The 135,553-nt window shown below is 32.1% G+C and overlaps 1 long non-coding RNA gene and 1 pseudogene across 2 annotated transcripts; one reads left to right on the forward strand and one right to left on the reverse strand.

Moving 5' to 3' along the window:
- Window positions 1-33,407: 33,407 nt before the first annotated feature.
- On the reverse strand, window positions 33,408-60,725 carry LOC143258551 (monocarboxylate transporter 10-like; annotated as a pseudogene). The gene is made up of 5 exons (XR_013032351.1): window positions 60,067-60,725; window positions 38,333-38,665; window positions 37,495-37,777; window positions 36,298-36,679; window positions 33,408-34,565 (listed from the first exon to the last, which is right to left on the reverse strand). The product of XR_013032351.1 is annotated as a monocarboxylate transporter 10-like (transcript).
- On the forward strand, window positions 56,088-109,709 carry LOC143258552 (uncharacterized). The gene is made up of 3 exons (XR_013032352.1): window positions 56,088-56,351; window positions 106,021-106,100; window positions 109,623-109,709. It is a non-coding gene; the product is annotated as an uncharacterized LOC143258552 (long non-coding RNA).
- Window positions 109,710-135,553: the final 25,844 nt, after the last annotated feature.

Raw genomic sequence — 135,553 nt, forward strand, 5'->3', positions numbered from 1 at the left:
AATAATAAACAAGTTTGATTAAAAATTATAAATTTATGAATATTACTTTATATAGTTATATCCGGCATAGTCAGGTGATTGGTGAGCATCATTCATAATCTGAGGGTCACATGTTCGAATCGCAGTCACGCCAAACACACTCGAATTTTCAGCGTGGGAACGTCATAATGTGATGGTCAATCCCAATATGCATTGGTAAAAGTTAGCGGTAGGTGATGACGACTGCCTAGCTGAAAAATTACGGACGGCTTGCGCAGACAACCCTCGAGTAGCTTCGCGCGAAATTCAAAAGCAAACAAATTATACAATAATGTGTGTGTGTTTCTTATAGCAAAGCCACATCGGGCTATCTGCTCAGCCCACCGAGGGGAATCGAACCCCTGATTTTAGCGTTGTAAATCCGGAGACATACCGCTGTACTAGCGGGGGGCTACAGTAATAATAATAATAATAATAATAATAATAATAATAATAATAATAATAATAATAATAATAATAATAATAATAATAATAATAATAATAATAATAATAATAATAATAATAATAATAATAATAATAATAATAATAATAATAATAATAATAATAATAATAATAATAATAATAATAATAATAATAATAATAATAATAATAAGTAAAATATTGTGTTTTGTAGCACTGATAGGTACTTAAAATCTTTCATATATATTAGAAATATGTACTCAAAAATGTTTAGTTAGAAATAATTAGGCTGGAGTTTGTTATTTACGTAAAATCCCTGCAAGACATTCATTGCTATTGTTAGATTACTTTTACAGCATTTGTTTCATTACTCTTTCATAAAATTAAGCTTAAGAATGTACTGGAAACAGCATTTCCAGCTTCATTGAACAAGTTCTTAACTTACTCTTCAACGGGTAAAGGATTTATTTCGTTCTTAAAGCTGGAAGCTTAAAATAATATTTATTTAAAACGTAGGACTGAGAAACGTTTAAACTGAGAAGAAAGAATGAATGTAGAGCACGTGTTTGATTTGCCAACCGAAACCTGAAGTCTGTTTATTTCATTTTTTACGGACAGAATTTATCAAGACCTTGTCAGTCTCCATCTGGACCAAGTAAATTTAATAAAACATGTCAAAGATAAGCAAGAGCAGAGCCACCTGCTGAGAAGAAGCGTTAAGAATAACTCAAGAGGAACAAAGTGATGTTTGAAGGATTACAGTGGAAAAAATAGACTGCTTCCATATGGTGGTGATATCCACAATATGTAGAATTTCAAGCACTGTTAAGAAATAAAATAAACATAACTGTGATTCATCTCACGTGTTAAATAAACAACATTAAACCCTTAATAGAAAGTACTTGACATCTTACAGTTCTTCATTATGTTCTACTGAAACTGAAGTAATAGTTTATTTGTATCAAATGTTCAAGAATAGTTTTTAGTACACATTACGTCTCTTTAGAGCATAATGAAAATATAAAATTTAATTCCTACAATTTCATGTTCTACTGTAGATATCTCGCTGTTTAACTATTAAACATAAATATATTGTTTAAACTTATTGACGCAGTTAGAGATATTTCGAATTCGGTTTAATTAGTTTGTACTTTTGAAGCTATTCCCACATTTTTTGATAAAAATAACATGTTTCACACGTTAATTGCATCTTTTGCTCTCGCAGTTTGTAAGAAAAAGGATTGTCATAAAGAACGTAAAAAGAATAAAAAATATAAGCGTTAAAATAATAACTGTATTTGTATGAATGTATCTAGGTTTACTCGTATAAAGAAAATATTAAACGCTCCTGGGATGTTTTAGTAGATTTGTTTTAACACAATACACTGTATTAATGTCGTATAATTTCAGTCTAAAATAACACACTTTACACGAATGAAAAATCGATACTATACATAAATGTCTAGTTTATGATTATTTTAACAACATATCTGTTTAGATCAAATGATGAAATAGTGTGTTATCATGAAATTACGTTCATTCATTTCGCCTAATAGGTTGTCCGGGATTTCACTCGCTTCTTCTTTCACTCGTTATATACATATAAATTCTTTGTGCGCCTTGGGGTGCATTGATATTTCAATATATTTATCTTTACTCTGCTAACTGAGAGGCCAACCAGTCTGACAAAAACAACAAAACAAATAACAACTCGTCCTCTGGAGATTTGCTATTAGGCCCAATCTATTAATTTGACAGCCAAATCATCATTTTATTCACATATTTACAGTTGATGAGAGTGCTGTTCCTCTTTTGTCGCTACAAGACAGATAGATCGAGAGATATCAATTGGTTAGTTCTCTAAGCTGTACCCCGCAGAGCTAGTGAAACTTTTTTTTTTAGATTTGAACCATTCGTTAGGGCCTCGTGCATGCATGGAAAAGCTCGCGTTTCTCCATGCATGCTGTCAGAAAAATGTTCCTATTTGACCCTTTACAAGTTTATTCATGTAACTATTTTAAACGGAGTTCTACTCTATCCCTCATTCTTATCCTAGACAGTTTGATACTAAGAAGAAAGTACTTACATTTTGTCGAGAATGAAATATGAAGGAATAATACCATTAGAAAGAAACATAGACTAGTTGCAGTAATAAATTTTCGCTTCTTTTCTGCCATATTCAGTAATGCAGCATCTTCACACTGAGTAGATGACGCCAGGAATAAGTTGTGGTTGTTTATAAGACGGATTAACGTAATGAATAATTCCTAAGACAATCATAAGTATTACGTTTCCTTAGAAACTTAGATTTACACGATGATGCTGGTCACTTCTAATATTATGTTATTAATTTTTGTCACTCCTACAACTTATATCGAATTACAGTTAATTTGAATAGTACTAAGTTAGAGGACTTTCTTTCTCTTCACTGTATGAGTTATGTTATGCGCATTTGTAATATTTTAATGCTTAAGAAAAACAATAACATAGTACATTCATTGTTCTGATGTGTAAAATTGAACAAGAAGTGAGTGATTTTCCACAACTATTCTTAATAAATAATAAAACTTAAGATTTAGTTGACATTAACTTTATTGGATTTCAGAAGCAAATTGCCAGTTTGAAGTTTAGAAACTTGAATTATCTTTCTTCTGCTATATGACTGTAAATGTATATGAATCTTACAGAACTCTATAATATAGCTTGAACTATATATAAAGACATATTACTCTCTTAGACGCTTTTTGTCATTTTAAGAATGTGACATCAAGAGAAAAGTATTGGCTTGATTTAAAATGGCGGTTTCATTTGGTGACCGTAGAAAGGACTTTTTAGAGCCGATTAGTCTTATAATGGTTTATTTAATACTAATTGAAACATCTTAGTTGCTTGAAAGGCTGACAGGGCGTGCATTTGTTTGTTTGTTTGTTTTTGAATTTCGCACAAAGCTACTCGAGGGCTATCTGTGCTAGCCGTCCCTAATTTAGCAGTGTAAGACTAGAGGGAAGGCAGCTAGTCATCACCACCCACCGCCAACTCTTGGGCTACTCTTTTATCAACGAATAGTGGAATTGACCGAACATTATAACGCCCTCACGGCTGAAAGGGCGAGTATGTTTGGCGCGACCGGGATGCGAACCCGCGACTCTCAGATTACGAGTCGCACGCCTAAACACGCTTGGCCATGCCGAGCCTCAGGGCGTGCAAACCATTCTTTCTATACTTTTGCTTCAAATATTAGAAGTATTTTTTTTCCAAAAACCTTCGTACTTAAAGATGTTACAAAGATCAATCTATCAAGAGATCACCTGAGAATAAACTTATGAGCTTGACTGCCATGTTTTCTCTTTCATTGAGTTATTCTCCCTTCAACTTTAACCTTCTAAGTCCAAGATACTAGACCTGTCAAACATAAAAACATTTATCATCACGAGAAACGTATCGGTTTGAATTTAATGCGGAAAAATGTTATTCCTGTGAGACCAAAGAAATAAATACCACAGTTTGTGTTTGTAACTGTAAATTTATATAATGTGTGTTATATGTTTTATTACAGTTAATTCTTATACAGCTTATATTTAAAGGTAATTAACTAAAGTCTCCGTATTATACAACTTTGCGTGAAATAACGTTAATTAGATTGTTGAATATTAAAATACATTGATAAGTATTTGACCTAACATATTCAGTTTTCTTTTATGTTACTTTTCATGAAACTACAAGAACTACACGATTTTCTATTTTTTTTAACCGAAACCAACTATTTCATTGAACATGGTTAATAAAAACGTTTCTTGTATCAAATGCCTCTTTGTCGAAGCCAAAATATATAGTGAAAAGACTGAAATATTTTTAATTAGAAATTTTACAGGTAGCATCCGTATCTAAGGCTGTATATCTATAGTTTAAAACAGTTAGGCTTATACATCTGTTCATGACGAAAATGTTCCAACTTTCAAACGTATGATTGCCGTGAAACATTTAGGGGTTATTGATTATTTTCCAACAGTCATTTAAGTTTTTCCCCTTTTGTCTGCCTAGGTGTCTACCTCTCGAACTCTGATCGCTATGAAACTTTCAAGTGTTTTTGAGCTTGTCACAGAAAGTTTCTAAAACCCATATACAACCGTTACAATTTCCATCCTTAGTACATATATTTCACGATCCCTAATTTCTGTGGAAATTTTACGAATTCTTGAAAAAACTAATTTTTTTCAGGAAATCTAGGAATACAAATTACTATATTGTAATATTACATTAATATGATGAATCTGACTAGAATTAGTAAATTTACATTCCTTGAGTTTCAAGGTTAGCAGCGAAGATAAAGACGGTCCACCAGTCATTTAAGTTGGGATTTGGATGCTAACCAATGACGAATAATTCTGATAAACTACGTTAGGTGTAGAAGAACATCAAGGTATCTATTAACTGTGTTAGAGTCTTAGTAACAGAACATGTTTGTTTTTCAGACACTATTGAAAGCTGTTAGAGTAAAAAAAACAAGATTTGCGTAAGTCCAACGCTAGAGGATAGAAAACAACTTAAATTTGGATACTATGAAACACATTCATGGCAGCAACAACGAAAGCAAATTAGTAGTAAATGATTACACATAGACAGGATCGGATAGTTAAGCCTTCTCTAATGATAAGAAAAATCATAATATAATCCGAAATAACATAAACCAATCACTCAGAAAATGGTCACCATGTAATCGTACACACAAACCAACTAATAACATGACGAAAATAAAAACGATTTCCATGAAAATTTAAAACTGCTATATACAAGGCTCCTAAATATAAATATTACTTGTAATTTGGGGTCTTCAGTGTTAAAATAGACTCTAACAACACTGGTATAGAAAAGTGGTTTAAAAACATGTAACTGAAATAATGAAACTAAAGATGCTTACTGGGCTATGCTTCATTTACAACTTTGACAGTTGTAAATATTCTGTTGTTCACAGAGAAGTTCTCAAGCAGTATTGGATTTTCCAGACAGTAAAACAAAAAATCAATTTGATGGCGTGTCCAAGGCACAAAATAATTTAAATGATGGACCACAATCTCTTTGTGGCAGCACTGATGATAAAGCTGAAGAACTAACAGCAACAAACTAATTCTTAGTAACGTTCAAAACAGAGGTCACCAACAGATTCAACAAATAAAAGTTTTGTATGGGAGACAAGAACATAACATTTACTTTGTTATCCGCATGACATCAATGGAAAACTGATTTTGAATTCAATAAAGTGCATGTTTAATGGCATATCATTTTGCAATCCCTGTTAGGCCAATGAAATAAATATTAGATTTGGTGTGGGGACTTTTACTAATGTATTACAAAACCGTTCAATAAAATAGTTTATACTTTATTTCTGTATTATGAATAAAACATGAACATTCAACTCGAAGAATAGCAAACATTGTTCCACACGACTTTAGAATAAAATAATATGTACCTAGAACAAAATACTGTTGATTCTAAAACTGTCAGCGCTATGTGCCTTTAAATATTTCTAATGTTGAAGATATCGTTTTGTGTGTATAACTCCATATATAATTTATATTTTATACATTAATATATATGTTATCACTGAAAAGAGCTTTAGAGTGAAAGTATTGTATAATTATATGTCAACCACACTATATTCGTCGTGCCTTTTACCGATTAGGTAGTTCGTTTATGCCAAGACAGTTAAGCTATCTTTATTCAATTTAAATGCTGACTTGTACTCTATGTTGAAAAGGTAACCGCTCAAACTAACTGTAGTACGTTTTTAATCATAATTTTGAATTTCGAAAAACATATTATTTTTAAAAGTTTTTTTGATGACTTATGGAATATTAATAGCTATGAGCTAATTCTACTTTCTGATCCAAAAACTAAATTTTTTTCAAAAACAGTTATTTTTTTTAGATAGCAACTGTGATATGGACTTCTGACTTTTGACCATAAAGCATCTGCGTATTCTATTCTTGTTTAGTTTACAGTTTCAATAACCATAGCTCTCTGATCACTGACCTTTTAACTCTAAACGTCACAGAATTCCTTGAGGCATGGCTTAGTACGTATAGCTAACAAATAGAGATACCACAAACATAACATTGTCATTGTAATAGAAGTAAAATAAAGCATTGGTAACTATAATGTTAATTTGAAACCCCAATAAAATTAGTTTTCTCTTTGGAAATATGTTAACAGAAACGCTCAAGCCTTAGGATTTTCGTTTCTTATGAAAATTTATAAATTTAAGAAATGTTTTCTGGTCTATCTAGTTATTATCAGTATCAGACAAAAGTTTAATATTTGGTGTTTTTTTTTCCCACTATAAATGTTATACAAATACAAGTAATGTGAAATAATGTGAATTATGTGGCTTCGTAGTGACTATGCTCAAGTTACCTTAGAAACTCAGTATTAACTCCGAACGATTTTAAGCTGCTAACATGCACTTATTTGATTCGGGTATCTGCGCTAACCGTCCTGATAATGAATTTGTATTCAACAACACCCAACAATAACATTTTCGATATTACAATGGAAAGCTTAAAGTTGACTGTGACTCACTCTTATAGCTCACCATCGCCCCAAAGTGCGGAATCCCAGTTTGTGGCAGTGAGACGCAAACCATGAACCGTTGGACTTGCATTTATTCCTCAACGTTAGACCCACTCTTTTAGGTGAGAAGCAAAGTACACCGTAAAATGTCCACGAAACTACGAGTTGACCAAAGTTATTAACTTCATGAGATTATGTTCTTACCTTTGATAACTTATTGCTTTAACGTTCAAACTAGGAACTAAACAAATTGGTTTTAGTTTAAATAACCAAACAGTTTATGAGATAGAGAACTGAAGCACCATCATTCTTCCAGCAATTATAATATTTGGTTTTCCAAAGATGAAAACAATTCCTTATAAATCCTTGAAAAAGGAATTATCGTCTACCTGTTAATAAAACTAAACTACAACTACTATAACAATAGCAAACATTCTGAAGTTGAGGTGTAGTGAGGAATCACCTTCTAATTGTATTGGTAGACTCTGATTTAATCCTTAAGGTGCAACTTGGATCAACAACCTCCACGTACTCTGACATGGAGCTATGTGTGTGTGCTCTTAAATTGTTTCATTTCAGACTCGTACTTCTTCAATCAGTTTTATATGTAATGTAATCATTTTTATGGTTAAAAGGAAGCAGCCAGAGAACTGCAAACAAATTACTATTAGTAGCCTAATTAACAGTTGGATTATTTTCTTTCAACTAATTATTCTAAGATTTTAAGAAGAATCTGGCCACACAATTACGTTTGAATGAATGACTTAATATTTTGTTGTTGTTGACAAACTAATAATGTTTGCCAGGTCTCAAAACGATTCGAGATGTTTATGTAATAAGGGTTAAATCGATTTTCTTTATAAATGTTATTTAAATTACAATTTTTTACTACATACATTTGCATATAAAGTCACGATTGGAAAGATATGTGTGACGATACCAAAAACCGAAACACAGAAGAAATTTTTAAGCTATTTAGGAGTATTCTTTTGAAAATGTGAAGTAACATCATGTACCTTCGAAGGTTAAAAAATACGCTATAATTGTTTGTTTGTTTTAAGCATAAAGCTACAGAATGAGTTACACAACGGGTATCTAAGCGCGGTTTCTAATGTATGTCCACTGACAACTGTGCAACTGTGGGGGGGGGGCATTTTTTTTAGAAGCAATATCAAACGCTACGCCACTTGGGGGGCAGTACTTTGGAAGCAATATCAAATTTCGTATAAAACTTTCTGCATAAGTAACTAGGCCAGTAATATGAAGTTAATAAAAATTCATTGCAGACTCATAATAGTTTCTGTTGCATCAGACGTCGAATGGAGAATGATGTTGCAACGTTTTCGTCATCAATCTAACTCTCTTTAGAGCCTCTACTTAAACTCTACTTAAACTTACTCTCCAGACGATCACCGTCCTCTGTTACAAATGCTTAAGCCGAATATATAAAAACAATGGAAAAAATGTAACTTAGGTGATTCTCATAAAAACTTTCGATTATTTTTTATCTAAACTTGGCAACAATTGCATATGTTTCTTGGTTTTTTGCGCATCATCCAAAACTTAATTTCGAGACTTACTGGTTCGGTTTGTTTGGAATTTCGCATAAAGCTAGACGAGAGCTATCTGCGCTAACCGTGAAAGACTAGAGAAAAAGCAGCAAGTCATCATCACTCACCGCCAGCTATTCAGCTACTCTTTTACCAACGAACAGTGGATTGACTGTAACATAAAAACATCTCCAAGGCTGAAAGAGCGAATATTTTTGGTGGGACGAAAATTCGAACTCGCGACCCTCAGATTGCCAGTTGAATGCCCTAACTACCTGGCCTTGCTTGGCTTTCGAGCTTTATTTTAGTACACAGTAATTTTTATTTGACTTTTAAGATTTTGTATTTCAGTAGTGATCGTGAGAAACAGTGATTCACATAATATACAAAGAAAATTTTCTCTAAACAAATATGTGTTGTTATTCACTTATAATGCTAACCAAAATTAAGCAGTTTGGAACATCGAAGTTTCACACTTTTATTTTTGATACATGAAGAAAAATATTTTTTCTAAATGAACTGTGTATTATACTATCATTTTCTGAATTAATATTTATATAACTGCAATGTCGATATAATTTTTAGATGAGATTAGTCACAATATTTACTTGTGAATCATAATAGATAAAGGTAAGTATGCTTTACGACTCTTTTAGTTTGTTTAGCAACTTGTAAAAATAAAACTACGGCTAATCTATCTGAACTTATAAGGAGAATGTTGAAGCATTTTGAAAGTAATTTAGTTTGTAAAACATGACATAATTTGCAAAAAATAAAAAATACAAATTATCTTCTACAGTGTTGGTATTTCATAAACTAATCATTGCTTCTGAAAAGGGAGTTTTGCAACATGCAGTTGTGATGACATTCATTTATCTGTATTTGTGTCTAATTCTAGAAATAAACAAATATAAAGATACAAAAACTTACGAAAACAAGAGTATTCAACCCAAACTCACAGGAAGCAGGAACTACTGGCCAGCAAGCACGAGAAAAGGTTAGTTAGTATCGGAGGGCTAGAGGAGATATGTTATTTGCTGGCAAATAGAGTTGTAATAATAGATGTCCACCCTTGAAGATGGATCGCTGGTCTGTCGTTCTGAATTTGATGATAGTTATCCTCAAATATGAATGTAAGTAGAAAATACACGTTCAAGTTATAGAACTACGTGAGATGTATCGTAGCTTCCTGTTTTGTTTTTATTTCCTGAAATACCTCCATAACATTATTTTGCAAGCCTAGGAAGTCTGCAGAAAGTTATAAAAGAAAATACGAACCAAACAAAACAGAAAAGAGATAAGGAACCAGAATAAACCTCGATAATAAATTGTTTCAAAGCTCGAAATGATAAAACCATAGAAAGGAGAAAAGTTATCTTTATTCATTGATGCAGGCCAGAATTAAGACCTTTTCTACGTTTCATAGTGTCAAACCGATAGCTTACTCTACAACGCTCTAACCTCCAGATAAGCCATTCTGAAGAGACCGGAAGTTCTCTTCACAAAAGTTCCAGCTTTTGAATATGTATCGCTTTCATTGTTGTTGAAAAATCTTCTCCTCTGGACAGATTGCGGAGCTTGGTCATTCCATCACAGAGTTTCGTATAAAATAAATTTTATCAGCGAACTGAATATAAAAAAGAATATAGAATGACGCCAACATTAATACTCTTTGTGACACATAAATAGTGACTACTGATGAGAATATTTGATAAATTGATTCGTTTTAATGACATTTTGAAGCTACAGAGATTTTTAGGTTTTACGTACCGCTTTATGTAATTATGGTTATACAATAAAGAATGCCTTCTGTTTTCAGTTTCGGATAATTCTTCGTATCTTATTTTGAGGTTGAAAATCTAAGATTCTGAACTAGTAATATATTTTACTCATGGACGCTAAGCGTGAGAAATATTAATTAACTTGTACTTTTTTCTTCAAGCGCGTTATTTAAAAAATATTATTGATAATTTTTTCTACGTGTCTATTTCAGCAATAGATGCTGTTGTTAGGCTCTCTGAGAACAGGTTTCGGTTTCTAAGAGGGCCAGGTTTATGTAGCATGTGTATATCCGGAGATCACAAATATAGCTTTGATTATTATTACTTGTGTCTACAATAATTTCTGCAAGTCACAACTAACAAGCGTTAATTAAAGCCAGCTCTCCAGCTATTAAATGTATGCAAATTATAACATTTATGGTTAGGAATTTACACTTTGTGAGCTGCCTCTGTATTAACGGAAGGATTTGATTAAGGCAGTATACCATGATAGCTAAAGCTGTAACGTGCAAATGATGGATAATTCATTTGTTTATTTCTTTTCTTGAATTATGTGCAAAACTACTCAAGAGCTATCTGCATTAGTCTTATCTAGTTTTGGAGTAGAGGGAAAGCAGCTAGTGAAAACTACAAACCGCCAACCCAGGAGCTATTATGGTGAAACTAGTAGTGAAGATTAATTGTCGGTAACGAGACATGAATCACAGATTCTTAGCTCCAAAGTCCGCACGCTAACCGCAGGGACTCACTAATCCTGAATAAGATAAGTGGTAAAAACTAATATAATCGTTAAACCATAAAAAAGGGTACAGTCACAAAACGTTGGCATCAAGTTATACTTTGTATAATTAGAATCACAATTTTTTACTCTTTTTAAAATTTGAAAAAAAACACCAATGATAAATTTTGTAAAATGTATTTTACGTGCAAATTAGTTATAGTAACTTTGTTTTTATTTTTTCGCATTCACTAAAATATAAAACTAATTTCCTATTTGTTTTTTAATTTCGCACAAAGCTCCTCGAGGGCTATCTGCGCTAGCCGTCCCTAATTTAGCAGTGTAAGGCAGCCAGTCATCACCACCAACTCTTGGGCTACTATTTTACCAACGAATAGTGGGATTGACCGTCACTTTATAACGCCCCCTTCGGCTGAAAAGGCAAGCATGTTTGGCGCGATGGGGATGCGAAACCGCGACCGTCAGATTAGGAGTCGCACGCCTTAACACGCTTGGCCATGCCGGTTTGATATTGTCTTAAACCGTAACTCATCTTGGAATTTTAAAATTTATTAAATTTAGTTCGAAAAAACACAAACTTCCTTTAGAAAGTTTTAAGAAAAAGTAATGTTAGAAGAACTGAAAAAATGAATAGAAAAATAAACTGCTGAAGAAGAAAGCTTCAAAGAGCAGTGAAATATTTTTCATGTTCGTTTTTCTGTACACAATTTGAAGGATATTTTAACAACTGAAAATGGTAAGAGTAATGGTACAGGCTTTCCAAAGTTTTTTTGTTGTTATTGTTAAAATAACTCAAACAAAAGCTTGTCCTGTAGGAGGTCAGATAATTCTTGTATCCTTGTTGGGTCACATGATTAGATTCATTTTAAATAACACACTTACCTTTCCAGATTCTAGCGGATTTTGGAGGTGTTTCGAGTCCAATGATATTAAAATCAGTTTGGTACCAATTCTCTCTCCAGTTCTAACCTGTCAATCATATTAAATACGGAATCCTTTTTCAATTTTAATTAAATTATGTTATTACAGTGCTTCCCATTTACCATAATAATGAATACACAAAATAATTAAATAGAATATGTTGGAAATGAAAGTCAAACTTGAAGTTAAATTAATTTTATTGTGTACCATTATGTATTTTACTTTTTCTCAAAGTCTATTCTACTACAAATTAACTTATAAATAATGCTGCAAAATCATCATTTCTAGCTGATGCAATACTGAAATGCTAATTAAAGGCTAATGATGGCTCAACACTTTAATATAAGAGTCCTATCCTTGATCCTTTTGAGGTCATCCATCTCATAATTAAGGCTCAAGAGACCAGTAATAGCATATTTTACTATCACATCTCATTAACTGAAGAAATCTGACTTCATAGGAAGCTGGTTTGAAGTAGAAGTTCTTTAAGTTCCAAAGTTTGCAAAGTGGAGCTTGTTATCAAAGTTATGGTATATGAAGTTCGTGTTATTATCTTAGCCGTATTAGTTACAGCTTAATGTGAATTGAGGTAAAATACAAGGGAGATTTCACTTATTACCTTCACTGAACACTACTTGTATCCAGTTGCAGATAACATCACAATGTTGTCATTGCTCATACTTTTTGTCCACCCTTGTGATTTTATGACTGATTGAAAGTAACTATTATCTGTGAACTCGACTAACCTGTCAGCTATTAATAATATTTCTGAGAGAAAGTAAAGATTATTTAACAATATGTCATTCACACTATACCTTATTCAATATTAAGGCTCTACAAGTCGGCTCAAGCAAAGCAGACACAGTAGTGGTTGAGACGTAAATTGTATTAAAAACTGCTTTACAAAAAATGTTAAGGCAGCGAAGTGACTTTTTCATCAATTTAATTTATGTGATGGAATATAAAAGTAAGTGTTAACTGGGCCATTAAACCGGGTCATTCACTCTGGCTTGTGAATATTTTAAGTTATCCGCATGTATTATCTATATTTGGAAGCCTAAGAAGCCTATATCAATTCAATTTCTGGACTAAATCACAATATAGACTATTTCAGTCTTGTGTAATAGGTTTCACACAGTACTTTTAATTCCATTCTGACTCAGAGTGCAACAGTCCAACCAGGTTGCTTTCCAATTATACCTCTTAGAATGGATGTAAATGTTTCAACTGCTCAATAAGCAATACGATTAAAGATGTAATATTTCTACATACTCCAGATAACTAGCTGGTGTACAGATCTTTTTCCCTGCTAGCGGTTTATCGACAATGATAGCACACGACAAAGTTTAATTTGGCAGGACAGAAGCAGGCGGTGAGGACACTTTAACACTGTAGCTACAACTTTAGTTAATACAGTGGTAAAGTAAAATAAAAGTATAAAATGCATTTAGCGTCTGAGCAAAGTTTTCCACCAAAGTACAGACATATGCTATAAAATTAATTATGTTATTAATTAGACTAACATGTTAGATTGAAAAAAAGAGTGACAAATATTTCATAGTTTAAAATTTTAAAATTTAAGCAAGGCTGACAACAGAGCTTTGTTCATCTGTAACGGAAACTTCCTTATCAAAATTTTCCAACTTATTGAGCTATACGAATTATATGATAACAAAAATACATCTGTAGTGGCTCTCATTTTGCCAATGAACATAAATTAAACTACTGTTCCAACTTGTCAATCCCAGTGGCACAGCGATGTGTTTGCGGACCTACAATGCTAGAAACTGAGTTTCGATACCCCTTATGGGCAGAGTACAGATAGCCCTTTATGTAGCTTCGTGCTTAATAATAAACAACAAACAACGAGAAAACTAAGTGACTAATTAAGATTAGAGCTGTCTGACGGATAAGATAAGTGAGAATTTAAGACAAAAAAGTCATGAATTCCAGGTATAAAACAAAATTAATTTTATTTTGATGAAAAATGTTGTCAGCTTTCGTGATACTGACTACACAAAATAATTAAGTGTAATGCACCTGAAAAGTTTTCTTTGTTTGCTTGCTTGTAATTAAAAGTAAAGCTACAAAATGGGTTATCTGTGTTGTGCTCACTACGGGTACAAAAACTAGATGTTTAGCTTTATAAGCCTCCACACTTACTGTGTGCCACAATGGAACACACCTGAAGGGCATCTCAAGCTTAACGGTAAGTGTAGTCTATTGTGAGTCATTCTGCTGTGCGACTCAAACGAATAGAAATATTACTTACCTTACTTCCAACTGAGCTCTGCTATACTATTGCATGGGAAAGATGTTAAGAAATCATAGTTTATAGATGCATGAATCAAACCTGAGTTAAAAATCCATGATTTGGTTTGATTTATTTTGAATTTCACGCAAAGCTATACTAGGACTATCGACGCTACCCGTCCCTAATTTAGAAGCATAAGGCTAGAATGAAGGCAGCTAGTCATCACTGCCCACCTCTAACTCTTGGGGTACTCTTTTACCAACGAATAGTGGATTGCCTATAACATTATAACGCTCCCACGGCTAAAAGAGCGAGCATGTTTGGTATGACGGGGATTTGGAACCGCAACCCTGAGATTACGAGCCAAGTGCCTTAACCACCTGACCATGCCAGACCAGCTCCATGAAAGTTGTGTTCCTATATGAGAATTGGACCAGCAACCTTAAAAGCAAGTCATCTATCGTCTCATAAATCTGAACTGACAGGAGAGGATACAATAACAACGCAAATTAAACAGAGTAAGAAAATGTAGAATTCCTAAACTACAGGTATGAAATAGTTAGTAGTACTTTTCTAAAGAGAATCAATTAATTTGGAAAATATATATATATATATATATTTTTTTGTATAAGCTAAAAGGTTCGTTTCTTAAATTAAAAAGAGCGTCCTTTTTATTAAGACTGACATTTACCACAATACATAACACTTAATTGCGTTACTAATAACTACTTGCAGTACCTAAACAATAAAGAAAACAACACGAAATGAGGAATGGAATTTAAACATCACGATTATTTGACAGTTTTCTTAAACATTCCTGAAATGTCACTACTCTCAGTTAATACTCTCAAAATGTTTTTAATTCCTTGGCGAGAACGTTGAATATTTTTGTTTATATGGTCGTAAAATTTTAAACTAGTAATTATACAATAATGATAACAGTAGAATATTCAAGGATACTATATTTTATGAAAGATATTTTCTTCTGCAGCAACTTAGAAATATTTTTCAACCTTAGAACATCCATAATATATTATTTCTTAAATTTCTACAAGATTTACTTATGAACCAAATTTTTCTTTGTAAAAAACTAAATTTTCGTATTAACAAAACGAATTGAAAAACACTAAGCTTTAAGATGAACCGACTTCAATGGAGAATTTTGGAATAATTAGTAGTTTGTTACAGTACACTAATGTACCTTTTAGATAAGAAACATGTTTTTGTTTTTATATTTCTTTGTATCTGCTCTAGCTATTCGTTACGTCAAAATGATATAAAATTCTCTTGTTATCCTGCAATCTATAGAAATATTAGAATGGTATAAATTTCAGAATTTTTTATGTAATTTCATTTATATGTAACGAAATGCAAATAAGCTGTGGATTTTTAAGTTCCGAAAGATAAATCATATATGATAACTAGTTGTATGTTGTTCTTAAGAGCCTTGAGTTAATTAACACATCAAATATCTTAGTTTAATACAGCTGATCTTTCAAAACGTGTTCTTTACAAGTGATACCAGAGCTAAAAAAGTTGCTAAAAGTGATATGCGATATAATAACAGCATTTGAAATACGTCAGAATGAGTTCTTAAATATTATAAAAAAAGCATTTCAAGTCATATCGTATCTTAAGCATCTTTTATTTTTGCTATAGAATATTCTGTGTTACAAGAAACGCAAATGATTTTTTGTGGCCAGAATTAAAATAGTTGAATGCTAATTAAAAAATAAAAAAATGTTTCAATACAAAACATCGTGTGTGCTAACGAGACTATATTTTATCACTGATACATTAGTCATGTTAATTACTCACATGTGTTAGTACAGACACAGTCCTGCGTCTCACAGACATTCGCAGGGGATTAATCATGCTATTCTAGTGTGTGAATGATAAAGGATAGGCGACCTCCGTATCTTATCTATTAATAACTGACACGGAACACGTTAGAAGAGTGGTAAACATGCCATAAACAATTACACATCCTTGATCAAAATATAAGTTATACCACCGACTTATCATGCTAAGCAAGTTAGAAATCTAACAACACTTAATAAGAATCAGATCTGATTTTAAAATTATATCATGATTTAAAATGCACGAATTCTTTCCCACAAGCCTTACTTTATCTTCCATGTAAACATTAAAACTCTCTTCTAATATTCATGCTAATACAGAGCCCACTACCTTCTCATTCTAACTTAACACTGAGTTCATTAACTTTAATAAACAACTATCTCTTTCACTCGCATTATAACTTGAAAATCCTTTCTTTCTAGTCATAACTTCTAATTCCTTTCGCTCTGGGCTGAACGCGGCCTAGCAGTTAGCGTACCTGGCTTTCGATCGTAGTTCCCTTTTCCTTAAATAACAACAATAACAATTGTTTGTTTGTTTTTGAATTTCGAGGGCTATCTGTGCTAGCCGTCCCTAATTTAGCAGTGTAAGGCTAGAGGGAAGGCAGCTAGTCATCACCACCCACCGCCAACTCTTGGGCTACTCTTTTACCAACGAATAGTGGGATTGACCGTAACATTATAACGCCCCCACGGCTGAAATGGCGAGCATGTTTGGCGCTACCGGGATGCGAACTCGCGACCCTCAGATTGCGAGTCGCTCGCCTTAACACGCTTGGCCATGCCGGACCTAACAACAATAACAAAAAAAAATCACTTTACATTTTAGGAAAGTGGGTGCATTATAAGAGTGACGATCAAATCCTATTATTCGATTATAGTAGCTCAGAAGTTGGTGGTGTGTGGTGTTGGTTATTTTCTTTCCCCTAATATACCACTTGAAGATTAGAGATGTCTAACATACTTAATTCATACAAAATTCTACAAATAAACTTTAGGAAGTATTACACACAATCTGGTGGTTAGTTTTGTTTGTATTTGTTTTTCAATTTCGCCCAATGCTACACGAGGTCTATCTGCGCTAGCCGTCCCTAATTTAGCAGAGTAAGTGTAGACGGAAAGCAGATAGTCATCACCACCCACCGCCAACTCGTGGGCTACTCTCTTAACAACGAATAGTGGGATTGACCGTCACATTATAACGCCCCCACAACTGAATGGGTGAGCATGTTTGACGGGGATTCAAATCCGCCTGGTGGTTAAAGCAATATACTTAGAATTGAAGCCCCTCGACAAACTTGCTCACTCTGTCAGCAGTGGAACGCTATTATTTGTTGATAAAAAAGAACTCAAGAGTTAACATAACAGTAAATGGAACTGACTAGCTGCCTTCTTTCTAGTCTATCGTTTTAAAATTAACAACCGCTAGTGCAGATAGCTTTCGAATAGCTTTGCACGAAAATTCAACAAACGTATATTTTAAACACAATCTATCCATGTTAATTACATGTTAATTAATTTACACACAATCTATCCTTTATCTCAACTGTTTCTTCTTATCGAACACACAATCTAATCTTTTAGTGTCCGTGGACGTATTGCAAGCTCATTGCACTCCTAGCCATTTGCTTTTCTACAGATATATACAAGGAAGCAAATACATGGTAAACTCAATCAAACAACAAACTGGCTCGAACATGTTTCGAACCCGTAAACTTTCAATTGCTAATAATAAGCACTGGTTACGTTGTTCCCTTTTGATCATATTAACTGACAATTATTTATTTCAATTTTGATAAATACCTCCTCGTTTATTTTACGTTATAACTCCATGCATTTTAATCCATCTATCCAATTCTTAACAGGTATTTACTTTAATTTTAACATACAGACTTTTCTTTTTTTATAAACGTTTCACTATTCCTCCATATAACTTCTCTTCTCTATCCTTCTTTGGAACATATACAGCTGATGAGCATAAATAACACATTTAATGTTTTGTTTCTTCACCTTTATTACAGTCAATGAACGATTTTACTTTCTTTAGTGAATAACACATTGTGTATTGAAATTCATGGACCAATAGCAACAAAAACTCGGAGTTAGAAACACAGTAGTAACTACGACCAAGTTAGAAAGATGGACAACACTACTGTAACTATATATATATATATACATATGTAGGACTGAACCTTTAGTGACGTATATGGTATTGCCACAGCTATTCCAAAAATACTGGAACGCCATTAGTATTTATTTCGCAAAATGTCTACTCTTATATTATGGAAAAGAACAGCTTCATGCCAGCTTTAAATTAGAGAAAGAATATGTCAAAAAGTGATGAAACTATTATTGTTGTGCTCCTTATCGAAGAGACAAAATATGCAGTTAACAAAGAAAAACATACGAGATGGATTTCCACAAATACCTACTAATGGGAACTAGAATCAGGTATAAATCTGAAATGGAAGAATGGCATAGCGATCTAACACACAGTGTATGTATTATTACTTACTAGCGTTCTAATTCTCATTGATCTGGAATGCTGTTTTTAATTTATTTTAAAATAATAATTAAGACAAAATTTAGCCGTTTTTGACTAAGACATTTTAGATGTACAAAATCAACAGCAAACCATATGGGCAACTTGGTCCCCTTTTTATTGGAACTGGAACAAACAGTAACAAATATAGAAATGGCCCAACCTACCCCAGTTTCTCTTCTTATTTAACATACTGACTTTCACATTACTTCTTTGCAGTATTTGTTTGTTTAAATAAATTAGCTCTATTTTAAATTCATATCTTTGTATTCCTGATCCCTTTATTCTTATTCTCCCTTTTTTTTGTACATGTAAGATGTTTTGATCAAATTTTACCACGAGAACTTTACATGTGACAGACGATCTATGAAATAATATTTTATTTGTGTACACTTTCCTTGGTTACCACAGATTAAAAAGAAACTCATTATATTCTAGATTTTAGCGTTTGAGTGTTATTAATGTTTTTTTGTTATTGATTTGCTTAATTGCTAATATTTCCTTATCGCTGATATTTTTATTTAGTTGCCAGTGGATTCTGTAGTTATCTGTTCAGATTAATTTTTGAAGTTTGGATAGTTTCTGGTTGCGGATGTTTATTTATTCTAGTATTTCTTACTTAATGATTTTTTCTAGTTATGTCTCCATAGAGACACACTGTTTTTATATTGTTTCTTTTTAATATTTCCTTCTTCTTCCAAACACTTTTCAACAACAACTATTCCTTTATTTTTGATGGATTAAGCTAAATCGTGGTATGTGTGTGATTTATATATATATACAAACACACACATATATATATAACAAAGCGTATTAGACTAATTAATGTGTCCACTGACGGGAATCGAAATCCTTATTTTCGGATTGTAAACCTTAGCCTTATCGATATCCTACTGGGGGACGTGAAACGTGATAGAATTATACCTTGGACTAATATGTCCAAACACATTTTCTTCATTTTTTGTTATTTGCTGATTTATTTCTAAACATTTTATGTGATTAAAAGTCGAATACCCAAAAAATGTATATTTTGGGCTCCTGTGCGGTCACATTTACAACAACAAAAATGAAAATTGGCATAAATATAAATCTTTATAAATCCAACACATTGACATAAAAAAATGGACTTACCTATTTTGACTTTTTAAAAGGGTCAGAAGTCACAAAACAAACAATTTTGAGTTTTTGTAAATTATTCGTTCATATTTCGACCAATTTAAATTGGATTTAGTACAAAGATACTTTTCTACAGTTGCAACACATTGGCAAACAAAAATAGTGATCTTGCCCATTTTTAGAAGTTATAGAAGATGCAACAAAAAGCATAGTTTTAAGGTTTTTGACAATTACTCTATCGTATTTCGTTTAATTTACATAAGATTTTGTTCAAAGATACTTTTTTATAAGTTCCATCCATATATATCTACAAAAATGCAGGGTATAGCCATTCCTGTTATTTTAGGAGAGTCAAATTTTAAAGAAAATAACAATTTTAGGGGTTTCGGTCAATTACTTAATCTTGTTTCGAACAATTTATATGGAATTTGGTACATAAATACTCTTTACGGGTCACAAACAGAGATATAAACAATTTTGTAATTTTTGTCTTTTGCTCAGTTTTTCAGCGAAGAAAATACACGATCACGTTTTTGTGAACTATTCATGTGTATACCAACCAACTTACATGGAATTTGGTACAAAAAATACTTTCTAGCAATTTCCAAACAGTGACATAGACAGTTTCAATTGTTCTGGTGTTAAAATTGGCCATAGTTGGATTGCATGGCAAAAATTTGGAATAAAATTATAGTATTGTATTTATGAACGCAAGTTTAACACGTTTGTTAAACACATTACTTATTGTATTAGTAAGATACCTGGCTGAACCTTATAGATTAAAACTATAACGTTTATTTTACAAAAGAAGGTATAAGGTATATATTAACATATTACTAACCAAGATAAATGTTATATGTCAACTTAGAATAAAATACTCAGAACTCTTGACTACAAACAACTTAATTCAAAAGAATAGAATAATCAACTGGTAAACTTGTATTACACTGAGAATATTTCTAAACAACATTTCCTATAAGAAATACTTCATTTAAAATATTAGACACATCTCATTAATTAACACAGGAATTTTATCGTAAAATCATTAACCAAACTAGTTTTCGTTCAGTGGTTACGTGCTTGCTTGTATATTACGAAATACAGATCGGAAAATACAATCAGATAAAACTAGCCTTATTTACATACTTTTTGGTTGCTTCCAAAAACTAGTTATAAAATACTTAAGAATATGTCCATCAAGATATGACTGGGATACCAGTGTGTAACTTAACCTTTTTACTTCTACAAAAAAGTGACAGCTTTATGGGCTGGGTAACAGTCAAGGCGGTACACAGATACCATCTTGTAATTAAAGGTCATAAAGGGGGAAGAAAAGACCATTCGTGGAGAGTTAGCAAGCAGCCTCAGGTTGGTGTAAACAGTACATGAGTGGGCGTGCTTTTCATTTTGACGTGTTTTGGGGATTCTTTCTCAACAGTATAAATTACATCGTGTGTAACTAACTCCCTTCCTAAAGTTTCCTTTTAAACGAAAAAGAAACAAAAATTAGGAAAGAATTCAACCATTGTTTTATTAACGCTGATTTATCAGATACATGGTCTAACAGTTGTGTGTGTTTTATACATTTAAAGAGTTAATCATAAGTAGTTCCTACGTTAGACCCGACTTTATAACAAAAACTCAAAATTCAAATGTCTCCAAATCCTTCAGATTCGCATATATTATTAGTATTTATGGATATGATAGATTAAATCATTAGAAAATGTACGACATGATTTTTATCGTTTGTTTTATTCATGTTTTTGTGAAAAAATAATTTTCGTAGTTGTTTTTTTATTTCAGTAATTTATCAAAATAATAGATCAGTGGAATTAAAATAATCAAAAATATTGGAGAAATCATATCACAGTTTTACCAACATTAGAATTTATCATGTAAATATGCAATATTTTCAGTGAGAAAAATGTTAGCCTCTCTTTCTAAACCTGTTAAAGTTCTTACTTTCAAAAGTATGATAAAAAAATAAAACACGTAAATTTGGTGGAATGATTTTAGAGAGCTATGATTAATTTTCAAGTATAAAATTATCAGGATTCTTACATTTAATACATTAAAGGAAGAACGTATTATTGAACATAATAACAAATAAGATATCCAATCCTTAAAGATGCTGCTTCTTAAATAACCGTTTTAACTTTTAAGCACTGTTTTTTAAAAAAAATAAAGGCACTAAACCTTCAATTCTCGAAATATGTTCAACCTTATTCAGCTCTTTTTGGGATGCAGCTCAAATACTAATAAGAAATTTGAAAGATATTGTTAAATGGATGGTGAGTACATAAAAAAATTATCAGATAGATAACTGGAGCCCAAAAACAAAAGTAAATATGAAATTCTTTGACCGTTATATTAAATTTACAAACTGTAAAGTATGGATGATAAAAGATATTGGATCGGAAATGGTGTCAAAAATATTTATTCCTTGACGCGTAGGATTGGTATCGCTATAGAGTTATATTATATTCTGTTCTGTTTCTCATGACAAACGATGACCATACTAAGTATTGTATATGTTAATCTATACTAAGTATTATATATGTTAATGTATTTGGAACATTTAATTTACCTTCTTCTTATTAGGTTACAGCAGTTTTCTATTCGTCAAAATTGTGAAGCTCGGATAGATAACTTTTTATTTTATTTTCCTTACCCCAGTTTATAAGAATTAACTAAAGTCCATACATTAAATATGAAAAAGAATATTGAATAAAAGAATGAGATGATGTTCCTTTCTGGTGCAAGAGCTCTTTCGAGCTTTGTGATTTGTATATCTTGAAAGAAAACACACTTCTCTTTATAAGAAACATTGGAAATCATAGTTTAAACACATAAATGTAAAGGAATTGATACACAAGTACAAGTGATATCTATTTTAAACCAACTGAACATTAATATTTTCGAAGTTAATCATAAATTTAATAAATTCCAGAAATCATACCATGTAGCTTATAAATTATAAAATTTATGTGTTATATCACAGGGTTATAGCACTTTTATTACTTTGGTGAAATATTTCCTAAAAGTCTATAATCTCTTGAAACGTTTTAATTTCACAAAGAAGTTGGTTTTATTTTTAATACTCAAGTTGTTTTTTCCTATTGTCAGAAAGTACATATGTTTTGTGTTTTACTCCTTCAGCATTTGAAGTATGAAACTTTATTGGTTAATACATCAGATATGTTTACATTTTGTAAGTGTCATCTATCTGTTAATACACAATCTTCTTCCCAAGTCATTTTCAAAAACGACAAATACGCATAACCTTTTAAAGAAATTCCTTTTATTTTTATTAATTTATTGCTCCATCACCGTTTTAAGCACTTTGGGCTTAATAACATCTATCTCAAGCAACGAGAGATACGAACAGTGAGAGGATGCATTATCTATTAGGCTTAGCAGCACTGGCGTAGCTTGTATGACACCTAGTTCTGCGAGTTGAAAAAGAATACAAGTGAAAGTTAGGCCATAAAAACACAAAATTGCCTCTTCTTCGAAAACGTTAGCAATTAAAGTAAGAAAATATGTTATTTATGAAGCTGTTTCTCTTTTCCTAAACCATACCAGTAAATCACCCCACCCGACAGGCAATGTCGTGACAAAAACTCGTGATCACGAGTACATTCTAGTCAACATTTTGTAATCACTTTCCTCTTGTAGACTCCACTGTCGGATGATTAGGGGTTATCAACCCACTGCCTGTCCCACCATACGGCGCCAAATCCGCGACGATCCGTCAGCTCGGTGAATAGACATATGATACTAAACGAAATCTTCTATAAAACATTGAATCTTCATAAATTTGAAGTTCTTCGCTCACTTGTGTTGTTTTAAACAAAAAATAAACTGGTTTCAGTGAAAAGTTGGTTGAGAGTGATTTAAAATGTATGAAAAGTTTCAAACAAACCTAAGTGTACAAACACTACAGTTCGGAAAAAAGAATTTAGAAATTGTATATAATCTTCTTAGTACAAATATCTTATTTAGAAATAAGCCTTGATAAGAAGAGTACATCGCGTTTTAACGATAGATTTATTTTGTTTCGTGAAATCATATTTAAAGTTCTGGTCACGAAACAGTTGAATAATGTCATGTACTTTGTTTGAGTGGGGAAGGAATTTTGCGAACAATTTGGGGTACGGGTAGATAAAAGAAACAACTATAACAGAAAAAAGTTATATACAATATAAAACTACGGAAAGAACATAAATATTTAATTCAAAGTGATGTCCAAACACGCAGCATAAAAGTTATAGCCTTGAGGCGCCAAATCATGCTCGGCTGCACGTGTTTCATTTCTCATTCTTTTTAATATAAAAAAAAAAATCTTTCTTTTATTTCCGACCATGTGACTTCTCGCAAGATTCTGGTAAGTAAATAGATATAAAACTTAGATATTTACATTTTAATATCGGTATATAAATTGAAATATTGTACACACTGTGTATTTATTTAGATATCAATAAAGCTATTCAAGAATATGTTCATATCATTGGGAAACTAGGTTTTACTAGATTTTGAAAAATGTTTGGCTTCTGTTTATGGACTTAAATAATTTGTGTATTTAAAACACTTTCTAGTTCGTAGTTGCTGCTTAGATACATGAATTTACGAATACCGACAAGTGTTATGTTGTTCATGAACTCTTTAACAATAATGGTTCTTGATTATAAATCACAGATGATAATAAAGAATAAATAATTTATTTCACTATTGAGAATATGTTCTGTTCTAATATTTCACAAAAAAATATTAATTTAGAATAAACTTTTGCATTCGTATGGTAGTATAAACTAACTGCCTTCCCTCTAGACTTACACTGCTGAATTAGGGACGGCTAACACAGAAAAAGCCTTCGTGCAGCTCTGCGCGAAATTCAAGAAAAGAAAAAAAAAACAATTACTTTACAAGTGAAGTTGTATCGTAAAAAATTAAATTCCTCATAATTAGATCAGAACCAAACAATTCCGAAATATGTTCGTAATTAACAGATTTCTGTGTCTGATTGTGATTTAATTACCAGAGTTTTGAACTATCAGTAATTAATGTTGGTAATTCTGTTAACAACTTTTGCAATTTTCGTGTGGCCTGGCATGGCCACGCGCGTAAGGCGTGCGACTCGTAATCCGAGGGTCGCGGGTTCGCGCCCGCGTCGCGCTAAACATGCTCGCCCTCTCAGCCGTGGGGGCGTTTTTATGTGACGGTCAATCCCACTATTCGTTGGTAAAAGAGTAGCCCGAGAGTTGGCGGTGGGTGATGATGATTAGTTGCATTCCCTCTAGTCTTACACTGCCAAATTAGGGACGGCTAGCACAGATAGCCCTCGAGTAGCTTTGTGCGAAATTCAAAAACAAACCAAACAAATTTTCGTGAGTTTAATAAGGCTTAGAAACGTCGTAAAATCGCTTGATAATATTGTGTCACTTTTTCTCGATTATTGTGCATATAAAATATTACATAAAAAGCCATATATGTTAATAAATATACCAGAGATATAACAATAATTAATATTTTATATATTAATATTAATACTTTCCAGGTAGTTGTAATGTGTTACATAAATAAAAGTTGAAGAAACGAATACCTTCATGCGTGAAAATTAAAACCTTTTTTTTTCTTCTTCTTTTTGCCATTTCTACCGCACGTATCAATGATATTACTTACTCCGTTATATAAGTTGCAATTACAGTTCGGTTACTTAAATGTAACAATATTTTCTTTACGCAACTTAAAATGCGTAGAAAAATATGCGTATGCAACAAACATGTAAATATATAATTCCGCAAATAATTATTAGGTTCTCTAGTGATAGCTTTATTTACAATTTATTTAGAATTGGAGTAGGTCTGGAATTAATAACATTAATTCTGATGTCATGAGTCCTGTACAGCTGTGGGATACTAAATCCTTTTTTCTAGGCCAGGCATGGTCAAGCGTGTTAAGGCGTGCGACTCGTAATCTGAGGGTCGCGGATTCGCATCCCCGTCGCGCCAAACATGCTCGCTCTTTCAGCCGTGGGGCGTTGTAATGTGACGGTCAATCCCACTATTCGTAGGTAAAAGAGTAGCCTAAGAGTTGGCGGTGGGTGGTGATGACTAGTTGCCTTCTCTCTAGCCTTACGCTGCAAAATTAGGGATGTCTAGCACAGATAGCCCTCGAGTAGCTTTGTGCGAAATTCAAAAACAAACCAAACCAATTTTCGTGAGTTTAATAAGGCTTAGAAACGTCGTAAAATCGCTTGATAATATTGTGTCACTTTTTCTCGATTATTGTGCATATAAAATATTACATAAAAAGCCATATATGTTAATAAAAATACCAGAGATATAACAATAATTAATATTTCATATATTAATATGAATACTTTCCAGGTAGTTGTAATGTGTTACATAAATAAAAGTTGAAGAAACGAATACCTTCATGCGTGAAAATTAAAACCTTTTTTTTTTTCTTCTTTTTGCCATTTCTACCGCACGTATCAATGATATTACTTACTCCGTTATATAAGTTGCAATTACAGTTCGGTGACTTAAATGTAACAATATTTTCTTTACGCAACTTAAAATGCGTAGAAAAATATGCGTATGCAACAAACATGTAAATATATAATTCCGCAACTAATTATTAGGTTCTCTAGTGATAGCTTTATTTACAATTTATTTAGAATTGGAGTAGGTCTGGAATTAATAACATTAATTCTGATGTCATGAGTCCTGTACAGCTGTGGGATACTAAATCCTTTTTTCTAGGCCAGGCATGGTCAAGCGTGTTAAGGCGTGCGACTCGTAATCTGAGGGTCGCGGATTCGCATCCCCGTCGCGCCAAACATGCTCGCTCTTTCAGCCGTGGGGCGTTATAATGTTACGATCAATCCCATTATTCGTTGGTAAAAGAGTAGCCCAAAAGTTGGCGGTGGGTGGTGATGACTAGTTGCCTTCTCTCTAGCCTTACGCTGCAAAATTAGGGATGGCTAGCACAGATAGCCCTCGAGTAGCTTTGTGCGAAATTCAAAAAGAAACAAAACAAACAAACCTTTTTTCTACCCGCTCTGTTTGTCTCATTTATCATCCAGAAGCTCATTTAAGTATTAAGTATTCCAAGCTTCGATTAGGATAACAGCGGTAATATGACATTTGTGTTTCATACCTCAAAATATCGTGTCTTTGTATATATAGGAAGACAGCATAGGCATAAACTTTTACTTTTCGTTCTTCTGAAACCAGTGAAACAAGGTATTCCAGAAAATGTATCTCAGAACGGCTGGTATGGGTATTAACACTTTTATTGATAAAGGATGAACAACATGACTGTTGACAGACACATGTCTTAAGGACAAGAGTATAAACGGGTACCGGATTGTAGGGGGCGTTGCAGATGGACGTTAGGTTATTAATTTTTATAAGTATAAATGTGTTCCTTTATATTGGTTTAATTTTGGTTTTAGTTGCTGTATAAGTAGGGCTTCTTTGATTTTGCATTTGTTTATATTTGTTTCCCTACTGAATATCTAGGTGTTTTCTATGGTTATGTTGTGTTTATTTGATTAGGAACTTAAATAACTTTTTCATAGAATTTTCACATAAAACTATCAACATAATTTCACAAGAAAGAAATCTAAATAAAACAACCTCACACAAAAAGATATTAATTTTATAAACAACTTGAAACAAGACAAGAACATCAAAATTCTAAAAGCGGATAAAGGCAATGCTATAGTTATAATGAACACAAATGAATACGTTCAAAAAATGAACAACATCTTGACAGATACAAACAGATTTAAACTACTAAATACAAATTCAACAATTCAACAAAAACATATGAAAACCAGTTAAACAAAATACTGCTACAAATGAAAAACCCAACACAATCTCAGAAAACACTTATTCTTACCTACGAAAGACTGACCCATACACCACAACTATACGGCACCCCCAAATCTCACAAACCTGATTGTCTACCATGATCCATAATGTCGACTTACGAATCATTTAACTACAACCACGGTGAACATTTTCTAAATATCTAACATCATCCGGATCCTTTTTCAAATACTATTTCAACTTAAAATATATTCTTAGTCAACTAAATCATAAAGCCTTAATGGCCAGTTTTGATGTAATCTCTCTCTTTACAGAAGTTCCAACAACTGAAGCTTTTAAATTGCTTTTAAATTGCCTTTATATCCAAGGCCCCAACTCATTGATACATATCCCCAGCAACTAATTAGCAACCCTTATAGAATTCACTATCACCAAAATTATCTTTATGTTCAATAACCAAAACTACCTACAAATAAATGTCCTAAGTAAGGAGAATTCTGTGTCACCAGTTCCAGCCAACATTTTTATGACACAGATTGAACATCAAGCGGTCATTTCAGCCTTACACCCACTGGTACAGGTATGTTGGTGATACAATTGCTGGATTCACATCTACAGAACACACACTTAGTTTTTCAACCACGTTAACTCAATACACCCCCAACATTAAGTTCACCTGTGAACAGGACAAAACTAACCAAATAACGTTTCTTAATCTCAAAATCACTATTAACTAAATCACTAAACTGACTAACAATTCAAAAACAGAAATCCACAGAAAAATCACCCATACTGGGTTATACACTCCCTAGAGCTCAGCACAGGAAACAAAACAAAAACTCTATATATTTAACACAAAAATTCAACATATTAAGAAACTTAATAAACACAACCACAAAACTATGGTCATCTAATAAAATTAACGATGAAATTAACAAAATTAAACAACACTTCATCAACATCAACAAATTTCCTCATAAACCCGTGGAAAAAATTATACGCATACACCAAGACCAACAACAAACAAACAACAATAAATCCCAAGATACAACAAACTACAAAACCTTATACTGCTGCAAATTACATGTTTCCGAAATCAGCGAAAAAAATAGCCAACATTTGGAAAAACGTATAACAAAACACAACATTCCAGTAAATGCCAAATTTATTCAAAAAACAGGTACAAAACTGAAGTCCATACTATAAAAACTATACTGACAAACACATCACCAACATAATTTATAAAATACAATGCAACAACTGCCCCGACTTCTATATTGGAGAAACAAGCAGAAAAATTGAAACTAGATTCAAAGAATACAAAAAAAACATTCATATCTTTTTAACATTGTATATCAAATAAACACAACGTAACCATAGAAAACACCCACAGCAACTAAAACCAAAATTAAATCAATACAAAGAAACATCTTTATACCTATACTAATTGCCCCCCGCTAGTACAGCGGTATGTCTCCGGATTTACAACGCTAAAATCAGGGGGTTCGATTCCCCTCAGTGGGCTGAGCAGATAACCCTATGTGGCTTTGTTATAAGAAAAACACACAAAACACCCTATACTAATTAATAACCTAACATCCATCTGCAGCGCCCCCTACAATCCGGTACCCGTTTATACTCTCGTCCCTAAGACATGTGTTCGTCAACCGTCACATTCAAACTATGGTGGTACCTCGGTTCTCGAACTTAATCCGTTCCAGAAGGCTGTTCGAAAAACGAATCAATTTTTCTCATAAGAAATACTGTAAATTAAATTAATCCGTTACAGACCTCCGAAAATTACGCATTATGAAGCATTTTAAGTAAAAATATTGCTTATTTATACCTGTATAATACTACTTACATGGATAAAGTCAACCATAAAAACTATAAACACAATAAAAAAACAATAAATGAAAATTTAACTGCACTTTACCTGTGCTGAGGAGAGCTGATGGTGTAAGTGAAAGGTGGTGAGAAACGTAGAGAGTAGGAGGGTTATAATTGTTTGAAAGAGGAGTCACATTCCATAAAAAACGTCAGGTAACTTTCTTTTTGGGGTTCTTTCTCTTTTCTGTCTCTTTGCACCGCCTTAACCTACTTGACACTCACTGGACCTATTTCTCATTAAAATCTTGTCCAATGAGGTTTGTTTCTGCCTGCATTTTAAAATGTTTCTGAAGTAAGACATGGCATTGTCATTGAAAAGGTTTATGCTGCGGTTTGCTTCAGCTTAGTCAGGGTGAACTTTTCCCACAAAACTTTGTAACTTTCCCCATTTTCCACACATTTCCTTGATTAGTGAACTAGGAACATCCCCCCTTTCCTCCTCCTCATCTGATTACACTTCCTCAATTGCCTTCTATTACTGCTCCTTCTGAAGGTCTTGGAGTTCTTCCGTGGTGAGCTCAGTGTTGTGGTCTTCCACCAACTCCCCCACATCATCGCCACTCACATTCAAGCCCATACACTTGCCTAGTGAGACAATATCCTCGACAACAGGCTTAGCCTCAAAGCCTTTAAAGTCTCTCTCTGCTACTGAGTCTGGGCACAGTTTCTTTCAAGTCGGGTTCATAGTCCTCAAAGACACTTCCCTCCAGGCTTTGTCTATGATCCTCAAGCAATGGAGGATATGAAAGTGATTTTTTTCAGAACTCTCTGAGGGTTAACTCTGTATCAGAGGTCACTTCAAAGCACCTTGGAAACAGTGCTTTGGTGTAGAGTTTCTTAAAGTTCGATATGACCTGCTGGCCCATGGGCTGAATGAGAGGAGTCGTGTTAGGGGGCAAGAGCTTCACCGTAATGAAACTGTACTCCTCCACCAACCCGTCCTCCAAGCCTGGTGGGTGAGCAGATGCATTGTCCATCACAAGAAGAGCCTTGAGTAGCAACTGTTTTTGTGAGGTAATTCTTTACACTTGGAGCAAACACTTCATGGACCCACTCCATAAAAAACTGCCTGGTTACCGATGTTTTACTATTAGCCCTCCACATGACATTCAGTTTACTTTTCAGGACATTATTTTTCTTAAAAACCCTCAGATTCTCAGAATGGTACACAAGCAAAGGCTTAAGTTTTAAGTCTCCACTTGCATTACTACATAACAATAACAATACTACATAACAATAGAGTTAGCCTGTCCTTCATTGGCTTGTGTCCTCGCAGTGACTTTTCCTCCTTGGTGATGTAGGTTCTCTTTGGCATTTTCTTCCAAAAGAGGCCTGTCTCATCACAGTTAAACACTTGTTGGGGAATAAAACCCTCAGCTTCTACATAATCCTTAAATTCCCTAACAAATTTATCAGCAGCGTCTTTGTGAGAACTTGCACCCTCCCTATGTCTCACCACACTATGTATGCCACTTCAATTCCTAAATTTTTCAAACCACCCCCTACTAGCTTTAAAGGCAACATTTGTATCAGCATTCGTTCCAGGGGTGTTTTTAAGGAGGTCAGCATGTAAATGCTTTGCTTTCTCACAAATGATGGTCTCAGAAATGCTATCACCAGCTAACTGTTTTTCGTTTACCCAAATCAACAACAGTTTTTCTAGCTCTTCCATTGTTTGTGATCTTTGTTTCGTAAGCACTGTCACTCCTTTTGCAACATCAGCTCCTTTGATGACCTCTTTATTTTTTAGTATAGCGCAGACTGTAGACTTCGCCATACCAAACTATGTAGCAAGGTCAGACACGCGAACACCACTCTCATACTTTGCTATGAAATCTTTTTTCACCTCTATTGTGGCTCTAACAACTTTTAATTATGGTTTGTTGCTTTCATTATTTTTCTTTGACCCCATGGTGACTTATTTAATCAGAATATTTAAAAAAATACAAAAAAACAAAAAGAAAAACGAGAACGTTCACAGCAGATTTTAGTGGAGGTGTGAACTGAGCGACAGGTGCGGGTAAAACGTTTTGGGCAAACTTGGCGTGGGCCGAAAATGGTCGAAGTGTCGTTTGGGTCATCATTCCGGTTATTTTGGGGATTCGGGCCACGACAGCTTGGTTCGGGAACCGAGTATATGTTCGACAACCAAGACATTTTTTTCTCAAACAATATGTTAGAAAACCAAATTGTTCGAGAAGGGAGTCGTTCGAGAACCGAGGTACCACTGTATCTCTTTCTTTACCTAAAGCTGACCTAGGAAGATAGAAACATTGTTCTTCCCTTATCAATAAAAGTGTTAATATCCATACCAGCCGTTCTGAGATATATTTTTATTTCAAGTGAGTTTCTATTCATCAAGAGTTATTCCATTGAATATGTGTTTCTAAATAAATATTTCAGTAAAATCATTTTTGTTACTGTGCAAGCTATTTGAATGATTACGTAGAATGCTATAAACTGATTTAAATCTGAACAACAATTCTAAAGAAAGCTTTTTAAATCTTTTTCGCAGAGACATTCAAATTGAAGGTGCTGGAATTTCCCACACTTTTACAAATCTGACTTATATAGAAACTGTAAATTATATTATTACATTAATTTTGAAACTCTTTCCTGCACCACTGTTTCGTTACTTTAATTTCTATTTGTTTCATTTGTTATCTCTTATTATGTAATAAATATATAATTGTATGTAGAATTCAACTATAGTTAATGACCAGTACTTCTAATAAGAATGATGATTTATTTTTGTTTTAACTTTTATTAATGTTAACTTTTAACAATATATTATCACAAAAGCATATGATAAAAAAACGAACCAACCAAAAACACTTATAAGTTCGTAACTCAATTGCTGTGCTCTAGTAAAATATTATAAAATGTCAAGTATATTTAGTTATGCATTAACGTGATTAAGAAAAAATTATATGATAAAGGGAACCATAAGGATATGACAATAATGACTGAAGTGTGCATTGTCACAGTAACCCTAGTTTTATAATCAAGCATAGAAAGTTGTACACGTCACCAGTAGGACAAGTTCATAGTAAACTAAAAACATTGAACGTTTTATGGCTCAAAAACTTAAATATTTTAAATATAATTATAGAAAACAGTAAATGAAACTAATCTCATGGCGATACTTTTATTATTATTAGATAGTCGGTCTTTTTAAAACGTTAAACCTTGTAGAGAGATTTAAATGTCACTCTTAGTAACGTATCCACGGCCATTTTTTTATATACGCTGACAACTTGCCTTTATGAGTAAATAAACTTGGACAGTGTCTTTTGGGTAATAGCTGAAGTCGAAATATCATACACTCCGTTACAGTTAGACGTTTTATTCACCACCATCTTTACTCATGAGAATTATATGTCATACGGTCAATCTACTAGAGACAATGAATTTGCATACTTCACAGTCAATTAGCTAATGTTATTAGAATGAACCATAGTATAATCAAGGCTTTTAATTTGTTTGTTGTATTTCGCGCAATGCTACTCGAGGGCTATCTGCATTACCTGTCACTAATTTTCATCTAATAAGACAAGAGGGATTGCAGTGAATCAACACCACCCACCGCTAACTATTGAACCACTCTTGTGAGACCTTATAAAGGGAGTTAACCCTCAATCTTATAACACAGCCATAAAGTGCAGGATAACATTTTGTTATGCTAATTGCTTAGTTTTTCAAAAATTACATTTAAGACGCTGAATTTAAATATCACAAAATCATTCCTCTTCAAATTTTCAGGATAAATCCTATTTACTGACTTCTCTGAAAGTGTGTATTGAAAGTTGCAAAAAAAATAAAGATACTGTTTATATATTTTACTATATAATGTTGCATTAGGTATTACTATTAAAGAGAAAACCTGATTTGAACAGTCGCAAATAATTCTTTTTTGTCAGGAAGTCCAGTTCAAATGTTTATTTCAGATCAGAGAAATCTGTACAATGTCTTAAAGCACATAATAATTTCTAGTGAACATCACATTTAGAATAAAATTCTGAAACATATTAGTACACAAGTCATTAAAGCATGCTCACCGACATTATTTTAAAAAAAAATATTACCGTGTAAATATTTATTCTAATGCTATTCAAAACCATTTAGGGCAAATTCTAAAGACTACTCATTTCATCATATTCAATCCTTTCAAATTTTTTTTAAAGTTTCATCGAAATCACGAATGAAAGATAGTAACTAGTGTTCTAAAAAGTGATTCTTGCTTGTTTAATGAATAAATTTATATTGTACATAAAAAATGAGTTACATAATATGAAACAGACAAGGCTCTCTTCAGAGTTGGTAAATAGAATCATTTAAAATAAAGTTTGAAGTTGTCTATTAAATAGAAGGATGTTGTATCAGTTTCTGCAAAGCAGATAGAAATTTTAAAAACACGTCATAACGATGACGTAACTTCATGGATAACGTCTACACTACCTACACGTATAGGTAGTTGACGTAACTCCGATGATCCACTTTGGTGAGATTGGTCTTGGTTTTGGGCGCCATCTATTGATTCTGAAACAAATCTTCTGCATTTCGGACATCTGTCCAGTGTCGGAGACGACACCGAAGAAGACTTACGACGTGTTCTTCTATTTTTGTCAAAATCTGTATTCTCCCGTGTTTTATTCAGGTTTTGTTCATATTCACTCAGGACAAGGTATTTTTCTTCTTTGTTACATGATGTAATAGATTCGTCAGCAAAATCTTCCCAGATGTTGTCTAGCATTGCCTCTTCAGAAATACAGCTGAGCTCTTGCCTACGAAGATCCGTATAGTTACCAACTGTCATGCTTCTCTGTTGAAGACGAGATAGAGGTGGATTTCTACCGTAAACAAAGTCTTGTGACAGCGACCTTCGAATGAATGTTCGACTCATACAAGCATCAGAACGCCGCCTAACGTGACTCAAAACACTAGTTTTCCCTTTCTTTGTCCGACGTTTATGAAGATCAATAAGAAATAATGACATACTACCAACAAACGTAAAAGCTGCTGAGAAATAAAAACCTGTTTTCCCGTCATACAGGTCATTTAGGTAACCTAGATAGAAAATAAGGGAGATATTTTAATAAATCCTAACTTCAAGATCAACATTACAAAACTAGTAATTAATATTAGTTTCATTATGTCTATATATACGTAGTTTATCGTTTAAAAATGTGGTTATATGTAGCTATAATGATATTTCAAATCAAACAGGATACATGTAATATAAATCGCACAGGATAAATGTAACAGACTGACTCGATGAGTTGTCGTGCTTTATAGCGAAATAGTTAAATCTATTTTTACTAAATTTAATATGAATGTGTACAGAACATTAATCAATTACGAGTAACATTATTAAATAATTGAACTACCAACTACGCAATAGTGTTAGTAAAATTACAATTAAGGGTAACAGACGTTTTGATAATAAACTGACGCCAAACATCTCGAATGTGAATTTTTTTTTTTTTTCTGTAAAATGAAGAAGATCAGTTTGAGCATTTACGTAACATACACAAAGAACTCTAGTTTGTCTCCATGTGATTTTAATGTAAATCTGATCTGGCTTCTACTTATTAGACTTAAAAGATAATTTATTTTCATTAAATATAGGAAACGTTTAAAATACTGATTAAAACAGTTTGTTTCTGAATTTCGCGCAAAGCTACACGAAGTCTATCTGCGACAGCCATCCCTAATTTAGCAGTGTAAGACTAGAAGGAGAGCAGCTAGTCATCATCATCCACCGCCAACTCTTGGGTTACTCTTTTACCAACGTATTCGTGGGATTGACCGTGAATTTATAACGCCTCCACGGCTGAAAGGGTGAGCATGTTTGGTATAACGGGAATTCGAACCCATGACCCTTGGATTACGAGTCGAGCGCCTTAACTACCTGGCCATTCCAGGCTACTCACATTGAAAGAATCGCATTAGATCTCTAACTGCCTTTATTCAAACTTTGTGACTGATAATCACTCTGTTTATAAAGTTTGTTTTATTTGGAGTCGAATATTTGATGGCAAAGTACTTCCTTGGTGACTTTTATAGAGTTTAAATTATTCCATCATCTGTTAAAGCTAGTGCAATATTAACATGCAAATAGAAAAAAGAATCTTAGTGTATAATTATCAAAAAGACAGAAATGGTAACGTGCATTTGAAACAAATGAAAACATTAGATTATGGGTATCTGGTAGTAATATAGTTTAAAGGTTATATAATCCACTTAACGACTTTAACAATTCTTCTTAGATAATAACGCTGGGGCAGAATTTGGCTTAAAATAAAATATTATTCTTAAAAATAACAGCGTTTTAAGTAACAATACCATGTGTAAATGGGGAAAGAGTATATTTGTTATTGAAGTTATGACTTTTACGCCATATTCTTTATATATGATTGTTTCTGTAGTTCAAAGGGTTATACTGTTTAACTTTGATGAACTGTTGATGAGAGTAAAGCGAACTGAGTTCTTTTGATCTTTTATTTATATATTAATATAGATTCAAGACATCATAAGTTTAAGAATAATATTTTTTTATTTTAATTATTTTTCTTGTTTTGTGTTAAGCTTGTGTAGTAATTGTGTGATTTAAGACTTACGTAAATTTGGTTATTGTATTATAAAAAAGAATCGATGTTCATGTTAGTACGCACTGCTGAGATCATATAAAGTGACAGTATTAAAACAAAAACAAGCAGATGCATGCATCAGTATATATATATATATGAATGGAAAATATATTGGCAATATAAACATATATCAAAATAATAACAACAACCTGTTAAAGGAATTCCAACAAAATGGGGAATAGCTTGACAGCACTGTAGAAAACTCCAGGCTTTAGCAAAGTTCCTGGCTCGTACCTTGTCAAATATGTACATCTTGAGGGAATAACAGTAGCCTCCGTAGAAGATTCCATACACCCACACAGAAAGAACGTAGCCGTAGTAATTTTGGAGAGCAGTAAAGGCGACTAGAGATGCGCTGATTATGAATGATGAGGCTTGACACAAATACTGTGGTGCTATCATACACTGCATGCTTTTCTTTACAACAATAAGGCCAAATGCCCCACTGCCTAAAATAAAAGCTAAGCCTAAATATACTTGTAGCAGAAGAAGTAACTTGTAGTCCAAACCTCCTGTCTTTCCATGATACGTCTGTATGGATATAAGAATACGATAAAACTAATTTATGTAAAATGTTATAAGCACTATGCCGCACGGTCAAGAGAAATGTATTTTATTGTTATTTTTCAATTTACGTATTCGATATTGTATAACAAGAAATAACAGTGATATTCGATTTCTCAACAGTCATAAAATGTTTTCAAGGTTTAGAAGTTCGCAATAGATGGCAGCACATATCAAAAGGGATGAATAGAAATATATATTTTAGAAACAAAAGGTTTGTAAAATACGTGATTAACTGGATGCAACATATAGAAACATTTTACACAAGCATCCATCCAGTAAGTATAGATCAGTAAATAGTTATAGAAAAGATATATATATATATATATATATAATTGATTTATTTTATTTTTCTAAAAGAACTACAAATACTTTTTATACAACATTCTCTGTCATATGATTTGGGTTTGCTGGTTCTAAGTTCATCTATAAACAGAATTATATTTATGACGTTTTTAATGAAAGAAATGTCTGTAGGATGTTGAACTTGTAATTGGAAATGCTTTTGAGTACCACTTCTATCATGATAAACAAAATATACTGCTAAAATAGTGGGATGATGAAATGTGTGTTTTCTTATAGCAAAGCCACATCGGGCTATCTGCTGTGTTCACCAAGGGGAATCGAGCCCCTGATTTTAGCGTTTTAAATCCGAAGACTTACCGCTGTTCCATGCAGGGAAGAGAGATGATGGATTACAAATACTTCTAAACATAAATATTGACTTTATAGGATCTTTGGGTTTATCTACTAGAAAACATTGCTAATCATAGTTTACTCACTAGTAAAATAATGGGTGTATGGACTCCAAATGCAGTTAAACTGGTACCAAAGATTAAGATCTGAACTGTTCTCGATTTTAAAATTCCAAAATCAAAGAAATGTGGTTTTTCTATAGACGTTTTTTTATCTTTAACCCGTGATCGTTTCTGCAGACTCTTCAGATGTAGAATGGCTCTTCTCTGAGGATGGTATAAAGATGCAGGGCGGTAGAAAATGCCCAACAAAAAACACGTAAAGACGATTCCCGTAATGGTCTGAAGCCCAAGCCTCCAGCCGATAGTTCTATAAGGAAAACAAATTTAATAACTAACAAAATGGTATCAGTAGGTAACAAGATGTTGTGTGACAGTAGTAACAAAACCAAGCATGAAATTAGCACAGAAAGTTCTCTATATATGAAGATCTGCTTTTCTAGTAACAGAATCGTATACATATATATCAGAGTAATTTCCATGAAAAACAAGAAAACATTTGAAAATACAACATGGATTTTTTAAAAATAAACTAATAGCGTCTGTAAATAGTATAACCGTTTAGAAAGGGAAGAGTATGTGTAAAATTAATTTTGGTAAATAATAGAATCCTTTCATATGTAAACATTATTTATATAGCTATTTCGTTTATTTAGGTGTTTAGTACTATAAACATTTAGCACAGGTTTATATTGGGTATCTGTGAATAGCTTCACGGTGAATATTTTAGATTAATGCTTTCATAAAGACAAGATTTGATAAATTATATTAAACTGTAACCTAAACATCATTTCCTTGTTTAATGTTAGTGATGAATTATGTGAACATTACGTAGGCTATAAAGTAAACTTCTGCTTCTCCTTACCTTATACTCTCACTAAGTACAATGGGCATTACTATGATTCCGAAGCCTGTACCACAGGAAATCAAGATCTCCACTAACGGTCGCCTTCTTTTGAAGTACTGTCCAACCATTAGTGTAGTCGCATCCCTAGTCAAACTAATACCGCAGCTTATTATTATCCCGTAACTAAGGAACAGCTGATGGAACTGGGTAGTAAATGATGTAAACAGGTAGCCGAGGGCTGTAACAAGACCCCAATAATTGTTGTAAGTCGGGTACTCGTTTTCCGACAGATCGCCACAACAACAGGTGAAAGAAGAAGGGCTACACCAGTAGAAAGCGCTCCGAGACATACTGAAGAAAACGAAAACAAATTTAAGATGAATAATGTTTTTGTACTTTTTAGGAACAATATAGATGTATAATTAGATAACTGTACAAACAAATATATATATATATGTATATTTAACTATAACTTTTTATGGTATAGACATATTTAACACGTCTTTAAGATGATAATGAGTGTTTGTTTATTTTAATACAAATCTGCAGCGTTATGTCCGCTGAGGGGAATCAGACCCCAGAGTTTAACGTCGTAAGTACGTAAACTTATGGAATCGATAGTAACTGAGTTATTCTCTAACTTGTTTATACAGCTGGTAACTAACAAACGAGGTTCTTAAATTTCTGAAGCTAAACGTTTATCTGACATATTTAACGTGTTGTTGTTTGATACACTAATCTCAAAACTGACTTTAATCCTGAACACGCGTCGAAAAGGAGAAGAAAACGCTGTACTCTCTATGGAACCACGTGTTACCACGGAGTATCTTTTTTCTTAAGCTTTAATTTTTCCTGTATGTAATTTGGTTGAATGGGAAACAAAAATGGGCATTAGGAGGTTGGATAGAAATTCAAAGAGCAAACAAGTCTGTGTACTGATTTTATAAACACAAACGTAAGATAGTTTTTGTTATTCAAAATCCGATATCTATACTTTTTGCTAGTTAGTCACCTAAAATTAAATCTGTCCGTAATAAATAATTGATATTTCATTGAAATGCCATTCTGAAAATTTCTATTAATGTTTCAGATATTCTCTAAGTTGTATTACAGAGTTTAGAGCATATTTGTCGTTACAGTGAAAATATGTAATAACTTTGATTAACTGAATTTCGATCACTCAACATTATACATATTTATTATGTAATTTTGTTACAGAATTTCGTATTTTCACTAGTTTTTGATATACAATTATTGCTTGATGGCGTTAGGATTCAAACTTAAAATAAACAACAACAACAAAAACTATTAATCTGTGATGAAGAGAAATCCCACTTGTAGAGAAAAATATATATGTAAAAATTTTCTCAATCCAAACCAGCCGTTTTTACATATATATTTTAACAAAAACTATTAAAATAGTTTGTGTATATAGTTTGTTAGCAATGTTTTTCTTTATATTTCCTTTTCAGTGAAGTTTTCACTCGAAGTTAATCTAAGCATTCATTGATCAAAGAAAACGTTTGGTCTTATAAACTAATATTATTCCATGGGTTTATTGTCCTTTGGAATTTCAAAATATTAAAGTTATTGAAGTTTAAAATATTTTTACATCATCTTACGTTAAAAGAAATTATTACTAATTTTCGTGTCTTTAGCTAACTAGTTTGGTTTGAATTTTGCGTAAAGACAGACGAGGGCTTTCCGCGCTAGCCTTCCCTATTTTTAATAGTGTCAAACTAAAGGGAAGGTAGTTAGTTATCGGTACTCACTACCAACTCTTTAGCTACTCTTTTACAAACAAATAGTGGGATTGTAATGTCTACACAACTGAAAGAGCGAGCACATTTTGTAGGTCGAGAACTGATTCGAACCCACGACTCTCAGCTAAAACCATTAATGAGTATTGTTGAGGGAAAATTTTTGTTGTTGTTGTAAGCAAAACAACAACAACACAGTTAGCCATGTGCCTAACACACGGATCGAAATAAAATTTTAGCTTTATAAACCCTCAAACGTAACACTGAACCACCTAGTCTAATAGTAAAATATTTATTTTTGTCGATTTTAGTCGTATTTCTATTTAACATAACAACTCGATGTAAATAAGCAGGTATTTAAGAACTGGGAAATCAATATTATAACAAGATAATTATTACCACGTCCATAGTTTTAAATAACTTTATAAGCATGACTGAAATCAAACAAATTAAGACATATTTCACTGAAGATAATTAAGTATTAATGGTTAACATCACACATAAAGTTACTAAATTACAACGAGATAGAATCATTATTAAAGTTAAAAAGAATTACGACTACAGTATCAGTTAAACTATAAATGGAATGGAACATTGTAAACTCGTCTTGATTTCAATAACTAGTCAGTTCTCTCACTGCAGAGATAGAGCTTGATTTGTTTCATATGAATAAGTAAAGTAAAGATGAAATATTAACATCTCCTGACAATAATACTAGTATATACTTGTGCGTGTGTGCACATGAGTTAATCTATATATTAAAGGCTTAGCACAATACGTTTGTTTTTCTTTTGTCCCATAAAAAATAACATTAAAAGTATGAATCTCTCCTGTATACCAAACATCGTATTTAAACTACTAAGAAAGGGTCGTATACATTCATTTAAATAATGGCTGTTTTTCATTGTCGTTGCCACTTAATTCTATTGTTGAATCTTGAATTGATAGATATTTCTAATTTCCGTTTCCGTACAAATTAATCATTCTAATGAGCGTCAGTGACATCACTACAACAGCTAATGCAACATGCATGAAATGGACCCACCGTTCAACAAACGCGAGTGTTCACATGAAGATCGAAACGGTTAAATAAACCTACATTTCTATATTGTAGCAAAACGTATATCTATAGAGTGCAACCAGGTTACATTTAACAGACTTCGTAGTCATTATTTTCTCAACTGACCAATGTTTGAGCTACTCTTATTAATTCTATCTATTTGTCTGTCTATCACTCTATATAAAATTAATCGATTGTTTTACAATCTTATCCAGAATAAAGGAGATCATCCTTCAAAAGCAATGCAAACAAAGTTGTTTCGTACACAATATGAATTTCTTCACTGTCATATACAGAGCAGTTCAACACTTATGAAAACATTCAAAGTATATTCGAAAGCAAACATGAAGTTTTTTGTTCAATAAAAAAAGAATATGGAGAAAAATTTAAATCAAGATGAAGTATAAAATATAGCTGTTAAGATTTTTTTCTGAAATACGAACTAACGCACGAGTATATTACAGAGCTGTTCTTAAACCTTGCACCTTATAAACAGCGTCATGAAATACAATTTCGTCTTATCCTATCGCTTATCATAGATATTTAATTTCATAGTAGAAAGAGATAATGTACTGATGAAAACTATCTTTTTAATAGTAAGTTACATATCCAAATTTACTTTCTTACTAGTAACTAAAGTATCCAAAGTCGTTTTCTTACTATTAACTAATGTAATTTAAGTCGTCGTCTTACTAGTAACGACTGTAATTAAAACCGTCTTCTTATTAGTATCTTACTGGTTTCGAAGACGTCCTCTTACTTGTAACTTTTTTACCTAAGACTGCCTTCTCATTAATAAATAATGTACCTGAAGCAAACTTCTTATTAGTTAGTAATGTATCTAATGCTGCATTTTTATTAATAAGTACCTAAAACCGCCTTCTCACTAGTAAGTAATGTTTTTAAAGCTGCTTTCTTGGTAGTTAGTAATGTACCTAAAACAGGCTTCTTGAATCCACTTTCTTACCAGTAAATAATGTAACTAAACCCGCTTTCTTATTAATAAATAATATTCCTCATACCATGTTATTTATAATAGAAAGTTTTTATATACGATGAGTACTCTAAAAAGTAATCGTAATAATGAAAACAACAATAACTATGTTACAAAAAAAAATTGAAAACGTAACCTCACAAACTAATATGATTTATTTTCCTTCAATAACAGACGAAGACGATATTAATATGATAAATTCAATAAATATTAATAAAGGACCAGGAATTGATGGTATGTAATTAAGGTATATAAAATCACGTATTAATGTATTAGCAAATATTATAACATGCCTATCAAATTCAATCTAAGAAAAACAAAAAAAACTATCTTATAGACATAAAATATCAATTATAAAGCATATTTGCAAACAATAAAAACGTTTTCGATACTTTATATATCAATTTTTATTTTACTTGTAATTAGAAAATAATGGAAAGGTGTGTATACAATAAAATGTTGAATTTTGTTGAAAAACAACACATTATAATAAAATGCCAATGTGGATTTATTGAAAGTAAAAGTATCACACTACTATTAGAATTTTTTTGAAACAATATAATGTACAGTAGATCAAAATAAAAAGTACTCGTTTTATTTCTTGATTTAAGTAAAGCTTTTGATACATTAAACCATAAAGTCTGCTGGATAAACTACACATGATTGGTATAAGGGGAAGTTACATCACTGTTTTATGAATTACTTGAATTATAAAGTTGCAATAACAAAAACTGGAGAAATAATAAGTGATCTAATGACTATAATATATAACAAGGTTATATTTTGAGTCCACTATTATTTAATTTGTATGTTAATGATATTTTAAATTTAGGTTTAAATAGTATAATATCAGTATGGAGATGATACAGCTTTATCTGTAATTCACATTGACGTGGAAGATGATAAAGAAATGTTATTGGTTGTTTTCTATAAATCAAAGTATTGTCTTAATATATATGAAATCTATGTGAATACTGATAAAACAAAAACTATGATAGATGACTCTCAATATATAAATATTATTAACAAACTTGTTTGTGATGAAGGTGTTATAGTATTAGAGGATATTATGTTTTTGTGTTATATTCAGTAAGTTGCTAATTCCAAGTATATATTATATAAAATGATGATTAATATAGACTTGGGTTTTGTTTATTTATATTTACTAATAAATGTTGAAGATTATGGTCATAGTGACGAACGAGAATTCCACAAATACACTAACTATGTCTTGTGGAAACCCCTTTATTTGGTATGTTTAATATTTCATTGATATTTACATACTGTATGTGACAAAAATAAGTCTAAAATAATAATGAAAAAAAAACCCACCGAAGTCGTTTCCTTATTACTGAGTAATGTACCTAATGAAGCCTTTTCACTCGTAAGTATATCTAAAGCCGCTTACTTATTAATATCCTTAAACTTCTACTTCTTACTAGTAAGTAATATACCTAAAACCACCTTGTTATTAATAAGTTATATCCCTAAGACCGACTTCTTACTAGGAAGTAAGGTACCTAAAGCCGCATTTGTAATTGTAAGTAATATACACAAAAACCATCTTTTAACTAGTACTTAACATACCTAAAACCTACTTATTACTATTAAGTAATGCATCTAAATCCCTTTTATTGCTAATCACTAATGTACCTAAAATCGTTTTCCTATTAATATACTAGTATCTAATTAACCCCAAAGTTGTCTACTTACTCCTAACTAATGCACCTAAAGCAATCTTATCTCTAGTAAGTAATGTACTTAAAGTCGCCTTCTTTCTAGTAACTAATATATCTAAAACTGCTTCTCTTACTATAAAGTTATATAAACCTGTCTTTTTACTAGTAGGTAATGTAGCTAGAGCTGTCTTCTTAGTAGTAACTAATATACCTAAAACCGCCTTTTTACAAATATACTACTGATCTACTTAAAGCCGCCTTTTTACTAGTAGGTAAAGCACGTAAAATCGCCCTCTTGCTGGTAATTAATATACTTAAAGTCAGCTTCTTACTAGCAATAAAAAATAATATAAAACTTTAAATAGGTTTTTATGACAACTAATTCATCACCAAAAATTGCATAAAGAACTGTATAAACATATTGTTATTTGATCAAGCTTTGGTCAAAACTAAGAAATAGGAGCAAAACAAACAAAACGTTTTTAAATATAAAAACGTACCAATGAATAACTACTATAAAATTCTGAAAGGTTTAAATATGCCTCAAAAGTCACTCACACATGACCGTTGTTTTATCTTTAAATGTAAAAATAAAAAAATTGAAAATTTACTGCTAATTTGATGTTAAGTGGAGAGAAAAACATATTAATAAATAGATAATAATACAATCATGATGCATATACACAATCACGAGTATGAGATCAAGTCAACAACAACAAAAAATAATTGAGCTATGAGCTAATGTAATGTTATTTTATTTTAACTTCTTGTCCAAAAGTGTGTTGAACTAAGTCTACATAAAACCTTCAAGTGTTTTCTTAATCAGGAGAATATGTTTATAACTGAGTTTGAGAATTAGCTTAGAAAGAACTTTTAACCACATTTAGAGTTATTTATGCTTTCTGAACCTTATATAATCAAAGAAATGATGGATTGATAGTTCTAACCTCTCGAGTATTTTGATGAACCCGTCATGAAAGTTCATAAAGCCAATGCGTGGCTGAAATAGTGACAGAACAGGGTGTTAGCGTGCCTGTTTGTTTTCCTCGAACTTAGTTTGTGGCGCCACGGGTGGCTAATGCTTGTGCATGATGGCTCGATCTCCTTCTGCCTCGTTCTGAATACAAAAAAAAAGAAGAGAGAAAAAAGAAAGAAAAACGAAATAATAAGACTCGAATACAGCTAGTATCAGTTTCAAAGTTAAAACATGCTATCTTTCTTGTTTCTTCACTCTTTATTGATGACGTATCTCTTGATGGTAATGATTAAGTTATTTTCACTATATGCATTCCTGTATGGTAAAAAAGACTCATCCCTATTCAGTGGCTTCAAGATAGGTTTCTGTAGGGCAATGTGTTTTGTGTTATAGATCTATATAATTGCACGCAAGTGACTTCACATCATAATGCGAAACGAGATGCTAAAGATCAAATTACGTTTTCCAAAGTTAGCAGTAAAGACTTTCTACGTCATAAATTCATAGATGAAAAATGAAGATTAAAAATTTAAAGATATTTAATCCGTTGCTTCCTCAATTTTATAAATTATTAGCTCACACAATAATAACTTATCTATCAATATAGAGGCTCCAGAGGTCTGCTTAAATAATTTCTGATCAAAATAACAAGTATTTACAATATACATCATAAATAACATCCGTTCAAACTCGCTACAACAATAAAACTTTCTAAATATTCTTTATTATGTGGTTTGAAATTTCGTCTTATTACTTAACATGCTGAAGCACGCGTGCTTTGTCAGGATTTTGAAATTAAGAAAGAATGCGAAGGTGAATGTTATGATAAATAATATAAGAATCCTACCTTTCATACAGTTTGTTTATAACATAAAATATTATTACACTATTCATCATTACCTCACTAAAATGTTTATAGAAGCTTTAATAACTCAATATGCATACACTATCCGATAATGAGGGTGACTTTGCAGTAAGAGGTAGCGACCGAAGGCAAGGATGCTTTTCTTACCCGCTTTCAACGCCCAGTTCTTAATGTTCTTCCACAGTGTCAAACGTGATTAATTTATTGACAGTCATTGGCCGCAGTAGTGTGTTACGGGCTGAAAGTGAAATGTCATAAATCAAAGTAGGAAGTGTATATAACTCAGGAAACGGCCCTTCGTAACAACCTTATGGTGCTCTTGGAGTAGCAATTTCAGCTGAGTTCATGTAATATTGCAATAGTAGAGGCAATTTTTCGTTGCATTCCTCCATATTGCATTTTTCTGATATTTATGAAACGTTTAGGCTCCCCTCTCTCTACTGTATGCATGTTGTTCTATAGAAAATATGCTGAAGTACTTATTATTTATCCGAGTTATGAACTTAAAAAGATGTGTGGATAGATGTTATGATAAATAATATAAGAATCCTAACTTTCTCACGATTTAGTTATAACACATTATTACAGTATTCATTATTACCTCACCAAAGGTTTTGTACAGGCTTCAAGAACTCGTTACCGTTTCAAGTGATTAATTAATTGAAAGTAATTTGCTTCATAAGTGTGTGCTTGTGTATGCCCTCTTTCCATACTGTGTGTATGTTTTTTAAAGAAAATTTAATGAAGTTTTTTTATTTTTGAGTAATTTTTGATGGCGACAAGGCGACATCTATCAATGCAGTTAATGTTAACTAATATAATACATAGTCAGTAACAACAATACTGAAGACGGAGGGATTATAAACCTCTAATAAGATGCCCCTCATTCCAAGCTATCATCTCACAAAGTCTGGTCGAGATTGGCTCAGCGACCTAGCAGACGTTATGAAACGGACAAACAGACAGACACACAGATAAAAAACAACTTTATATATATATATACAAGATTAACTAGAAATACTGACAAGATATAAATATTACGTTTTTCAGGTTATTGTTTGTTTGTTTTTGAATTTCGCACAAAGCTACTCGAGGATTATCTGCGCTAGCCGTCCCTAATTTAGCAATGTAAGACTAGAGGGAAGGCAGCTAGTCATCACCACCCAACGCCAACTTTTGGGCTACTCTTTTACTAACGAATAGTGGGATTGGTCGTAACATTATAACGCCCCCCACGGCTGAAAGGGCGAGCATGTTTGGCGCAATGGGGATGCGAACCCACGACCCTCAGATTACGAGTCGCACGCCTTAACACGCTTGGCCATGCCGGTCCTTTTGAGGTTATTCTAACGTGTTATAAATTACATAATTTTTTAAAAATCTATGCATTCTTCGTAAAAAAAAATGGCAAAGTCTGTTAGAAAGTTTGTCGTCCTATAAAACTGCTAATATGGATCAATTTAATGTTTCAAAGATAAAAAAACCAAAACGTAACTCATCATGTTTCAGCAGTAACTAAAAGCGTGCTTCCGTTCCTATTTGTTTGAGGTTAACATAAATGTTCCCTAACCTATGACCTCAGTTTTCAATTTTTTGCTCTAAAATACTATAAACAACTAATGTGCAAAAGAGTTAATTACTAGTTTTAAGTTTAATTTCTTTTTTCTAACCTTTGTATCTATGCTCTATAAAATTAGTAATAATTTATTTGAAAAATATAATTGGGCTTACTTCGGCATAAACTTGAAAATAAAATAACGATTTTGTTCTTTTTTTGTTAGACGAATTATTATCAAAGTAAAGACTATTTATTAACTGTTGTTGTTTACCAAAAACACAATCAAGTGAAACATCTAACCTAAGAAATTCAGTCCTGCTGGCTCGGCATGGACAGGTGGTTACAACCTTCGCTTTTCAATATGTAGTAAAGTGAAACTGACAGTAAAACTCGACTTTGTTTCAGATATTTTCAATAAAAAAGGCCCGGCATGGCCAGGTGGGTTAAGGCATTCGACTCGTAATCCAAGGATCGCGGGTTCGAATTCCCTTCACAACAAACATGCTCGCCATTACGGCCTTGGGGGCGTTAAATTGATAGAGTCAATTCTACTATTCTTTGGTAAATGGGGTAGCCCAAGAATTGGCGGTGGGTGGTGATGACTGGCTGCCTTCCCTCTAGTCTTACACTGCTAAATTATGGACGGCTAGCGCAGATAGTCCTTGAGTAGTTTTGCGCGAAATTCAAAACAAACCAAACAAATTTGCTTGGAAATCTGAATCTCCTTCGAGTGCAAATAAAACTATAGTTGTTTCTTAAACCACTTCTGATTTTATTCATATATCATGTCTTACTGTTTTAGACAAAACGAGCAAAAACTATAATTTAAAATACACAACATAACTTAAAATAACGCCACTGTAAATTATGACAAAATAAAAAACATTTTTGACTTGAACATTGAGGAGAGAGAATTGCATAATTTCGATTAGAAATTAATATGATTAATAATTACAATACTCACTAGGGAGTGGTTGAAATGAAAGAGGAATTTTGTACAAGTAAGTTAACAGTTTAAAACTGTTATTGAAATACACAAAAAGAGGTACAGTACACTCAATGGCTGAAACGATTTATTGAAAAACTTTTGTAAATAAGATGTTATAGTGTATTTTATTTGTTTTCGTGGATGTGACTGAAGCACCCTAGATTTTTAAAATTAATTTTTCACCAGAAGATTGCACTCACTTTTTTAGAGTGGCAGTTTTGTATGAAGTAATTAGTGTTTATGTTATTACTTTAGCCTAGTTTTCTCAAACCTCAGACAACTCCTCCTCAGATCGTATACTTTGTTTATCGTTCAGGTCTCCATCACTAACTTTTGTTCATCTATTTCAAATCCCAAGGAAGAAAGTTTTATCATCTCTCGACATCGTTTGACGATTGTGGGGCAAAATATAATATATTCTTGCAATTAAGACGTTGTAAGGAAAAGGAAACTTGTAATTTAATGGACATACGATAGCAAATCTTCATGCTAGATAACGCTATGCATACTTCCACTTAAGTCGGTGTCTGGTGCTTAGAAAAAGACTTTCTATTAACCAATCTCACACTTTACTACTAATATTAAAATCTAGGTTTATAAATCAGCGACACCTAGTGACTTGTGGACGTCGGATGCCTGTGTTTCAATTGATTAAATATGTTGATGAACAGTATGTTTTTGTTGTTTTCATTTAGTGCTGTAATGAATTTTGTATTTGTCCAAACTAACTTACAAATAATATATAATTAAATTATAATTTCTATGAAGAATTGTGTTCCTAAATCTGACATTTTGAACAAAAGGGCGCAAAAAATATTATTTCAATGTTTCTCTACTTCGACAAAAACATAATCAAACTACTGATGGGCTACAATAGTATGATAATTAATTTTTATCTCACCGCAGTACAGAGAGTTTAGTATCCTATACTGAATTGATCTTGAATAAGTCAATGAAGAAGTCACGTTACAGTCATAGCTAATATAAAGTTACGCTGGAACAGATTATATTAGAAATACGTTTCGACATTGTTTAGCGCTGCATACGTAGTGTGAAGCCACCAAATGTCCACATTTGAGAAGGGTATTGTAAGAGCCCTTTACGTTCAAATAATAAAAATATGTCCAGATGTTATGCAACATGTGAGAGTCAACTAACACAAAAGCTAATAGCAAATTATGACAACAATGTGCTACATTGTTATAAGGATCTCTATCCAGAAAAGCCACACAAGGTCCGTGTACATAAGCTTTCACGACATATTCATCAACTGCCGGATAGCTTGATCAACCGAGAATGAAAGGGGTGTATTGATAATCCATATGAAGACATATCTGTGTGATTGGAATGTTATAATAGGCACTGGGAATTAATATTCTTGTACAATAAAAATATAAAAAAAACTGCAGAGAAAAGCGGCGAATGTTTGACATGACAGCCTTACGACGGAGATATTTATAGCAGAAACTGTGGTACATGGCCATTGTAACGATTGTGTATTACCGAAGTTTGTTAGGCTCCAAAATCGTTTCAATATAATGTTCACAACTGTTTTATGAGAACAGGAGCTTTATGAATTTTTATTTTAACAAGAGCTTTAAAAGATCGCTTACAGAACTGTGCTTTTATAGACATGTTTTTATGAACGTAAGTCTCATAAGCTCACAGTTCAAAGTCAACATTGTGACTATACATATTTTGCATATAACTTTGTTGTTCACCTAGTAGGGGTATACTTAGTAACATACTAAAATGCAAGGGATCATATAGAATATCCACATACGAGGTTCCCAATTAAAGGTTATTTTCGATACGAGGCGAATGTTAAACTATAGAGTTCCAGATTTATCTTTAAAGTCACATTAAAGAAGGAGAGAAGCAAAAACTTTCAAATAATTCAAATAAGAAATTATACTCCACAACAATATCCACTGTAACCATAGATCACGTTAGAGGGTGATAATTCTCGAAGTCTATCAAATATTGCCACTTATACTGTGTACATTTTATCCGTACCGCCTGTTATTTGCCATTTACATAAAAAATAAAGAAATAACAGTATACTTGGTTAACAATAATAAAATAGATTAAATAACTGTAAATATGCTACTATCTGGTGTTTAAATGACAACTATAATATAAGAGTTACTTTACTACCAGTCTAGATGTTTACTTCCTAGGATAAACAACTTTTGTAAACCTGAAGATGACCTAACAAGGTCGAAACGTTCTTCTATACTTTACTTTAATTAGTTTTAATACCCATACCAACCGTCTTGAGAATACATTCTTACTTCAAGTACGGTTCTCGTCATCATGAATTATTTCACGCTCGTTATCCTCAGAAACGTTTAAACTTTTTATAGATTATCCATAAGGAGCGGGCAAAGAAACATGATTGATTATGATCACTTATTATTATTAATCTTCTTTGGCCTCTACATTTATTTATTGTACAAGTCTTGTCATATCTCCTGCTGACTACACCTGCATGAACGTTCTTGGAAGAATCTAACATTGAGATACGTTATCCAAAGTGGTAGTGGTATGGTGTTAAGTATACAGAAGTTTAACAATGTTGACAAACTCAGCTCATTGCGATAAATTGTTAGGTCTCTATTGTCAACATTAATATCCAAAATAAACAGACTCTGTACGGCTAAGTGAGGTCATGTTGCAGTTTCTTTAATAACTGATATGTTTACAAACTGTTCATTATCGATGGTATCTACACGTTATATTTATCTTTTATCAGTTCTTAGAGTGAGAAAATCATGAAATGAAATTGAATAAAACCGTTAATTGTTTGTGTAAAATACAAGAAGTACTCCATTGTAGTAACTGGTTGAATTAACAGCATTGTTGACGACATTTTTGTTGAATATTTTTGCACAACTCATGGGTTACAAGAGACTATGTAACTAACAGAAACATGGATTCACGAACAACTTGGTGCTTAAATAGTTAAGAAAAAAATGTGTTTAAAAAGTTAATGGATCCAAGTATTCTATTAGTAATTCTAGAGTATAAGTTATGTTAAAACGTTATTTTAGATTTCATGTAACTATTTTTCATTTACAAATGGCAAGGACTTTGTAACAACTTGTGAAAAAAAAACCCCGAAAATTTCGTGGCAGGTATTTAGTTTTTAAAGGAAGATGAACTTCCCGACTGGGGTGTTCAGGGATATTTGTATTCCCCTTCGCCCATCAACTTGTGGCACACAATAGAAGAATATAGTTGTGAATTCCAGTTTGGAATGTTAAACGAAAATGTGAGAATATATGAGTTTACATGTCATGTTGATTGGTTTTATTGCTCGATCGTCCTTTCGAGAAAGCACTCTTCATATGGTGTTTATACCTAACTGCCTCTCCTTGTTCCCTGTACAAAATACAAAGACAAGATCCAGTTTGTTTGTTTTCTATTTAAATAGTAGTACATGTAAAGATGTTTTGGCTTTTTAAGCTTATTGATACAAATAAGTGTGAACGTTTAAGGAGTATAAAAGCTAACCATCACAAGACGTCGAGAGACAATAACAGAATATTGTTGTTCTGCTACAATCAGTATAAACTTCGGAAACTATAACCGTGATTAACGCTTATTAATCGGGAAACTACAGATTTTTGACCATGGATGTTTATAGATTTCGAATATTATGAACCATTGAACTTTAGAAAATTAACTTTGAACTTAAGTATTTCTACGAGCCACATTAGATATCCATCTTCCTCTGTGAAAAGTAAACTTGCAAACCGCGTCAAACCAAACGAGAATAAGCTAGCTAGCATTCTTCTCAAGTGAAGTGTAGCTATATATCAACATAAAATTAATTCACTCGTCGTGGACCTGGATCGCCGATAAATTATTCAGTTTTAGAATAGATAGAAGACTGGATATTGTTTGTGAGTTTGTAAAATTTCTGTATATAAATAGTTATTTGTAATAACCGTTATTGTAAATTGTATTGTTGTTTATATATTAAAATATATTTCTGTTAAGAAAGAAAATTGTGTATATCAATCTTGTTGACAAATAACATAAATTTAATACATATCGACATTTAATTAACTTCTAAATTAAAATTAAAATTTCTGGATATTTGAAATCTTAGTACATAGTGTATGTAACATAATAAGTCGGAGACTTGTCCGAGATATATTATAATACGTAACAGTGGTGTCTTTACTTTATCAACAAACACATAGTACTGCCACTTTGCATATATATTCATGTAATTATGCCACTAATCAACATATACACATACAAGTAAATATGTTACGAAAAAACATACAATGGTATCACCAGTTTACCAACATACAAAGAGTAGTATTACTACTTTGCAAAGATACACATAATGGTTTCAATAATTTACCAATAGACACATTGTAACATCATTACTTTAACAATAGACACATTGTAACGTCATTACTTTGTCAATGATAGACACATAGTGTGGTGTTACTACTTTACTAATAGACAAATAGTTATATTTCTACTTTACATATAGGCAAGTAGTTGTGTTACTAAGCAATTGGAAGAAAGAGTGTTACTATTTTCAGAGTATCCCATAGCCGTGACTATGACAACTTGCAAAAATGAAAACAATCTAAAAATATATATCATTACTCAGAATTATGACACACACACATATATCCTACGCTCACAATAGAAATATTTAAAAATAATATAAACGTTACGACGACTATTTTCAAAGATAGACATACAATGGTGTTATAAGTATATTCAATGAGTAGTAAACACCAGTGTATTTCTAGACATAGGCTACAACACTACTACCATTATTTCCAAAGATATACAGAAATATACTATTATTTTCAAAGAATGACGTTCAACAGTATACCATTAGAAATAAATAAAGTATGATTTCACTACAAAATAAAATTGCAGATCGAGATAACAAAAACTATAATGAATATATATGAAATCAGCTATCTGATGTTGCTGACACTTTAAACATACATGATAATTATAATCCTAACCCAAAGTATTAAAAAAATCATACTCATAATACAAGACGACCTTTACTGTGAAATTGTATGGTATGATAATAAATATCGAACAAAAGTAACAAAATTGTATAAAGTATCTTACATAATGAAGGACTTACTCAGAAATATATGGAATATACATAAAATTGGAAATTTGAAAACGTACATAAAATAATGGTTGTTAATTGTTGCTTTGAGATATAATAAAAATATTATTTTTAAGTAAAAATCAGATCTTTACAAGAGCAATATATTACAAAATATATTTAGAAAAATCAGTTATTTAATGTTTATACACTACTTCGTTACATGATAGAATTACACACAAGTTTAAATATGCTGTTATTTCAACGTTATTGAAATTTAATAAAAATTTAAGAGGTAAATTATAAAATATTGCTTATTGATCTATATTTTATTATTTCACATCTTTAGACTAAATCTTTAGTAGATATTTAAAATAACTGTAATACTAATTGATTTATTAACTAATGATGTTAATATAGTAAGTTATTCTACTGATAACGGTTAGGAAATATGTTTTATTATGTATTGTGGTTAATTAGTCAGTTAGCGTTTATGATAAATTAGGGTTAAACACAGATTACATAAATAGTTGATTTATAAAAGGATTATAATCTATATCGATTTAATAATTAATTGAATATGTGATACCTTATACAATACTAATAATGATTAGGGATCTCATTTGGTACGAAACTTTGCATTATGGTTAACTGACAATTTAATGCTTATGATCAACTGGGAGCTCTAAGTCCTAAATTGTGTGATTATGTGATTGCCAATAATGTATTTTCAACTCTTGACTGAGAATGCCGCAAATATAAATTTTGTGGAAATTCGTTTTTTTTTTGTTATTTTCGAATTTATGTATAATATACTTAAAATAACTTCAAAGAACATAAATAATAAAACTGAACACACACATGAATACAATAATGATTTTATTAACTCGCAGCAGTATGTTTCTAGAGAGATAAACATGTAAAGATGATATTATTGTTAGAAAACGATTATCAGCAGTATACTTCTAGAGAGATAAACATGTAAAGATGATATTTTATTAGAGAACGACTACCAGCAGTATATTTTTAGAGAGATAAACATGTAACGATGATATTATTGTTAGAGAATGACTATCAGTCTTATACTTTTAGAGAGATAAACATGTAATGATGATATTATTGTTAGAAAACGACTATTAGCAGTGAAGAAGGTATAATTAAAAACAAGAGCATAACGGTAATAGCAGAAAACATGTTTAACATTCAGGAGTTTCCAAATTTACACATTTAGGTCTATAATGACAGAGCGTGTAAATTATGAAACGTCCAAAGGTTTAACATGTTGTTATGTTTTAGCGTGGTGATTTTATTATTATTATTATGGAATTCTATCTAAAAGCAGTTAACCCAAGAATGTTAAATTTATTGTTTTGGAATTTGCTTTCAAAAGTAACTGTTTCAGCTCCTTATTTTCACAAAAGAAATTTGAACAAATACCACAATTTACATATTTATGTTTAAGGTTACTACTTTAAATAGATATTACGATTTACATATTACGTTTAAGGTTATTAATTTTAGAAATACGAAGTATAAACGGAAATAGAAACTTTTATCATGTTGTGTTCGAGAAAGTTTATCGAAGATTTAATCTTTATAATTGTATAGACCATCCATTCCCTTATAGAGGACTACGTAGTCATTTTCATTTTGATTTCGATTATTGTCGATTTTGCTTTATTATTTATCATATTTTCTAAATATTCAGATATTATTTATATATAATAACAAATTCTCATAACTAAATTAAGTAACAGAATGAAGTTTACTTGGCTTAATTTTTCAGTAAGTAACATGAAAAACTAGCTTAACCTTTAAGATCTAATAGTGCAATAGACATTTTTCTTAGAAACTATATATTAAAAAATAAATTACACTGATGCTGTGATTACAAATGTAAAAATAAATCTATGGCCTTCGTGTGTAATTACAACAAAAGTGATAACATTAACATGTATTTCCATATAATGTTGTATACATTTTTTTTTGTAGCTTGACTAACTAAATACCTAAGACAAACTTTATGCTCCCTATAACTAACACATTTTTAGGAACATATTTTATCAAGTAGGAACTAAAATGAGATACATGGTCTGTGTATGCACGCACGAGCGTTGGTTCTTATGTGATTGTGAAACAGAAACAATTAAGTCATATTTATATAACTTGAAAGCTGAATTATAGCTTTAAATCTTTCACTATTCTTGTTTTTCCTTAAGGTTACAATTTTACTATTGTATTTAATCCTCAGTGTTTTCATGTTCAGTCTTATGTATTGTGATAATCAGCATTCAGCCTGATTCTTCTAATGTTGTTAAAACATCTCTCAAAAATTAGTGTTAATAGCAAATGGTTAAAACATAAAAATAAAAAGATTAATGCTTTTTAATCTATAAATATGCCTTTTAGCTTAGTAACTATGTGTTACAAGCTGTGAATATACCTTTGTAGTTTGTTAAATATGTGTTATAAGCTGTGAATATACCTTTGCAGCTTGGTTAATATTTGGTTTATAGAAAGTTTCAATACTGAATCAGAATAGTTTGGTATTTTGAGGCGAAAGATGCTCACGTGAACCAAGATGATATTTAGTATAAACCAATGTCTAGAACTTGGTAAAGCATGACGTAATTCTAGACGTAAAAACTGATTTTAACATAAGATATGAGCTAACGATACTTTGACTATATTTCCGACAAATGTTTACATTTAGAAAAAAAAAAAAAAAGACATGTGGTGGCCCAGCTAGTTCGTCAACCATGTAAGTATATACGACAAACGTACAGGAAACAGACATTTGTTCTGCTCTTAGCCGGGTTCGCTTATTTCACATTGAGACATCGTAGAAATGTGAACGGATCCTGATATTTTAGGATAAATTTAGTTTAAAGTTACAAAATCTGTAGTTAGACTCGATGTAAAATGTCGGCAAAGAACGTTCTATTTGTAGACTGGTTAGATGAGAGTCAAATTGGAACATACTGCCCCCTGTAATAAGGCCAAATGATAGCTAAAGTTGACAAAGTTAAGCGACATTAAAAACAACTTCAATTAAGGTAGGTGCTCTAGCTGAAAGCTTACATAAATGTCTTCATGTTACAAGTATGTCGAAATACGTAGTCGGATTGTGAAATTTTTTGAGTCTGTACGCGTACGACCTTCCTCAGTAAGTTTTAAATTACCTTTCTAGCGTTCAAATTTAGAAAAGTATATTGATTTTAAATTTATTATCAGTTATTTGTGTCTTGAATTTAACTACAAATTAGTAGTAAAATATAAAAGCCATATCAAAAAGTATTTTTCTGAGAAATCGATCTGGTCACTATACGTGAAAAAGCAGCGTATTTAATATACATATCAAAAAAGTGATTTTCACTCAAAAATAGTATTTTTTCTTACTGCAAAGCCACATGGGGCTATTTGCTGTTTCTAGCGAGGGGAATCGAACCCCTAATCTTAGCGTTGTAAATCCAAAGACTTACCACTGTCCCAGTGGGAGACTTGAAAAGGGACTATTCTTGACGAATAACAACATGATAGTTTGATGTCCCTACAACGTAAATTATGCCATTGAATTTGGATGTTACAAATACAAGCCGAGGGTCGCGGGTTCGGGTCACCGTCGCACCAAACATGCTCGCCCTTTCAGCCGTGGAGACATTATAATGTGACGGTCAATCCCACTCTTCGCTGGTAAAAAAGTAGCTCAAAACTTTGCGGTGGGTGGTGATGACTAGCTGCCTTCGCTCTAGTCTTACACTGCTTAATTAGAGATGGCTAGCGCAGATAACCCTCGTGTAGCTCTGCGCGAAATTCAAAACAAAACAAATGCAGGCGTTTAATATACCAAAACAATAAAGCCTTTTCATTTATTCAATTCATATTTAATGGACCCATATCTGTATTATAGACTGAAAGAGTTCAAAATAACCCTACTAAATTATACTCGATTTCTGTGCGGTAATATTATATTAGACATGTAAGGTCTATTTATCTGGCTACCTATATTTAACTGTTGTATATTCGAGGGATAATTAACTTTTCTACAATGTGTGAAAAATATGCCTAATCGCTAATATATATAGGCCCTGGACAAAACAAAATATCATATGCATTGGGTTACCGTGTGAATAGTCCAACTTCGGTTTGTCAATAGTGTAACATCATTCATAGATAAAGTTCGAGTTATTTAAGGAATGTTAAAGCAAGGAAGTGATAACACATTATTTTTAAAAGCATTTGATAATGAATCGTTAGTACCCAGATCTGATACTTCAGACAAGGAAGATGTCCGAGACTTTCACTTGGGAAACTAGTAAACATTTCTTGCAATGCAGTGCGTTGACGTATCGAAATACATTATTGCCGGCATTAAAAAATTGCTGCTTTAAAGGCAGATCCCGATATTTTAGAGTGTTCTTGAAGTGATAGTTGGTTTCTCTATATAAACCGAAAATGGAAAGTCTTTTTTTACCAACTGAAGAAGTTTCTCTGAAGAACTGAAAATTAAGATAGTAGAATGTCTTTCTAACTATTAGTTGTATTGTTACCACTACTGGTTTTGATCTTCTCATTATTTTAGTAACTGATAGAATTAACACTTTTCCCGTCAGCTAAATGTGAAGTTTAGTAACATGCTAGAACCTTCCTTTAAGTCTGAAACTGAAGTAATTTTTAGATAAGCTTACTTTTAGACACCACTTAATGATGTTCACTATGTATGCACATATACTCACTGGAGTGGGGTTTAACGCCTATTAAAATCTACACCTATTTCATTTTCTTTGTCCAACAGTTGTAAGTGTATTTGTTAATCAGTAAGAGTTTTCTCTTTTATCCTCCTGCTATTATAGTTATTCGGAAGAGAAAGCAAACATTTCCAATGACTATGTTCGAAACAAAACATAACATTGAGATAAAAAACAAAAGACTAAGACATTAATATTCTGTTTTTTCTTAGCCTGAAGATGACCTAAAAAGGTCGAAACGTTGTCCTCTCCTTATCAACAAAAGTGTTAATGCCCATATCAACTGTTCTGAGATACATTTTTATTTCAAGTGGGTTTCTCGTCATAAAGAAATCGATAATTTTTGTATCTTACAGCCATTCAGGAAATAATTTACTTGTAGTGGATTTAAATAATGTATAAAATCCACACATGCTGCAGCATGAGTAAGAAAATTAAAGTCATGATAAAAATACGTTTTATTGGCTCTAAAATACAGCGGTATGTCTCCGGATTACAACGCTAAAATCAGGGGTTTGATTCCCCTCGGTGGGCCGAGCAGATAGCTCGATGTGGCTTAGCTATAAGAAAAACACAAACACACACAGTATTTATTCGAATAATAAAAATTTCTACAAACCTGATATATATAAAGAAAGTTTAAAATATTAATTTTAATTAATTATTTTCAAATGTGTAAGCACCTTTGGAATGCTACTAATGTAAGCTACTTTCCTCAACCAATTTTCGAATCTATGATTTCCTACACTGGTAGAAAAATTATCTTAGTTTTAAATGCTTTTATGAATTATCATTATGGTATTCTAGTTGTATGCGAAGTTTTCTTGTTAAATGTTTATTGTTATATGAGCAGTGTTACGGTTTAGTTCCGTTTATAATCACAGTTTGTGCAAGAAAAATTCTTAAAGCAAATGGAAATAGAATGCGCTGAAATACTCTCAGTACAAGAGCGTTTCGGTTACAATTTGAAAATTCTACACTTAACGATCAATTCTAACAAGGGAGAACGAAAAAATTGTCAAATTAGTAAACGATGGATGGTAGTTCTTAAGATAGATCTGTTTCCTTATTTCTTTGTGTTCAAGTATACCACAAATATTATTATGGTACTGCTAAGGTAACAAAAATAATAGAAAACGTGTGCTACGATATCAGCGATGCAACATGCTGATGTGTTAGTGATACACCATAGGTGTTAAGATATTAGTGATGTAGCATACGTGTTACTGGTACACCACACACGATAAAATATTAAGAATAATATACCTACTAACACTGATATGACATACGTATTAAGATATTAAAGATGCAAGTTACGTGTTAACATTCGTTAGTGATAAATTAGAAAGTACGATATTAGCGATGCAAGATAAAGGCGCTAAGATATAAATAACGCAATAAACACCTTCATGTATTGTAGATGAAACGTTTTACTGGGATGTTAGCAATACACCACGAACAATAATATATTAGTAAACTACCATATATTGTACGAAGTTAAAAAGAACACTATGGCAGTATTACATTAGTAACACAGTGAATGTAGATATTCGAAGCAAATTTTATTAAATTAAGAAATCTGTTATTAAAACTCCTGTAGATGAATCTTTTAGTAAAATACACAGTAATAATGTATCAAATTGGTTAAATACAAAAAGCCAATATTAATTTCATTATATTATATTGCTAAGTTATTAGGAAGAATAAAATTATTTTAAAACTTAGTTCTAAAATTCATTTTAAATCGAGTTACATTATTTCTTTTCCAACTGTTTTAGTAAAGTATTTTAGAGATTAGTACGTGAAAACCCTTAGATGTTTTTTTAATATTTTTCAATATTAAATGTATATGTCTTTGTTTGCCCGGTTAATGAAGAGATGAATGTTTTTGTTTCGTAAAAATAAAATCTTCATTAAAGGCTTGTTGAAAGCTAAAAGTTAATCTTTTGGTAGCAACATAACTATTTACTAATTAATTGTAACATTCTAAAGACGCTACGATCAGTTTATTTTATTTTCTTACCTGCTGCTAAAGTACTGACGTCAGAATCAAACTGCTTTCTAATCTGGTATAGAAATATGCCATATGAAAAAAGTAATCCAATACTAAGTGCTTGAAGTACTATGGCGCACCCGCATATAACCCAGCCCCACCCGCCTTCCGGATAGTAGTGTTGGCGAATCGTAACCGCTTTGGGATCATTAGGAGACAGGTAAAGGTTAAGCCCAGGGATTTGACCATTGCCTTCAGGGACGTCTTCTTGTTCCCATGGGTCTGCAGCATGGGTTGCAAGCCCGAGATAGTTAACGGACTGGCGGCTGCTCTCCTTGTTTCGGAGACGTCCGGAACACCCCATTACACAGGCAACACTAGATGCTTGGTTGAGGCCGCTACTTGTAAAGTAGGGAGTTCTATGATCCACAGAAACAACAGATTTTGAACGAAATTTCCGTTTTTCCACTCGAGCTTGCATGTTGCCTTATTTCTGTTCTTTATCCATATATATAACTATAAAATCCTGTTAGAGAATACTTCTTTCTGGGTATCTGTCCTAGGTATGACTAAGTCTGATTATTTAAGTCAGCCGTCTTCATCATTCACATTGAAAGTAACTCTAGGCTCTGGCGCATCCTTCGCTGCGTGTCCCGACAGTAATCAAGTTTTACTACTCAACACTCTTTGCAACTGCTTTTAAACGGCTAAACGGAACGCAAAATCCCTGAGGGCGCTACGACGCCCTACTCCCTATTTTTTGAAAATAGCAGAACTTAGGTAAAAACAGCTCACTTATCAACTACCGTTTGAATATTTCGTCTAAATAAAACTTAAAAACATACATTTGTTTTTAATCACATTAAAATGCAAAATAATTTATTGAACATTTAACAATAAAATTTGCATAAAAATGTAATAAAGTTTACATTTAAACAGGATATCAGAGACACAGATACGTTATAATAAATATGTCTATGTAGTATTATGATGTATATGACTCAATAAAATACCTCATAGTGTATACTGGCTCATGCAGATTTATAACTGTATCACTTAATTGGAACAAACATATGTGTTATATCATATATAATACATATATACATTTAAAGCATGGTTCATGAGTTAGGGCTACACTTTTTGCTCCTCATCGCTCACAGAATTTTCTCTTTACGTTGAACGAACCTAACATGAACAAACGACGTAATAACAAACATTTCCAACATGTTGTTTGTTACTGAATGTTTTCACAGATGTATCATTTAGTCCCAAATACGCTACAGTTAACTAAGTAATACATTCGTGACATGCAAGGATTCTATTTCTAATGCTTCATTGTGAGGGTTTCCCCTGCTTTTTGGTGAAATTCTAACTCAGTTGTTGCATAGTGACTTATGCAACAATCTTACGCTGAGTGTGTTTCATTTTGATTATCAGGATCAACACGCCTGATTATTTCAACCTTTGCTTTGCTTTCAGCTTTAACTCTTTCTTTATGAGAGTTTTTACGGCTTTCTCTTGATTAGAGTTGCGATGCAACTTAACCATTTTTTTAAATAATATAGTTTTTGTTGAGATTAGTTTTAATGAAGATTTTGATAAAATGTTTCATGACAAAGTTTGTGGTATAAATTATAATATCGTACTGCAAAGTAAATTGAAAATGTCCATTCAAGCAATACGTCCAACAAGTTCATAGTTCAGATTGTGGTATAGTGTAAGGTTTAAAATCCAGAATGATTTTGCCGTAGACTACGACAAGGTTTTTTGATATTTTAAAATATCGTATACCAAATAAAACAGAGGGTGTTGATTCCATTATTTCATGAAGAAACTATTAGGTGCAGTTCATAATAAGACGTTCCATGTTAATGACATAAGTAGAATGTTTAAGATAAAGATATGTTTTTTTGCTTGGATTTTCAACACAAATTTTTATTGTGACAATTTTGGTACAATTATTTCGTTGTTTAATATAATTTCGTTGTCTAATATAAGTGTTTTATTCTTAGGATACCAGTGGAAGTGTTTAATTTTCTATGATTAACTAGAATAATATTTTTCAGTGTGACAGTTGTGATCCAAATATTTCATTGTAAATATTTTAACTTATGTAGTTCATTATGAGGATTTTGCTCTAAATGTTTCACTGTGACGATTTCGATAAAATCTGTTAAAATGCTGCATTGTGGAATTTTGGTATCACTGGCTCTTGATGAAGGATCCTGTCCAAATATTGTGAGGATTTTGATTGAACTATTTCAAAAGGCAATGTTGTAGACAATGGCTAATTAAGTTTGTGTTCATTATTCTTGCTTAAGTATTTTATAGTTAGAAATTTGAATCAAAGTTTCATAATGAAGTTTTTAGTTTGATATTCAAGTTTTTGTGAGTATATTTACAGCTTTCATGAGTAATTCTTTCATTTAAATCTAAAGTGCATGAACAACTCAATACGTTATATAGAAAAACCAATATTAAATGATAGTTAAATATTAGTGTTACACTGTTCCTGGAAGTAGCCATTTAAGCAAGCTATAGAAAGAGAGCTTCTCAGAAATCTACTAAATAAACAGAATGGTCAATAAAATAATTTGATGTCAACTAACTACTTTGATACTAAAGCATCAATTTCTTCTTTATTGTAATAAAACTAATATTTACTATGAACGCAGTAGTCTAGATTTGATTTCAAAAAATCGATAGAAACAGAGAAAAACCACAAAGAAATAATCAAAGACGTCTTTCCTCTAAGAATATAATAGAAATTGTAATTAATTCTTGTAATCGACCAAAAATATCGCTGATAGATTTTATATTAAGATTCTAAAACATAAGTGTTATCTTAATTCACTTTTAATTAGCGGGAAAGAGCAACGTGTAGTTTACACCTGGCACTAACTCTGTCAAATACGTTACACATACAATGCCCAATACGCGACACATCTAGCATTAATCTGCCCAGTACATTTCTCTCACTAATAAATCAAATATACGAAATTTCATGCAGACGTTATTGTTTCCATAATCAAGAGTTAGCAACAAAGAACTCAAAACAAAAGCTAACGTTTGCACAGTTTCACTGTTCGGTTGGTTTGCTTTAACGCAAAGTAACATGAGAGAGAAGAAACTCGTAATTAAATTAAGTATAGTATCGTAAATACAGATTTAGAATAGTGTTTGTTATATGCAATTTTTATCTCACAAATTATAGCTTACTTGTAATTAATTCTTCATATTCATAATTACGTTCAGTTAATCTACTGTTTCACTTTCCAACAGACTGTTTACTCTCAGTAAGTTTTTTTGTTCTGTTTTTTCCACCTAAAGTGTGTGGTAATTTTATTTTCCAAAAAAATTCGGTCCTATTGGAATATAATTTTAATATTAACAATATTTATTCGTTGATTCATCTCCATTTACTAAACAAGAAACTCAATGATAATGGGAATGAAAAATATACATACAGGTTAACTCTAATTTCATCTAACATTACATATTAATAAAAAGTTGTGTTCTTGAAAAATTTATTATCAATAGTTAAACAACTTTCATTTTCAACACCATAATCAATTTAAGAATTTTAAGCTGAATATAAATTTAAATATATAAAAATAAGCATTTAAAAAACATTTTAGCGTTAAGGCGTGCACTTCGTAATCTGAGGGTCGCGGGTTCGCGCCCGAGTCGCGCCAAAACATGCTCGCTCTCCCAGCCGTGGGGGCGTTATAATGTCAATCCCACTTTTCGTTGGTAAAAGAGTAGCTCAAGAATTGGCGGTGGGTGGTGATGACTAACTGCCTTCTCTCTAGTCTTACACTGCTAAATTAGGGACGGCTAGCACAGATAGCCCTCGAGTAGCTTTGCGCGAAATTCCAAAACAAACAAACAAACAAAAACATTTTATCTGTATTTAAAGTATATTCTCTAATACTATGAAAACACGGATTTTTTCAACGAAATCGCTTAACTGAAAACATATTCGTCTGTTTCTGTGTATGTGTACACGGCTCGGCATGGCCAAGTGTGTTGAGGCGTGCGACTCCTCATCTGAGGGTCGCGGGTTCGCATCCCCGTCGCGCCAAACATGCTCGCCCTCCCAGCCGTGGGGGCGTTATAATGTGACGGTCAATCCCACTTTTCGTTGGTAAAAGAGTAGCCCAAGAATTGGCGGTGGGTGGTGATGACTAGCTGCCTTCCTCTAGTCTTACACTGCTAAATTAGGGACGACTAGCACAGATAGACCTCAAGTAGCTTTGTGCGAATTTCAAAAACAAACATATGTATATATTTTTGATTTTTTTTTTAATTACCCGAAATCAAATAATGTGACTTTCATACACATGAGTTTGAACGTTCTAGCAAATACCGTAGTGTAGAATGATTGATTAATTTAACTGAATAACTTCGTGTATATATTATAAAAGTGTTTTTTTTTCAAAGATCATCACCGATATTTGTGATTATTTCCTAAGGTTTGGTGAGCCCCAAGTTGCACATAAAGAGTTTTGTCTAGAGTTAAATAGAATGAAAAAGGATTATCTCTCTTTCTTCTATAATTATATAAAAGGTCTGACAATCTCATTTATCAAGAGTTGGAACTTTTTCTGGTCCTTTTGTAAATGGAGAAGTACTTCCTTCCTTTGAAAGACGAAGTCTTTCCGAGGTCGATTGAGTGGAAATGTTTAAGTTGAAGTGTGCTAGCTCTCCATTTTCTTCATCAAGCTAAGAAAGTCGTTAATTACTAACCAAATTATGTTTATCAAAAATGCATGTAATTACATTTTATATAAATTTACTAAAGTGAAATAAATAATAAATTTTCTAAAGTACTTAATCGATTTATTATCAAATGGATAGAGAAATGTCTAAAACAGCAAGAAATTTACAGTATTTACTAAAGTCAAAAAATAATAACATTCCACTAAATAAACATATTAAGGATACTGACCGGAAGTTTACGATATTAGTACCAACTAAATAGTGAACTAGAACACGTGTTTTCAACCACAAGCTACATCCTCTGTTGCTGGCAGACGAAGAAAATCAATCTCGCAGAATTTTCAGGTTTATAGGTTAGGAACATAAAATAATTAAGGATCTGTTTGATATTTTTACAAACTATTCGAAACAGTTTTAATCATGATTATTCTATCTTGACATGTAGGAGAACAAGTAAAACCCTAAGACGTAAAATCCCGGTTCTATAAAACAGCTTAAATGAACTGATTTGTGTAGCTAATTAACAGTTGGAAAATAACTAATGATGATGGTATAAGACACAATTATCTCTTGTTTATTTTATTATTACAGCGTTTATACAAACTGTCAGCTTTTGTGTGTACTTTAGAGGTAAATCTAACGCTTGCCTTAAATAAGAATTTATTTATTTTGGCTCTTTTCCACTTCACGTTTATATTTTTGTAACAAGTAAATGTTATCCAAAAAACCACTGCAACATCATGAGTGTGCATTTGAAGAGGTTTTGACATTTATTTCGTTTCTAAACAAAATATTATTAGTAATATTACTTTCACTTTCCAGACTTGAAACATTTTTAGTGCCATTCACAGAGGTTTCTGCACCTGAAGGCAAAAGTTTTAAAACTGTTTGTTGGATGCTGATTTGTGGTAGTATGTGTTATAGTACACGAACGAAAATAGTAAGTTCTAAAAAGTTGCTCTTTCAAGCCTATAGTGTTTTTAATCACAAGTGGAAATGACTCCAATTACAAGTGCCATCATACTTACCTGTAAATAGCTACAAAAGTGATGTTACTTTTGTCATAGTTTTTTTTTAGATTCGTAACTGTGTTGTCAATGTTATGATTAACAGGTACCAAAGAGAGATCTGATTTTTTTAAAATGATTCTAGGATCTAGATGGCTTTTACGACAAAAACAAATTTGTCATCATTCTCTATGGAAGTTACATTTTGAAATATTAATAGCATTTTTGTAATTATGTAAATTTATTTTACTGATAACAATTATGGTAGTTAATATATTGCAACTTAAAAAAATGGATTTAGTGTAATAATGAAGGGGATCAGATTGGTGAGAATAATACAAGCAAATCATTTGTGTAGCGTTGAGCTTAGCAACAACAATATAATAAGCAAGCAAAAGTGTGATATTAATTGTCATATATAATATTTAAAGAAAAATTTTCTTCTAAAATAGAGAACTATTTGTCTGCTAAGAAATAGAAAGACAAAACTAAACATAATCTTTTACCACTGGCTGAGTAATGAAAGTTTTAATTGAAAAGTAGAAATAGTAAACAATTAAGAAACACATACTGTAGCTTACGCATATTGATATTTTAACAGTTTAAAATGAAAAATATGGAATAAAAATTAGACGACAGATCTGTTTATTTCCTTTTGTTTTCCAGTGTTTCCGTTCCAAATCTTCATTTTGGGAAGGATGTCACAGTAACTTTTCCTTATGATTTTGCTGGCACTCTTTTCTAGACCGGAAAATTTAACATTCACATCATACCATCTCCCACTTTTAGTCCTGATTTGATTGCAAAATTAATGAGAGGAACTTTTACATATATATATATATAGCTTTTAAAAAAGGAGGTACTCGTTTGCTCACTTTCCCTCCATAAAGTAATTTGTCAACTAGCTCATTCATGTGATTCATGAAAAGAAATACCTGTAACTCAGTTCACTTACAATGGTTTAGATAGAAAGGCCGTGGTTATCTGTCTTTGTGTAATGCATCTGAGGCTAGTATCGTTTAAATGTATTCTACATTTTTCACATTTCAACTTATAATCAAAATAATTTACACGCTGGTATTATATATCTTATAAATGAAAATAAGTAATTAGACATACGTTTTGTATAGCATATATTTGAGTTGAAATAATGTTCTACAAGTCTTGATGAAGAGTAAAACACTTAGACTCTTGAAACAAAATATCTAACAATAACAAATACGTTTACAACATTCGTACTAATATTTATGTACTAACAAATATGTTTATATATTTATATTTTAAATTTTAAGCCAAAATATCAGTAATCCTCGATTTCTATAGGATACATTCAAATATATTTGATATATCTGAGTGAAATCGTAATACCTCTGACCAACGTTCTCTTATTCTCTACATATACCACAGAAACCGAATCGCTGTCTAACTCTACACAGAGGCAGTTAATGGAAAAATTCAACCTCAATTAGTTACATTCATTAACAAAGAAATGCTACTAATTTTATACAGATATTATCAAACACAGCAATATTTATCTTGTGATAGTTACTCCCACTTTGTTTTTTTTTTTAGTTTTATTATAATTCAGTTAATTTCTATCATCTAATGCAATAACTTGAGGTACATTTGACACCTCTTTTCTTTCCCCCTAACGGAGAAAAAGGTTTTGATAACACTTAAGATTTCTCTTCACTATGCTCAAGTATAAAGATATATGAATCGCATACATTAATACAACTTACTACATAGTTGTAATTAATCTATGTCAGATGTTTGTCTAGACACCTGAAAGAGGGGCCCTGTAATCAGAAGACACATTTCGGGGTTGCATATGGTATCAAATGACCAGAAGTCTTGATGTCTCACGATTGATTGATTATGCAGGGTAGCAAATATAATTAATGAGCTGTTTCACGATTGATTTTAGCTGTCAAAACAGATAGAGATAAAAAATACAAGTTTAGACAAGGTCTCACTTTAATACCTTTTTTATAGTTTTCTAGTTTATTTTAAGGATCATGTTTTTCTGCTTGCGTGTAATTCGCAGGAAGTTATTTGTAATTAAACATAATTGTAGTCCTTTTTTTACAAGAATGATTTATTTTTTAAAGTATATAAAGGCAGTGTTTCAAAAAATATGCGATATATTTATGATAGATAACGGATGTCCGCTGGATGTATTAGAAAGTTTCGCTTTTAAATAACAAATAAGTGTACTCAAAAAGGCTTAAAAAAGAGGAAGATCAAGTTATATGAAAATTTTAATTTTTATGTTAATTCTATAAACAAAAAAGATTCTAAAAAATAAAATTAAAATTCAATTGAGTGTTTGGAGTTAGCGTCATTTTTTTGATGGAAACAGAAACATTTCATATATTCAGGACTGGTACAAAATAAATGGAGAAAAGGTGAAAATATAATATAAACTACATTTTTAACAGTTAGCAAATATGCATACTTTGTTTATTTGTTTCTAAGTTTCGCAAGAAGCTGGACCCGCTGATTTCCTTTAATAGTCATTTTTTTCACACAGACGGCGTCATTAGCTATGTTTTGCAGTACGGTCGATCTATTCTTGGTATATATGACGAAATATTGAGGAATTATACGTCATTCGAAATTGCGTTAGAAGGGCAAGGAGACCAGTCAAAATACAACTTCTTACCAACTCAATGAAGAAAAAACGGTATCAATCGGGTCTGAAATACAAGAACTGGACGCTATAACAATGGAGGAAGGTGTTATTCAGTAACGAGACTTATTTCATCGTACAGGGTCAAAGAAGTCTGCATATTCGCAGATCTCCAGGTGAGAAACTTCGAGAATCTCACATCAATCAGTTCGTAAAACATCCCTTGAAGAAGATGTTTTGGGGCTTTTTCAGCTACTATGGCATCAGAGGCTTACATATCGTAGAAGGTATGATGCGAGGACCACAGTACATCGAAGTTTTGCAGAGTAGAGTCGTTCCAGAATTGAAAAAGAGATTTCCAGATGGATCTGGCATTTTTCAGCAAGATCTGACTCCGTGCCACACATCGAAACTTGTGAAGAATTTTATGACTACAACGCGAATAAAGGTGCTGGACTGGCTTGGAAACTCTCCGGACTTAAATCCTATTGAAAATCTCTGGGCGATTTGTAAAGAAAGACTTCGGGAAAAGACTGTACTACGAAAGATAAGCTAATTGAGATCATAATTCAGGTGTGGTACCGCGATTCAAAAATTAGTAAAGATTGCAGGTAACTCGTGGACTCGATGCCATAGCAGATTAATGATCTTCTGAAAAATAAAGGCGGTCATATCATGTATTAATTTGTGAGTAATTTTTGGATTCTCAGAAATGAAACGCAAAAAATGTGAAAAAAATTGTAATTTGCCGTCTTGTTTCAATTAATTTGCACAAGGGTGTATAATAATAAAAGGGTGGGTCTGTGTCTGTGTTGGACCGCCATAACTCCAAGAGGAAAGGACTTAGAAACTTAAAATTCTGCAGAAATACTAAATGGTCTTGATGGTATGAACCTTTTTATTCATAATTATCCATGAACGTATGCGTGTAACCATCTTTTTGTGAGGTAAGGAAGCAAATAAACACATACAAAAGAATATGTGACTGCTCTATCTCAAAGAAAAAAAACCTAGAAACCTGAAATTTTGCAATTGTACTAAGTTGACCCTGAAGGTGTGCACCAGGTTTGATTACTTATCTTATCCGATCCACGTGCGTGAGCATTTTTTCAATGAGGAAAACTAGCAAGAAACGATATAGAACAGAAGTGGTTCCTTATTCTAAAAATATAAATTGCAAACAGACACGTACGTGCTTATCTCTGTGTGCGTGTGACTGCTATAGCTTAAGAAAGGACCTAGAAACCTTACATTTTTCGCCCACACTAAGTGGACCATGAGGGTGTGCAGCTGGATATTTTATTATTTGTCCATGTGCTTGTGCACATGCGCGTCTTTTTTATTAGGCAAGCTAGCGGAAATTCACATAGAAAAGAAATGTAACTACCATATCTTGAAGAGGAAAGAAGCACGTTTTGTTAACAATGCGTCCAACAATGGCTTTTATATCATGTTGCTTAGCAAGAATTTGTTTGTTTGTTTTGGAATTTTGCACAAAGCTACTCGAGGGCTATCTGTGCTAGTCGTCCCTAATTTAGCAGTGTAAGACTAGAGGGAAGGCAGCTAGTCATCACCACCAACCGCCAACTCTTGGGCTATTCTTTTACCAACGAATAGTGGGATTTACCGTAACATTATGATGCCCCCACGGCTGAAAAGGCGAGCATGTTTGGCGCGACGGGGATGCGAACCCGCGACCCTCGGATTACGAGTCGCACGCCTTACGCGCTTGGCCATGCCAGGCCTGCACATATAGGACATATAGTTACAATCTGCTACAGACTCGAAATAGTAGAAAGCATTATAGCAGGGAAGATATCTGCAGTTATGAGGGTATGTAATATATAAAACTTATCCTTAATTCAAAAACATTACATGAGAAACAAAATCAGAACTTACTCCAAAACTTAGAAGCAGGTATTTTACTCAAATTTTGCTCAATTTTACGATCCCTGAGATGTAAACTAAAATTAACGGTTAAATTTAAGACTTAAAATCAGAAAGATTATTTAAATTCATTATTTTATCAATACATTTATATGTTACAAATAAACTATCATAAACATAATCACATACAATAGTAAATTTTGAGAACAGGTAACAGTCGTGAAGATATCGATATCTTTCTTGCTTGTAATCTCTGTTTGAATGGAATCACGAATTCGTTAGTTAATAAATCCTGTCCACAGTGTTATTAAGAGTTTTCTATTTAAAAATTCAGTCGATATATTGAAAAAGAATATTCATATACTTCACTTATTTCTAGATACCGCAGTAGAAAGCTTGATGGAATATATATTATTAAACATCACAACAACAAAAAACTAAACTTATACAGTGAAAACCAGTTTCTTTGAGTTAATGAAAGTCTTCGCAACTTTCCTCATTATTTACACAAAGCGTCATTATCTCTTTGCTCTCTTGTTCTTAACTAACATAATGCAGCGGAATTTTAAGGAACTTAAAGCAATAAATTATTGGGTTCAATTCTCCACAGTGGCCATAGCAGATACCTAATGTGGCTTTGCTCTAAAACAAACAAATCTAACTAACATACGTTTCTTGGCTCATGCACACAATCTTATTTTCTTGTTTGTTATGAGTCAGCTTTATTTTCTCACATAACTTTCCACTACTCATATTCAGTAAAAAAGTTTCACTTCATTGGATCACCCAATTTTACCTATTTCGCCTTTCCTTGAATCTTTTCGCTGCTCACGTCATTTGCAGATCAAGTTCATAAAATCCTTTATTGGTTTCCATAACTTATATTCAATGATACTCACTTCAAGGTCTTGTTCAAAACCAAGGATCTTCTATGCGTAAGGTGTAAAACGTCTTAATATGTTTGACGCTACTTTAATGCTGAAATAAGTTTACGTATTTTATCATCACTTCCAGTAAGAAGAGCATAAAATATTTTCCGTAGTACTTGCTTTTGGGTGGGCAACAGCGGTGAATTGTTTCACTCAACAATAGAACTAATCAGGCTAAAAGAGTTACACCATTCGAAAACTTAAATGAAACTCTGAATTATAGCAATCCTTTAAGAAACATAAAATCTAACGGTGTAAAATATAAACTGGCAAAGCACGATCCATTGGTTAGTAATATAGATAAGATAGATTATAAAAGTGACACCTCAAATCGAGTGTGGAAGTACTATCTTTTAGTCTATTTTTTAATTGAAAATTCATATTTGGCCAGTTAAACGTAAGTGACGAAAAATATAATACGCCTCACAGTAATATCTTATCACAGCTTTTAACTTTGTAAAACAATCATGGGTAAAACAATCAATGTTGAAGTTATACCCACAACACATACGATCAGTTACTGGATAACAAAAATTATTTGATATAAATTCTTTATATTGTTCAGGTTTCATTTTATCGATGAGTGCAACAAGGGCAAAACATTTTATAAAAAGTCTAAACAAAATATAATTTACAATGCAATGTAACTGCTATAGCTTATAAAATATGGAATCATTTCAAACAGTCACAACGTACAAAAAATATAAGGTAACCATGGTAAGCCAACTTTACAAGGTGAGGGTGTATGTCAGATGCTCATGTTATACATTGCATCTGGTGCCTAGGGTGATATAGGTTCGCAATATGACGAAAAAGTGGTTAGTCCACTAGTGGTGCATACTCACTTGTTCATAAATGTACCTTTTCATTTTTTACAAACTTTTTTTTAATAAATAAATGAAGAAATGTAATTTATTGGTTGTTTGTAATCAAAGATCACACTATATCTGGTAAACTATTTTCCTAAGTTTGTAATTGTTACTGCAGGATATGTAAAGGAACCTTAAAATTCACGATAGATTTAGCAGTTACTGACTTGTAATCACTCTTCAATGCTAAATAACGACGTATAACTAAAAAGTGATGGGCAACTTCGTAACTTTATCAAATATTTGACTTTACGTTTATACTTTATACAAATAATTAATGAGTACTGAACTTCCAATATTATAGCTTCAGCAAGTCAAAACCACTATTATAAAATATTTTATTCCCTACGCTCATCTTCGTTGTTATACTGAATATTTTAATTCCACATAAAATTTGAAATAAACAAAATAGTTGACACTTAATAGTGTTAGAGTTGTAAAAAAAAAAAAAATTATCAGGCAAGATAAGCTAGTTGTAACACTTTTCAATAATAGTGAACATTAACCAAGATATAGTTCATGTAACGATTATCAAGAACATGAAACATGAGGAAATATATGCTTAGAAAAACATTAGAAATAGACGACTAACATTGGAAATATGAAAATTCGAAACATTATCTACAGAATATCCTATATCAATCTTCAGTTTCCAATGATTTTTCTCAGGGCTATCTAATTTTCTGTGACAACCACATTAGAATACATTTCAGTCAGTTACTTTCTTCTTAAAAACATGCTAACTCAGGTGAAACAGTCTTTGAAATTCTATAATTATTCTGAAACGACAGTACATTTTTCAGCTTCATAAGCAAGATTTACACATGTAAAGAAACTGAAATATGTACGATAGGAAGGCACTAATGAGCCTTTTTTCTCTCTTGTGTTTCTGGGTGTATAAATAGCGCTTACGTTCATCCACGAAATTGTTTCCCCCAACTTAGATGTAAATTAACGAAGGCTAGAAGGGTCATAGATTGTATACAGCTGCTGTCAAAAGTCTAAATATTCAACCCAAGTTATTCATGCCCATGTTACTTCATCTTACTTCTCTAATTTTAGTTTTGCCATTATTGGAGTAAAATTACTAATTGAGTTTCATTGTTAAGTTTATTATTGTTCACGAGCAGAAACTAAAACATAATTGACATTACAAATCACATTTAGCAATATTTATTATAAACATGATGCAGTATGATAAAGAAAATAATTAACAGTACATAAACTAATAAGAAAGAATGAAACATTTATATAGTATTCTGTGCTATTTTCCTATAGATATATGCTCATGATATGCCTCCATTAGCTCAGCGTACGTTTATTGGCTTATGATGCTAAAATATTGGTTTTGATACCTGTGGTTGGTACAGCACAAATAGCTCATTGTGTAGCTTTGTCTTTAAAATTAAACAAACAAGAGTTTTTAATACACGTGCGCAATTTACGCTTATATCATAGCCATACTTCTATGCTAAGACAAAAGCAATTTCATTTTCCTTTAAACCTTTTTCTCAGAAGATAAATGATAGGAGTTAGTAAAGGCTTTATAACAATCAAACAAATTTTACTTTAAACATTTAATAGCATATTGCACAAAAAAGAACACTATTTTTCTAAGTTTGCTTCAGTATCCCTAAAATGTAGATTGAATTTAAATATTTGTTTTTATTTGAGTATTTCAACTACAAGAATGCTTTTTCAGTTTGAAAACTGAACTTTCTGTAACTCAAGTCACTATAGTTTGCTATTCAGTGTAGTTTCTAATTTAAGCGCAGATAGTCTAGTCGCTTTGCGCCGTAAAACACCAAACCAAACTAACTGGTCGTACAAGATATTTCAATAGTGTTAAGCCCGGCATGACCAGGTGGTTTGGGTGCTTGACTCATAATCTAAATATCACAGGTTCGAATCCCTATCAACACCAAACATGCTCGTCCTTTCAACATTGGGGGTGTTATTAAATGTGACGGTCAATCCCACTAAGAGTTGGCTGTGGATGATGATGACTAGCTGCTTTCCCTCTAGTCTTACACTACTAAATCAGAAAAGGATATCTGCGATAACCCTGGTGTAGCTTTGCGAGAAATTAAAAACAAATGAACAAACAATCAAAAAGTGTTAAATCTGTAGAGCCAGTCCATTGAGCTTAACCAAAATAGCAAGAGTTTAAAGTTATTAATGTTTAGTTAAATTTATTTTTTGATTATTAAGTATTTGAGAATTTTATATTTACGTCTTTTCATATAGAAATTGTTATGAATTGTAAAAAAAATTACTGTGTGGAACATGAAACAGTAATTCGTAATAACAATTATTCCACTTTTATACTGTGAATAGTTGTATTAACAATAAGCGTCATCTGTTAGGTAATAATAATATTATTTTAACTGTTTAAAATTGTGAAGAAAATTAAGTAAATTGTTATTTTTGCTCATATTAACTTTCCTGTAAAAATAAACATTTAAATTGCAGTCGGTTTCCTATCTCATTACGTCTATTTTAGAATGCTAACAAAAGACAAAACAAAAAAAGAACGTACAAACATATTATCTCAGCAGTATCGAAAATCCAGCAACAGATAAACAGACGAGTACACACACGTCTACAGATATAATCTAAATCGGATAAAGTAAAAGTTCGTCGTTCAGTAATTCACGAACATCCACTACCGGAACCTTTTAGTAGGCTATAGTGACTGGCAAACAGTTACCAAGATCTCTTAGTCCGTTAGAGAAATCAAATTGAATGTTTTAAATTAACGAGCAAGCTTCGGGAAGCGGATCTATCGACTAGCGTAAATCACCTCTAGTTTGAAGCGGAAATAATGTAGATGAGATAAATTTGTATGCGGATGGTTTTGTCTCTTTAAGACCCCATTATCTAGCATATGATGCTGATACATCAGTATAGACTAGATCTTAGGAATTGGTTCAAAATCTTTAAGAAGTTAAAGCATCATAAATTCTCTTCAGTAGTTCTAATACCTTGTAAAATGAGCTTTGAGTTTTAATGGAAAGAAAACAGGAAGAATCTCTCTCTCCTTTTGTCTATCTATTGGCTTGTCAAGAAGAACAGCAGGAAAAACAAAACACTGTCTGTTAAGATGTTCTTTTGTTAAGCACATTGATTAACGAGCTGCAGCTACCAGTGAGGGCCGAAGCTAAATGTAACCGGTTTTTGATTAGGATACATCAAAAAGAAAAGGATACAACCCTTCGTTCTCCCTCTTATCATTTTCATTTACCTTCTAAATTATACTTTCCTCTAAATATATATCGATATTTTTTTGAGTTTTAGAATTTGATTAATTAATATTTCCTAATTCTCCTTCATAAATAACCGCTGAAAAGAAATGAGAAATTAATACCTTACTTAACTACTAGAATTAATCATTATTTTAAAACGTTTTAGAAAGACACGTTTGCTAGGAAGTATGTGCTATCACGAAACAAGTTTCTTTTATGTTTTAACGTTTCTAAACTCACATTTTTAACTTAAAGGAAAGATAAGTATAGCAGTTAGTGTTAGGTAATTCAAAATATATGGTTAATTACAATTAAAATATTATTATCCTTTTTTAAATTTCTATTTACTTCAAATTATTCAAAGAGAAGAAAAGAGTTGTTATAAAACTTAAAACAGAACCTAACTAATTAAATATTTATTTGAAACAATAATCAGTGATGACGAGAAACCCACTTGTTGAGAAATTTATATGCAAAACGGCTCGTTTGGGCTGAGAAAACACTTTACATAATCTATGTAAAGTGTTTTCTCAGCCCAAACAACCGTTTTTCATATAAATATTATTTGATTAAAATATTTATCTAACTTGTATTTCTACTTATTTGTAAGCTGTACCACGAATTAGATACTTATTTAAATCTTTGAACAAAGTTACACACTGGACTATCTGTGTCTGTCCCCAACGGATAGTGAAACAGTTTCTATGGCTGTAAGTTCGCAGACAAATCGCTGTGTTACTAAAGGGGGGATTAGATACAGAGAAGATATTCAGTGAAAGTATGAATTACTTTGTCCATTTTTAGAATATGAATCACCAAAAGTTTCTTATTTTACTGTAATAACTAAAAAACTTTGATAAGATTTCATCTGAAAACACTTTAATCAACAATTGATGAAAAATTCAATCAAGTTCAACAAGAAAAACAGTGCTGGCAACAACAAACATGATAATAACCAACCCGAAACAAATATATTCACAGAAGTCGTTAAAAAGCCGTTTTTCATGTTTGAAATAAAAATATAATTATTGCATCGATTACTTTTAAAAAAGTTGCATAAACAGACACATAGCACGAAAACATAAATCCTGAAAACAGGCTGGTCCTTAACTAGTTGATCAAAAATAAAAAGCTCTATCGAACGTTAGACATCTTTTCATCATTTGTTAAAGCTATTGTATATTTTGTATATTGTATGTTTATTTGAAAAAAACAAAAGATGAAACGAATACTGAAGTTAAACAAGTATTGTATCTCTTCCCAATACATTCTCAGAGTCACATTAACAGAAACTTCTTTTCAAGCAGTTATGAGAAGTAACAATTTATTCAACGTATGTGAAATTTTAAACACATTAAAAACTAACGTACCAATCGCAGCCCAGCGGTTAGTGACTGGGCTGTAAAACTGTTTTGTGGTTTATGGGTGTCGTTACCACTCCCCTAATCTCTCCGAAATAGGAACATGGGATAGTGGTTGTATTATCATTATTTGGTCTGACAAAAGTAGCCCAAGTGATAGACATTAGGCTCTATTTTTTCTCATGCCTAAAATATATATATAGCTTTATAAATATACTACCACTACGGAATATGAAATCATCAATACTAGATATAAGTGCGCTTATTACCCTCAACCCCTCATTGGTTAGGCTATAAGTCTGAAGGTTTATACCCTTTGTATGCACAACATAGATTGTCCACTGTATAACTTTGAGATCAACAAGAAATAAAAAAAACAAGACATAGTTACCCCCAGTAGTCCGGCTCCACTAAGCTGTTTCAGTTTTATAATTGTTTTATCGTTATTATTAACAACTATCTACTCACAACTGGCCACAGACGGTAAATGGTATCTTAGGTACTACATATTGAGGACTCTAATGTCTATATCTGCACCTTAATATTCCTTTTCATCTATAAAACTTCCACAAAGTTAAATGTGATATGTGGCATATTTCTATCAATACGTAGGTCGTACTCTTGGGAGAGCTTTCGTATTAAGGTACATTTTCTCTTCCCACATTGAAGTTTGTACCCTAGTTTCATTACGTTTGTAGCTTTTTTTTTTATTTTGGTTTGAAAGTTGTTTCGCAAGATCAATAAAGTAAGGTGACTCTCTTCTTATACTTTTTTTCCATCATGATCTTAACCCTTCTTCTACACCACACTTTCTTAACCCAAACCTCCAACAACGTAAACCTTGAAGAGTTCCAAGTAGTTACAGTGAAATTCCACTTATGTACTGAATACCAACAGCTATTCTGTCGGTTTTTTTGTTGTTGTTTTATGAATTAAGCACAAAGCTACTCAGTGAGCTATCTGTGCTCTGCCCACCACAGGTATCGAAACCCGGTTTCTAGCGTTGTAAGTTCGAAGACATATCCTGAGCCATTGGGGGGCACTATTCTGTCATGCAAACTTTTAACTATAAAACGCAAAGTGTCGCAATTTATTTGAAAGATTGATTCAAAGGTTTGACAACTTTATGAGGGCTCAGAGGTTGCAGTTTAACCTTTGAAATCAAGTTTTATACTTATCCCAAAAATATTCTTTAGATCCAAGGCTGGTTTATTCCAAGTTATTGTTACCTTGAACTCAAGCATGATGGTTCGTTGCAGGGTATACTGAATAAACCACATCACCCTGGTGACAAAACGTTTTGTCACGACACCTAAGATGTGTTATTTCACGATTTATTCACGTCTATGTGTGTACAGACATGAATACTACACGAATAGGTCTCTGGCAAGCTACACAAAATAAAACTATATACCATACCATATCCAATCCATTACAATTGTTCACAGCGGACATAATACAACCACAGCCTGTTTGTTCACTTTCCTCCCTCCAGATCCACTTTAAGTCATTACTATATGACAAAGTTAAGTAATTCCCATCACTGCTTAGATTTGTAATGAATCATCGTAAGTCGTGCACGAAATAAAGCTATATATTTTCCTGGGGATCTGATGTACAACTTCTGTATTCCAGCATCAAAGTACACACAATCGTGGAAAGGAATCTGTACAGTAATCAGATGTTGGTCTCGTTTGTTGTTGGGTTTTTCTTCTGGGGGCACAAAATATGAAATAAAATCATGGTAAGTTCGTTTCAAACATCATTTGAACTGTTTGTCGCAATCTGATGAAAAAAAAAAACTGATCTTTTGTTACACTATGATAATAACTACCATTCCATAAACCCTCTCTTATTCAAGTTTTACACGATTAAGTATCTCACGACCTCACGACTGAAAGGACGAGCATGTTTGGTGTGACGGGGTTTCGAACTCACGACCCTCAGATTACGAGTCCAGTGCCTTAATTACCCGGCCATGCCGGGCCTGCATCAAACTGAAACAAACTCAGATATTAAAATAAATGTATAACAGCAAATCCGTTACACTACTAAGACGATGATACAGGATTTCTCTTTCGCTAGCTCCATCTTATCTGACTTTTTAAACCATTATTTCTCTTGTTATTCTATTCTATAGTGCTCTTTTTCTTTTCTTTTTTTAAGCTTAGTTTCAGTCGCCACAATTTGCAACGAAACTGTAAATGTGGCAGGATTATTACTGTATGTACATAAAGATGGTTGTTATGCAAAACCTATATCAAAGACTAAAGAAGACAGCTTGTCAACAGCGCTCTCATCAACTATTTAACTACTTACTATAATCGAAAGACTGAGGTTGATAATTATTTTTATAACGCCTCCATAGTACTAAAGTGTTGAGTGTGATTTTGAAGAAATAGACTCTCGGATTCACTAGACTACGCCGTTACGAATAGGAAACACATACAACGTTTTAAGAAAAACACAATATAATAAGAACAGCAGATATAAATATCGACTTTCTCCAATACGTATATATAATATACCAGGCCGAAAGCACTCAGAACGGATAAATGACAGTCTTAGTAGCAGTTTAATGGATGATCGAACTTCATTAATCTGTGTTAGCTTTAGCTGCTTAATGACCAAAGTTTATTTAAACGAGGAATGTTTTCGTTGTTACTTTTGGACGTATACTTAAAATAACAAATCTTTACTTCCACGTCATAACCACTCAGAACATGGTCCTCTACACTCTACCGATGAGAAGAATTGTATGTTCTCACATTCTAGTTTCTAGCCACCAAGTGGTAGAGCATATATATTTACTAACCCAATAGCACAACAAAATTAATAAACAAGGTTAAAAGTCTTATCAGAAACGTTATAGTTAAATAAAAAATAATAAATCAGATCTGAAAATAATTAAAGTCTATTTGTCGGTATATTATAAAAAAAATTGATTTTTTAAGTGAAAGACAGCACCCATGATACTGATAATATTGGAAAATTTATGATCTCTTGATTTGAAATATGATCCCCTTCAGAATATATTTTTATCGTCCTTTATATGCTATAAATAGCATTATTCTTAGTCAATTCTTTATGAAAAGCCCTCCGCTAGTACAGTGGTAAGTCTACGGATTTCCAACGCTAAAATTAGGGGTTTGATTCCCCTCGGTGGGCTCAGCAGATAGCTCGATGTGGCTTTGCTATAAGAAAACACACCAACACACACTCTTTATAAAATATTTACAAGTACTTGTGATTTTATAAGCTTGATGGATTAATATTTTTACCAGATTATTTTGTACTTACTTGCAATAAAACTATCAAATTGAAAATATATTACTGTGCAGATGTTCTCCAAAGAAAAGCATCAGAATCCAATATTCATTTTTTGTTATTGACTAAAACATCCAAGAAAGTTAAATGTTAAGTTTTTGACGTTCTACTTCAAAGTCATATTATTATATCTACTATTCAGATAGTCATTTTCCACTCTTTCAGTTATTGTTTTCGAGATAGCATAAAGGCACATTATTTAACGATGAAAGTAATCTGAACCCACGATAACTCTATAGTTTTGGTCAAAATGTTAATATCATAAAGAAAACATGAATACTTGGTTACAACTTTGACTAGTTGTTGAAAAACTGGTTTGAGAAATCTTTATCATTTTCGTAATAGAATATATAGGAATGTTGGTACATAAGTTTCTAACGCCCAAACCAGCATATACGCTTCTTTCAGTCGTGTAGGCTTTTTAGGTTTAAGTTCAATCTCACTTTTCGTTGATAAAGTATAGCCCAAGAGCTATCGGTGGGTGGTACTGACTAGCAACCTTATCTCTAGCCTCACACGGCATGGTCAGCTGGTTAGGGAGCATGACTTGTAATCTGAGAGTCTTGGGTTCGAATCCCCATCACACGAGAAATGTTTGCCCCTTTAGCTGTGGGTATGTTATAATGTAATGATCAATTCCATTATTCATTGTCAAAACGTAGCCCCAGATTTGACGATGGGTGGTAATGACTAGGTGCCTTCCCTTTACTCTTACACTGCTAAATTAGGGTCGGCTAGTGTAGATAGCCTTTGAGTAGCTTTGCGGGAGTTTCAAAAACAAAAACAAGTTTCTGACAAAGAACATAGCGCTGCCATCTTAAATAAATCTGATTATTTTATAGAAAAAAAGATGAAACAATATTTCTAATAACTATTAGTAATAACCGTTACTATAAATTATGTATGTAAAAACGGCTCTCATGGATAGAGAAAGCACTATGCAGAGGCGCGAACAACATTTCGACCTTCTTCGGCCATCGTCAGGTTCACAAAGAAAAAAAGAGGTAAGTAACCGGTAGCTGACCACATATTTGAAGGCGGTTATGTAATTGAGTTTAGGAATATAAAGGGCGTGCTTAGATGTTTGATTATATTTATTAATGTAGACATAATGGTGTTCCTTTGTGTTGGTTTATTTTGAGCTTGAGATGTTGTATAAGTAAGGCTTCTTTAATTTTGCATTTGTTTCTGTTTGTTTCTTTATCTAGTATTTTGGGTATTTTCTATTGTTATGTTGTGTTTATTTGATTTGCAGTGTTTGAAAACGTGTGAAGGTAACTTTTTGTGTTTCTTTAGTTTGGTTTCCATTTTTCTACTTGTTTCTCCAATATAAAAGTCGTGGCAGTTATCACATTGTATTTTATAAATAATTCTGGTGTGGTATTTGTCAGTGTAGTTTTTACATAGTATAGACCTGAGTTTTGTGCCTGGTTCTTGAATAAATTTGGTATAACTGGAATGTTATATTTTGTTACTAGTTTTTGCCAAATGTTGGTTATGTTTCTGCTGATGTCGCGAATATATGATATACAGCAGTATATGATTTCATGATTTTTTAATTCGTGGAATATACTTACTTTTGTTAGTTGATTTTGTTTTTTGTCTAGATGTGTGCGCATAATGTTTTCTACGGTTTGTGGAGGATACTTATTGATGTTGATGAAGTATTGTTTTCTTCTGTCTAATTCATCGTTAATTTTATCTGGAAAGTATAGTTTTATGGCTGTGTTTATTTGGTTTCTTAGTATGTTGAGTTTTTGTTTTGTTTCATGTGTTGAGACCCAAGGAATGTGATTTTTCGGTGGATTTTTGTTTTAAATTGTGTATCGGTTGTTGTAATTTTGAGGTTAAGAAATGATGTTTGATTGCTTTCTTCCTGTTCACGTGTAAAGTTAATGTTGGGATTTATAGAGTTAATTTGATTGAATAAAACTAAGTGTGTGTTTTGAAGATATAAATCCCGTAATCGTGTCGTCTACATATCTGTACCAGTATAGTGGTGGATGTAATGCTGTGCTAATTGCTTGTGTTTCAACTTGTATCATAAAAATATTGGCTATAACTGGTGATAATGGGTTGCCCATGCTTAGGCTATTTGTTTGTATATAGTTGTGGTTGTTGAACATGAAGTTTGTTTTCATCGTGGTGAATTATATGAGAAGGGTTGCTGGTAATGTCTGTTGATGGGTTAGGTTATACAACAACTCAAGCCCAAAATAAACTAATACAATAATAAGTATATCCAACATCTAAGCACGCCCTCTACCTTCCTACACTCAATTACACAACCGCCTTCAAACATATTGTACAGCTATCAGTCAGTTGCCTCTTTCTTTCTTTGTGAACCCGACGAAGACCGAAGAAGGTCGAAATGTTGTTCGCTCCTCTACATAGTACATTCTCTATTCATAGCAGCCGTTTTTACATATATGATTTTTTCTACAAGTGGGTTTTCTCGTCAACACGGCGATTGTAGGAAAGAAATAATTCTTTGTGTTTTTCTTTATGTATTTGTGCTTATCCAGGAAACCATTATGTCTGAACAGTACACCACTATTAACAGTACACGATCGTAAAGAAACTAAGAAACTTAAACCAAATATTATCAACAGAAGAAATGACATCTATTTCATACAATAATGTAGAAAGATACAACTAACCCCTAACTTTGTAAAGGTAAAACTATCAAAAAATTTTAATCAATGCACAAACATTATCCAAAATTTACAGCAAAAACTACTTAAAGCCATCATAAACACGAAATACAAAGAACTACATGACTTACAAAAACAAAAAATGAACCTAGACTATCATCTGGCATGCTGCATTAAACCAGAGATTTACGGACTTATGCAACGAAACATAAATCAAATCAACACTAGGAACGACAGGGTCAAAAAAATTGATACATTAAAAAACAAGAGAAACTAAGATGGAAACAACAGAAAATACAACACGACAAACCATTGACTAACCTCATAATTAACAGATCCGACCGACAATTAAATACAGACGAGATACATCTACTTAACAAAGGACTCAACTTCAAAATATCACCTAGGCACACCCCGATCTTAGAAATTAAAACATGTTTAGAAGACCTAGCCAGGAGACTTTTGATACTTTCCACAGAAAACAAAAACAACCGAAAACAACCAACAAAAAGAAGACAACTTCGACAATTTTATTGATATCCAACAGCCAAACTTCTCAGAAAAAATTAAAAATGTATATTTTCCAGAAACACCTAAAAACACATCTTAAACGACTTTATTGAAAGAAGTTTATCATAAAACCATCAACATAATTTCACGAAACAGAAAACTAAAAAAACAGCCTTACAAAAAGAGACATTAATTCCATTAAAAACCTAAAATAAGACAAAAACATAAAAATTCTAAAAGCAGATCAAGGTAACGCTATAGTCATAATGAACATGAATGAATACATCCAAAAAATGAAGAACATCCTATCAGATACTAACAAATTTAAACCAATACACACAAATCCAACAAAGACACATGAGACACAACTGAATAAATTACTACTACAAATGAAAAAAGCCAACACACTTTCAAAAACACTTTATTCCTACCTACGTAAAACCGACTCACGCACACCGCAAATATACGGCATCCCCAAACCTCATAAACTAGATTGTCCATTACGACCAATAATGTCCACATATGAATCGTTTAATTACAATCTTGGTAAATACATGACATGAGCATTCTCCAAATATGTAACATCAGCCAGCTCATTCATCAAAGACTCTTTTAATTTCAAGTCTAATCTTAATCAACTTAATCATAAAGCTTTAATGGCCAGTTTCGATGTTATATCCCTCTTTACAGAAGCCCCAACCGCTGAAGCCTGCAAGATAGCCTTAGAAATCTACTTCCGAGATCTAACAAATCAATAGACATTCCCAGCAACCAATTAGCAACCCTCATAGAATTCACCACGATAAAGACAAACTTCATGTTCAACAACCACAACTATATACAAACAAATGGCCTAAGCATGGGCAACCCAGTATCACCAGTTCTAGCCAATATTTTTATGACACAAGTTGAAACACAAGCAATTAGCACAGCATTACACCCACCACTAGACTGGTACAGATATGTAGACGACACGATTACGGGATTCATATCTTCAGAACACACACTTAGTTTTATTCAATCACATTAACTCTATACATTCCAACATTAACTTCACACGTGAACAGGAAGAAAGCAATCAAACATCATTTCTTATCCTCAAAATTACAACAACCGATACACAATTTAAAATAGAAATCCACCGAAAAATCACCCATACTGGACTATACATTCCTTGGGTCTCAACACATGAAACAAAACAAAAACTCAACATACAAGAAACCAAATAAACACAGCCATAAAAGTATGCTCACCAGATAAAATTAATGACGAATTAGGCAAAATAAAACAATACTTCATCAGCATCAATAAGTATCCTCCACAAACCGTAGAAAACATTATACGTACACACCTAGACAAAAAGCAAAATCAACCAACAAAAGTATATATATATATCACGATATCATATACTGCTGCATACCATATATTCCCGACATCAACAGAAAAATAACCAACATTTGGCAAAAACTAGTAACAAAATATGACATTCTAGTTAATACCAAATTTATTCAAGAACCAGGCACAAAACTAAAGTCTATACTATGTAAAAACTACACTGCCAAACACCACACCAACATTATTTATAAAATACAATGTGACAACTGCCACTTCTATATTGGAGAAACAAGTAGAAAAATGGAAACCAGATTCAAAGGACACAAAAAGTCGCCTTCACACGTTTTCGAACACTGCAAATTAAATAAACACAACATAGCAATGAAAAATACCTAAGTACTAAATAAAGAAACAAACAGAAACAAACGCAAAATTAAAGAAGCCTTACTTATACAACAACTCAAGCTCAAAATAAACCAATACAAAGGAACACCTTTATATCTACATTAATAAATATAATCAAACATCTAAGCACGCCCTCTATATTCCTATACTCAATTACATAACCGCCTTCAAATATGTGGTCAGCTACCGGTCACTTACCTCTTTCTTTCTTTGTGAACCTGACGATGGTCGAAGAAGGTCGAAATATCGTTCGCGCCTCTACATAGTGCTTTCTCTATCCATAAAAGCCGTTTTTACATACATAATTTATAGTAACGGTTATTACTAATAGTTATTAGAAATATTGTTTCAGGGATGGTTATTATAAATTGTACTGTTTCTTTATTTGTATATTAAAATACATTTGTGTTAGAAAAGAAAAATTATGTATTAATCTTGTTAGCATGTATCAAAAGAATGATACATATCGAAATTGAAATAATCGCTTAATTAAAATTAAATCTTTAGGCTATTTGTATCAGTAATACATAATGTGCGTAAGATAATAAATCGGAATCTCGTCCGAAAAGTGATTATCTATTGAAGAAAATTAATGCTTCAAGATAAGACCTCCTAGATGCCATCTTGATATATTATAATGTAGACGAAAGACTTATGAAGGAAATTAGCCAGATATACGTATTGTGTTAAACATAAGTACTTATAATCACGAATTAGTAGACATTTTAGATCACTTTATTTGTAATCAATATACCATAAAAGTTAATTTAATGTTTTGTAGTAAAGTGCAGCATCTAAATTTGGATAGAACTGTATAATGTACTAGTTTGGGCATTGAAACGTTACATACAAATATTCCTTTGAAGGATACATTTCAGCTAAAGAGAAGCTAATTTTATGAAAACGATATCATGAGATCCCCAAGCTAGTTTTCAACAGATATTTTAATCTGCAACCATGAGTTCAGCCTTTTCTTTCTTGGTTGAAGCATCTATTGGTGAACTGATGGTGTTGGATTGGAAATTAGCTTTATCATTAATTAATCTATTTTTTGCGACCATGGAAAACAATGGTTGAGAGAATGTCTGAAGGGTATGAAGCATATATACTACGCCTATATGTGTAAACGTCTATATCAACACTACCTGAATAATACTTCTGTCATTTTTAACGAAGTAGAACTTGTGGATATCTGTTAATAACACAACGTTTACGATAGAACATTAAGAACCTTAACAGTTTGCTTTTCTGGATGTTTGAGCATAAAACAGTAATATCAAACCATTGAATTTTTCATAAAAACAACAACGGAAAAATAACAGCATTTTATACAAAAATATCTACTGTTGTTTTTATATTTACTTGTCGTAGTTGTGATGCTGGATTAAAGGAGCTATCTCACTATACGACTGAATGTTTGAGTAAAGAAATCTACTTGTGGTAACAAATCAAGTGTAAAGAACATGTTATGGAGAGTTGGAGGGGCCTGGCATGGCCTAGCGCGTTAAGGAGTGCGCTTCGTAATCTGAGGGTCGCGAGTTCGCGCCCGATTCGCGCCAAACATTCTCGCCCTCCCAGCCGTGGGGACGTTATAATGTGACGGTCAATCCCACTATTCGTTGGTAAAAGAGTAGCCCAAGAGTTGGCGGTGGGTGATGATGACTAGCTGCCTTCCCTCTAGTCTTACACTGCTAAATTAGGGACGGCTAGCACAGATAGCCCTCGAGTAGCTTTGTGCGAAATTCCAAAACAAACAAACAAACAAACAAAGCATAGTTGGAACGTATGAGTAAAGAATGCATATGTGAAGATTTTGACCAAACGTTGCAAAAAACAATAGCTGTCTTTATGTTAATAAGTATCTTTTTTTTCATTAAGCGGCTAAAAGTCATTCAAATTAATAAAGTTAAATGATCTATGAAACTGTCATTAATACATGCATTGTTATAAATATATTAATATTCATAAGTATGTAAATAATAGAATAACGCAAAGGCAATGAATTTATAAATGGAGAATTATTTAATGAAAGCTAAATTATTTTCCACTACTAGATATGTTATCCTTATATAACTTTAATACGTAGGCGTAAACATTAATCAATGAAATATAATCACTTTTACGCCTATCTATAACAGCTAATATCTAAAAATATTATATTATTCTAAAAAGAGCACGAGATTTTTAACTATTATTGGCGTTGACATTATTGAATACTAGCATTAAACGAAGAGTTAATATCTCTCACGTATACAAAGTTGAGAAAAAAGGAAATGAAATAGACGTCATAGACTATGCATTATCTTCCTTCTTTGCAGTTCAATTACTACGTAATTCACCCGTAATAGATAAATATTATATAATATTCTACAGTTCAATGAAACTGGCGTATTTCTCTATACATACTCTAAGAAGCTATTATGAGATTCTTTTTCATAAAATGGTTACCTTAGTGATTAGAAAACAATTTAAATTTAACGTATTGTTAAATATATCAAAAATAAAAATACGATTAACAGGATATGCGTGGTTAGTCTTCTTTTGTATTTCTTAACAGATAAGAAAGGGAAAAATTCCGCCAAAAATGAAATCACCATGACATGTCACATCTTTCAAATTTCACTTGTTGACGCTGTCTGAAAATGAATTTCTAAAGTAGTTTAGTAACTGGTGTCATGAGTTTAATTAAAACTGAAGAAAAGTTAATGTTGTATATTTTCTCTCATGAGGTATAATAAAAAAAAGTATTCGAAAGCACACTAATTAATCATTTGTCTTTAACATTAAATTATATACGTGCATACATATACATATATATATATGCATACGCAATGTACTTGATCCAAAATTATAAACGTTCTTAATAGTTACGTTGTGAATACACTAATAATGATTTATCAGATTCTATTTAAAATTGTAGTATTACTGGCAATTTATAAATTGCACAAAATTATAATTTACAAAGCGTTATTAATAATCGATTTACATAACATCGCCTAAGTGTTGTAAATATGTGATCTGACAGAGTTAATGGGAATGTTAGATGAACATATATAATTAAACTAAAAGTTGTAAAGCAGGTTATCTCATAGATTAAAGCGCAAAGATTAGCTTAAAGAATTATACAGTAATTGTTTTTATCAACTTAAAGTAATTAACTTCAAGCCCTCCAATGATACAATGGTACGCTTGAGAATTCAAACCACTAAAAACCGGGTTTTGATACCCATGGTGGGGCAAAGCACAGATGGTCCCTTGTGTATCTTTGCGCTTAATTCCAAACAGATAAATACGTAACTTCAAAACAAATTTGTTAGAATACCAATAAATGAATTTAGACTTAATTTATGTTTTATTTATAAAGAAATATATGCTCATATTTTAATCAATGAGCTGATTTTTATTAATATGTTTTTTAGCGTAAATAAATTAGATGAACAAATTGTAACTAGTACAGCTAATGTTCTTTTTCGTTGTTTTTTATATACTTCTAAACCTGTTTTCAAAACCGCCGTGTTTATACAGAATTATAAAACTTATAAACATGTAATTAAATTCAGCTTGTATCAGTAGTTTAGAGAAACATTGAAGTGAACTACATAACTATAAAACTACTGGTATGAAAGCACATCAAAATAATGGGAAACCACTGTTGAATGATTAACGAAAATTCAGTCCAGAAATAATTTGTAAATCACCGTATTTTTCGTAAAAACTATGCAGAAAAATTTAATATTATTGAAAAAAAATGTAAGTGTGCACTGTGAAAGAGACTTAAATAGCATTATTGAGCTTTTTTCATTGTAACTCAGGTCAGGAAGTGGAAAACAGTGCAGAAATTCAGACACAAATTTTCAACTGTTTTGACTGTATAAAAAATAAAATATAATTGGTAGTAATTAAAGTTTATTTTTCTTCATAGTTTAAGATAATAAGTATATAATATATGGTTAAAATACTCAAAAATACATTTATTCATCACATAAAACTTTTTAACGCCAACTCTATAACGTTAGTAATAGTAGGCCTATTTGTAATCTGATTTAGGCATTAGGCCTAATGTATAAACGTAACTTTAAGGCTTAGCCGAAATATTATTATATAAATTGTATTTTTCTTTTGGCTGCAACTCAGTGTCATAAAATTATTTCTCTGTTATATCATACGAAGATATAAAAATAAAGAAACAAAATTTCTAACAAATTAACATGAATATTGAGCATTCAACATAAACATCATTGTTGGCCTAAGAACAATCAGGTAATAGTTTTGTTGCTAGGCGACGACGTATATTGTTGAGCATTACCAAACAAGGAACGTAAAAGCTTTTTCGACGGATTGACAAAAGGATTAACTTTTTATAGTTTATAATTCATAATAGAAAAATATAATATATTATATTACATTTTGTATTTATAATAACTATATTGATTTAAAACATAAAGTTTGTGAATATGTCGTTGGTATCCCTTTGTGATAACTGTTCTCATAACGTTCTTAAACTTATATGTCGCTATACGAATATGGATTTACGAAAACAACTTAAGTTCAGACTTATTTGCTTTACCTTATAAATGCATTGATGATTTATTACTTATAATTAGTATCAATATTTATACAGCTACCACATACCCTATAGAATTTATAATACTGCTATGTCTAAGATACAAAACTATTAGATAAATTTAGACATAAACATAAAAAAGGTTATATACACACAAATACATTTTGATAAACTTAGGTTTTTTCTCATAACTTACAGACTTCCTTCATCCAATACCAATATTATTTCATCCTTATATTGGTATTTAGATTCTGAACAATTTGAATGAACTGGATTAATTTCTTCCTTATGTAGACCTCTTATAAGATTTCAGCATAACGATTCTCAACAGTATGGTTCAGCTATTTCTTTTAATGTGTAATGATAAATATTATAAGTGTTTACTCAAATTGAATAATATTATGACTAGAGAAACTTTTAATAAAACTATTAAATTCTTTTGCTAATAGAATATATATGTCAAAGCCTAATTTGTTTTCTTTTCCTCGTCATGGTAGTCTGGTATGTCCTTGAGGTTAGACCAATGGATCGTAATCTTCTGGGGGATTTATAGTATGACTATTAATTTTACTGTTCATTGATGAAGAGCAGTCCAGAGCTGGCGGTGGGCAGTGTTGACTAGCTTGCCTTCCATTAGTCTATCGCTTCAAAATTAGGAACGACTAATGCAAATAGCTCTCGAGCCCCTTTTCACGAAATTCGATACACGAACAAACAAACAATTTGTCCTGGCTAATAAGCTATATTGTCACATAAATTTGTTTAGTCCTTATACTTAGGTATTTCTATAGTAGGCTAGCAACAATGACAATTACTAGTATCCCACACCACCTAGTTCTCTGTGTGAAGTTTTCTGTTTTTTTATTTTAGGCTACTTCAACTGCGCTACGTTTCAACCGTACTGAGTTGTATGGACGACGTTTCTTTGCTGCTATTAGAAATTTGAGGGTAAATTTATTTATGTTTTATAATACTAATAATCTTTGTTTCAAACATGTTAGCATTTATTATACTGTTCATCTTGGTAATAAACTATGGATAGAATATAAATCGCAGAAGGTAAGTCTGATTGTATTAATGTGTTCTATCTCTTGTTAGGTTTCATTAAAAGACAACTATTTTCCTAAAACTGGCTTGAATACGAGTTTCAGAAGGTAGGTTTTACGTAGTTGTAGTAAACGTGTACTAGATGTTTATAGTCTTGTGTTTCATAAAGAGTACTATCTCCCCGTAAACGGCTGGACTTAGTAAATTAATATTAACTTCCCATTAGTTTGTTTGTTTGTTTTTGAATTTCGCACAAAGCTACTCGAGGGATATCTGTGCTAGCCGTCCCTAATTTAGCAGTGTAAGACTAGAGGGAAGGCAGCTAGTCATCACCACCCACCGCCAACTCTTGGGCTACTCTTTTACCAACGAATAGTGGGATTGACCGTCACATTATACACCCCCACGGCTGGGAGGTCGAGCATGTTTAGCGCGACGCGGGCGCGAACTCACGACCCTCGGATTACGAGTCGCACGCCTTACGCGCTAGGCCATGCCGGGCCAACTTCCCATTAGAACAAACTGCCTTATTAAATTGGATAATCGTTTTTAACGATATTTTCAGTCATTACAGTGGTTTTAAATGTTCAGCACTGTGGATGTCTGTGTGTCCTACTTAGGTCTTGTTGTCTAAATAGTTGCCTTACATCGTCATCCAAGTTAAAGGAATGCCGTTGCTTCTCTCTCTTTCTATATATTTTAAAAGTAATATAATGTTTTAGTAATCTTTGTAAATACACGCATACAAACACATGTATATACATGCCAGCATTATTTTATTCATTTAGCACTTTTACTTTTAGGTAGAACACGAAATAAATGTCAATAAATGCAGAGTGTCGACAATTTTTGCCTTAATTTGGCAAAAATGTGTATGGCAAATATTAATTAAAATTATATCAAATATTAGTTAAAAATGCCCTCATGGGACATAGTGGTATATTTGCGGACTTACAACCGTGGAAACCGGGATTCGATACTTGTTGAGGGCAGAGCACAGAGAGCCAATTGTGTAGCTTTGGACTTAATGCAAACAAACACCCTGTAAAAATGGAAATCTCTATACACTAAAGAGTTGAAGATAACAAGTTCCGAAATTATAAACTTTTCTACACTTTTTTAAAATTCTCGAAGAGACTAAAATGTTATAATACAACGCCATCTCAACGTAAAAGAAACAACTAATCTTTTGTAAACAAGTGTTTGTTTTTTTCCTATGCTATCAAGGATCAATCAGTTATGTGATATATATATATATACTTGCAATGTTTAACATGAATAACATTTCATTTTTATCAGTATAAAAATTGATGCATGTTGTTGTTTTTAAACATTTAAAGGAAACGTAGAAGTTGTAAGTAACAATAATAATAACAATTCATAGTGCTGATATTATACGTTTGCATATATATTTAATTAAATTTGTAGCTCGCATGTAAAAAAGCGGTAGGTTTAAGGGCTTAAAACGCTTATCGGGTTTTGGTAATTGCGTTATTTGCGCTTACCAACAAACAGACAAATAAAATCTGTAATTACTTTTGTTGCTACACTCATAAAAAACTTAAAAATTCCACAAAAATAAAAACAAAATCTTTATAAATAAATCGTTTTTTTAAAAATTCACGATATATACAAATTTTCAGAAACGTTACTTTTCAATAATTGAAGATTCTAAAAAATGTTATATTTGTTCATGTAATTTATAAACAGGAATTTTATTGATTGCCCGAAGAATAACCATGAGACTCATTCTGTGAAGACGAAATACCAGATCAGAAAGGCCTGTAAATCTGTACCAAAGCACAAGTCGGTGTGTGTGGGTTGTATATTAAGTCAAAGCTAGTAATCACTTAGGCACTTTACATGCAACAAGATATCGTAATGAGTCCATATTACTCATTAACATGCTCTTTGCGTATGTAGTTGATTTGTTAGCATCATTAAGTTTTCATAAGGTATTTTCACTAGCTGTGGAAGTCAAATCTATACATACTAATGACTTGTGTTAGCTCTTGAGACCATTAATACTTGATTTATCTACAGCAATTACAATAATATTTACATGTATTTTGAATTTCGCGCAAAACCACACGAAAGCTATCTGCACCAGTCGTCCCTACTTTAGTACTGTAAGACTAGAGGGAAGAGAGTAATCACCACTCACCGCTAACTCTTGGACTATTCTTAAACGAAAGAATAGTGGAATTGACTGTCACTTATAACACCCCTACGACTGAAACGGCGAGAATGTTCGGTGCGATGGGTGTTTGAATCCGCGACTCTCAGATTACAAGTCGAGTGCCTTAACCACTTAGCCATACCAAGCCGCGTAAAATGATAAGCAATATGTAATTTTCAGAGAAAAGCATCACATATGAGTCGGTAGATTCATACAATATCAATATATTGAAACTCGATTTCAAAGAAACAAAGTTTTATCCAAAACACACAGTAATTGTTCTCATCTGTCACAAATGAGTTTATTTAAATTTATCACTTATACTTTGAAAATTATATCTGTTTACAGTTTTACTATTGACATATAGTTAGTTCAAATATTTTATCTAAAGTAAGAAAAACAATAAAATCATGTATAATTAATATTTATAAAGACTTAAATTTCTGATTATGCGACTGTAACAATGAAATACTTATTATGTCTTTTGTAGCGCCATCTAGTGTTGAACATATATATTGAGTTTTTAAAAAGTAAAGGTTGAAAACCCTACATTAAAATCAAAGATTTATTAACAACACCATAAACCTTACATACAGAGAGTCCTAGTATAAACTAATGAATATGTAGGATTACATACAATTCACAAAACATTATTGCTTCAAAAGAATGAAAAAGAAAGAAACAGATTAATAGATGACGTGACACGTAAATTATTTATAATTTTATTAGTTTCCAGAATGCCATTACTCAAATTACTATAATTGCTCAGCAATACGTATACAGGTTTACAACGATGTAAATCAGCGTTTGATACCTGTGGTGGATAAATAGCCCATTTTTAGATCTGAGCTTAACAACTATCAAGACAAATTATCGAAATATCAAGGTTTCTTATCAAACTTACTGTCGGGATCAATGGCGCTTTTCAGGATTTTGGTTTAAAATATAAGTTCTGACAAACTTCTGACACATCCATAAGAGGAAACATTTTATGAACTTGTTTAATAATGATAAAACTGTCTTATTAATTAAATAAATGTATTTTTTCATACATGTAATATTAAATACAAATTTCCATATTTAACTCTGGTAAATCTTGTTGCTATATTTTTAGGGCTATCAAAACTAAACTAGGCAAGCGATTCTGGATGAATATACAAATATATGTGGCGCAGCTCTAGCTTCTAAATTTATATGTGATTACAATGTGTTCGGAAGATCAAATAGGCATGATAATAATCTAGGAGTTGGTGTGCAGGGTCGCTGAACTCGGTTTTGACATAAGGTTTTGTATTTCTGGCCATCTTCAATTTCCGAGGGGTTAATCTTAAATTTGTGTTTATACTCTCATTCAAAAGATAAAGAGACAAAATTTGACACACGAACTCTGATACCACTGGAGCTTTGTTTTAATTCTTCTTCTGATAGCTTAGGATAGCTGTATTAAGAATTAGATAATGATTCAGTCAACCGTAAATTTAATAATAAGTATAGCATAAAGTCTCGGGTTCGAATCCCATCCCACCAAACATGCTCGCTGTTTCAGCCGTGATGGTTTTATAAAGTGACGATCAATCCATCTATTTTTTGGTAAAAGAGTAGCTTGTAGCTCACGAGTTAGCGGAGGGTGGTGATGACAATCGGCCTTCCCACTAAGTTGGGGACACCAAGCGCAGATAGTTCTCGTGTAGTTTCATTTAAAAATTCAAAGCAAACACCTATTTTCGTAGACGTTTTAGGTGGATATCGCGGAATAACTAAATGTTCGTTGTAACGGATTTACTATTATGTATTTATTTTAATGTTTGTTTCAGTTAAATATATGTTTAGAAATGCATGTAACTTACATTCTTATATTATTAAATGTGTATTGCTCAAGTCCCGCCTGTTTTTTAAATTTATTGAGTATTGTCGAGTGTTAGAATCAGCAATGTACTATGTGTGTATGTAATACTAGTTATTGACAGTATTATTGCCAAGTGAACTTCCAATAACGTCTCCTAAACAGGTTTATAAGTCGATGCACCAAGAGACAGTGAAAAATATATAGTTGTTTCTGCTACAGACAGTCTATTATAAGACTTAGAAGCTATAATTGTGATAGACATCAAAACCGTTCAACTTCAGAGAATTAACATCGGACATTAGTAATTCTACTGGGGCATTGGATATCTATCTTCTTTTGTGAAAAGTAAGCTTGTAAACAGCGTTGGGCCAAAAAGAATAGATATATCTAACATTCACCTCAAGCATTTTATTTATCAATATAAAATTAATTCGCTCGTCATGGACCTGGACCGTCGATAAATTATTCAGTTTTAGAACAGATAGAAGACTCAATATAGTTTATAAATTTGTAAAATTCTTGTATATAAGTTATTATTTGTAATAACTTTTATTACACATTTTATTGACGTTTGTATGTTATTATTAAAACATGTATGTTAAGATTTTGTATCAATCTTGTTGGTAAACATCATAAATTTAATACATATACACACTTAATTAACTTCTAAATTAAACTTAAAATATTTCTCTATTTGAAGTTGTAAAACGTAACATGATATATCGGAGACCCGATCAAGATAAACTACGATGCGCAACATCACCAGACAGTGTTTTTGTCGGAACAAACTCTCGATTCTTTTAACTTCGACTGAATTTAAAGCAAACAAAAGCATTGGATATAATATATCACACCACGAACACAATCAAACTTTCAAAGAGAAGTTTATTTTGACACCTTTACTGGAATGTATTTTTATATGAAATTAGTGTGTTTAGTAATCAGAGAAATGTTTCTTCTAATCAACTTGATTTGAACTGAGAAAATATTCCATTGTTCAAGAAAAATAACAACCCATACTTCTTAGAGTGTAGGCACTACCCACATGACTGATGGCTACTCTCACAACAAAACAAAAAGAGGTTGTATCACTTGACCATCACCTGACTAGAAGTAGAAAAGATTATTAACATCTTCTATACAGTATAGCCTACGTTACAACAAACTTTCCCGGGAGAACGTCTATGTAATTACTTAACTGGATGACCTAGTTTATTGAGTAACTATGGCGAGAGAAACCAAGTAGCTCTCTGAACCGAGTTTCTTTATTAACTCTAACATATCCTGGGTGCATTGATTCTAAAAACCTCTTGTACTGTTTCCTTTATTGCATAAAAAAACAAAACTACTGAAGGGAATAGGTTAAAACTTTAGGAGATGTTTTTCACAAAATGCAAAGTAAAAAATAATAAGAAAAAAAGAACACCTTAATGAAACTAAAATACACACGTATGCAAGTGGACCTGTGATATAATTTTTGCACTAAAAATGAAATAAGAATCAACCATGACAATTACAACATATTGATAAACAAAAACAATCTCTATATACATTTATAACAAAATGAGAAAATCCTGTAACATGAACACTTAGAAAAAGTAGACTTTTCTTTTTCAGTGCTCGATTAAAATTGTTTTTTACCATTTTATTTCTTGAACTCACATTTGTAAAGTATATAAACAATAATGGTTATACGTGTTCTATTAAATAGTATTAATTGTAAAAAAGATTAAATAATAAATATAAATTAAATAAAACTATAAATAAGTTACAATAAACAAAATTACTTAGACACATGCTATCAAAGCAAATCGAAACTTTCAACCATTACTGGAACCCTGGCTGCAAATTATCCAGTACAGTAGTAATTTCATAGTAGTCTGGAGTAGGATATCTTGATCCCTCAGAACAATCGTTCAAGTCTGCACTAGATCAATTTAGAGACGATGTAACTCTTATCCAGCTATAAATAGGATCCTTATGATTCACGGATGGCCTTTCTTCCATTTATAAAGTGTCCAGGCTTCTGTTTGCTTGTTTTGAGAGGATCATTGGTAACATATATTGTTAGCTTGTCAATGTGTTCCAAGCAAGTAAGTGTGCCACACAATCACTGTACCTCATACCTAAAAGGACAGATTAATCTCAGTACGAGGCACAAAACATGTCTAGGCTGGACTGAGCTATTGGTATGTATCAAAGTCTTAATCGGTCATCCTATTGGAACTTACTTTTCTTGACTGATTTACCATAAAATATATTTCGTCATAAAATTGTTTTCTCTCGCTGTTGATATTCTTAATCTGAGTGACAGAGTTCGTTACGGAAATGTTTGCACCTGACGAAAGCATAAAGCCAAAACATTGATCAAATAAAACATCTTGAAATATTCTCTAGAATTCACGAGCGTTTCGTTGTGTAGAAGGAGGCGTGGTCTTTAAAAACGTTTTTAACATAGATGCCGTCTTGTTGTTCTTGAGCTGCATCTTGCGTCCGTAAGGGCCTTACTCTATTTCGACGATCGGCTGGTGTCTTGCCGGACAACCCATCGAATCCTCCTGCTCAACGCCGGGGAAATTTTCTTGGGGCGAACACTTGAAATTCTCGTTCCGTGTCCCTCAGGGTTTTTAAAGAAATTTGCAACAGCAGTTTTACTACGCCTAATCTCACCAGCGATGGCACGTTGAGAGAGACCTTGCTTTTGCAGTTCGACAATTCTGCCACGTTCAAACTCTGTCAACTCTTTTGCCTTTGCCATGTTTTTACCCAATGTAACACAAGAGATGTCAGTGGTAGATGTTGACAACGCTAATGTTTGAACACAAATGACTAAATTTCGTTACGTGTTTACCGATTAACGCTTCGTTTCAGTATGGTCTTAAACTTTTGATTAGCTAGTATTTAGGTTAATTTCATATCTTCACATTTTCCCTGTTAAATGCTAAAACGTTTTTTATTTTATTTTCCCTTTTATTATTTCCATTTTTCAAAGCTCTACTCAAATAAGTGGTTGAGTTTAACAACGCAAAATGCATATTTTTTTCTTTACGTTTTTGGCCTTAAGATTTTGGCCAGCAGTGTATTCATGTTAGCGAAATAATAAAAATCGTGTAGTGCCATCTGTTGAATAGCATAACAAACGAAACTCCATAAATATTTAACACAATGCAAAAATCATTTCTTTATAATAGGATACAATTTGAAATAATAGATTTCTCCTCAGAACAAGAACACAATTTCCCCTAAAACTGTACGTGAGGGTTTGATTATATCTTTACACACATAATTTTTAAGTATAATACTGAGAAACTGGAGTTCTTAAGAATATTATGTTTTCAAAAAGAGTTCCACTTTTAACATATGTAGTAGTGGTAGTGGTACTTCTCAGAAAATCTATTTTGAAAAAGTTCACTTTTGTACATTTTATTCAGAGAGGTATGAAAACTACGCCCTTATGGCGGTGTTTCTATTACTAGAATATAATTACGATCTAGCAATAACTTCGAAACAAAAGCCAGTTATTGTCTTAGTGAAATGTTTACTCACTGTCCTTCCTATCTCTTCGTTATTCCTTGTGGCACAGCATTAAATCTTCAGTTTTATAACACTAAAAACCAGTTTGTCATACTTCACTTCGACTGCTACAGTAAATCCTACAATACATAATATTTTATGAAATCAGATATAAATTTAGTTTTATGTTTCTTTATTAGGCCCTCTCAGACTCGCGTATTTCTAAAAACAAACTGTTATTTACTTTTTGTTGGTTTATATAAGAGAAAAATATATTGAAGGAAGCGTTTACACATGTGATTGGATATATTCTACAGTAAGTCATGCATTTAGAATGCAGTTTGACGAAGCATAATATTAATGTTACATATTTTAGCGTACTTAGAGCAAAATGATCATATAGATTTCAGTAATTTATTGATATAATTGGACGTAATAAGATTTTGAATGAAAACAGATCTTTTGAGAGCTATATAAGTCATTATAGATTGAATACATATAAGAGTCACAATGCCTATGTTATATTAAGCCTATTTTGTCACGTTTAACTAATGTGATTTATAAGTAAATTTCAAGAGTTTGAATGTAAATGAGTCAAAACAGTTCTTTTGAGAACTAGCAGATCGTAAATTAAATCTGCGTATGCATAATTACAGGAAGCAGGTTAAACCAAAGCTCAATAAATTATTGTTATTTTTTAAAATTTCGCATAAAGCTACACGAGAAGTATCTGCGGTAGCCGTCCCTAAGTTAGCAGTGTAAGACTAGAGGGAAGGCAGTTAGTCATCACTGCTCACTGTCAACTCTTGGGCTACTCTTTTACCAACAAATAGTGGGATTGACCGTTACTTTATAACGCTCCTACGGCTGAAAGGGCGAGCATGTTTGGTGCGACGGGGATTCTTGTTCTTGAGCTGCATTTTGCGTCCATAAGGGCCTTATTCTATTTCGACGATTGGCTAGTGTCCTGCCGGACAACCTTTCTAATCCTCCTGCTCAACGCCGGGGAAATTTTCTTGGGGCGACCACTTGAAATTCTTGAAAAGGGTCTTTTAAGAAATATGCAACAGCAGTTTTACTACGCCCAATCTCACCAGCGATGGCACGTTGAGAGAGACCTTGCTTTTGCAGTTCGACAATTTTGCCACGCTTACACTCTGTCAACTTTTAGCCTTTGTCATGTTTTTATCCAATGTAACAAGAGATGTCAGTGGTAGATGTTGACAACGCTAATGTTTGAACAAAAATGACTAAATTTCGTTACGTGTTTACCGATTAACGCTTCATTTCAGTATGGTCTTCAACTTTTGACCAGCTAGTATTTAGGCTAAATTCATAGTGTTCACATTTTCCCTATTAAATGCTAAACAAGTTTTTTACTTCTATTTTCCCTTTTCTTATTTTCAATTTTTGAAGCTCTATTCCAATAAGTGGTTTAGTCTAACAACGCAAAATGCATATTTTTTCTTTATGTTCATTGGCCTTAAGATTTTGGCCAGCAGTGTATATATTCTATTCTTAATAGATTGGTTCTATCATATTTGTCCTGATATTGTAGTATTTTATAATGCATGAGCTGTCTGTGCTCTGCCCACCACGGGTATCGAAACCGGTTTTTAGCGGTGAGTCCATAGCCGTATACTTGTGTTCCCTAACCTTTCTCTTTTGTATGTTTATTTATCTATAGTACTCCTATTAGCTTAGCAGTAAATCAGTGACTTATAATGTTAAATATTGAGTTTCAATATCCGCAATGGGTAGCTCACAGACAGCTTGTTGTTTTTATAACAAACGGACAAACCCCTTTATAATAAAAATGAATTTGTAATTGATATAAAAAGTTAATAAATAAACCCAAAGTTTGAAGTTGCACTAAAACTGGTCAAAGAAGAAAAAATTTAGTTTAATAAAAATTCCAACTCGTATAATGTGACCATTCTTCTAAATAGTGATCAGAAAGATTCCGTGTGTGTGAAGCAGAAACATTTATAACAATTTATGTTAACGGCCTTTATTACAGGCTGTGAACGAAAATGCATGTTTACTATGTACTGAGTGGGAAAAAAAAAGAACATTTAATCTTGAAATATGTTCTTCCTTAATTAGCAGCAGTTACTAATTAACAACTGAAAATATTAATAGCTTTTTTTTTGGAAATATTTAAGTTATATTTAATTTTGTGAAGTATACTTTTGATATTACTTAATACATTGTTTGTAAGTCATTACTTCTTTATTATAATATAAACAATCAATAGTCATTTACAATAGTGGGTGTCTGGTTGTGGTATTTTATTGGACAAACTCAAAAAATAACTTATATTTTGAGAAAAATAATTATTTTTCTGTTTTGGATATTCCAGCTCAATATACAGGATCTATCAGTTTTAACCTATCTAATTTTGAATTGACAAATAGTTGGTCAACACCAACCCACAACCAACTCTTATGCTACTTTTTCTGACCGAATAATGCGATTTTGCAGCAAACGGACATGAACCATCACCTATCTTGAACTTACATTCGATACACTAACCATTAGACTAAAACAAATAATGATGGAATTAAATGAAAAATATTGGAAATAAAAAAGTATGAACTTTTCACTTAATTATTCAACTTAAAATTATCAGTCGAAAAAAGAATCATTGCCTTGATTTATTTTTATTTTAATTAATTTAAACAAAAAGTATAATAATTTTCTCTACTTTCACTGTGTCTACATTTTTTTTCACGTATGATAATTCTAGTTGGCCTTCTGATGCACCTCTGTATTTCGAAACTGACTAGCCGAGTTCAAATCTGTGCGACATTACAAAATATACCTTCGCACTTTAAGTTGATATGTTACAATCTTAATAGCCAATCCCTTAGTTAGGTGATCAGTGGTATGGCGCTACTGATTGGTTTCTTTCTCTCTGGTCAATAATTAAAAACTAAGGACGGTGACACATAGCCCTAGAGGCTTGACTATAAGTAAATATACAACAAAGATAACGGCTCCGCCGTTCCTTTTTCGAGATCGTATGCGTTTATATTAATTAACGTCAAACTTCAAATCAACGATCCCAATCATTTTCTGTAGTGTGATGAGAGTTCTCAAACATAATGTGCTCATGACGTTTGGTACAAATTCGATTACATTTTAGAGAGTTATTAATTTAAAATCGCGAAAATGCTCTATATCCCATTACAAAAAGTAATTCAAAGTGATCAAGAATCTAGAACTGGCATTAGATCCGGACCAAATTTGTGAAGGGCTCTTCCACGTTGACTTCCAATCTTGTGAAATATTTCCGTATACATCAATTTATTAGTTTTAGAGTCATGCGCGCAGAAACGCAGACAGACAGATCTACATGGACCCTATTGCAGTATTCTTTCCACCTTTTAACCTTTATTATATGTTATGAAACAATTCATATTTTTATTACTGACAATGTTGGAGTTTCAAGTGTTAAACATTTCTCTAACATTTCTGGAATAAACCAAACAATAATTAGTAAGAAATCATGACGGACTCTATATCAACGGGAGTATCTGGTAATTCATAAAACGTAATGTAAAAGATGGACCTGAATAAAGCATAACACTTAATTTCAGTCAAAGAAAGCACCAACTTATTTTCGTTCATCATATAACATATCCAAAATCTTCTTAATATACATTATCTTCAAAAGGGATAAAAGTAAAGAAAAGCTAACATCATGTACTTGGAATTTATCTTTCTAATTTTAATCAACGGACATTGTTTATTGGTTTGTGTATCTGGATTGTAGTCTGAGGATCTGTAACTCGCGTCTCGTTACTGCAATATTATGTTTTATACTTTGAGACAGTGGATGAATTATGTTTTACAGTAAGTGGCAGCTTATGTAACTGAGTATGCTAAAATTATGGATGGTTACCATGGGTGTAACTTTGTTTGAATATTTGAAAAAAACAAATTTTCCATTTTAAATATAAAATCAAAAATGGAATCAGAAAATAAACCCTAATTAAATAAAGTCATTTCTACTCATATTAATTGTATTATTTCTGATTTACATACATTTTATTCGCAAATACTTAATAAAACTAAAATTTTAGGCCTAAGCGTTATGGCAATAGAATACAATTATAAGTTCTCAGAAACAGTTTTGAAGTGTAATAATGCATTAACTAAATGTTATTGTTTATCTTTACTATTTTGAAGTTGGTTTGTTAATAAGAAAGAGCGTTAGTGCTATCGGAATTTCGCTATTGATTATTATACGATAAAACTGGCGTGTATTGTAGAATTTTTTATTCGGCAATATATTTATTTACCAGAATGTATGCATGTTGACGCCCTTCTCAGTACAAAACAAGCTTTTACTTGTTTTTAAAATTTGTTTGGCTTAGTATTTTGTGGTTTATCACTGAACAGAGAACACCCGCAACCATTCGCTACCTGGTGGTGATATTTTTCATTACATTCCTTAAAACATAGCAGTATAGAACTATAGCGATGCTGTATAAAATTACATAGAGACGCCAGGAAGTTAAATGACATCCGTTAAGCAGACAGAAAACTTTTTTTTTCTGTTGCTAAAATTCAGACAAGCTTGCATCCGTGTCTATGAATCCCTGAATATTTTTTTGTCTTTTGACAAAGAAGGCTTTTCCAATAGATGGCGCATTTGACACTCCCACAAAAGATTTGGTGGTAATGTTCGCTTTTCGATCAATAAGACCGGCATCAAACTATTTAAAAACAACAAGGTTTCGTAACTTTACTTTTTGTGCCTCAAAGATTGTAAAACTACAGTATTGTGATAGAGTTTAATTATTCTTCATCGCAAATGAAAAACAAACACAACATTTAATCTTCACGAAATGAGAATGTCAAATAAATTTACTTAAAATTCCTTCTAATTGCATTTAAGGATTTCCGTGACTCAGCACAAAGATCAAATGTTAAAATTTAATATTTGTTCTAAAGGAAATTCTGGCTCATATGGTTTTTAAACGGGAACTATGAGATTTTCTTTGTACTTGAACAAGTGATTGTTCTAAGTGGTTCATTTACCTACCATTAAATAAGCAGTGTGTTTTCTTATAGCAAAACCACATTGGGCTATCTTCCGAGCTAACCGAAGGGAATCGAACCCCTGATTATAGCTATGTAAATCCGTAGACTTACCACTGTACTAGCGGGTGGCATTAAATAAGGAAAACATTGATACAGAGAAAATACAGTAGAAAAAGGTGTCACCTAAAAAGAAATGGTGATCTGAGTTCCATTTGAAGATTTTAATCTCAAGATCACTAATTTCACACACATACAGAGCGAGATTAACTTTCAAAGGCCCGGCATAACCAGGTGGTTAGAGCTCTCGACCTGTAATCTGAGAGTCGTGGGTTAGAATCTCCATCGCACTAAAAATGTTCGCTCTTTCAGCTGTGGGAACTTATAAAGTGACGATCAATCCTTCTATTTGTTGGTAAAAGAGTAGACAAGAGTTGACAGCGGGTGTTGTTGTCTAGTTGCCTTTCCTCTAGACTCTCACTACTAAATCAGGAACGGCTAGCACAGGTATCCATCGTGTAGCTTTGAGCAAAATTTAAAAAAATAACAAAAACTTTTAAATGTGAATTTTAAAATAATCATCGAGCATGCGTACTTGAACAACTACGAACACATGGAATACTTTTGAAACTCACTGCAAGTGAAAAAAAAAATCCGAAATTTACCAATAATTCAGAATAACTTTGACCTATATATCTTTTTCTTTTTTATGTCTGAATTGGAAACTAAATGAACAGTGACGCTAATAAAATATTATTTCCCAAAATATCAGTTATATTTAGTTTGGTTACGGTCTTTAACTACAGTGAATTCTATACAATCCTCTCGATACTGCTAAAATTTTATCTTAGCTTGTTTTAACACCAAGTGAAATCCTGTGACTTAAGTAAACCACGTTTTACAATAGATTTTAATGAGCTTGACTGCTACTCTTTGTAATCAATAACTTACTATGTAGCCTCACAATTTACCTCTGTAAATCATCTACTTTAATTTAAGGTATTATATTTTAATCATCATCTGTGTACCTTCTAACTGCTTTCATTAACTGTTCACTCTGAACTTTGTAACTGAATGTTCACTACATATATTCTTTTGAAACAATCTTTGTGTACTTTAAAGACTTTTTGGAACGTTAAAAATATTTCTTCAAAACGTTTAAAAATCTTTGTATATTTTAATTATAATTTATGTATTTTTATACACTCTATGTGTACCTTAACTGTCACTGCGTATCTTTATTACCAAGTTTCCATGTACTCTTTAGGTTTAAGTAGTTTTTATGTATATTTGTACATATGTGATGCATTTAATTATCTGTGCATTTTCTAACTTTTTTATTTTCTCTTGGCATTTTTTTTTCTAAAACAATCCTTTTGGTATATTTTGAACTGTGTTTGAATACCCTTTAACTTCTATAGTTTATGGGATCCTTTATTAATGCTTTATTAAGACTGGCAATAAGTTAAGTTTCTTTTCAGTTTTAGCTAAATAAATTATTATTTTTATCTCTATCTATGAAGCTAACGATCGTTTATTTAAAAATAAAATGCCATTCGAATTTTTCAAGAATTATTTGTTATATTTTTACGAGTTCCTTTTTCTTTTATATTTCTTTCCGCTCTCTTTGCCCCTCCCCTCTTCCTGTACTGTTCTTTCCTGATCATAATTTTCCCTTCTTTTTTGCATCAGTGATGAAGAAACTAACTTGAAGAATAAAGAAAGCTGAGATCAATAAACCAAAGAAAGTTTACTCTTTATGGGAAAAATCACATTCGATCCAGCATTAAGTTTTATGCCCTTTCGATTGAAACGTTTCCTTGCCATCCCCTTATGTTGTTACCATTGATGCAGATGAGCTTGTGAGCACTATTGTAATGTGAAACTTGCTTCTAACCCTTTAACATTCATATCTTTTTGTACAATTTCAGCCTTCATGGAAAACGCTTCTGTTTTGAATATTACTACTTAACAATTAATGATTCCTATGTTTAGACAACTGTTTAGAATAAATGAGACGCTGACTTAATTCCGTACCAAAATATCGATTTAAAATTATATTATAAAAATATACATGCTTTACACGAAGTGTGTTTTGAGACGTAAAATGTTTCGCTTTACTAATATTTGCTAAATCAGGAAAAGAGTAAACATAAAAAAATTCAGGAGTAACATATTTCCTTGTGATGAAGTCATTAAGCAAGGAATGACACAAGCTGTTTTATCGAACATCCTCTTTTTCTCCTCGAGAAGACAAATGTGATCGTATAACCACTGCACATCATACAAATATGATTAAATACTTCTTCATATTAACAAAGTTATGAGTTAATTTTTTGCATGTGGAATTATAACATTTTTAGAGAAAATCAGCTTTTTAAAGATATCTGATATAAGTAATATTTTTAACCAAACATTTAACCGAAAATATATTAGCTAGCTTTTTCACATAAACATTTTCTAAGACGTATGCAAATTAATTTTAACACAATAAACTGTTGATATATTTTAGCCTGACAATATAAATAAGCATTTTCTTAACGTTTTTTTCACTTATTTTTATTTAAGTATCTTTGTCAGATCTCTCTGATCTTACCAATCCGTAACTATACCTATAAACTAACTTTCTCAAAGACAAATAACTGTAATCATAAACTATTCTTTGCTGAAAGAGTAGCCCAAGAGTTGGCGAAGAGTGGTTATGACTAGCTGTCTTCCCTTTAGTCTTAAACTGCTAAATTAGGGAGGGCTAGCGTAGATAGCCCTTGTGTAGCTTTGCACGAAATTGAAAACAAACAATATAGCATTATTAAATAAAATACTGTACTTGTTTATGGTTACAGAAAAGTAATTAAGTTATTCTGTATTTAATATTACATCAATGGTATTAATCTTTCTTTCAGATTTGCAAGAAGAGCTGTACAGGAGCTATCTGTGCTATCGTCCCTAACTTTGAATTAATGGAATAAAGGGAACGCAGCTGGTAAGTAACACTCACTGTTGCTCTTGTTTGGCCGTATAGTGGATTTGAGTGCTGCTCTGATAGCGTAGAATGCGCTTATGTAGCAGCAAGGAGCGAACTATGAATTCACAGTTCGATCATGCTAACCAGGTGGCCACAACTAGCCGGACGGAGTGGAAACACTCGCTTGATTGTTCTCACTCAGCTCGCTAATTCTGATATTCTAACTACAAGCTAAGGAAAATCATTAAAGAAGTTTTATTAAACATTTATTACATGAATTAAATACAAACATTATGATTATTAGAGACTCACGTGACTCTTTTATCGTAATATGAATAATATGTGTTAAGTATTCAATTGAATAGTGCCATACGTTCATCCCGCCATAAGTTTTAAGCATTACCATTATTTTTGAAATCGTTGTCTATTAGAAACCATTTAAGAATATTTTCTTGGAAAATGTATATGTAAAAAAGGCTGGTTTGGGTTGAGAAAATTGTTTATGTAGAGGAGCAAACAACGTTTCGACCTTTTTCCGTCATTTTCTCAACCCAAACCAGCCGTTTTTACATATACATTTTTCTCTACAAGTGAGTTTTCTCGTCATCACTGATTAATATTTTCTGGGTTGTTGCATACCAGCTCTGTCCATTAAAGTAGTTTGTGTTATTTTCATTAAATTGATAGTGCATAATCATATACATATTTGTATTGAATATGCAGAAACTTAAAAATAATGTTATCATAATTGTCTAGGGATTTCTGTTCCTAGCATCCTATTCTGTCAGACAATACTCATGTATGAAAAATCATGAAAAATTTTTGCTTGGCTTTACGACAAAATAATAAAAACTGCGCTAGTCTAAAGTGTAGTTTAGCCAACACAGAACGACGAGCGTTACAAAATTAGTTACTAACTGTGTTCTCGTGTTTCTGTGTTGGCTAAACTACATAACGATAACTTTTACACTCTTGTAATTTGTTGGCTTACGTTTAAATAAGATATAATAAATAAGAAACACGATGCTAACTGTAGTACAGCTAACTTATAAATAAACTTGTTTAATATCACTGCTGATTCATTCAGTAAATGAATTTATGCTATAGCTAACACTGATTCAATTACTTGTTTGAAACTGGCACCCTAGCAAAAGAAAAAAAAGGCTGATCCACTGATAGTTGATTTTCGTATTTATAATGTAGCATTATTTCTAGATACTTCGCAAAATCTCTCGATCACTATATTCCCAAAAGTTCTAGGTATTCTAATATTAATACAGGACAAGAAAAAAAATGCAACTGTAGCTAAGAAACTTAACGATGCCAATTCTAAAAATAATGTTGAAAATTACTGATCACCTCTAGCTTTCGAGTTATAATAAATATATTCAAAATATTCTGATATATCATGAAAATAATAGGTTTTTCTTTAATAACTTTATTTATTCATTAGAAATTGCACTTAAGAATGTATATTTTGCATTCTTTGATAAGTTCCTTTCATGTTTACAATATGAACAACAGAAATTGACGGCCTCGTGTTTCTTTTATGCAGAAGTACAGTTTTCAGACTAACTAGAGTTCTCGATAAAAAGGCTTCATTCTTGAGGATGACTTTCAGTACCTAATTATTCCATTAGTGCATCAAGATTTGTATAAAAACACACAGTATCTTGCATATTGTAGTGAGAAGCAAAACTATGATGGCGGCTTCAGTAAATTGAAGCTTTGTTCTTAGAGGAAGAAGACTGGATTTTGTTTTGACTGTGCGTGAAGAGAGGCGAGGTTACCAACTGAGTGAATGAAAGGCAACTGAGAGAGGCGTCTCACTCCGCCCCTATTACGCCTAATTGAGTAATTTCTCGAATGTTCTAACAAACTGAGAACGTGAGAATTTCGAGATTCTCAGGCTGAGCAAATGAGCGTGGAAATGAAGTAAAAGTGGTACAATTCCCTACAATTATATCGCGAACAAGTAGTATATATGTACAATATATTTGGAATTTTACATCAATATAATATAATTAATGTTTGATTTTATCGCAAATGTATGCATTTTACCGATTAAACAGTTAAAATAAACTTAATTTTACAGCATAAATCTATTGTGCTGAGTTGATTCCGTTGCATTTCACATAGTGTTTATAAATATTGAGGTATTAGAATAACTCAAAATCTAGAGGAATGGACAAATTCAGACAACATCAGCACCACCAAATTATTCAAAATCATTTGAGTTTTCTCTAGTAACAATTTTTTGTTATCCAGTGTAATTAAATGTCGTGCGCTTTCTATCTGATTTTAGATTAAAACATTGAAAATAAAGCTTATAACAGTGTATATGTGTTCATGCTTAGTAAACATTTTCAAAGAACGAGCTTTTATTACTTTTAACGTTTATAATTTATTTAAAGCAAAAAGTTTATGACATTTATACAGTTTTGCCTTCACAGAACATATATTTAATCACGAATTTGTTAGATTCTTTCTACTCGGAAAATGACTCAAGAAAAAACACACTGTTTAAACAAGTTTATACGTACGTAAGGACTAAGGCAAATTTTATTATTATCACACATTATGATAGTTTGTATGATACATATTTATCTCTCTTTTATAAATTTCCGATAAACATGGTGAGAAGGAACAAAGTTAAGCTATATAACAGTAAAGCAATTCCTTTCTCATCACTCTTTCATTAGAAATCTACGAAAAATCTAAAAAACAACTGAATTAGCAACTGTTTTCTTGCAAGTTACATAAAACCTCGTTCTGTGTAGTTTTAAACAAAGTTTATCAGCAGTCATAAATTTTTAACTCTTCTTTATTATATCTGTTTCGAATTATATGAACCGATAAAGTATTTTTACGAAAACGAAGTCTTAAGATAATAACATAAATTTACCTGTCCAAGATGTGCAACTTTGGCTATGTGAAACCTACGATACGTTGACTGAACTCAAGTAGAGCATGCGCAGAACACAGCACACACTCTGTCGTCCATCCTTCACCACTGTTTACAGAACTGTAACACAAATGTTATTTCAAAACACTTTTAACATCTTGGGAAGTGCGGGTAGTAAAGGTATACCACGCGCTAAAGAAAACTTGCGGTTACTGTTAGAAAAGAACAACAACATAGTTTTATGGATAATAATTTGATTTGTTAAATCTTAGTGAGGTTTTGTTATGTTTATATATTCATCAACCGTCCCCTTGTGTAGGCAACAAGAACAAAGTATACGAAAACGAATTTCTAAAGAGCAATTTAACATTTCAATGTAGTCGCTGGTCTGCAAATTTTTAGCTACCGAATGAAAAACAAAAACCAAGAATATATTAATTTTGTAAAATCAAACAAAAAGCACGGATAAAGTCGCATCTTATCATTAAAAGTGATTAGATAAAATTGTGATTAAACCATAATTTAACATTTTAGCCAATTATACATATCACATATGTTCGTGTTACTTGATGTGAAAAAATGTAATACACTTCAACAACGTGCAGTTTAATGCAACTAGAAATGTCATTGTCCAGGTACAGTAACAAGACGTAGCAGTGATGGAAAAAGAAGTCCCTATTCTTGGTAAAACGTCAGACAAATTTTATAACTTCTCTTGGGAACAGGGTGAGTAGAGCATTTATAATCTTAACCCCTCAGGAATTGGGTGAAGATCATTAGTCATTCGTTTGCTTAAAGTTGAGCACAAAGCTATACAATGGCTACCAAAACCTAGTTTCTAGCGTCGTAAGTCCGAAGATACCCGCTGTGCTACCGGGAGTGTCTATTATGCCATTGTTTTCAAGGTTGAATAATTGTTAGGCTTATATTCATATAAAGTAATTTTAAAAGGTCTTAATCACTTTTATATAAAATTATTTTTCCATTCAGGTATACTTTGCGTCATTCGAAACTTGATAAGTGCTATTATTATATAACTAATTAGATTTATGTGTTAAGATTTTCAAACAAGTATGTTTATGTAGTAAATATGAAGAAGTGTTTTTAATGCATGCGTGTATAAAACGTTATAGGGCTTTCTAAGAGAACTGGGTGGTTTCACTTTCTTTTTGTGATTGTTAACGTCATTGTTTTATAATGTTATAAGAATCCCCACCAATGCAGTACTTATTCTTTTGTGTCCGCTTTCTTATCGTTTCTTATTACTCCATCTATTTCTTTCACTTGGAAACAGCCTTTTGTTACTAAGAGTCAGATGCCAATCAAACCATTTTACTTCCTCAGGCTAAAGTGCTCGGCGATATCAGGAACAATAACGATGATCATCAAATAAACCAAACGCTTTGTTTAGAGAGTTGCTTTTGTTGGAGAGATCTCCACTTTAAAGAGAAGATTTCGGACCAAACATTCACTGGGAAAGAGATTATATTTTTTTCTTTGTCCGTACATGTTTATTTTAGTCATTATGAATATGAATCAGTATTTTGTAAGATAAATCATCCCCTCGTATTAAAACTTTTAATTTTGGTGGTAACTGATAATCAAGTATATGTAAATTTTAAATAACTTTTTCTTCTTTTAATTATGTTATGAGTGGTGTGTTTTATATGTTTTCTTATAACAAAGCCACATCGGGCTATCTGCTGAGCCCACCAAGGAAAATCGAACCTCTGATTTTTATCGTTGTAAATCCGTAGACTTACCGCTTTACTAGCGGGGGTCTTTCATTAGCGGATAAATTCATGCTTTGTATATGAAGTATATACATAAAGTATATAATTAACGTAATATCGTTTAGGAAAATAATTTTTAAAAAAATAGATACAGAAGGAATTGTATCTTAAATATCCAACACACAACACTCAAAGCTAATTTTTCATGTACGAAGCATCATTAATATTAAATATATATGCGAGAAAAGTGTATATTTTAAATAGTTAAATACTTTAAATAATGCTTTTGTTGTATTATGTAGTTGGACATGAGTGAAATAAAACCTACTACGCACAATGTGAAGTTACCATTATTATTTATATTTAAAGTAAAATGATGTAATAATACGTAATAACAATAAACGGAATATATCTTTTTTACACAATTGTTTTTATGTACACCTCTTCATCTTTGACGAAGCTCTTGTGATGATTTCATTTCTTCTTCTCTTTTTCTCCCCTAAAGTATTAACAAAGTGGAGAGTCCACTACGACCAATAACTTCAGGTCTAATTGTCAATTGTTAGGTGTCCGTATTGAGATGGTAAAAACGTATGATAATTAGAAAATAGTAATTTTTTTACAATTATGGTACCAAAAAATGTCACTATTTCACTTATTTTTATTTTCTACAATGTTATCAACTCTTTATTTACTTTCCCAAAAGTAATAACAAAGCGTCTGGTCCTTACCATCATTTCCCCAACTGACCAGAGATATGTCTGCGGACTTACACCGCTAGAAACCGGGTTTTGACTGATGTTGTGAGCAGAGCACATATAGCCTCTGTCGCAGCTCTGTGCCTAGTTCCAAAAACAAATAAGATCTTTACCACTAATAACAGAAATGATGTACTATTTTATTCCTCTAACAGGTAGACTAGTTCTTTGGCCTAACTGTCAATTTTTTAGCGCCTATATTAAGATAGTTGGAAACATATAATAGTTATAAAATAGCTTTTTTTCTGCAAATTATTGTATCAAGATGAGAAAAAATAGCTTTCATCATCTGTCTTTTTTAGTAACTTTCCAGGATATATACGTTTCTAAATCTTATTTGTATGTCATCTCAAACCTGTAAGCATTTTCTTTTGCACAATGTGTTAGCTGTATATCATTAAAAATGAATTAAGTTGTTGCAGTGACCTAAAGGCTAATAACTGTAGACTGTACAGCAGGTGATCTCGCGCTTTGCGTACGAAGCATCTTTAAACTTTAGATGTAATTGTCGATTTTTGATAAATATTAGAATTTGTCCTAAGATGTAATGGAAATGCACTATGGAAAGGAAAAGGATTAACTTATTGTATATCTTCGCATGCTTGTTTTTGTTACTGAAATAATTGTCTTTAAAGTTAATATTATAAACGTCGTAGTTTTGCACTCGTATAAACATAAAAGTGCCACTGTACGTTTAGCTCATAGGAATATTTAGTTTTTACGTGAGCTAGCACGCATACACAAACGAACGTACAAACACGCATTGTTATTTTAATTACAGAGATATGCACAAATATGTCGACAGAACAAGCTCCTGTTGGACGTTTAAGAAAACAGCCTAAAAAAAGCAGCAGATGCGTAGTTATTCACATAATTACTTGATTAGCATATATTTTGCTTTTATCCATATTTGCTCTGACAATTCCATTTTAATGAGTTTCTGAGTGAAGAAGTTTTAGATAATTTTGAAATTCATATTATATGCTTATCATGTAAATAGATATACAAGCCATATTTTATTAATTATTTTATGTTGGAATTTAGTGAAAAGTGATTACATTTAAGATATTTTTGTACTTGCTATACAAACTACTTAATTGCAATTATTATCGAGTTTATTTTTATTTTCATTGTCTCTACTTCAAGTCCAAATATATTTATGAAAGTCAACAAAGAAAGAGTTACATTTTGAATTTCTAAGTTTTTTTTCTGTAATTTAGCTGTCACGTTTTCGTAACTTAGCTGCTTGGTTAGTTAAGAACATGGATATTTTGATTTTAAATAAAAGGAATGAAAATAAAGCTTTTTATGAAACAATACAATAAGGTGCTGCAGTAAAGTGATATCAGTGTAATAATCGTGTAAAATATAACTCCTCATTTTGATATGTTAATTTAGAGAATAAGGTGCTGCAGTAAAGTGATACCAGTGTAATAATCGTGTAAAAATAGCTCCTCAGCGTCAACCCTACTAAACCTCTGTTCATAGTTTATATGTGAGAAACTAAATAAAAGAAAGAGATATATAATCAAGAACCAAACGCTTAAAAGGTTATGTTCTCAGTTTGTTTATTAACTAGTAAAGCCTATCTAGTTACTGCGGTAACTACAATATCTAACAACCTAGCCAGTTGTGAGATGATTAAGTTAGTAATGCTTTGTCCCTGAGAACTGTTATTCTGCAATATCTCAGATACAGCCTGTTGTTAAAGAATTAACGTTATTTCAATATTGTATAAACTAGTTGTAAGAAACTCAATGTTGTATTTGTTATATTTTAGTTCTATTAGATAAAGAATGGATTTTTTCTTCTGCAATTTACCTATTCAACTCAGTGAAACTTAAGTGCAGAACAAAATACATAAAAAAATAGAACTTCTCAAAACATTAATTCTCATTTTCATGGTTATTTCTTGACATTCCATTTTAGTTAGTTTGATTGAAGTGTTCTGGGTAGATCTTTCTAACTGAGACATATTCTAAAAATGGTTAAATATAAACAATAAATTACGATGACCAAAACAAAGCCTTTTTATTGTTATTAGGAAATTATTATTTTAAATCTTAAACAATTTTCATAAAAGATCAATTTAGCCAAATATTTTTGTTTATCGGATAGAAAGTGACTAAAATGATTAATTCTATATAGTTTTTTGCAGTCTGCAGTGCATCAAACATGAAAGTACAGTAACAGCACAATTATTATCTACGCCCGATTCGCGAAAACGATTTGTTCCTAAGGATATTGTTAGCAAATGGTTACTCAATATAATTTATTTGAAAAGTAGAATCGCGTATATTATCGTAGAAATTTTGTCTAAGCTATTAACAAATCAAATAACTAAAGACATTGTTCTATAAAATGGATAATTAGACTATATAGCTGAATTACTATAACAACAACCGCAAAGGAGAAAATGAAGCAATATACTTACATCAGATTTATAGATGAAAGGGTTAGGAGTCATTCAACTATAGATTTTTTCATCTCGATATTCCTAAATACGAATGTTCATAGGTGATCTTACCTATTGGCCAAACTAAGCAATTGCTCGGGGTCTCACACATGGGAGGGTTCCCCTGATGTTATGCATTCTAATCTACTTTTGAGTTGTTTTATCATTATGGGGCCCGTTTACTGAATTCTACCCGGACTTCAGAAAGACTAAGACCTCTCCTGCAAATGTTAAGACTGGGTATATTGAATCACGACTTTAGTATTAAATACACAACTTAGTTTAAACGTCGAATTTTCCTACTAAAAGGGAATTTAAAAAAAAAATACAGTTTTCTATTTCTATATACATTTTACTTCATTACATAGCATGAATTGTGAAGTTATACTGTAAACTATTTATTCCATTAATTACCATCTTTTTAGGGCTCAGCTCAGTTTAGTGTTTAAAGTGTTGGACTGTGGAAACAAGGTTCCGATGTTCTCTTCCGTCATCACTAAAATATAGAAATAGAATAAAAACCGAGCTCCTAACTTTTATCCAAAAGGTGTTTTATAAGATTGGCGGTCAAATCCTACTATTCGGTCTGACAGCAATAGCCAAAGATTTGAACGTGGGTAATGTTAACTAGCTGCATACCCTCAAAATTATATCCGGTTAGCGTAAATAATCCTTTCCTATCTTTGCGTAAAACTCAACAAACAAGCAAATAAAACCAGTTTCCCCTGAATTCTTTATCCAGCTCTTTACTAGTGATCATATACTAAGAAACCGATTTGTAACGTTAATCCATTGATATATATAGTAATTGGCAAGCTGGTTAGAAAATAGAAAGAAAAAAGATAATTGATAAAAAATATTTGGGGAAAATGTGACGATTTAATACTGATTAAACGACGGAAAAACATAACAGTTTCCACTCTTGCTTGATAAGTGAAGTTTGCATTTTAAGTTCACAGAGTGAACACTGTCGCTAAAGAAATTATTATTGTCCTGAACAAATAGGTCACTTTAAATATTACAAGTTTAAGAAAGAGAGATGTGTAAAGTCAAAGAAATTACTTATTAGCGCAGTTTAAAGAAAGGAGAATGAAATAAGCTACAGTTCACTGGTAGCAACAACTTAATCTGGAATATCAAAGTGTTAGTGCATATTATAATAGAAGAGACTTATAATGTATTAATTTTTTTTTTAGCTGACAAAGACAACTACAGACGTACATCAATTAACTTAATGTAATATTAAAAAATAAACAAAACTTTAGTAAGATATACTTTATTGAAAACAAATCAAAACACAACATTACTTACAAATTTAATGTATAGCTTTGCATTTCGTGTGTGTGTATTTTCTTATAGCAAAGTCACATCGAGCTATCTGTTAGGTACACCGAGGGGAATCGAACATCTGATTTTAGCGTTGTAAATCCGTAGACTTACTGCTGTACTAGCGTGCGACTTGCATTTCATAATTCACAATATACGATTATTTTTTAAAATTAAGTTATATAACATTACCCGAAATAAGCATATACAGTCTGGAAAAACAATATATGTAACAACTAAAATACCCCCCTAGTGGCACAGCGGCATGTCTTCAATTCCGTTGTGGACAGAGCAGAAATATCACATTGTGTAGATCTGTGTTTAATTCAAAACTAATAATTGTTTAATTACAACAGAATACTTAATGGTTTGTTAACTGTTTTAGAAGAAATGTTTAAAGGGATTAAAACTATTTATCAACAGTAAACTATTTTCAGTGTTCATATGTTTACATAAATAAAGACAGAAGAAATATGAGCGAAATTTTTACCATGAAAATTAAAAGGTTAGCATATTACCATAACACAAAAAACTTTAACGGTGGATTATTGTTTTACAGAAGCATATTGCATAAGCATGTCTGAGGGTCGCGGTTTTGCATTCCCGTCACACCAAAGATGCTCGCCTTTTCAGCCGTAGGGGCGTTATAATGGTACGATCAATCACAATATTCGTTGGTAAAAGAGTAGCCCAAGAGTTTGCGGTGGGTGGTGATGACTAGCTGCCTTCCATCTAGTTTTACACTATTAAATTAGAGAAAGTTAGCGCAGATAGCCCTCGAAAATTCAAAACAAACAAATAATGGAATTGATTATTACGCTTGTAACACACCTAAAGTTGGAAATGCAGGTCATGTTCAGTAACAGCAGCGTTATCACTAAACTCTTAGATACGCAGCCTAAAACGCTAACTATCAGATCATTCTTCAGCGAGGCTGAAAAAAACCGAAATCATATCAACCTTATTTGACCATTGGCATGTCCCCTTAGTGCAGGTGTAATGGGTGTTTGTGCAGAAACTTATTACAGCACAAATTGTGTGTCGAGCAATAGTGTGTAACCTTGATTATTCGTCTAAGTATGAATGGCGAAGAATAAGTTATTATAAGGCCATCATGGAACCTAGAATAACCTTCTTTAGAAATCATATTAGCCCTTCGTATTAACTAAGTATTACCTTGTAATAATATATATTAAAATAATCATGGCAATAAACAAGAAAGTGTGTGGAAACAATACACCAATGAATTTATGTATATCAAAAAAGTCTTTTTATATTAGTTTCATGAATAGAATAAGCCTGATGGAGAAATGTTTTAGATCTCATGATATTTGTCACAAAAAGTAATGGAAAATAGTTTTATTTTACCAACGAATAGTGGGATTGAACGTGAAATAATAACGTCCCCAAGGTTGAAAGGGCGAGCATGTTTGGTGTGAGGGAAATTCAGTGATTGCAGAGACAAATGTGATTAAAAAAATATTTCAAGTGTTAAACAGTTTGATGCTGGGTTCCTCAGCACAGTTGAATTAAAAAGTGTTGAGAAGTTTGATATGTTCCCTTTGTTACACTTTGGTGAGTAAAATAATCTAGTAACTGGTTATGTTTGTTTTGAATTTTGAGCAAAGCTACACCAGGGCTGTTTGCGCTAAGTATCCCTAATTTAGCAGTGTAAGACTAGATGGAAGTCAGGTATTCATCATCACCCACCGCCAACTCTTGGACTATTCTTTTACCAACGAATAGTAGGATTGAACGTCACTTTATAATACCGCTACGGTTGAAAGGCGATCATGTTTGGCGTTACGGGGATCTAGTAACTGAAAAGTACAATTTGTTACAAACCACGTTGTGAGTAGCTGAAATAGCGAACACTTAGATCTTCTTCTCGCTACATTCTGTAAGCTTACAAAACAATTTCTCGTTTAACATAATCGATGCGATAAGCTAACTAAAATTGTTTTAAAGAGTTATAATAATCACTTAACTGGACCAAAACTTAATTACCAAGAGCGATAGAAGTTCACAAGCCAATCATACAGACTGACAACAGGATCTCACACAAAAAAAAAAAACAATTTTTGTTTAATTAATATAAAAACCGAATATGAATGTCATAGCATGTTTTCGTATAGAAGTATTCCGTATTGAAAATTTCAATGCGAAATACTTAAGTAATAATTTCACTATAGTTATATTTGTTCTTCACTGAGACAAGTTTAGAAATACGTTTACGGTTTTCAAATAGCAATTTAAAATGCATTGACTTTTCGAAATTCATATAAAAACACAAATTATATAAAAATATTCTTAAAAATTTCAACTTTTAGCAAAACCAAGTGTCCATTTTGATAATAGATTAAAAATATGTACATTTATATTGACTATTTTATATAATTGCAACTAAATCGTATAAAATTATTATTGACAAAATAACCATTATTACAGTAAAACCTGTCTGTCTAAGCCAAAAACTGCATAGGGCGGAAACCTGTACAAGCTGGAAATATCAATGTCTTGCAGCATTATCTTAAGGTTTCTCTTATAAAAGGTTCTTTATATGGCGGAACCTGCGTTATGCGGACAAAAAGCTATCTTTCACCTACCTCATCTACCAACAAGTAGGATTAGAACCAGAGTAAGGCAGAATTTTTTTTCGATTAAATATTATTTTTTATTCAATTAATAATTTCTTTAAGTATTAATAAATTCTTGTTTAATTAACAAGTTGTTTAAATATTAATAAATTATTAGACATTTTGTTGCAGTAAATATTTGTTAACTATATTCTGTTATATATATATATAATTTTACTGCCGTCTTACTTTTGTAGTTAAATTAGATTCATGATTTGTAGAAATATATTTGTCTTTTAATTGCACAATTCTACTCTTTAAATAATTCTCACGAAAAAATAAATTCCTATCTTCCCTAATTTTAAAATTAGAATAAAAGTGAAAATTCGCGCTGTTTCAAAAATTTAAGGAAGAAGCAACTTTCTGTGGAATGGAAAGTGAATAATAAAGCATGGATGACAAGTGCTATATTCGAGAAATTTTTAAACAAATTAAGCAAAATAATAGAACAAGAAAATAGGAATATTTAACTTTTCCTAGATAATACAACTTATCCCCCAAAGGTTCAAGTTTTAAATGTTCGTTTAGTCTTTCTACCTTCACGTACAACAACAGTTCTACAGCCACTAGATAATGAAATTAATTATATAGTCTATAAAATTGTTGTTGTTTTGAATTAAGCACAAATCTACTCAATAGGCTATTTACGCTCTGCCCACCACGTGTATCGAAACCCGGATTTAAGCGTTATAAGTCCTCAAACATACCGCTGAGCCACTGGGGGGCGTATAAAATTGAAATACAGAAAACTGATGCTTCAGCATATTAATACAAACACGGACAACTAAATGCAATTCCTATTTCATCGCAAGTGTTAAGTTATATTAATGCTACCAAATTGTATGCAAAAATGAAAGGGGAAAATGAACTTCATGAAAATGTCGTAGAAATGGCGTTCTCTTTTAACCACATGAGAAAGCCCATTAAAAAAATCGAAACAATTGAAATTGGACACTTTCTTCAAATAAATTTGATTAAGATTTTTCGTAGTTTTGTATATTTTGAATTTCAATTTTTGTTCTTATTTTCATAAACATAGCATAAACAGCATAATAACTTTATTCACAAACGTCTTACTTCCCTTGAGTCAAGGAGGTGTAACGTTCCGCTCGAAAATTATATATAGTGAAGGAAATGCATGTTCACTATGTCTAAGCCGGAGATTTTACTCGGTTCCGAGCGATTCCACCTTAGACAGATTTTACTGTATAAAGTTTGTAATAAAATCCATCGGTGCTTAGCTACACGTAATTCTAAACAATTCTTGCGCAATTGTTGAAATAAAATGCATATTTACTTCTTTTTAAAAACAACTTTTAAATAAAGTACTATGTTTTATTTATGAATAAAAACTAAACAAGCTTAAAAATCTGTTGTTGTGTTTTAACACTCCTACGAAAAGTGGGGCCCACTTTTCGTAGGAGTGTTAAAGGTACGAAGTTTCGCTATGTTTACCTACTATCACTACGTGGCAAGCTTTGAATAGACTTATGTATCTGTCACGTAATAATGTTACATCGCTAGACAATAGTTTAATAAAACCACAATAGTAACAAAGTAAGGAAAAAACGTAAAATAAATACAATTGTACACTTGTATATTTATTAAGGCTTAGTTGTTTTGTTATTTTTTTTATAAAGAGAGCATTTCAATTTTTTATGATAAATATTGTTTTCCCATTCAGTGATTTCAACACTTGAAAACTAAAGAAATGAATTTGCTTACCCATGTGATTAAATACATGCGAAGAAGATTTCACATGCTTTCAATTTTGTAGAATGATTTTAGGCTAGTTTATCCGACCATGTAAACACCAACACATTCATTACATTTGATTTGATACACTGGTTCTTTACTGATTGTTTCGCTGATAAGGAAGAAATTTCTAAATTGAAATCCATATCATGCTCTTTAATAATCTGTCAACACATTTGCTGGATAGCATGTAAAAGTTTAAGGATGTATGTATGTCAACATAAAATAAAGGGGATGGTTATCCAAATTCCTATTGCTCATCTCTTAGAACTGTAATTCATTTTCTAAGTATGACTTAGTTGTATTTACCACTTCAGAAATATCATTATTTTGTAATACTAGTTGAGATTTTAACATGGTTTTATCAATTATTTTAACAAATAAAATTAACTGCGTGAAAGAAAGTTTCTATTATCCTTTTCTTTTGTCGTTTTTAAGGTCGATAAAGTAAACTCCTGTATGAGTATCCTTACTGAAAAAGATGTCAAGCTCACTGTTCCTTTTTGTCAGTGAACTATTTAAAAATGAAACTTACCATACTCATGATTTTTGACTGTGAACTTAATGAAACCTGTTAATACAATGTGAAAATCTTTAGAAGTCGTAAAAGAGTAATCCACATAATGAATCCTGAAAATTGTAGAATGGAGGGAGTGGAAATAACTTTCTTTTATCTTGATTATAAATATATTTGCTAAAACTGGCAAAATCTGGATTTGCTATTTAAATAGCTTTAAACTGAAATTAACTCATTGAAACTGATAACTTGTTCCGAGTTTATAAAAAATCCAAGAATTATTTAATGAAAAAATGATTAAATAGGATCGGGGACTGGAGTCATTCTAATAACACTTCGACCTACAGTTAACAGCTTCCTCAACTGAGATATATGAAAAGTTTTTTACATCAAACTAACTATAAATATACAAATATCAAAATACTTTAGTAATATGAAAAAAAACTTCTGAATCGTTTGATATAACAATAGGCCTTTGCAGCATAAGAGGCAAATATCCAAGCTAAGAGTTTTCTAAGGCCATAATTATAATTTTTATAAACATATACAATGGGGATAACAAAGATTTTTCTGTAGACCAAAAATTTGAGGGATACGAGAAACTGCATGTCATGAAAAATTAAACAAATCTTTAAAAAGTTGACTGGATTTGTTTGTTTTAAATTTCTGTTCTCGAAGTAAAATTGATTGAAAATTGAATCATATAAAATAATGCCCATATTACTAAGGTAGTTGGTTTGGTTTGTTTTAAATTTCGCGCAAAACTACATGAGGGAAGGCAGCTAGTCATCACCACCAACTCTTAGGCTACTCTTTTACCAACGAATAGTGGGACTGAGCGTAACATTATAATGCTCCCACGGCTGAAAGGGCGAGCATGTTTCGTGCGACGGGGATCTGACCCTTCGACCCTCGGATTACGAGTCGAGTGCCTTATGGAATCTTAGAACGAGCCACATGGTGAAATGAAAAAATATATCTTAATATTAAGAAAATGAATTGCAAAAACAAAATTACAATATTAAAGCACTTGTCTGTGAAAATGGCTGTTGCATATACACTAACATTTCACTTGAAAATTGACAAGTTTAATTACATTTAAAATCTCGAATGTCGCTCATTTTTGTCAAAACGTACCGCGAGGTAGACAACATTTTAATTTGTTAGGAAATTAATTAACAAGCAAAAGTTAATAATAGCTGTAAAAGACAAAATTAATAAACTTATAGGTAAAGAAAGCGCTCAAAATAAATTAAAAACTAGTTTAAAACGAATAAAACTAAAATTAGTTGTGTTAAATTAATAAAAGCCTATAGAAAATAAAACTAATGATCGGCAGGCCTATACGTAGACAATCTTAGAACCATAAAAGTAGACAAAGAAAACCTGAAAATAGGTGACTGTATAAAGAAAAAATCCATAAATGTCGGTAAAAGCTCTTTCGTATTTCTTTATTTTAATATCAAGTTTTTAAGCTCCTTAGTTCAAATAAACTTTCGAAACTCGATGATGAGTTTTAAAAACATTTTTCAGACTCAAGCAATTATACTCTAACAAAACCTATAGTACTCATCGAAAGAATTTTTTGGAGGTTAATATTTGTGAAACGGTAAATAGTTTTTATTTTATACAGACTATGAAAGGATGAAATAATACGAAAAATAGGTTGTTTAACTTTAAAACAGATATACATTGTTGGATACAAGATAGAAACATGTTAGCAAATGCTGCCAGCCTAACGCACCTGAAATAGAGAGAAGTATTAATACAATTAACATGAAACAAAAATGAATAAATCCACCTCATGCCTCACCTGGCTCCATTCTAGTGACCGCACGAGGAAAACGATGTACCATATGAGGAATGAAAAACCCTAGTCCACCCTGAAGCCCACTAGAGACTCCATGAATAAAAATAGCACACCACGTAATAACCCAACCCCACCCACCTTCGGGATAATAATGTTGGAATACCGTTGCTACTTTGGACTCACATTGGTCATTTTTGTGACCTTCTTGAGCTTTATTTTTATTCGTTGCAGTAACACTATCTTCACCAGTGTCCAGGTATTCACTCAATTGTCTACTGACTTTAGTGTCATTTTTGTTGACGTGAAACGAAGGTAAACTCAGTACAGCTGGCGCACTATATCGTCTCAACGAGATACTGTGACCGATCATTTTAGTCGACAACATCACGCGGGAAGTTTGTAAACGCTCTTTTAAGGTTTCTAGGTCCTCATGTGTTGATCACATCCGTATGACAAGTGTGGGAAAGATACTTTACATTTGTCACAGATACTCCCACACCTAAAGTCAGAAGAAGTCATTCTAAGTTTATACTACTACTCGGTTCAGTATTTCAATCATGAACTTCAAATCTATAGGCAGTACGTAAAATCATAATGTTAACCGACTTCTTCATATTTTGATTAGTTGTCAGTTGCGAGCTTGTGTTTAAACAATTTTCATATTCCTGGTTTCATATAAATGATCATTAGTCTAGCCTAGCAGAAGTATCGGTGAAGCTGCTGGTTCTCCACTCATACGAACTCTTAGAAGTCTGATGTATGATTTTCGTAAAGGCAGAGCTTAGATGAAATGCTTCTTACCCTGCGGAGCCCTAGCTCTACGGCTGATGCGACACAAATACTCTTATCAGCGCAGTCATGCCTGACTTTAATGATTTCTTGAAAAAAACCACTTTGGCCTCAATTCCTTCATATACAAGTTTACATAGGGCTTTAGACTGCAATCGCGAGTATTTATGTTGCTTTTCTAAAGGAACTGATTAACACGTTTCTTTCGGTTTTTAAATAATTAAAAATATATCATAGACTTGTTGATGTTCTTACGTATTATGATTTATTTCGGACGAATCTCCAATTTACTATGTTACTCATGTTAACGTATTACTATTTCAAATAACCGGAAATTTGAATTTGAATTTAGAAGTTAATAAAATGTTAATATGTATTAAATTTATGTTATTTGCCAACAAGATTGATACACATAATCTTCTTTCTAAACTTCTATGTTAATTTCTATATTAACTTCAAAACAAGATATTTCGACACTGACACAGACTAGACCCCTCAACATAGCAAAACCAAATCACTTTACCAATTTCGAATTTTTATCGGAAATGAACACAATATAAGAGGGTGCACTGTATGTCACCCTACCCCGAGTATAGATAGAACAAGTTAGCACATGTTCTTGGGTAAGTTGACAAGTAAGAAATTAATTCAAAAACACATTGTCTAATTCAAGATAAATATTGCAAATTTGAATAAATAAAATAAAAATAATATATGCTATTTTTACAGTAATGCCTACAAACATTTCAAATTCAAAGTTTTTATGTATTATATTTTATTACAGTTGAGTTTCCGATTTATTATGGTCGCCGTTTCTAGCTGTTGGTATTTAAGGTCAGGTACAATCTTGACCTCTTCCTCCAGCATTAATATGTTCTATTATGTTACTTACGTTACATATTACTATATAACCGGGATTTTAATTTGAGCTAAGTAGTTAATTGAATATTAATATGTATTTAATTTATGTTATTTGCCAACAAGGTTGATACACACAATTTCCTTTTTTAATACGTATATATATATATATTAATGTACAAACATAAAAACAATTTAAAATATCGGTTATTACTAATATACTCTTCAAAAAAAGAAACGCAAAAGGCAAAATTTGAGACAAATTGTCAACAAGTTTATTCCGGGTAGTTCTGTATGACATGTGTGAAACTTTGCACATTCACTGCTGAACATCCATAGTCTGCAAAGGCGAAGTCCACGCTCACTAGTTGAAGTTTAACGTCACTCAACGTCAATAACGAGTATGCCCCCCGCGAGCATCAATAACTGCTTGGCTTCTCCTGCCCATGGAAGCGATGAGATGACGAATCACATCCTGTGGAATGGCTGTCCACTCAGCCTGCAAATCTGATGCAAGCTGAGGTAGAGTCCACGGTTGAGGTTGTCGCCGTCGCAGACGTCGGTCCAACTCGTCCCAAAGATGTTCGATGGGGTTTAAATATGGTAATCTGGAGGGCCAGGGAAGAACGTTGATGTTGTGGTGTCTCAAGAGTCGGGCTGTGTGAGGACGGGCGTTGTCATGTTGAAAAACGTCGTTGACGTTCACCATGATGGGTTGCACATGGGGCCTAAGAATCTCGTCGACGGTTGCGTACGGTCCGATCGGAAATCCTACGCAGCCCTGGTATGGTTGAGGCAGTAGACGTCGCAGTGGTGGTCCTATCCCGAAGGTGACGTAACCGGATGTAACGATCTTGTGCGGGCGTGGTCACACGAGGTCTGCCAGATCGTGGACGGTCACGAGTTGATCCATGTTGTTGGTGACGAGTCTATACCCTTATGATGGTGCTTGGGTGGACATTCACAGCTCTGGCAACATCTGATCGAGATTCGCCTGCTTTCAAGCGACCAATGGCGTTATTGCGTTGTGCTTCAGTCAGTCTTGGCGTAACTGTATTGCGTGTCGGTGGCTTAACACTGAGCTATGGAAACCGAGAACCCGTCACTTTTATAGGGATTTTGCACATGTTGCACTTGCAGAACATGCAGATCTCTCAAACAAATTTATTGGACACAAATGCGGTTTGGCGAAAAATCCGACGTTTTCCTCCGTTTTCAAAGTGCACAACTTTTATTGTCATTTAGGTCTGACAGTCAGTGCCTTAACACGTGTAACATCACATACTCTGAGCTTGTAACGTTATTACATATATTTCTCTTTAAAATGAAAAAAATATCCCTTTTGCGTTTCTTTTTTTGAAGAGTATAGTTATTACAAATGATGGTTTATACACAAGAATTTTACGAACTTGCAAATAATGCTGTCTTATATAAAAAAAAATCCGTGTCAGGTGTTTAGTTTCTGATCCAACAGTTTGTTAGTTTTCCGATGAATAAACGTTAATCGTAACTATAGTTTCTTAGGCCTTCAGCACACTGATTGTAGCTGCCCATTATTCTTCATCTTTCGGCGCGTCGAATTTTGTATGTGTGTGTGTGTGTGTGTTTTCTTATAGCAAAGTCACATTGGGCGATCTGCTAAGTCCACCGAAGGGAATCAAAGCCCTCATTTTTGCGTTGTAAATCTGTAAACTTACCGCCGTACCAGCAGGGGCGGGATTTTGTATACGAATCACGCGATTTTCTTGACGTTTCAACAATATTTTCAACACGCGTTTTTGTAAACAACTATTATTAATTTTAACTTTCAAAAATTTCCTAAAAAAGTATGAAAACAAGCAGAACTTGCGCAATACATAGTTAAGAATATACATCACATGCAAAAAAAAAACTATATAGAAAGAAGTGCAGGCACAAAAATAAACATATAACGGTAAATCCGTTACCAAGTTTCAAAAGATTTACAAGGAAATAATGGAAATGGAGATAATACAATTAATAAGGAATGTACTAAATTGTAATCAATTTTTGTTAACTTTCAACATTTACATATTAACTAAAATGTTTTTAACTATTTTATTTCTAATTAGTCTTTGCTTTAACAACATAAAAATGCAAACAGATTCTTTATTTTGGGGTTTGTTGACGCAATGTCAGTTTACCCTAAGTGAAGTATACAGTGGAGCGCCATTAACCCGCGGACCAGTAAACCGCGAAATCGCTTAAGCCGCTGTAGGAAGTCTTGTGAGCGATGTGAGCGAGGATTATCGCGGCTCACTGCTAATTTAAGAACGTGTAAAAACGCGGCTTACGAATTTAATCCTGGCTTTATAACTTCAAGGGGATATTCAAAAAGGATTTGCTTTAATTTGGGAAATAAATAAAATATATTACAATAGAAATCGACCGTTAATCTACCTTATCCGCTCTCTATGTCAGCTTTATGGAGGCTGCCATTGTTACCGAATCACACCTCTCCATACGTTAAAGTTAATCCGCGGTAAATCCGTGAAAAAAGTGATCAATAATTAAAGTATTATTTTTAATTCGATAATCCGATATAATGATCACGCAATGGCCCGGATGAGGCTCCTCGACGGATTGTTTGTTTTGTTTTTGAATTTCGCACAAAGCTACTCGAGGGCTATCTGTGCTAGCCGTCCCTAATTTAGCAGTGTGAGACTAGAGGGAAGGCAGCTAGTCAGCACCACCCACCGCCAACTCTTGGGCTACTCTTTACCAACGAATAGTGGGATTGACCGTCACATTATAGCGACGGAGCTGTTGGCGACTTCGGCTTTTCAGTCACAAAGGTTTAAGCCGCGGACCACTTAAGCCGCGATTAAGCAGGTTGACCCCCCAAATAGCGCGGCTTAACGGCGCTCCACTGTATTTCAATATGCTCCAAACCGTAATTTTAACAACAAACGGCCTGTGTGTGCCATCCAATCATAGTTATCAAACACAATTATCTACCATTATGTAGCCTAAAGCACTTTCAAATACTAGGTCACTTAAATTCTCTTAACAAAGTATTCAATATAATAAAAAAATATTTGCAGTTATGTTAAATATTTAACATTCAAATGTTAAATTTCATTTTTATACTTTTGGTGTAGCTTATATTTAATTTTCTTAATGGTAGGTAACACCACTAATGTTACCCATTTTTCAAACTCTTTTGCTTTAAGTAATTTTTGAGACATGATATATTAATATAACCCAAGTTCATTGATAAACACTGTACATTGATGTAAGGTATCAAAGGTTCTATTTCAGGACAGCTGTTAAAAGCTTGAAGGCTACACTTATCTACAATATTCATATGATCATATATTGTATTTCTCATTTTATGATATTCAAACATTTCGTTAAAATCATTACCTTTGAGTCACGAATTACTATTTTAATCTAAAACAAGCTGGACTAAGTTGTCATTAGAGACTAAAACATTGTTTTTGATATCCAAATGACCTTCCATTTATTTAAACTTTTTAAAAATATTTACCTAGTTTTTCTGTAAAAGGTGTTATTGAATTAAATGTGCTAATATTATATAAAAGAAGTATGAAAATAATTGCATTATTTTAAGATTTTGTTGATTATTGAGTTCTACTAAAATATTGTTAACAAACTTTTAAGAAAAATGACTGAGTCTAAAGCACTAAGTTCTGAATGTTGCAAAGCATCCAACAAAATATCACCCTTGTGAGAGATGTATGTAACATTTTTATTCATAATTCACGGAGAATATATATGAAAAAGAATGTAAGACAAAGATAATGGTTAAAATACAAATGTCAATAAACGGATTGGTTATAAAATTTAAGAATATAAATAATTCATTATACATGTTATACATGTATGTTGTTTTGGAGTGCTTAACAAGAAATATCGATACATGTAATCCTTATTGGCTTTGTGAATTATACAAAATCTTATTAGAACATTAAACTACGAATTGTTGTTAGTATTTCAAGTATGTCTATGGACATTGAACATTTTAAGGATTCTATAGTTTATACAGGACAAATTGCACCATCTAGATGAATGAACTTGTTTAAAGAAGGTGAAGAAATAGAAAACTTATATAACGTTAATAAGAAAATTAATGATTTACCTGGTGAAAAAAGGGAATAACGTAGGACAAAAATAACATTTCTTATATCTGTGATAACGTTACAGCAATCATTTACAAGAAATAAATAGATAAACAAATAAACATACAAATATTGGGGGCCATGACTACCTAACTGGTAAAATATAGAAGACCTGCATACCAAAGCTGTATAATATAATTTAAAATATAGAAGACCTGCATACCAAAGCTGTATAATATAATTTAAAATATAGAAGACCTGCATACCAAAGCTGTATAATATAATTTAAAATATAGAAGACCTGCATACCAAAGCTGTATAATTTATTACCTAGAACTTTTTAATTCATACAATTATTTATACATTTGTTTTCAATTTCACGTAGAGCTACATGAGGGCTGGATATCTGTGCTAGCCGTCCCTAATTTAGCAGTGTAAGACTAGAGTGAGTTAGCTAGTCATCACCACCCATTGTCAACTCTTGGGCTACTATGTTACCAACAAATAGTTGGATTGGCCGTCAAATTATAACTCGCCAACAGCTGAAAGGGCGAGCATGTTTGGTGTTACGGGAATTACAACCCGCAATCCTCAGATTACGAGTCGAACGCCGTAACTACCTGACCATGCTGATCCTGCTTATTTAAAATATGAGCGAATCGTACAGTAATCTCTTTACTAAAGAATTAGGATGTGACAATAAAGAAGCATACCTAATTCGAAACAATGAAGAAAATTATGTTTCATTAGGTTAAAAAATGGTAACTTGAAACTATGTTTCATAAATTCATAGCTAGCAGTTTGGACACGTTTTTGAGTAATTTCAAGAAAGAAAAAGAAAAACTGAAGAATGCAAAGCAATATTTTCCTGAAGAAAAATTATATCTTGTGATATTAAAAGAATTTTATCCTTACGACTAGATGGATTCGTTCAATAAATTCAATGAAACACAATTTTGTTTTCGAAAGAAGCAATTTATAGAACATGGAATGAATGAAATATATCAAATGATGACTCGAAATATGCTCACAAAGCTTGGAGATAATTTAAGACACATAAACAAAAAGAATATTTTGATCTTTATACAAAAACTGATGTTTTGATATTAGCTAATATTTTCGAGAATTTTTTGATATATTTGTTTAATAAGATAAATTAGATGCTCTTTGGTACTACAAAGACCTAGTTTATTATGGGATACAATATCAAGAATGAATGATGTTGAATCACAATTACTGATACTAGTTTATTGCTTAAAAAGGTGTTTTTGGACGTGTTTCTCAATGTTGTAATAAATAGAGATGTCAAAGAGTGTCTGTGTTTTCTTTTACAAAAGCCTCATCGGGCTATCTGCTGAGCCCACCGAGGGGAATCGAATTGCTGATTTTAGCGTTGTATATCTGTAGACTTACCGTTGTACTAGCGGAAAGCACAGCACATGGAATACATGCATAAAATATTATTATTGTAATAGAAAATCTGTTCCTTTAACTTATCTAGATTTTAAAAAACATAGATTAGTGGGCGACGAGCCAATATTTACTTTATGGAGGATTTAAATGATGCAATGTAAGTATTGATGTAATAAAAGTTACTTAGTTATTATTCTGAAATATATCACATTTTGGAAATAGATTTGGAGTATCCAAAAAATTATATGATTATTAGTCAAATATATCTCTAGTAACAGAGAAAAAATAGCGAGTAAAATATATAACTAATGACAACGTTGATAAGAAAAATTAAGTGCTTTACTATAGAAAACTGAAACAAAATTTAATATTAGAAATGAAATTGAAAAAAAATCACAGAATATTAGACTTCAAAACATTTTGGGCGGTTATGAAATATATTTACCTAGATGCTCAAATGGAAACAGAAGCTACTAAGAATTTCAAAACAACAACAACCATATTTCAAGTATCACGTCTTGTAATTTTAGTGACTTAGGCATCAGTCTACCAGTTAACTTCAGAGTTGTCTGCAACCATTTCAAGACAGCTTGATCAGTTATAACTGTAAAGTTTTCCCGTTTGGGTATATTTTATTTTTTTCTATTGTCCAGAATACAGCTAAACATTCTAACTCTGTAGTAATATAGTTGCTTTCTGCAAAGTTCAGTGTTTTATTAGCATATGCTATGACACCCACCTTACAGAGAGTTGCACCTAATCATAATATAAAACATCAGTATGTAAAAAATATTGTTCATCTTTTATTGGAAATTGTAAGATAGGATATTTACATAAAATTCCCTTTAATTTGCTGAATACATCCTCACACCGGCAGTCCATTTCCCCTTCATACGCTTTTATACTTTCTTGGTAACTTACATAAAGATTCAGTAGCTGTAGCAAAGTTTGGAATGAACCGATTTTACCAGGCACACATAACTAAAATTGTGCTTACATCTTTGCAATTTTTTGGAGTTGAAAAATCTCTAACAGGTTTCACTTTGTTATCATTTGTGAGGAGAGTTTATATCCTAAGTATGATACTACTGACTTGCTTTTAGAAACTTTTACGTAAAATAATGTTTACGCAGCTTATAGAAAATAAATGTGAGGTCTTTCAAATGCGGGTAAAACACTATAATATCAGCAATATAAGCCTTGAAACATTCAGGTGCTCCTGCTAAAGCCTTATCCATAAATCTTTGAAAGATGGCAGGTGCATTTTTAAGACTGAAAGGCATCAATTTAAATTGGTAAAGTCTATTATCTATTACAAATGCAGTTTTACGTCAATTCTTCATTTTAGCAAGTAGTCACTGGACAAGTCTAACGTACTGATGCAGAATGTTCCTGACAAATTACTTAAAATATCTCTTACATGAGGCAATCCATAGCGAATCTGTTCTTAGACCTGATATAATTTCCTATAGTTCACACAAAACCTAAAGTCGTTAGTCTTCTCTTTGACAATAACAACTTTAGAAGCCTAAGAAGAAGTGGAGGATTCAATTAACCTATCATGGAACATTTTACCAGCTTGATCATGCAACACTTGTTATTTAATGGGAAAGTAATGATAATTTTAGGACTCGCAGGCTTTTTCATGATTTTGATACTTTATTGAGACAAATCTGTGAGGCTACGTTCATTATTAAAAGTATCTGCATATTTCAAAACAAGTTACTTCAATTTTCACAGTCTTTACTCTTTAAATGTAAACATTGTACTTCTTAAATCAGTTACTTTCAGTCCCAGAGTGCTGCGTAACATATATCACATTTAATTTAAGAATATTTGTGAAGAATTTAAGGGTTGCTTCTTTATTCTGAAAGACGTCAAATCCAATAAAACAAAACAGAGTCAAATCTTTGATGACAGCAAAATATTGGTCCTCAGTGTTGTTTGTTACTAAGGGATTTGCTTCCAATTATCCTAACTTTTGACAGCTCGTCATTCCATCTACAAGACATGTATGTTACCTTTATTCCAAGATTTTAGTTGAAGAGTTGGATGATATCTGCTATGAGACATAAGTTATGATAGGATACTATAAATATTCAGAATTTAAATGTCAATACTATTCTCAAGATTGGATTGCATTTTCATTGCGGGTTTTAAGAAAATGCAGTTATATAGTAATTTGCTCGCTATGCATTCATATAAAAAATTCAAATTTAAATGAATCAGGGTGTACCATATCTAGAAAACATATCAATTATTTGTTCTAAACACGTTAAAAGTGTGTGAAAAAGCCTTAAAGGCAACTTAATTTACACAAAACTTCATGAAATAAGGAAAAGCAAAAACATTTACTTAATTGTAAAATAAAATATATAATAGTAATATAGTTTTCTCGTTGGCCAATTCTTTTAAATTATCTGGCGATAATAGTTCTAGAATATGTAACTATAATAAATTACTTTACTCGCTTTTTAACATTTCTTCAAGTTTCAAAACTTGAAAACTCCCGTAAATGTATTGTAGAGCTATATTACAAATGGCGTTAATTAACATAAAACAAATGAATTTACTTGTAGAAAGTAACCATGATAACAAACACTTCAACATATTCAACTCTCTACCTTAGAGACAAACTATTATCCTTGCAAAACAATCTACTTTCTAACTAGTCTAATAACGCTCCTTGGAATGTCGTTTTAAAATCTACGTTTGAATTTGATAGAACAAAACTTGGCGTCAAAAATTAGAGATTTCTAGATGACTTGCTTAACGTTATCATTTCAAACTTCTATCAGCCTTTAACTAACAAGCAAATAACAACGTTATCGATGTAGCATATAATAATACTTTCAAACTTCAGATTACAGTAAATGTTTTAAGGGTTTAACCCTCACTTGAATTCTCTAATTTGAAATGATAACCTTCTTGCTAACCTAGAAATCTCTAACTTTTGACGCCAAGTTTTGTTCTATCAAATTCAAACTTGTAGCAGCCTTTAACTAAAAAGCAAATAACAACGTTATCGATGTAGAATATAATAATACTTTCAAACTTCAGATTACAGTAAATGTTTTAATTTAAGGGGTTTAACCCTTACTTGAATTCTCTATGTTTCATAAACATTGTCCGTAAACAAATTCATAAACAAATCTCAATAATTCTTAAGCTCTTATGACCTTAATATTACATCATTGAAATTTTTTTTCGTGACTATTGACTGACTTTAAAACAAAGGTGCTGTCTGGATAGTGTGAAAAGCTAAAGTGAACAAGTGAACTAAGAAAAGCAGGTTTGTATTCTGCCAGTTATGTTTTAATATACACATATGTACGTGATGGATAGAAAATACTACAATGTTCCCAATTATATAGCTACTATTACTAAACATTGTTGCTTCTGTGGTATCAAAAAACAACACAAAAACAATCTAATCAGATGGAAGAACGTTTCTTCTGAGGTAATGCAACACAGATTAATGCAATTGAAACTGACGCATTAACGTGTTAATCTTGTCAGGTCTACATGACACGTATATACATTTTCTTCAATAACCAGCTTTACCCCAGTGTTTGCTAACATAAGGCAACACAAATAATGCATGCAAAATAGACAATAGCGATACATTTATCGTAAGTCGCCAATTATCAACAACAATTACGACCGCAAACTTAACACCAAGTTTTTAAAAATAGAAATAGCTGTATGGAATAATGCTATATGCAATGCTAATAAATACTGAATAAGCACTAACCATTTCATCTAAGTATCAGAAACACTAGAAAAAATCGCCACCATTGCCTGAGTAGAGAGACCTACTATGGTAATCGTTCACTGTTAAAAATCCACTTAAAGATAGTAAAATTGAGTAAATATCAACAATAGCGACAAGAATAACGATATGCAACAGCAAAATCGGGAACTTTTCAGTTAGCAGTTTTCAATACACGAGTTGTAGTTTCTAACTAATGTGCACATTAAGAAAACATAAGTTTTTGTATGGCAGAAAGAGGAGGACATAAAAATGTTTGGCAGAATGACAAAATTAAGGAGTCGAATTAAGTTTAAAAGTACTTTCTCAGTTTTTACAAAATTCCTGTGTGACGTCACACCACAATAGATATCACTTGCAATAATTTATAATGCAGTCGTAACAGGAATTGGTAGCTTGAGCTATTTGTAAATTTTAAATTCTCAGTTTTTTAATCATCTTGTATACTGAATTTGTTAACACAAAGTTGAGGCTAATAGATACCTGGAGCAAAACATAACCCCCACTAAACACATTTAACATTTTACCAGTAGAAAAGCAAATTATCAAATAAAAAAAATAAATCTAAATTATCTCTTTAAATAAAACTTAATGTGTTTTAAAGTAATTAATTACTGAACCAGGGGATTTTGTTCCTGAGATTTCGTGTAAAGACGCGTTTAACACACATCGAGTATAAAAATAGGCGCTCATAACAACATCGCATTTATTATAAATTTATAATTACGTAAAACAACTTCACTAAAATCAAAGAACACGGCGCCATTGGATCTCTAAGAGAGGGAATTGTGAAACGGGCACTGGGAAACAGTCTCCCTCTTACACTAGATGGATTATGACAAACGTGTAAAGACAAATATTGCACTTTAAACATGACAGCCTTACGACTAAGCCTTTTCTAATGGAAACTACACTCCGGATTATTGCCAAGAATCAAAATTGTCAGATAGAGTATGACCAGTCGAGGCGTTATATACTCTATGAACGTGGTAAGGCTCCAAAATAGTTTTGGCTGATAACGAACTCGACCTTTATATAAGGACAAAAATAAAACTCATCAAGCAACGCAATTCAAAACCAAGCAATTCATGAAAAAATTAAACACTGTAACAGTTCTTTAATTGTTTCAGTGAGATTTTTATCTTTTCTAAATAACATTGATTGCTGACTGACGTTGAGAATAAATAATCCGAATAGTATATGCAATTATTGTTGACTTATTTTGAAACTTAAGATCTTAAAATATTTTAATAACGTCTTGAATGTTAATGTTGTATAATTTACTATTTTACCTTTCTCACATTCCTTTTGTTTCATTTTTCTGCTGAGCATAAACGTTTCTTATAAATTATATTATGTAAATACAAAAGTTTGAATGAATTTGTAATTCTAACTACAAACGTTCTCTACAACGCGAATTAAAACTGTCAGAACGTTAATATGTGAAATTTCCAATGGATATGTTAAATTGACAAGTATTTTTTCTGATAATATTTCAAAAACGTTCATTTGAATTTTAATACGTAATGAGAAGAGAAATCATCGTGAATTTGTATGACGATATTATCTAGCAATAGCAATGTAAATCTGCTTGTTAATCGTCAATAAAACGTGTTCTACTACTTAAGTAACTATTTCGTTGGTAAATTTTATGAATCAAACGTGATTTACCTTAATGAATCCAATTTCACTTTTAGAGTTTTTCTAATATACTCGTACACATAAATATATCTGTTTTGTTTACACTAGTTATTTAAAGAATCTTTGTAAAACATTATTTTGATATTTAGCATCGCGGTCATAAAATGGTTTTGTTGATTGTCTATTTTTTTGAAAAACTAGCTGGAGTACTTGTTCTCTCGTCGGAAGCTATGTAAATTCATGATTAGTGAAGGCTATTTTATGACACGAAAAGTTAATTCATCGTATGTAATTGTTAAAAAAATATACGCAAAAACGCTATAAAAACTGCAAAATACAAAATGTGAAACCACAAACTTGCAGGTATATATCCAAAAAAACCTTCATGCTAAATTTAATGAAGATCCTTGAAGAGGGGACGAAGTAGCGGCAGAAAATAAGAAAATGAAAAAACACCCATAAAAACCGCAAGTGGTCAAAAACACCATTAAAAACCGCAAAGCACAAAATGCAAAACTGGAAATGTCTATGTACTCTTGTAAGAACCAAAATAACTTTTGTGCTAGTTTTGGTGTAGATCCATTTAGATCCTGCGAAGTAGTTAAATGGACATACAACAGACAGTATCATTATTTATATATTTATATAAAGAATAATTTCAGTAAAGGCTCAAAATCCTTAAATATACGCTTAATATGATCTGTGTACCTTTAAGAATGCGTGTTCATTTATACAAAGCACAATCACGTATTTCCTATAACAGAAATCTTAAATATATTTCCCTAAACACAATGATATGTTTCATTTATATTTATTTTTGTATACCCTAAAATATATTGTTCTCGTATCAATAGCAGTTTTAGAAGCATAATGCAATAATTATATATATGATATGAGGTACTAAATTTTCTTTAGCGCAGATAGCCCTCGTGTAGCTTTGCGCAAACTTCAACAAACAAACACTTCCTTGTTTTCCAGCTCCATAATAACATTATATAATAAT

The sequence above is a fragment of the Tachypleus tridentatus genome, chromosome 8 (genome assembly GCF_004210375.1).
Source record: "Tachypleus tridentatus isolate NWPU-2018 chromosome 8, ASM421037v1, whole genome shotgun sequence".
Classification (NCBI taxonomy): domain Eukaryota; kingdom Metazoa; phylum Arthropoda; class Merostomata; order Xiphosura; family Limulidae; genus Tachypleus; species Tachypleus tridentatus.